The sequence below is a fragment of the Hyla sarda genome, chromosome 6 (assembly GCF_029499605.1).
Source record: "Hyla sarda isolate aHylSar1 chromosome 6, aHylSar1.hap1, whole genome shotgun sequence".
NCBI classification, from domain to species: domain Eukaryota; kingdom Metazoa; phylum Chordata; class Amphibia; order Anura; family Hylidae; genus Hyla; species Hyla sarda.
In genome coordinates this window covers 159896115-160040293 of record NC_079194.1, presented here as the reverse complement: position 1 = coordinate 160040293, position 144179 = coordinate 159896115, and the positions used below count along the sequence as shown (strand labels likewise).

Here is a 144179-nt window from a genome sequence, read left to right as displayed (position 1 = left end):
GGGTTACTGATGCCGCTGTGGGGCCTGGGACTGGTAATTTCAAATTTTCTCATGGGTAGCACCCGCTATCCAAAATCTTTTTCAAAAATTTCTAAAATTGTGGTGTTTTTTTGTGGAGGATAGTGAAGCCCTGGTGTGTACTTGTGCATCAGCCAACTCCAGGCTGTGTCATTCAGGTAATATATGGGTTACTGATGCCGCTGTGGGGCCTGGGTCTGGTAATTTAAAATTTTCTCATAGATAACACCCGCAATCCAAAATCTTTTTCAAAAATTTCAAAAATTGTTTTTTTTTTTTTTTTTTTGGGGGGGGGGATTGTGAAGCCCTGGTGTGTACTCGTACATCAGCCAACTCCAGGCTGTGTCATTCAGGCAATATATGGGTTACTGATGCCGCTGTGAGGCCTGGGTCTGGGAATCTCAAATTTTCTCATAGGTAGCACCCGCTATCCAAAATCTTTTTCAAAAATTTCTAAAATTGTGGTGTTTTTGGGGGGGAATTGTGAAGCCCTGGTGTGTACTTGTGCATGAGCCAACTCCAGGCTGTGTCATTAAGGCAATATATGGGTTACTGATGCCGTTGTGGTGCCTGGGTCTGGGAATTTCAAATTTTCTCATAGGTAGCACCCGCTATCCAAAATCTTCGGTTTAAATTTCTTAATTCATCTTTTAATCTTTTGGATTGTGAAGGCCTAGTGCCTACTCATGCTGCTGGCAACTCCGGGCTGTGCCATTCATCCACTATATGGTCTCCTCATGCTGCCAACACCTCCATGCTGTGTGATTCAGCCACTATATGGTCTCCTCATGCTGACAACATGTCCATGCTGTGTCATTCAGCCTCTATATGGTGTCCTCATGCTGCCAACACCTCCACGCAGTGCCATTCAGCCGCTATATGGTCTCCTCATGCTGCCAACACCTCCACGCTGTGTCATTCAGCCACTATATGGTGTCCTCATGCTGCCAACACCTCCACGCTTTGTCATTCAGTCACTATATGGTCTCCTGACACTGATGCCACCACCAGGCTCTGTAATTGTGCTGCTGTGCGGCAGTGATTCTAAAAGTGATGCCGGTAATCTGCATGTTGTTCTGAATAACAGCATTATTTCACTAACCCAGCACATTCCATATGCGTTTTAGAACACAGCAAAGTGTTCTATACCCCTGTGGAGGCTGTATGTAGGCTAGAAATAGCCTTTTTTAATATAGATTCGCTGAGAAAAAATTTGGAACAAAACAAACTTTATCGGAAAATTTGGCGAATCGGCCAAATCAAATTTTTGAAAAGTTTGCTCATCTCTAGCTGGAACCATCTGGCAAATCACAGCTCTCTGCAGGAAATATGAATAGGTGTTTATATACAGCAGTGCAGGGGACCATAGAAGAGCGGCCGACCGCAACTATAAATTATATAGAAGGATTGCCACAGACCAGAGGCGATCTGTAAATTAGTACAGGTACTACTACTCCCACCATGGTGTGTGTTCCATGCTGAGAGTAGTAGTACCACCTAAAAAATAAAGAAAATAAGTGAGAAACACACACACACTACATTTTTATTATTGTCGGCTATATTTTTAGTGCCCTGCCCACCCACATAAGTTGATCCCTGTTTAAAAATGTAAAAACATTTTGTTATAAAAAAGATAAATTTCATTAAATACAACTTTTCCCATCAGTACTGTATCTTTTTTATTCTTTTTTTTAATGGCACCCTATGAAATTTTATTAAAAATAGGTATCCCCCTCACTTTTTTGGATCGCTAAAGTCCAAAAGAGAATAAAAAACGCCTGAAAAAACGCCAAAGTTAATACCCACATGGCGTTTTTCTTGGTGTTTTTTTACTCACATATACTTCTATGGAAGAAAAACGCCACGATTTCAGGGAGAAAAATGCCATAGGCTCAACATGCTGTGATTTTGCAAAACTGCTAAGGAGCTGAAAAATGCCAAAAAAGAGTGAAAAAACGCCAAAAGAATAAAAAAAAAAAACCTTCGAACTGAAAAATGGCAAGTAGAAAAATAATTTTGCGATTTCTCAATGATTTACAGCTAACATCTGGCCTCAGCGTTTTTTGGCCTAAAAAACGCCATGCAGCAGAATTGGCAGTTTTCTTGGCATTTTTCCCCCAAAAAAACTAGTGGAATTCCAGCCTCATGGTACTATAGGCAGGGCAACACAGAAACTAGCTGGAGTAGGTGGACATGCATCCCTTCTTACATTGTAGATTCTGCTACTTGGTGTTTTTGGTAGCAAAAAAAGCCTTTTATGGGAGAGAAATGCTGAGGTTTCTTGTAAATAAAAACTCCATAGTCTTAGCAAGCTGCAATTTTGGGATACTGCCAATAATCCCAACAATTCCCAAGAGCAGGAAAAAAAGGTCAAACCCAAAAATGGTTTTTGACTTTCATAATTCCCTATATACTCCCAGCTAACAAATGGCCACAGCTTTTTTGCCATGGAAGAACGCAGTGTGGTAGTTGTGGGCTAACAAACAAAACAGATGTCAATTTTATTTAAACATTCATATTTTGGATCCATACTACAAATGTTTACCAATATGCTCATATGATACTGCACTTTATATACCAGTACATATGAAACACATCTAGATTTGGCCAAGGATTTCCATACATGTAATATCTATAGGGTAAGTTTGTGATATACCACAAACATATGCATCAAAACAAGACCAGTTTGCCATTTTTGCATATGTTTTTATCCTATACTTTTCTGGGGCTACACATGTGCATCTGATTGCATTCTGTTTTAAACATACATTTTTTATATAACTGTTTATGTGTAAGTATGCAATTTTTTTGTGGATCTGAAAAGTGGTGTGTGCAGAACTTTTTTATACCGCCAAAAATTGTAGACTATCATACAAAATGTAGTTAAAGGTAAAATACTTATGACTATGTTAACATAAGGGATGTTTATATTATGTTTATGGCCACAGCATTTCTCCTGGCATACAGCTGTGGTATGGATTTAGAACCAGCCCTTATTGCAGCATGATAGGCACGTGCGGGTTTAAAAACATGCAACATGCTCTCGAATCTGTGACTGAATATTCTATGACTTGTGGATGGCACTACTGCTATACCAAAAAGTACTTTTTGTTTCTCCCTTCCTTGGCAGGGACATTGGCCACTTGGTGGCGCTGTTTTGTCTATTTTTGTAATGTTCACTTTAAGAAGTGGATACTAAACATGGCAGCTCTAGATAATAAAGTGCTAAGTAATTAATAGAGGTTTAGCAAGCAGCTGCTATATCTATTATATCTTTTACACTATTCCTTAAATTACCTGTCTTTGTCTAGTCCCTGAAGACATGGCTAAAATGTTCCCTGCTTCTGACCCAACAATGTGTGGAACTTTGTTTTCCTTCAAAGCCTCCACACTTAATTAGACGCCGGTTGAGAATCTTAAGATTTTAGACCATTTCTTTCTGATCCTTCATTGAGTTAACTTTTCTGATCAAAGGCTTTTTTTCTTCTTTAGCACAAGTGTTAAGTATTAATATATTGGGTGTATTTGTGACACATACCACATAATGCACACCACCTCATAACTTACAAAAATTATTAAATTTTTTTTCACCCGCCACTTAACCGAACAAGACATCAATATAAATTCTTGTTATGACAAATGTAAGAGATAATCATTTAAATTGCATTTAATTTACAGTAGAGAAATCGCAAGAACCACTTTTGTGGTTCCTAAGAGTACAAAGTAATGAATACAAGATAATTTAAAGTAGGGAAGGAGTTAGATTGAAATTACACTGGCTCTTTCAGAAGCACACTCCAGGCTTTTATCAAGTAAGTAAGAAGAGAGGCTGAAACAGAAGATAGAAATACAATTTAGGATGTTTTTGGAAGAAAATGACTCATGGCTGATTAAGGGATAAGCAGTAGAATTTCGAAAAGTTTTAAAAGAAAATTCAACTCTGAAAATGAAATTAGAAAATGTAGCTGTGAGTGTAAAAACTTTCTTAAACTCATTAATGAAGTTGAGGATTTTCATTAGAGATGAGGGAACTTTTGAAAAATTTGATTTTGCCAATTCACCAAACTTTCCGAAAAAATTAGGTTCGGTACGATTTTATTAGTGGTAAATCTGTATTAAAAATTGATATTTCTGGCCTACAGAGAGCCTCTATAGGGGTGTAGAACACTTTGACTTGCTGTAACACACATAGGGTGTGTGCTGTGTTAGTGAAATAATACTGTTATTTAGTTTGACATGCAGATTAGAGGCATCACTACTAGAATCACTGTCGCAGAGCAGCACAATGACAGAGTCTGGAGGTGGCATCAGTATGAGGAGACCATATAATGGCTGAATGACACAGCGGGGAGGTGGTGGCAGCATGAGGAGACCATATAGTGCCTGAATGATACAGCGTGGAGGTGGCAGCAGCAAGATCAAACTATATGGTGGCTGAATGACACAACAAAAGGAGAGGTGTGCAAAAAACACCATGTGTCACCTACACCACCAAGTATTGATGTGATTCAAAGACCTCTAAAAGGTGGAAGGGAACAATGTATGGTTCATTGTAACCGGTGGGGGTATAAACTTCCCCTGTAAGGCCCTACTTTCACAATATTAATTCCCTTCTTGGCAAGTGTTACTCGCTCTTAAAAGGTGGCCCCACACAGGAACCTCTTCCTATTTCCACCTGCAAACACTGCCATTTCTCAGGGTTTTTAGGTGGAAATATAGAGAGGTTCCTGTGTGGAGCCGCCCTTTTTATGACGAGTAACACTTTCCTCGAAAAGGTGGAAGGGAGCAATGTATTTTCCATTGTAGCCGGTAGGGGTAAAAAATTCCCCTGTAAGGCCCTACTCTCGCCCTATTAATTCCCGTCTTGGCAAGTGTTAATCGCCCTAAGAAAATTTACCTTTTAGCTAATGCATATCCTCAATACTTACTTGTGGTCTGATGCCAAGGAATGTCTGTGACTGGGGAGCAGCACCTTAAATATGTTGTGCACTATCCATATTTGGGAAGTGTTGGTATGGCACCATGATCAATCTACTCTGATGCATCAGGCATTGGTGGGTGGAAATCTTGGTTGATCCATGCCTGTTTCATCTTCATAAAGGTCAGTCTCTCCACATTTTTCATGGACAGATGAGTTCTCCTTTGGGATACTATGGCCCCCGCCGCACTGAACACCCGCTCTATTGGCACACTACTGGCCAGGCAGGACAGCTTTTACAGGGCAAACTCTGCTAGTTGCGGCCACAAATCAAATTTGGCTGCCCAAAAGTCCAGCGGATCTTCAAGGTGTGTTGGCATGGTCCTGTCAAGGTATGCCACCACCTGCTGGTTCAGGTCCTGCTCCAGGTCTACCTGCTGATGAGTTGCTTCACCATGCGGGTTAAGAAAGCTACTCATCAGCGACTGTACACTCAGGCTGGTGATGGAGCTGGGACTGCTGGGACTGCTCCTGCCACCCCACCCCTCTCCAGCAGCCATGGCAGTGTAAGGTGAGCGCATAAGGCCCCCGAGTCAGACCTGCAAGAGGTTAGACGATGGTGCAGATAGGCATCAGCCTACTGACTACGTAGGGTGTCTCTGTAGTAGGTCCGTTTGTCCTCCCTCTCAGTGGGTGTAAAAAAGGCCCCCGGTAGCGGGCGTCCAATAAAGTGGAGAGCCAGAAGACATCCTGCTGCCGAATGGTGACAATTCGGTGGTCACAACGCAAGCAAGTGAGCATGCATCGTGCCATTTGTGCAAGTGACTCGGAGGGACTCCCTGTCTCCATGTCCACTGCATACTGCCACAATGTGTCTGGGTCTGGGTCTGTACTACACTCAAAATTGCACTTTCTCTCTCAATCTCACTCCCTTCCCTATCAGTGCTTCTAGGCTGGATTTGGGCTTGAGATGAATCATTGCTTTAAAAAAGCTTTTCTGTGCAACACATTGCTCTCTGTCCCTCTCTGCAATAGAACGCTGATGTGACTGGGAGGTGAATCGCTGTTGTAAAAAAGCTTTTCTGTACAACACACACTGCTCTCTGTCCCTCTCTCTCTGCAATAGAACGCTGATGTGACTGGCCGCAAGATGGCTGCCAATTATATAGGGCTGTGACATCACAGGGGTGGCTGGCTTCTGATAGACTGCATGCTGCATGTGATTCAGGGTCATCCCGCTGACACTTGTTCCCGCCTTCCCAGGATTCCTTGCCCCATGTCCTCACATGTGGATCCCCCATTTTTGATGCCCTGGAGCCTGGACCACACTAAATGGAGTTTAATGAAGTGATTTGCACAATCAAATTGTGGAGATATTTGCATTTGTTACAAAATAAAAATTTTCCTGAAATTCGTAACAAATTTGGATTCGTCGGATTTGATTAGCTCATCCCTAATTTTCATGTATCAACATGTTTTTTATGGTTATGTAAAAGCACCAGCTGCCCACTAGACGGCAGGAATGGGCTTCACCTAAAGCAATCTGGGTCTTTACTCTAGCTCAGAGTACTCAGATACCCACAGGACTTACAAGACGGGTGAACTGTTTAACAAGCAGACGGTCAGAAGAAAAACAAATAAAGTATATACTAGCAGGTAAAAAAAACAGCAATAGCAACTCCCCAGGAACTGGAATGATGGAATGGATGATGTAACAAACAAATGATAATGATGACAGTCAGGAATTTACAAGTACAAGAACTGACATTAGCTAGCTATCCCTAATCTTTGCCTAAATCTTTCCCTGAACACTAAACCTAAAACCAGTTACCCCTTAACCCCTTAAGGATCGGGGGTTTTTCCGTTTTTGCATTTTCGTTTGTTGCTCTTTGCCTTAAAAAAATCATAACTCTTTCAATTTTGCACCTAAAATCCATATGATGGTTTATTTTTTGCGCCAGCAATTCTTCTTTGTAATGACGTCAGTCATTTTGCCCAAAAATCTACGGTGAAACGGAAAAAAAAATCATTGTGTGACAAAATTGAAAAAAAACGCTGTTTTGTAAATTTTGGGGGCTTCCGTTTCTACGTAGTACATTTTTCGGTAAAAATGACACCTTATCTTTATTCTGTAGGTCCACACAATTAAAATGATACCCTACTTATATAGGTTTGATTTTGTCGGACTTTTGGAAAAAATCATAACTACATGCAGGAAAATTAATACATTTAAAATTGTCATTTTCTGACCCCTATAACTTTTTTATTTTTTCGTGTATGGGGCGGTATGAGAGCTCATTTTTTGCACCGTGATCTGAAGTTTTTAACGGTACCATTTTTGCATTGATAGGAAAAATGCACTATTTTGGACTTTGGAATTTTTTTGTGCGCACACCATTGACCGAGCGGTTTAATTAATAATATATTTTTATAAGTCGGACATTTCCGCACGCGGTGATACCATATATGTTTATTTTTATTTACACTGTGTTTTTTTTTTTTTTTGGAAAAGGGGGGTGATTCAAACTTTTAATAGGGGAGGAGTTAATTGATCTTTATTCACTTTTTTTTTTTCACTTTTTTTTTGCAGTCTTATAGGTCCCATAGGGACCTATAACACTGCACACACTGATCTTCATCATTGATCACTGGTTTCTCATAAGAAACCAGTGATCAACGATTCTGCCGCATGACTGCTCATGCCTGGATCTCAGGCACTGAGCAGTCATTCGGCGATCAGACAGCGAGGAGGCAGGGCCCTCCCGCTGTCCTGTAAGCTGTTCGGTATGCCGCGATTAGCCGCGGCTATCCCGAACAGCCCGACTGAGCTAGCCGGCAACTTTCACTTTCACTTTTAGCCGCGCGGCTCAGCTCTGAGCGCGCTGCTAAAGGGTTAATAGCGCGCGGCGCTGCGCTCTATTAGAGGCGGGTCCCGGCTTCACTATGACGCCGGGCCCGCCGTGATATGACGCGGGGTTACTGTGTAACCCCGCGTTATATCAGGAGAGCAGGACCAAGGACGTACCGGTACGTCCTTGGTCCTTAACCCCTTAAGGACGCAGGACGTAAATGTACGTCCTGGTGAGGTGGTACTTAACGCACCAGGACGTACATTTACGTCCTAAGCATAACCGCGGGCATCAGAGCGATGCCTGTGTCATGCGCGGCTGATCCCGGCTGCTGATCGCAGCCAGGGACCCGCCGGCAATGGCCGACGCCCGCGATCTCGCGGGCGTCCGCCATTAACCCCTCAGGTGCCGGGATCAATACAGATCCCGGCATCTGCGGTATTTCGCCATTTAAATGAACGATCGGATCGCCCGCAGCGCTGCTGCGGGGATCCGATCATTCATAACGCCGCACAGAGGTCCCCTCTCCTTCCTCCGTGCGGCTCCCGGAGTCTCCTGCTCTGGTCTGTGATCAAGCAGACCAGAGCAGGAGATGACCGATAATACTGATCTGTTCTATGTCCTATACATAGAACAGATCAGTATTAGCAATCATGGTATTGCTATGAATAGTCCCCTATGGGGACTATTCAAGTGTAAAAAAAAATGTAAAAAAATGTAAAAGTTAAAGTAAAAAAAAAGTGAAAAATCCCCTCCCCCAATAAAAAAGTAAAACGTCCGTTTTTTCCTATTTTACCCCCAAAAAGCGTAAAAAACATTTTTTTATAGACATATTTGGTATCGCCGCGTGCGTAAATGTCCGAACTATTAAAATAAAATGTTAATGATCCCGTACGGTGAACGGCGTGAACGAAAAAAAATAAAAAAAAGTCCAAAATTCCTACTTTTTTAATACATTTTATTAAAAAAAAATTATAAAAAATGTATTAAAAGTTTTTTATATGCAAATGTGGTATCAAAAAAAAGTACAGATCATGGCGCAAAAAATGAGCCCCCATATCGCCACTTATACGGAAAAATAAAAAAGTTAGAGGTCATCAAAATAAAGGAATTATAAACGTACTAATTTGGTTAAAAAGTTTGTGATTTTTTTTAAGCGCAACAATAATATAAAAGTATATAATAATGGGTATCATTTTAATCGTATTGACCCTCAGAATAAAGAACACATGTCATTTTTACCATAAATTGTACGGCGTGAAAACAAAACCTTCCAAAATTAGCAAAATTGCGTTTTTCGTTTTAATTTCCCCACAAAAATAGTGTTTTTTGATTGCGCCATACATTTTATGATATAATGAGTGATGTCATTACAAAGGACAACTGGTCGCGCAAAAAACAAGCCCTCATACTAGTCTGTGGATGAAAATATAAAAGAGTTATGATTTTTAGAAGGCGAGGAGGAAAAAATGAAAACGTAAAAATTAAATTGTCTGAGTCCTTAAGGCCAAAATGGGCTGAGTCCTTAAGGGGTTAAGGGGTTAAAGGGGTACTCCGGTGAAAAACTTTTTTTTTTTAAATCAACTGGTGGCAGAAAGTTAAACAGATTTGTAAATTACTTCTATTAAAAAATCGTAATCCTTCCTTTACTTATTCGCTGCTGAATACTACAGTGGGAATTCTTTTCCGTTTGAAACACAGAGCTGTCTGCTGAATCACGAGCACAGTGCTCTCTGCTGACATCTCTGTCCATTTTTAGGAACTGTCCTGGGTAAAAAGAAATCCCCATAGCAAACATATGCTGTTCTGGACAGTACATAAAATGGACAGAGATGTCAGCAGAGAGCACTGTGCTCGTGATGTCAGCAGACAGTTCTGTGTTTCAAAAATAAAAGAACAACCGCTGTAGTATTCAGCAGCTAATAAGTACAGGAAGGATTAAGATTTTTTAATAGAAGTAATTTATAAATCTGTTTAACTTTCTGGCACCAGTTGATTTAAAAAAAAAAGTTTTTCACCGGAGTACCCCTTTAAGCCTTGTCACCCCCTCAGCTATCTCAACCCTGGTCTACAACTACCCTAGCAGAATAACAAACAGGCACCAGAAACTAGAAACTAAGCCACCCTTAGCACAAAGCTGAAATACAAGAACTAACAATTAGGTAAACTGAGATTCTTAGCAGTAACTTCGAAATTCAGATGCAAAGAAAAACCAATGAAGTTTCCCAATTGGATTGCTGTAGAGCCTGTTTGTGAGGTGTCAGTCACTGGATGCATTGTTTACACATGTTTTATATTATTGTTTACGTAAACACACACACTAATTAGATAGATCTAGATCTATATCTAGAAGGGAGGAGCTTGTACAGCCCAGCCTCTCTACAGAATTTAGCCTCTCTATGTGAGAGGATGTGTTGAGTGCAGTGCAGCAGAATTAGTCTTAGGCTCCTTTCACATTATGAGTATTCATCCGTTATTAAACATCCATTTTCTTTTATTACATTTTCTTTTATTAAACCCCAGGACACGTGAGCTCCTTCCCTTACACAGACAAGCATTGCAGGTATGGCGCAAGGCGCAGACGTTACTTCCTTTACTGATATTAGGGATGACCTCCCCCTTTGGCATAATCCCCACTTTCCTCATTTGACGGACACCCTAGACCCCCCCCCCCCTTCTAAGTAACACATGGGGTGACGCAGCTGGGTGACTTGTTTCAGCAGGATGTCTTGAAATCATTTACACAGATCCAGACCGACTTTGGGGTTCCCCGAGAGACATTGTACAGGTATTTACAACTCCGACACGCCCTGACAGCCCAGTTCCCCTCCCGAGACCACCCATTTCTACATACCCCCTTATTGGGATCCTCCAGTCCCAAGGACCACAGGGCGTAATTTCAATGCTCTATACATACCTTACCAGGGCTAAAATTGCAGTTGCTGATGACTCAGCAGAGGTTTATTGGAAGGCATGCATTCCTTCTCTCACGACGGAGGATTGGTCGGAGATGCTGTCCTCTCATCTGTCTGTGTCTCCGGCAGCCAATAATAAACTAATCCAACTTTACATAATCCATAATTGTTATCTTACTCCGATACAACTTCACAGAATGGGGATTGTGCCTTCCGATGCCTGTCCTAGATGTCATTCCCCTAGAGCTGATTTTTGGTACATGTTGTGGCAGTGTCCCTTCCTACAGACATACTGGCACAGTATTATAGATTTCCTGTCATCCCTCATCTCTATCCCGGTCATGTTAGATCCCCTGATCTGACTATTTGGTTTGCTCCCTGAAGAATCTTGGCAACATCGCATGCGGATATTTCTGCGTGAGGTGTTGTTTCTAGCCAGGAAAGCAGTGGCTCTACGCTGGATTGACCCTCGTCCTCCCTCTCTGCCGCAGTGGAGGAAACTGCTTAATACTATACTCCCCTATGAACAATTAGTCTTTAAACATAGAAAATGCCCTGATAAATTCCAGAAGGTATGAGGAACTTGGTCTGGCTCACCCCTCACTAGATACTCGCCCTCTGCATTTGCTTCACTTATGTCCTCTGGGGCTTTTGGCTCTCCCTTTTAACTCTCCCCTCTGGGGAGATGGCTGATGATAGATTTTACCCACGTATTATTTTTTTCATGTGTCCAGTCTATGATGCTCGGCCCCGATTTTATACCATTACGTCAAGAGGCAGTGCTTTAAGTTGTGTTTTATGTTATCAGGTTGGGTTTTCTCTGATTGTGTTACTCTACATCGATGGTAATGTATGACTTTTTGATATTCTGTCTAATTGTATTGCCTACGCTATTATTCTGTCGTACAAATGTCCATTCTGTGGAGCTGCTGTAACTGCTTTTATTCAAACTTCAATTAAAGGAGTTTAAAAAAAAATGAATGAAATAACTGGTGCTAACAGCTGAATAATGTCTATCAAAATAACGGGCATATTTATCCGTTAAGACCCGTTATAACATCCTTCATGTACAGCCATTTTCTCTGCCTACAGACTCCCACAGCTGGGACTACTACTACTCCCATCATGGAACAGACTTGTTTCCATGATGGGAGTAGTAATTCCCCAGCTGTGGGAGTCTGACGGTGGCTGGGGAGGCTACATTAGTGTATGCACTACTACCCCCATCATGGAACAGACTCTGTTCCATGATGTGGTTTTAGTACAGGGGCTGAGGCAGTCTTCTGAGACCCCATGCGATCAGAAGTTATTAAGCAGTGGAGCTGGTGGCATGCTACGCTCCCATGCGATTTAGCGTGTGTTTTTACTATCATTCTTAAATCCCCTGTGGGGAGCCCTGAATGACCGGTACTAAGGAGCCTTTCAGGGCTCTCTGTGTGGGGTTTTCAAAATGAACATTGTGAGTGGTAGTTCAGAGGACACAGATCAGTGAGCAGCACAGGAGACACTATGGATCAACGGTCATAAACAGAGGACAGTATATGTTACGCCGAGCGTCCCCGGAGCGCTCGCGGCGTTCACCTCCATGCAGCGCCTCAGTCAGACCCGCTGACCGGGAGCGCTGCATTAGTGTAACCAACGGGGATGCGACCCGCGTAGCGGGACGCGCCCGCCCGAGGCTCGTATCCCAATCCCCTCACCTGTCCCGTCCTCCGTCGGCTCAGTCCCGGCGCGCGCGGCCCCACTCCCTAGGGGGAGATTTAAAGGGCCAGTGCGCCATTGATTGGCGCCTGGTCCAATCAGTACATCCACCTGTGTCCTCTTTATAAAAACCCACTTCCCCTTCCTGGTATTGCCGTATCTTGTTGCCTCAGTGCCAGTGAAAGCGTTCTTGTGTATGTTCCAAGCCAGTGTTCCAGACCCTCTGCTGTTGCCCCTGACTACGATCCTTGCTGCCTGCCCTGACCTTCTGCTACGTCCGACCTTGCTCTTGCCTTATCCCTTGTACCGTGCCTGTCTCAGCCGTCAGCTGGGGTTGAGTCGCTATCGGGTGGAACGACCTGGGGGTTACCTGCCGCTGCAAGTCCATCCCGCTTTGCGGCGGGCTCTGGTGAAAACCAGTAACCCCTTAGACTCCGTTCCCCTGGTACGGCCCACGTCATCACCCCACTGACACAGAGGATCCACCACCAGTATCCTCACTGCATACCCATCCGGACCCTGACAGTATAGATCAGCGAACATGAACAGAGGCCTCAGTGGTTGTGAACAGAGGACACTATAGATCCGTGGCCATGAACAGAGGACACTATAGATCAATAGTCATGTACAGAACTCCAAAGATCTGAAATCAAGAACTAATAAACATAAAGTTCAAAACACCAGACAGGAAAACAGATAAGTCTGAACAGACTCCAGAACAAAACAGGCATAAGCTTAATCCCCTAGAAAAACCTCCGGTAGAAACAGGAATGTTACGCCGAGCGCTCCGGGTCCCCGCTCCTCCCCGGAGCGCTCACAGCGTTCTCCTGTTCGCAGCGCCCCGGTCAGACCCGCTGACCGGGTGCGCTGCGATAATGTTCCCAGCCGGGATGCGATTCGCGATGCGGGATGCGCTCGCTCGCGGTGCGCATCCCAACCCTCTTACCAGACTCGCTCCCCGTCTGTGCTGCCCCGGCGTGCGCGGCCCCGCTCCCGTGCGCGACGGAAGTTTGCGATTTAAAGGGCCGATGCGCCACTGATTGGCGCATGGGTTTTAATTAGTGTCTTCACCTGTGCACTTCCCTATATTACCTCACTTCCCCTGCACTTCCTTGCCGGATCTTGTTGCCTTTGTGCCAGTGAAAGCGTTCCTTGTGTGTTCCTAACCTCCTTGCCATTGCCCCTGACTACGATCCTTGCTGCCTGCCCTGACCTTCTGCTACGTCCGACCCTGCTCTTGTCTAATCCATTGTACCGCGCATATCTCAGCAGTCAGAGAGGTTGAGCCGTTGCCGGTGGATACGAACTGATTGCTACCGCCGCTGCAAGGCTCTGGTGAAAACCAGTAGCAACTTAGAACCGGTGCACCAACACTGGCCACGCCAATCCCTCTCTGACACAGAGGATCCACCTCCAGCCTGCCGAATCCTGACAAGGAATAACAATACCATCTGAATCCCCACGGACAGGTAAACAGGATCTATAGCTAAACAGGAATATTCGCATTCCCTATGCTAACCTCCAGTAGACACGAAGTCCCCATGGACAGGTAATAGGGATGCCTAGGTACACAGGATATATTTATAGAACACTGTTCACACTGAACACAAGACAGGAATAATCGCAATCCCTTCAGAACACCTCCAGTAGACCAGGAGTCCCATGGAGTGGTAACAGGGATGCCTAGATACACAGGATATATTTATAGAACACTGCTCACACTGAACACACAAACTGGACAATCCACTCCACTATAGGAGTAGCCATTAAAGGGGTACTCTGCCCCTAGACATCTTATCCCCTATCCAAAGGATAGGGGATAAGATGTCAGATCGCTGGGGTCCCGCTGCTTGGGACCCCCGGGATCTCCGCTGTGGCACCGCGCTATCATTGCTGCACAGAGCGAGTTCGCGATACAGGGGACAGAGCAGCGTGATGTCATGGCTCCACCCCTCGTGACATCACGGCCCGCACCCTTAATTCATGTCTATGGAAGGGGGCGTGATGACCACCACGCCCCCTCCCATAGACTTGTATTGAGGGGGCGGGCCGTGATGTCACGAGGGGCAGAGTTGTCACGTCACGATGCTCCGGCCCCTGTATTGCCCGTCATTACGTGCAGAGCGAACTCGCTCTGTGCAGTAATGATAGCGGGGTGCCGCAGCGGAGATCCCAGATCCCTTTGGATAGGGGAGAAGATGTCTAGGGGCGGAGTACCCCTTTAATAATAAATCCAAATAGACTACTGGCCAGTGGCACACTCACCAGTGTTGACAGGATGCAGGCCCAGTAGGAAAACAGAAATATAAAACACAGAACTTCACATAAACGGATACAAGAGAAAACACAGTGTGAACAGACACATAGCAGAAAGGATATAGAAATCCTAAAATCGACTAAACAAGCTTAAAATCCACTAAGAGCATGCCACCTAACATGGCTAAAACCAGAAAATACAAATTGCATGCTAAAACAGAGATAGTAGATTAAAAGCTCAAACAAAGAGTGTTTCACCAAGCCTCCATTAGCAGCATAGCCAGCATGTTAGCAGCTAGACATCAGGAAGTCCATCAGTAAATGAAGTCAATCACCAGCACTGAGGCTAGGCTGGGCTGACTATAAATAGACACACCCTAAAGGCTATTGGCTAACAGAGGCTGAGGCTGAAAAAGCCAGAGACATTAACTATTCCCTGACCAGAGAATATAAAATTGTTCACACACAGCAAATACAATAGCTGTGTGTGAACACAGACCAGGACAGACATGACACATAGACTTCAATGTTAAAAATAAGGGCTGTTAATTAACCCGTTTTTTGTGACGGAAGAAAAATTTGTGTATGTGCTGTTTTTTATTCTGTCACAAATAATGTCCGTTATTCATGATGGGCTATAACGGGTCATAACGGATAATCAAAAAATCTCATAGACTTGAATGGAATTTTGTAACAAACACTTAACATCCGTTTTTAAGGCTTTTCTAACGGATGTTTACAACGGATCTTTTAACGAAATAACTTTATAGTGTGTAAGGGGCCTTATACTCAAAAATGATTGGCTTTATCAAGGCAAAGTGAGATAAATAAAAGAGAGGAAGGAAAAAGTTACACAGCCTGTGTGAAAAAGTATGCAAGAGCCTTTAAAATAACAGAACTTGTCTTTGGGTTGGTGCTAGAACTAAGTGGCTGCCAAGCTACAGAACTTCATAGATCTACACTCTGCAGTTAGGAATTGCAGCTACAGTCTGAGTAGAGGCTTTTTTTTTTTTGACAAACTGGAAGCCTAACATTTAGCATTCACCTCAGAAGAGACAAGTGACACAACTTGAGCTAGAGTGCACCTTATAAATTGTAGGCACACAATTACATTTTATTTTGTGGATTACTCTACCACCAGCCGAAACTGTCTATTTTTCTGTTTAAAGGGGTACTCCGGTGCTTAGACATCTTATCCCCTATCCAAAGCATAGGGGATAAGATGCCTGATCGCGGGAGTCCCGCCGCTGGGGACCCCCGGGATCTTGCATGCGGCACCCCGTTTATAATCAGTCCCCGGAGTGTGATAGCTGTCAAGCCCCCTCCCGTAGGCTTGCATTGAGGGGCGGAGCGTGACATCACACGGGGGCAGATGCGTGACGTCACACGCCGCCGGCCTTGTGGTCATCGGTAATCAGACCTGGAGCGAACACGCTCCGGGGACTGATTACAAACGGGGTACTGCGTGCAAGATTCCGGGGGTCCCCAGCGGCGGGACTCCCGCGATCAGGAATCTTATCCCCTATCCTTTGGATAGGGGATAAAATGTCTAAGCACTGGAGAACCCCTTTAACCCCTTAACGGCTCCCGCGATCAAAGCTGTCAAAGCTGACCGCCGCTTCTAAAGTGAAGCTGAAAGTATCCCGGCTGCTCAGTCGGGCTGTTCGGGACCGCCGCGGTGAAATCGCGGCGTCCCGAACAGCTGATCGGACACTGGGAGGGCCCTTACCTGCCTCCTCGGTGTCCGATCGACAAATGACTGCTTTGTGCCTGAGATCCAGGCAGGAGCAGTCAAGCGCCGATAATACTGATCACAGGCGTGTTAATACACGCCAGTAATCAGCATAGGAGATCAGTGTGTGCAGTGTTATAGGTCCCTATGGGACCTATAACACTGCAAAAAAAATGTTAAAAAAAAGTGTTAATAAAGGTCATTTAACCCCTTCCCTAAAAAAGTTTGAATCACCCCTCTTTTCCCATAAAAAAAAATAAAACAGTGTAAAAAAATAAATAAATAAACATATGTGGTATCGCCTCGTGCGTAAATGTCCGAACTATAAAAATATATCATTAATTAAACCGCATGGTCAATGGCGTACGCGCAAAAAAATTCCAAAGTCCAAAAAAGCGTATTTTGGTCACTTTTTATACCATTAAAAAAATGAATAAAAAGTGATCAAAAAGTCCGATCAAAACAAAAATCATACCGATAAGAACTTCAGATCACAACGCAAAAAATGAGTCCTCATCCTGCCTTGTACGTGGAAAAATAAAAAAGTTATAGGGGTCAGAAAATGACATTTTTAAACGTATAAATTTTCCTGCATGTAGTTATGATTTTTTCCAGAATTGCGACAAAATGAAACCTATATAAGTAGAGTATCATTTTAACCGTATGGACCTACAGAATAATGGTAAGGTGTGATTTGTACCGAAATATGCACTGTGTAGAAACGGAAGCCCCCAAAAGTTACAAAATGGCGTTTTTTTTTCGATTTTGTCGCACAATGATTTTTTTTTCCGTTTCCCCGTGCATTTTTGGGTAAAATGACTAATGTCACTGCAAAGCAGAATTGGCAATGCAAAAAATAAGCCATAATATGGATTTTTAGGTGGAAAATTGAAAGGGTTATGATTTTTAAAAGGTAAGGAGGAAAAAACGAAAGTGCAAAAACGGAAAAACCCTGAGTCCTTAAGGGGTTAAGTGACAGTTCCTTCCTTTGTGGAAAAGCTTGGGTGCCTACAGTAAAAGCTGTGCCTTTTGTTACATTTATCTAGTTATCTGTCCTCCTTTCTGCATCAAACCTTCATAAGCAAGTCCAAGCACCATCAGGCTGGACATTGTACAGGGTGTGCCCAGGGTAACCTTAATCATCAGCATTTATAGTGCAGCCCTTTCTTCTGTACCAGTCCACAGAGCATGGGACATCCAGATGCAAGTCCTCATGTTAGTGTAACCAGAATGATATAAACTGTAACAGACAAAGAATGACAGGTCACAGCCATAACACTTGTGTTCTCTCCTGCTTTTACATCTGCACTCTAGGATATAACTAGACAAGTTCAAGGCATAGAAAACACAAAGTTCGCTAGAAACAGACACACATACACACAATCTATAAGCCACACAAAGTTGGAAAATCCAGGATTGTTTAAATATTCAATGTAATCAGGAACTCCACTCACAAGCAGGCCAAAGCAGAGCAGTCAAGATCAGCAGATCCAGAGCAAGGATCAGCTATGAGATTGTTAAATAGTAACTGCCCAGACAAGCTAATAGACAAGAGAAGACAGAATAGCAAGATGGTTCCTGCTATTTGTGACAGGTTGCAAATATAAATACAAAAGCACATCTCAGATATGTGAAATTCAAATCCACTCCCATTTGTACGGGCCTAGAGGGACACTGAAAAAAACGTATTTTTATAAGGATGGCGAAAGTGAACATCATATTGTAAATATGTGGACAACTTCGTCATTGTGATTTTGCATGGATTCTGGACCATCCAGTCTATTTGAGTACATCACAAGCTGACAGCGTTAAACAGGCCAAATCAAGTTGGTTTCCAGTCTTTTCAACTTACAGGCCCTTACAACACCAGCCAAGCTATGTCTTTGTGGTGAGGGGGGGGGGGGGATAAGGCTATATAAAAATGTTTAATGTTAATGCAGAGTTTGAGCAACTAACCATTGTTCCTATTATCCCTTGCACTCCACTTCAACACAGTTGTGCATTGTAATGATTTTTATTTTGTCTGCAACAAGACATATTAACAACAACAACACACAATATAATGTAATAAGAAATAACTCCATGCTTTGTATACTTACTATGAACACTCAAGTTTCTGGTAACGAAGAGCACACTGGGAATGTATCTAAAGATGTCTCTGTTCAGTACAGATGCTAGTAGGAGCACTGTAACACACAGTAAACACTAACCCTTTGTTTCTCCTATATTTTAGCTACAAAATTGTGTCTATGCTGCATAAGAGCAAGTTTCCTGTACTCGCTTCTCCAAAACCTGTAGAAAAGAAAAAAAAATGAAATGTGTACTGTCCCCGCATCTGGTCTCCCTCCTTCCACTGTAAAGACTACATCTTGTGCCATCTCTTTAGAGTAGTAATGATGCTATTGTGGAGATGTAGCTGTAGGACCTTGGGTATCACTAGACCGTGTACTGAACATGGATGCTAATTGTCCAGATTATTGCTTTATTTGATTAGTAACAGGATAGATGGAAAAAAGAAGATAAAGGGGGAATCTTGTATCCCAGTCCCCATCGTTTCGAACAGCTTTATGTATAGAACCGTCCACATAATACAACTCTAACATAAAAGAATTGCCAGATTTTAAAAGCTAGTAACAAACATAAAATATGATCTATCCCCGGCATATGTTTAACAGTTCCTGAAGTTAAGAAAGCAAAATATCATTTCAGCTCGGAGAGTATAATACTTTTCAGGAATAAATCACATAGTATTTTCATGGCAGACGTATAATTTTATGATTTTTATGACGATCATGGAGAACCCTCTCATGTTTTATAGGTTCACTTACTTTTATAGGATTTTATAGAATCATTTGCTTGAAAAAAAGGCCGCGGAACATTACAATCGTTGTAGGCTCGCTAAAACCTAAATCAAGCACCATATATAGAAGGGTGGCATCAAAGTGCCTGCTTTAAATTTTATTTAAAAATATATTAACGCAAGAGAAAGGTTTGTGATCGCTGTTGTTAAATCTCTCTTTATTCAATCAATTGTTTCTTGGTTTTTGGCAGGGGACGTTTCACAAATGCAGAGGATTCTGAGACGGAGCCATAATAGGAGGAATGCTTACTGTACAGTTCTCTGTCAAGTTGTCAGCCTATTATGAGACTGTGTTTCATAGATGGTATAAAATACAATCCCATGTCATGCTATGGGCCTTATTTAATATTGTAGATAATATAGCAGCTGATGCCATCAACAACCAATCAAATCATTCAATCACAAATCTGTCATCTGAAATCTGATTGGCTGCTATATGAAACTTTGTCACTTCTTGATGTACTGACTCTATGTTTATTGGTATGTATAAAAATAAAGGTGTAGCAGGTTTTTGGAATCCCTTAGTGTCTCTGGGGTCCCTTACCCTAGCTACCTCACTATGCCCGACAGGCGGATCCTGAGCCTCCACTATCTGGGAGCTGGGGTACATATCTGTGGCAGTGCCTCCACCCAATGGAGCATCCAGGTTAGGGATGTGGGGTCCCACTGGGAACATACTTGGTACAATGAGACTGACACAGCCTAATGTGAACTAACTTTATGTAGTAAGTAGCAAATGAACAACATACATAGGATAATACAATAGTGTAACACAGATAGGAATGCAATGTGGATTTTCCTCACCTACCCACTAGCACACCTGCGACCCACCCCCTTATCTTCACCCTAGTGGCCGTTGGGGCACATAGGAGTGTTGGGGCCCTTATAAGTCCGGCTCCGCAGCATCACTGAAGCAGCCTGTGCTGTGTTACATCCACACTGGACCTCAGAGTCTTTACTTTGAGTAAGGAGACAGATGCCCTGTAGTGAGACAGGGATGAGGCTTTAGTCTTACCCTCACACCCCTAACTAGGTCAGTCCAGCAGCAGTCTCCTCTCACTGTATTCACCAGACGTCTGGACTCAGTGCTTGTCTCTGCCAGCGTGTCTCTCTGAGCTGTTGTGGTCCAGAAGCAAGTTCTCTCAGCTAGGTGCTGTCTCTGTGGTGCAGTCTCTCACAGCTTTTTCTCTGGCTAAGCTTGTGGTCATCTCAGCAAATCCTCAGGGCACAGGACCTGTGTGATGTCACAATCATGTGACAGAAGTCTCCACCAATCAGCATTATCTCTCATGAAATGGCTGCTAATCATGTGATCACAGCTCCAGTCTTTATTAATAGCATACTAGTTAATTTGTAGTTTCCATCTGCCATCTACTGGGCATTTCATATAATGCAGCCGACTCCACAGGGGTTACAAACGCATAATAATGCTGTGTTCTGGGCAGTAGACGCTAGTAAAAACAGAAGTGTTGATTAGGTAAAAAAAAGTTTAGGGGTACGTACCCAAAGGGATATGTTTTCTGCCCCACCTTCCCCGCTAGAAAATTTATGGAAGGCAGCTTAGCCATTAAAAACAACCTTTACAACAGGACAGGCTTAGATCCATCAGCCCTACCCCCAATATTTACCCTAAACCTAAACATGAGAGTATATAACAGTCATGCACTTACTAAATAATAGCACTGTACAAGAGCCAAATAATTCCTCTATACCATGATCTCATACATCTACCACACATACCAATGTAACCAATAACACCACTGTACAGTGCCCAAATAATGGTCGTATATCAGAACTACACTCTGGAGAATAATCACGGTACTGTAAAATTTGTGACTTAGGTGATGTCATCTCAAAGTTATTTACTCTCCATTTCTGTTCTGTCAAGCTCAGACAGCCAAATGGCTTCCTGCGGCCACAATCTGTCTCTGCAGAGTTTGGTACCTGTCCTTGTCAGTGTCCACACAAAGATAATGATGTCTTACTATCTCCAATAGTAGTAGTGTCTCCCTTTGCATCCTACAGAACACTGGTGCCCCTTGTTATCACACTCACCCATAGTAATGATGCTCCGGTATCCCCCCCCCCCCCACCCCACAGTAATAGTGACAAGTAATGGTGCCAATTTAGTGCAATCAGTATCAGTGCTTTTCAAGGCCCCAACTTAGTATTGGTTCCTCCCACTAGTTATAATGTCTGTTAATACCCAACCCCAATAATACTGCTTGGTAAAGGGGAACTTCTTGTGCTTATTCCCTAATCATGAGGTTTTACTGCTAAAACCCCACACTATCTCCTTCCCGGCATCTCAGCTGTCCTTGTGTATAGCGTGACCTCCACTCTCTGCACGGATTACTGACAACCATGCCATGAAGTGGTGGCATCCACACCCCTCCATGTATCTCTTTGGGAGAGCAGAAGATACAGTGCTCAGCTTTCCCATAGGGACACATGGAGGGGCATGTTGAGCACGCTTCGTAGAAAGCTGAGCACTGGATCTCTAACTCTTCCAAAGAGATACATGGAGGGGCATGTTGGCCACTGCTTTGTGCCATGATCGACAGTAATCTGTGCACTGAGCAGAAGTTGCTCTGTGCATGGGTAGAGCTAGGGTGCAGGGCAGAAGATCATGGAGGGTCCCAGCGGTCAGACCTCCCATGATCAGACACTTATCACCTATCCATTGGATCCCATGGCAAGGGGATATGTTCTTATGTCATAGAGTTCCCCTTTAAAGGGCTTGTCCAGCAAAAAAACAACCTGTTTATAGTGTCAAAAAGAATAATAAAGCAACAGAAATGTGAATTATCAGTCCTCCTTTTACAGTGAACAATGACTGTACTATGAACAGTTCTCACCTGTCATCTTGTGATCAATAACATGTTATTACGTGGTTTCTCTCAGCTGGTATCTGCTAATGTGATAACCTCTCCTCCCCACAGCAGAAGAGAAAATTGGCCAGCCATGAGTAAAAACCAGTGTCTGTGGTACAGTATATGCCCCACAGTAGGCCAGATGCTGTATAAACTCTTTTCCAGCAAAATGAAATCAAAATAAATATAACATAGGAAGTGTTCTAAAACATAACTTTTACTACAATAATGATTAAAATACACCAATTCTGTGAGCCTAAATGAAATTTCACACAATCAAAGTACCAATTGTACCAAGTATAGTAACAGCCCAGCACATGTGGTTGATCTTAGAGGCCAGCATCAGCAACAAAGTATCATAGTGGACCAACTGACCAAGCAGTGGGCACATAAGACTATTTTACAAAATTACCATGCGGTGTACCCTGCATTCAATAGTCTGAGACTGACATAGGTGCTTCTGACCCAGCATCATAACAAAGGATGCCATGTATGGGCCAATTCAAGACATTATTGGACTTTGGACATGTGGCAGTGGATTGCATGGAGTGATTAGTCCCATTTCTTACAGATGTCCGGGTCTTAATGTCATATAAACAGCATGAGCATTCTTTGTTTATCCAATTCTTTATCTGGTTTGAAAAAGTGCTTAAAAAGTGGAGAGGCTTGTTTAGAAGTAAAATTGTGTGTGTTACATTAACTGGGTTCCCTATGTGTTTTTAATCTTGTGGTTATGTATAAAACTTGAAATTTTATAAAAAGTACATTTGAAAAACTGTGTATGTTTTACTGCATATTACCAGGGGTTTGTGACACAGTACTAGAAGTGGTAGACATTTAACTGTCTTACCTATAAAAAATAAATAAATAAAAACATGCTGGAAATAACAACATTTCAAAACTTCGGCAAAATAAAATGGTATATGGTAATGATTTTCTAATGTATTTTTCCTGCAGTTCAAGACAGAAAAAAAACATTTAAAAATACCTAAGTGGGTGGGGTAGTTTAAACATTTAAGTAGCTATTAATGAATTATTTGTCTATTCTATTGATTAACCTCTTCATTACCACACTTCCATACTCTCCAAGTGATAACCGGAGTAATTATTGCAACGTCTTTCATATTTGTTACTTCTATATCTCTAAGGCGACAGCAGCCATTGCATCATCCTAATAATTTGTACTTATTGATTTTCTTCTTTTTATTTTTTTTTTCTCTCCTCCTCACAAAGTTCTTAAAACATTTAAACAGGGCTCTTTAAAGGTCAATGATTTCTGTGAAACATGACCCAGTTAGAGCGCAGTTCAATGAGAGGCTGTTGGAGATTGCTCCCAATAAAGAATTATTGCTAGTCATCCAGCCTATTTGCTCTTGGCATTTTTATAGTATTTATTTTTATTTTTCATTTTTTTTTCTGAGTATTCAGCAAATTTGTATCCATGAGCTTTATTCCTAGCTCGTTTCTCTAATTTATGGCATTCCTGTGACAATAATGTAGCCAAAAAGAGAAGGTTACAGAGCACTGAATTTATCTAGAGGGATTGGTAAAGAGCAGGTCTGTTTCCTCTTTGTAACCTGACCCTGACCCTGAAAGGTCTCTCTATTTAGTTAGTGAACCCCATGCAAGATTGTTCTGACTTAAAAAAAAAAATCTAAAAACAGATATGTTCCTATCATTTGTATAGCAACACATAGATCTAAACATTATTAAATCTGCATGGCAATATAGATTTGTGATAGTGTCAAGGGACAACACAGCACCACTTTCTGTATCACAAAATGTTACTTTATTTCTTGAAATCTCTATGTATCTAGATTTCCCTGTGTGTAAACTTCAATCTGTAGTAGTTTATTTGATATAGAATTCATTGGAAAGGCTGGAGAGCTCCCTTAGCTGGGAAAAACATGTGTATAATATTGAGTCAAAGTCTGTACTCTTGTTTTGTGGGGTTATTAAACCCCTTAAAGGTACAAAGAATTCAATCCAAAGAAAGTAAAAGCATCCATAGGTGATGATAATAGAAAAAAAACTCTTTATTCCTCCACAGTGTAACGCAGTATGTAACATTTCAACCCTATTGGGGGTCCTTGTCAAGCAATGATAAAATGGTAAAAGACCTCCATTTTTCATACCAATATGCAAATCAAATTCAGCATACATGTCATGTGATGGAAGACGTGATAATAGTAAAGTACTATAGTGCACCAATACCAAACATTCATATCATGGTAATGTTCCCTGGTATCAGCTTAGCTCCTGTTAAGGAATATAAAAAGCCGATCGGGATTTTATGCCAAGCCAGACTACTCCCCAAAAGGGAAGTTTCTACCCATCTGCAGACAGCTGTTTTTTTTATTTTTATTTTTTATTGAAAGAGCTTTATTGTCCATTCAATCATTACAAGTCATACAATAAATTACAATCACACAAAGCATGACAGTACAATACACAGCAAAGGTTCCCTAAGCTATACATCGCACATCATGCTACTATAACACTCCGCTCAATCCTGTAATAGAAAAGCACAAGAGATCGAATAACAAAACAATACAATCTGTGATCGGGGTAGGGGCGTGGGCTGTGGGGCATGGGCGACTATGTGGGGGTGGGGAGGGGGCGGATCACAGGGCCAAACTGCTGGGCTGTATCTTCAAGGAGACATGGGAGAAGGAGAGGTGTCTTCACTCCTCTTCTTTCTCATCGACGGCTGGGCTGTCCAAGATGAAATAGTCTCTAAGCAGGCTCTTAATGAACCTGCGGCAGTCCCGGACGGCCATGTTCTCCCTGTTGATCATGAGGCGGTTCCTGGCAAGCCACACTGCGTCCTTAACACAGTTCATAAGGCACCAGGCCTCCTGGATGGCCTCCACGTCGTGGGTCCCAGGGAACAGACCGTAAAGCACCGAATGGTACGATAGGCAGTTCCTGGGTACAAAGTCTCTAAGTTCATGTTCCAGGGCGTCCAACAGACCCTCTGCAAAGGGGCACTGCCAAAACACGTGCAAAGATGTTTCCTCCACATAGGGGCACCGGGGGCAGTACCGGGTTGTGCACAGGTTGCGTGCATGCATGAACGACCTGAGAGAGAGTCCTCCCTTGGCGGCCATCCACGACAAGTCCTTGTATCCATTGGTAAGCCGCTTTGAGGCCACATTAGTCCAAACTGTCTCTGCAGTGGCTGCGGGGAGTCCCAGAAGCAGCTCAGTCAAGTCCTTAGCTCGGATGAGCTTGTAGATTGTCTTCGGCTTCCATAGGTCAGGTTTCAGTCCTTCCAGCTGGTGTTCCCTCACAAACCGGACAACATCCCCATAGAACCAGGCAGCATTCGAGTTGTAAGGGATGGAGATGTCCCACCTGTCTCAGCCCAGCTGTCTCCAGAGGGGCATGAGAAACAAGTGAGACATGGACCTGCCCGCTGAGCCAGTCTTTTCAACAATAGTCCGCTGCACGCTGACACATGCAAAGGAGGCCCTCAGCAGAGTGGGGATATTGGGTATTCCCTTCCCACCCTTGCGGGGATCCTTGTACATCACAGTCCTCTTGACTCTGTTCATTTTGCCCCAGATGAAGCGAAACACTGTCCGGGTGATGGCCTTGCAAACGGTGGTATGGGGAGGCCAGGCCTGTGCGGTATACTGGAGCACAGGCAAAACTTCACTCCGCAGGACAAGTGCTTTGCCTTCAATAGAGAGCTTTCTGGAGCTCCACAGTCCGATCTTAGAGTTCATCCTTCCTAGTCGGTCTTGCCAAGACTTAAGGGCTGCTCCTTCCTTCCCGAACCAGACTCCAAGAATTTGAATGAAGTCCGGCTTAACAGTAAAGGGGAAGGGGGCGGAAGAGGCCAGGTGCCATTCCCCCAAGAGCATGGCTTCCGACTTCCAGCAGTTGACTTTTGCCCCCGAAGCTCTGCTGAAGTCCTCGCAGGTCTGGACGAGTGCAGTCACCGAACGCTGGTCAGCGCAGAAGACAGTGACGTCGTCCATGTAGAACGAGCACTTGACCTCATAGCGATCTGGTCCTGGTGCAGTGATCCCTCTGATCTCTCCATTCTGCAGCATAGTCTCAGTGAAGAGCTCTATAACACAAACAAAAAGAAGAGGTGAAAGAGGGCAGCCTTGTCTAACCATGAAAGGATGGAAAAGGGGTTAGTATTCCAGCCATTCACCAGCACTGTGCTGTAAATATCAAAATACATGACGTTAACAAAAGAGCAAAACATCTTGCGTGGGAGACACGGTCAAACACCTTCTCCTGATCCAAACTGACCAGGGCGGCGCGGTCACAACGGTCCTGGATGTAATGGAACGTGTCTCTCACAAGGGCAAGGCTGTCAGCAATCCTGCAACCAGGAATGTCGCAGGTCTGGTCCGGATGGACGATCTGCCCGATGACAGATTTCATCCTGTTGGCCAGCACCTTGGCGAGGATCTTATAGTCCACGTTCAGGAGAGAGATGGGACGCCAGCTTTTCAGGTCACATCTCTCCCGCTTCTGTTTATACAAGATCGTGATCATCCCTTCCCTCAATGACGGAGGCATTCTGCCCCCCACCACCATCTCCTCGTACACCTGCAACAGGTCTGGACAGATCAGGTCACCCAGCGCTACATAGAGCTCGGCCGGGAGAACGTCACTGCCTGGGGTCCTGCCGGGCTTAAAGGATTTAGCGGCAGAGAGCAGCTCCCCCACCGTCAAGGGATCATCCAAAGCCGCCGCACCTGCAGGATCAACAACGTTAGTGATACCTGACAGGAACCTCTCCGCGGCTTCGGGGTCGGATGACTTGGGGGCGTAGAGGTTGCTGTAGAAGTCGGAGACGACCCCCACCACCTCCTCCTTGCCCCTCCTCATGTGTCCGGTCTCATCTTGTAGCTCAGTCAGGGGCGAGTGGCCAGCATGGAGCTTCCTGAAAAAGAAAGAGTTACACTTCTCACCCTTCTCCAGGTTCTCCACCTTGGAACGAAAGACGATTTGCTTGGATTCCTCCTCAAAGTGCCTTTTCAGGCTCTTTTTGGTCTCCTCCAGCTCCTCCCTGATGTCCCAGCAACACTGGAGCAGGTCCTGCAGGGACCGCAGCTCGTGCTGCAGTTTCCTGAAGTCCCACTTCTTCGCACATGCCTGCTGTCTGCTGTTACGCCTAGCGCTCCGGGTCCCCGCTCCTCCCCGGAGCGCGTACGGCGTCTCTCTCTCCGCAGCGCCCCGGTCGGTCCCGCTGACCGGGAGCGCTGCCCTGTCATGGCCGTTGGGGATGCGATTCGCACAGCGGGACGCGCCCGCTCGCGAATCGCATCCCAGGTCACTTACCCGTTCCCGTCTCCTGCTGTCATGTGCTGGCGCGCGCGGCTCCGCTCTCTAGGGCGCGCGCGCGCCAGCTCCCTGAGATTTAAAGGGCCAGTGCACCAATGATTGGTGCCTGGCCCAATTAGCTTAATTGGTTCCCACCTGTTCCCTGCTTATATCTAGTCTCCTCCCTTGCACTCCCTTGCCGGATCTTGTTGCCTTAGTGCCTAGTGAAAGCGTTCCCTAGTCTGTTCCTAGTCCGTGTTCCTGACCTCCTGCCGTTGCCCCTGACTACGATCCTTGCCGCCTGCCCCCGACCTTCTGCTACGTCCGACCTTGCTTCTGCCTACTCCCTTGTACCGCGCCTATCTTCAGCATCTTCAGCAGCCAGAGAGGTGAGCCGTTGCTAGTGGATACGACCTGGTCACTACCGCCGCAGCAAGACCATCCCGCTTTGCGGCGGGCTCTGGTGAAGACCTGTAGTGGCTTAGAACCGGTCCACTAGCGCGGTCCTCGCCATCCCTCTCTGGCACAGAGGATCCACCACCTGCCAGCCGGCATCATGACAGTAGATCCGGCCATGGATCCCGCTGAAGTTCCTCTGTCAGTGGTCGCTGACCTCACCACGGTGGCCGCCCAGCAAGCCCGACTGATCGCCCTTCTAACCCGTCAGCTGTCGGAAATGTCCACCATTTCGCACCAACTTCAGTCGCAACTTCTCCAGCAATCTTCTCCTCCGCCAGCTCCTGCACCTCCTCCGCAGCGAGTGGCCACTCCTAGCCTCTGCCTGTCCTTGCCGGACAAATTTGATGGGGACTCTAAGTATTGCCGTGGCTTTCTTTCGCAATGTTCCCAGCACTTGGAGATGATGTCGGACCAGTTTCCTACTGAGAGGTCTATGGTGGCTTTCGTAGTCAGCCTTCTGTCTGGAAAAGCCCTGTCATGGGCCGCACCGCTCTGGGACCGCAATGACCCCGTCACTGCCTCTGTACACTCCTTCTTCTCGGAAATTCGAAGTGTCTTTGAGGAACCTGCCCGAGCTTCTTCAGCCGAGATTGCCCTGCTGAACCTGGCCCAGGGTGTTTCTTCCGTTGGCGAGTACGCCATTCAGTTCCGTGCTCTTGCTTACGAGTTGTCCTGGAATAGTGAGGTTCTCTGCGCGACCTTTAAAAAAGGCCTATCCAGCAACATTAAAGATGTTCTGGCCGCACGAGAGACTCCTGCTGACCTACATGAACTCATTCATCTTGCCACTCGCATTGACATGCGTTCTTCCGGATGGCGTCTGGAGCTTCGCCTGGATATGGACTTTGTTCGCACGAAGCGTTTTTTCTCCCCGGCTCCTCTCTCCTCTGGTCCTCTGCAATCTGTTCCTGTGCTTCCCGCCGCGGAGGCTATGCAAGTTGACCGGTCTCGCTTGACACCTCAAGAGAGGACACGATGCCGTATGGAGAACCTCTGCCTGTACTGTGCTAGTACCGAACACTTCCTAAGAGATTGTCCTATCCGTCCTCCCCGCCAGGAAAGACGTACGCTGACTCCGCACAAAGGTGAGACAGTCCTTGATGTCTACTCTGCTTCTCCACGTCTTACTGTGCCTGTGCGGATGTCTGCCTCTGCCTTCTCCTTCTCTACAGTGGCCTTCTTGGATTCCGGATCTGCAGGAAAATTTTTTTTGGCCTCTCTCATCAACAGGTTCTACGTTCCTGTGACCAGTCTCGCCAGACCCCTCTACATCTATTGTTTTTACAATAAAAGATTGGACTGTCTCGTTCGTTTCCACACAGAACCCCTCCTAATTTGCATCGGACCTCATCACGGAAAAATTGAATTTTTTTTCCTCAGGTTCTTTGGCCCCAAGAAGAGGGGGAGACCTAAGGGGGGGGGTACTGTTACGCCTAGCGCTCCGGGTCCCCGCTCCTCCCCGGAGCGCGTACGGCGTCTCTCTCTCCGCAGCGCCCCGGTCGGTCCCGCTGACCGGGAGCGCTGCCCTGTCATGGCCGTTGGGGATGCGATTCGCACAGCGGGACGCGCCCGCTCGCGAATCGCATCCCAGGTCACTTACCCGTTCCCGTCTCCTGCTGTCATGTGCTGGCGCGCGCGGCTCCGCTCTCTAGGGCGCGCGCGCGCCAGCTCCCTGAGATTTAAAGGGCCAGTGCACCAATGATTGGTGCCTGGCCCAATTAGCTTAATTGGTTCCCACCTGTTCCCTGCTTATATCTAGTCTCCTCCCTTGCACTCCCTTGCCGGATCTTGTTGCCTTAGTGCCTAGTGAAAGCGTTCCCTAGTCTGTTCCTAGTCCGTGTTCCTGACCTCCTGCCGTTGCCCCTGACTACGATCCTTGCCGCCTGCCCCCGACCTTCTGCTACGTCCGACCTTGCTTCTGCCTACTCCCTTGTACCGCGCCTATCTTCAGCATCTTCAGCAGCCAGAGAGGTGAGCCGTTGCTAGTGGATACGACCTGGTCACTACCGCCGCAGCAAGACCATCCCGCTTTGCGGCGGGCTCTGGTGAAGACCTGTAGTGGCTTAGAACCGGTCCACTAGCGCGGTCCTCGCCATCCCTCTCTGGCACAGAGGATCCACCACCTGCCAGCCGGCATCATGACATCTGCCTTTTGCCTGAAAGAAACAATGGAACTCGACTTTAACATATTCCCACCAATCGCTGATGCAGTTAAACAGACATTTGTCATTACGCCATACAAGGTACGCATCCCTAAGATCCTCCATGACCTCTGCTCCAACAGGGCACAATTCAACTTCCAGGAGCCTGGGCCAGGTGGGAATCCATGGCCCAGAGTCCCCCAAAATCGAATGGCCCTGTGGTCGGAGAAGAAGCAGGGGACCATAGAGTACGACACCTTTCTGACTGCTCTCGAAGTGAAGATGGAGTCTATTTGAGAACGGAGCGAGCCATCGGGGCGGCTCCACGTATAGTTTACGGAGCCGTTCCCGATGGACCCAACACCGTCCTGCAAGGATGCCTCTGTCACCATCTCAATCAGCAGCTTAGATGTCACGTCCAGGTAGGTGGATGTGCCAGAACTGCGCCCGTCCACCTCAATGGGGCAGTTGAAGTCACCACCCAACACTACTGCCCTAGTGGTGGCGAGCTGAGCCCGCAGGGCCTGGAGAACCTCCAGTCAGACATTCTTCTCAGGCAAGGCATACACGTTGATGAGCCGCACAGGCTCACCCGCCCAGGAACCGTCTGCGACGAGAAGTCTGCCACTGACGAGCTCCCGGACGTAAAGTGCAAAGTTACCTCCCCTGATCAGGATGGCCACCCCCACAGACCTACTGTCACCCCCACCAGACCAGTAGGAAGGCCCGCGAGACCACTGCCTGGCCAGATAGTTGTAAGACCTAGAAGCAGACAAAGCACATTCCTGCAGCATGTAAACATCACACCTCTGAGAATCTAAGAACGTAAGGACAGTCTGAAATCTAAACCTAGCTCTAATACTCCCCACATTAATGCAGAAGATGTTGAGATCAGCCATGGGAATAAAAAAAAGAGAGGTTAGTTCGGATACTAGTTACCACTCGGGTCGGGCGGGTCCTCTTCTCTGGCGCCTGTCAGCTCCTGTGGCTTCTCATAGCGTACTTCCAAGAACTCGTCGTAGACCGGGTTGGCCGGAGTGTCTAGGATTTTTTTGAGCTCTGGGTCCTGCAGCAGCTCCTCCATAGACTGAGCTTGGACTTGCTCCACTTGGACTTGCTCAATCTCCTCCTCTCCATCTGAAGCTTGAAGGCTGTCGCAGGCCTGCTCCATCTCCTCCTCTTCATCTAAAGCTTGAGGGGTCTCGCAAGATTTTTCTCTTGTAGGACTCAGCTGATGCATTGTCCCTTCCTTTCCTCTTTCTCTGTATGGTACCTGGGGGAGGAAGCACAGGAAAATCCTCCGAAGAGCGGGCACCAGCAGCTGGAGGGGGGTTAGGTGCTGCTGGGCCAGGAGAGAAAGGGGGCTGGGTGGGGCGGGGGGCAGGAGAGAGTGCCCGGGGAGGGTGGGACAGGGGAGGACGGGGCAGGGGTGGGCCGGGGTGGGGTACGGAGGGCAGGGGTGGGGCGGGAGGGGCAGGGGAAGGGGCAGGAGGGGCAGGGGAGGGACGAGTCAGGGGTGGTAGCTTTCGCCTTCTTACCCTCCTTGGTTGGCTTGGTCATCCGTGCTGCCGGCTCCGGAGCTGGGTCCCAATGGTGGCAAAGGTGATATAGAAGATTCCGGACATGAACGTTGCTATTCCAAGGGTATCAGCCATGGAGAAGCCTTGATCCGCCAGCATCTTCTTGCAAAACACGTCGTGGGACATGTCCGGCATCCTTCCGTCCACAGGCTTCAGCTTCAAGGCAACAGTCTGCCTCATCCAGGGCTCCAGGGTTGGAGCTACAAGGTTGGGGATTCTGCCGCCCTTCTGCCTTGCCATGGTGGAGGTTGAAGCTTGCTGTGGTTGGGGCTGAACCTCCAGGCTTGCCCTGTAGCCTCCTGGGTGGACTTGCTGGTTGAGGCCATGGCTTCTTCCAGCAGGCTCTTTTCCGCTTCCTTGCTTGTGGAGAGGCTTCGCAAAGTCTTCTTTCCCGGGTCGGAGGAGCTATGCAGATCCGGTCCCAGTGGGAGGAGCTATGCAAATCCTTCTCCGGAGGCAGCGAGTTTCTTCAAAAAGATTCTGCGCCACCTTCCTCTTCGCCGAAGATCAGGAATTCACCGCCGATTCCCTTCTTCCAAGTTCTTCGTCGGCTTCTTCCAGAGCTGCAGTCTTCAAGATCTTCAGATGTTCCGAGGCAGGGAGGAGATGATCTTCAAGGTGCTATGCTCTCGAGAATTGCGGTTCTAATAAGAACGAAAAGTACTGCAATCGTACTACGCAAAATCTCTACCACAATGCTGGCAGACAGCTTGCTAGGATTCGGCAGGCTGGATGTGGATCCTCAGCGAGGGATTGACGTGGACCGTACCGGTGGACCGGGTCTAAGCTGCTACTGGTATTCACCAGAGCCCGCCGCAAAGCGGGATGGTCTTGCTGCGGCGGTAGCAACCAGGTCGTATCCACCGGTAACGGCTCAACCTCGCTGACTGCTGAGAAGGCGTGGGACAGAAGGATTAGACAGAGGCGTGGTCAGACGTAGCAGAAGGTCAGGGCAGGCGGCAAGGTTCGTAGTCAATGGTAACGGCAGAAGGTCTGGAAACACTGGTATGGCAATCACAAGAAACGCTTTCACTAGGCACAAGGGCAACAAGATCCGGCAATGCTGGGAAGGGGAAGTGAGGTTATAAAGGCGTGGAGCAGGTGGGAGCTTATTACACTGATTGGGCCAGGCACCAATCAGTGGTGCACTGGCCCTTTAAATCTTAGAGAGCTGGCGTGCGCGCACCCTAGAGAGTGGAGCCGCGCGTGCCAGGACGTGACAGTCGGGGAACGGGACAGGTGAGTGGATTGGGATGGGATTCGCGAGCGGGCGCGTCCCGCTATGCGAATCGCATCCCCGTCGGCAGTGTCAGTGCAGCGCTCCCGGTCAGTGAGTCTGACCGGGGCGCTGCAGAGAGGAAAACGCCGCGAGTGCTCCGGGGAGGAGCAGGGACCCGGAGCGCTCGGCGTAATACAGCTGTTTTGTGGTTTTTGCCACTCATCAGTACAGAGCAGGTTGATCTGGCTTGGCTGGGGTAAGAGGCCTGAGAGTAGCTAAAGGGAGTATTTACCTCAGGGCGAGGCCACCACTAGAGATGAGCGAATCGAAGTTGACGAACCCAAATTCATTACGAATTTCATGAAAAATTTGATTCGCAGCGTATATGAATATCGCCGCGATTCTATCGCGCAAATCGCTTCATTAAACTCCATTTTACAGCGTTCCAGGCTATTGGGGACCCAACATGGTGGATCCACATGTGAGTACATGGGGCAGGGGATTATGGGAGGGCGGGAAACAGCGGCGGGAATGAAGGTAGGCGGGCTGACCCTGAATCACATGTGAGATGCAGCCTATTAGTGTTCACTGACCCCTGTGATGTCACAGCCCCTATATAATCGGCGGTCATCTTGCCTCTCTTCATTTAATTTATGCACTCAGATGGAGAGGAAGGGACTGAGTGTGTGTGAATAGCTCATACCACAGCGTTACACTGCAACTGCTACTCACATCAGCATTAGGGAAAGACAGGAGTGCAGAGTGCTGTGCTGTTACACTGAGAAGGATCATTGATTGTTAAACCTCCTATTCACGTTATTGAGCATTGCAGCAGAGAGGGGCAGATAGCTGTCAGCTGCCTCATACAGATCTCCAAGCTGCCTGAACTTTCTGAAGCATCTTATCTCCTCATTGTTCAACCCAATTGAGTTTATTTTTATTTACTCCACAAAACTTTTGCTGCTCAGAATTGTGTGACAGAGTGCAATTTAGGGTTTAATCCCTGGATTTTTTTTTGTGGTGCTGCACTGTTGGGTCCTGCTGCTGTTCAGAAATACGTGATTGCTCAGTGCACTGTAGTGGCTGGCTACATACTGTGCAAGTCCAAACAATACTATTCACCGGCTGTCTTTTTTCTTTTTCTGTTTTTTCTGTGTATAGTTACGCATATATAACTGCCCTCATCAGTGCATACCGCATAGGTACATCCAAGTATTGTACCATTTAGTACCTGTTAAGCTGTCAAGGTGCTCCATACCGTCAAAGTCCAAACAATAGTATCAACCGGCTGGTGTTTTACAAAAATACAGAGTTTTTTCTGCTAATAGGCATATTACTGCCCTCATCAGTGTATACCGCATACGTACATCCAAGTATTGTACCATTTAGTACCTGTTAAGCTGTCAAGGTGCTCCATACCGTCAAAGTCCAAACAATAGTATCCACCGGCTGGTGTATTACAAAAATACAGAGTTTTTTCTGCTAATAGGCCCTCATCAGTGCTTACCGCATAGGTACATTTAAGTATTGTACCATTTAGTACCTGTTAAGCTGTCAAGGTATCCATACCGTCAAAGTCCAAACAATAGTATCCATCGGCTGGTGTTTTACAAAAATACAGAGTTTTTTCTGCTAATAGGCATATTATTGCCCTCATCAGTTCATACCGCCTTTCTTCATTTAATCTATGCACTCAGATGGAGAGGACGGGACTGCGTGTGTGGTAATAGCTCATACCACAGCGTTACACTGCAACTGCTACTCACGTCAGCATTAGGGAAAGGCAGGAGTGCAGAGTGCTGTGCTGTTACACTGATAAGGATCATTGATTGCTAAACCTCCTGTTCACGTCATTGAGCATTGCAGCAGAGAGGGGCAGATAGCTGTATGCTGCCTCATACAGATCTCCAAGCTGCCTGAACTTTCTGAAGCATCTTATCTCCTCATTGTTCAGCCCAATTGAGTTTATTTTTATTTGCTCCACAAAACTTCTGCTGCTCAGAATTGTGTGACAGAGTGCAATTTAGGGTTTAATCCCTGGATTTTTTTTTTTTGTGGTACTGCACTCTTGGGTCTTGCTGCTGTTCAGAAATACGTGATTGTTCAATGGACTGTAGTGCATTTGCACCATTTTGTACCTGTTATTCTGTCAAGGGGCTGGCTACATACTGTGCAAGTCCAAACAATACTATTCACCGGCTGTTGTTTTTTTTTTTTTGTAAACAGTTTTTTCTGCAAATATAACTGCCCTCATCAGTGCATACTGCATACGTACATCCAAGTATTGTACCATTTAGTACCTGTTAAGTTGTCAAGGTGCTCCATACTGTCAAAGTCCAAACAATAGTATCCACCGGCTGGTGTATTACAAAAATACAGAGTTTTTTCTGCTAATAGTTAGGCATATTACTGCCCTCATCAGTGCATACCGCATAAGTACATCCAAGTATTGTACCATCTAGTACCTGTTAATCTGTCAAGGGCCTACATACTGTTCAAGGACAGGCGTAAGTAATCACCTGCTGCTGTTCTAGACAAATACTGTTTAAAGAGTAGTGTAGCGTATTGTAATACCCTCATAAACGCACTAAGTATGTCAGGCAGAGAAGTGCCAGGACGTGCACAAAGGAGTGGCAGAGGCCTAAATATTTCAGGCAGAGTTGGCAGCAGACTTGGGGCGAGTGGCAGCAGGAGTCACAGCGAGAGGCCTGAGCTCCCGTTATCAGCCAGCGGTCGTGTCTCCACCAGCAACCCATCTGCCTTCGTCGATTGGTTAACATGCTCATCCACATCATCACAAGGGACATCTGACACCCCCAGTCAACAGTCGGTGGGTTCCTCAAACACAACTCTCAGTTAGCATGGCCCGGGAGCAATCCCTGTCCTCCCATTGCCTTTGTCCTATGCTGTTCCCTCTCCTAAAGAAGTTTCTTATGCTGTGGGTTCAGCTCCACTATTTACTGAGGACGATCCAATAGAGCACAGTCAGCAGCTACTGGACAGCCAAGAAGGGGAGGAGACATGCGCCGCTTGCTCCGCTAGGCGGCCAAGTAGTGATGCGGAGAGTGACGTGGGAGGCAGTGTTGCAAGTGTTCAGGGTCCTGAAGCAGACACTGTTGAGGAACCTGAGGAGGACATCAGTGACATGTACACAACTGTTGATGATGATGAAGCCGATCGCAATTGGGAGCCGGGTGCAGAAGGGGCTTCATCATCATCAGGAGAAGAGAGTTGCAGGTTGCCCTTGAGGCAGCAAGGCGGTAGCACGGTTGGCAGTCAGCGTGGTGGCAGTAGTGGAAATTCAGGAGCCAAACATGCCAGGGGGAGACCACCTGCTTCGCAGCAGCCTACCTTTCCGGGAGGTAGTGGAACAGGGGTTCCTGGAGACGACGCCAGTAGCAGTCAATTAGTGCGGATTGCGGGTGGGAAAATCAGCTACTCGGCGGTGTGGAAGTTTTTCATAAGGCATCCAGAGGAGGTTCACGTAGCCACATGCAAGATCTGTCGGCAGAAGTTGAAGCGTGACCAGGGTTCCAATGTCGGCACCACGGCCCTTCGTCAACACATGCTTTGCCACCATAAAGCTGCCTGGGAGAACCGTGGCTCCGATGTAGTGGTCCAGCCTGCTGCATCACCCAGTGGCCATCCACTCCCTCCTTCATCCAGCCAAGGCTCCACCACCTCAGCCGAAGGGAGCTGTGTGTCAAACCCTCCATCTGTCGCTCCTACTTCTCCCGCCTTTAGTCAGCCATTCCGCCAACAATCCTTCGGCGAAGCCATGTCCAAGAGACAACAGTATGTGCCCACTCATCCAACGGCGCAGAAGTTGAATGTGCTCCTGTCCAAGTTGCTGGTGTTGCAGTCCCTCCCTTTTCAAGTGGTGGACTCTGAACCTTTCAGAGAATTGATGGCTTGTGTCGAACCAAGGTGGAGAGTCCCAAGCCGTCATTTCTTTGCGAAGAAGGCAGTACCAGCCCTGCATAAGTTTGTACAAGAGAAGGTGGGCCAGTCCTTGAGCCTGTGGGTGCACGGCAGCGCCGACGTGTGGAGCTGTAACTACGGCATGGACAATACTTGTCTTTTACGGCTCACTGGGTAAATGTGGTTCCTGCACAGCCACAACAGCAACTTGGACCGGTGTCACACCGCTTCCTCCTCCACGCTCTCGCTCCCAGGCAGTTGGTCCTGTTAAAGTGTGCGACGCCGCCTCGTCATGCTCCACCATGTCCTCGGCCTCCACTACACTTCCAAATCTCGGTGGCCATTCATCGTACCATGTGTGTAGGGCACGGCGGTGTCAAGCTGTTCTTCACATGGTTTGCCTTGGCGAACAGAGTCACACAGAGAAGGAACTGCTCAAGTTCGTTCGTAAAGAAATCCGAGTATGGCTTACTCCACGAAATCTGGAAATGGGAACCATGGTGACAGACAACGGGAATAACATTGTGTCCACGCTGCGACAAGGAAGTGTGAAACATGCGCCCTGCATGGCACACGTGGTGAATCTGGTTGTCAAGCACTTCCTCAAGTCTTCACCCCATTTGCAAAACATCCTGAAAATGGCAAGGAAACTGTGCATGCACTTCAGCCACTCGTACACCGCCAAGCACACCTTCCTTGAGCTGCAGCGTCAGAACGGTATCCCACAACATAGTCTTATTTGTGACATTGCCACACGTTGGAATTCCACCCTCCATATGTTGGACAGACTACACGAACAAAGAAAAGCCATTGCCGATTTCTTGATGATCCAAGCAGATAGGAGTACTCCCCTGAGTAACTTCAATGTGAACCAGTGGCAGCTCATACGTGACACCTGCCGTTTGCTGAGGCCCTTTGAGGAAGCCACATTATTTGTGAGTCGCCTGGATTACGCCATGAACAACGTAATTCCACTCCTACATTTCCTACAACAAATGATTGAAACCATGGCTGGTCACGGTAATGGAGACATTGCGCCTACATCTCAAGGCTACATGAGCCCTGTGGGGGCTGAACTGGAGGAGGAGGATGATGAGGGGCAGAGCACAGTTTAGGTTGGATGAGTTGGCCGGTGTTTCTAGTCTTCGGACAGGAGAGGAGGAGCAGGAGCAGCCAGAGGAGCTGGAGGGTTGTGAGGAAGTTGAGACAGAGGACCCAGACACACCGTGGCAGTATGCAGTGGAGATGGAGGCAGGTAGTCCATCCGAGTCACTGGCACAAATGGCACAATGCATGCTCAGTTGCTTGCGTAGTGACCCCCGAATTGTCAAAATTCGTCAGCGGGATGACTTCTGGATCTCCACCTTATTAGACCCTCGCTACCGTCCCATAATGGGGGCCTTTTTTACACCCACTGAGAGGGAGGACAAACTGACCTACTACAGAGACATTCTACGTCGTCAGTTTGCTGATGCCTATCGGCCACATGGTCCATCCACTCACAGGTCTGACTCGGGGGGCCCTCTGCGCTCACCTTCCACTGCCATGGCTGCTGGGGAGGGGAGGGGTGGGAGGAGCAGTACCAGCTCAATCAGCAGCAGCCTGAGTCTACAGTCGCTGATGAGTAGCTTTCTTCACCCCCATAGTGAAGCAACTCATCAGCAGCAGGTAGACATGGAGCAGGACCTGAACCAGCAGGTGGTGGCATACCTTGACATTGTCATGCCAACAACCATTGAAGATCCGCTGGACTTCTGGGCAGCCAAACTTGATTTATGGCCACAACTAGCAGAGTTTGCCCTGGAAAAGCTGTCCTGCCCGGCCAGTAGTGTGCCATCAGAGCGGGTGTTTAGTGCGGCTGGGGCCATAGTCACCCCAAGGCAAACTCATCTGTCCACCAAAAATGTGGAGAGACTGACGTTTGTCAAGATGAATCAGGGATGGATCAGCCAGGATTTCCAGCCACCAAAGCCAAATGCCTCAGAGTAGATTGACAAAGCTTCTACACCAACATTTCCCAATTATGGTTGGTTATGAAACCCTCTTGGGTTATCAGTTAGGGTTATGGAACCCTCTTTGGTACTGTGATTGCCTGCTCCTGGCTCATCCTGTGTCTTTCAGGAACTACTTGCCTCACTGATGCTTCTGGCCTTGGGCCTTTAATTTTTGGATGTTTAGCAGTAGCTAAATATATGCTTAATGCAAATGTCAACATTGATCTTTAAATGTAAGGGGTTATGAAACCCTTTTGGGTACTGCGAATGCCTGCTCCATACTCATTCTGTGTCTTTCAGGAACTACTTGCCTCCCTGCCCTTAGGCCTTGGGCCTTCAATTTTTGGATGTTTAGTAGTAGCTAAATACATGCTTAATGCAAATTTCAACATTAACTTTTAAATTTAAGGGGTTGGTTATGAAACCCTCTTGGGTACTGCGAATGACTGCTCCTGACTCATTCTGTGTCTTTCAGGAAATAATTGCCTTTCTGATGCCTCAGACCTTGGGCCTTAAATTTTTGGAAGTTTAGCAGTAGCTAATACATGCTTAATGCTAATTTCAACAATGATCTTTAAATTCTCGGCGCTCTGCTAGGGCCTTCTCCTACCCCGCCGGGGCCAATCTGAGGACCTCACTAAACCATCCAATCGTAGTAGAGACATGCGGTGTGTACAAAGGGCAGGGACTTAATGAACCAGAGCTTATGACCGGCGCTTAGTTGTGATTCTTCCTTCCTGGCAAATAATTGCAATCCCTGATCCCTATCGCGAAGGGGGTTCAGCGGGTTACCCGCACCTGTCGGTGAAAGATAGACAAACGCTGGTCCGTTCAGTGTAGTGCGCGTGCCGCCCCGGACATCTGAGGGCATAATACACCTGTTATTGCTCGATCTTGCGAGTGATGGTGCAATGTAAGGGGTTATTAAAGACTCTTGGGTACTGCTGATGCCTACTCCTGACTGCTCCTGTGTCTTTCAGGAAGTACTTGACTTCCTGATGCTTCTAGGCTTGGGCCTTTAATTTTAAGATTTTTGAAATACATACATACATGCTTAATTAAAATTTCAACATTTATGGTGCAATGTATGGGGTTATTAAACACTCTTGGGTAGTGTTTTTTTTTTATTTTCTGATAATTATCACAGTAATAAACTTGAATTATCCACAATAATAACCATTACATCATTGAACGATTGTTGCGTGTGATTTTTTAAGTAAAATTTTCAAAAAAACATACGCAGAGGGATGAACTCTGCTTCTTTATTTCCTAAAAAAATATTTTATAGAAGAATGTCTTTTGGTGGTCCACCGTCCTGCATTATAGAGTCTTCTGGACTCTTGGATATGCGCTTGTTCTTAAACAAAGGTACAGAAACCAAAAATGACCGGTCAGGGCTATGGAAACGTTGCGCCTACATCTTACGGCCACATGAGCCCTGTGGGTGCTTGTGAGATTAGGTCCTTTGTACCCACACGGCTGGGTCCGGGACACAAATTTTGATTTAAATTTCAAATAAAAAAAATCACACATTTCAATGGTCTCCTCATGCTGCAGCCAACTCCAGGCTGCGTCATTCTGGTAATATATAGAGAGCACTCGCTGTCCTAAATTTTTGTTAAAATTTTTCATCAAAAATGTTTGTCTTTTTTTATTAGGAATTGTGAAGCTTTGGTGCATACTCATGCATCAGCCAACTCCAGCCTGTGTCATTCAGGCAATATATGGTTTACTGATGGCGCTGCTGGGCCTGGGTCTGGGAATCTCAAATTTTCTCATAGGTAGCACCCGCTATCCAAAAGTCTTCTTCATAAATTTCTACAATTGTTGTGTTTTTTTTGAGGGATTGTGAAGCCCTAGTGTGTACTCATGCATCAGCCAACTCCAGGGTGTGTCATTCATGCAACATATAGGTAGCACCCGCTGTCCTAAATATTCTTAAAATTATTTTAAAAATGGTTGTTTTTTCTTTGGGATTCTGAAGCCCTGGTGTGTACTCAATGTTGCTTCCTGCTACACTCTGTCAGCCCGTTGGTCCTGCGACAGTGTGCTACTCCGCCTCCACATCCTCCTCTGTGTCTTAAGCCTCCACTGGCCGGACAAATCTCAGTGGCCCTTCCTTGTGTGCAGGTCACGGCGGTATCACGCTGTTCTTCACATGGTTTGCCTTGGCAAGAAGTCTTGGAAACAATGGCCAGTCAGGGCAATGGAGATGTTTCGCCTAAATCTCATGGCCACATGAGCCCTGTGGGGGCTTGCTGGATTTGGTCCTTCGTACCCACATGCTGGGGTCCGGGACACGCAAAGGTTGTTTTAAATTTCAAAAAAAAAATGATGGCGCTGCTGGGCCTGGATCTGTTAATTTCACATTTTCTCAAGGGTAGCACCCTCTATCCAAAATCTTTTTAAAAAATTTCTAGAATTGTGGTGTTTTTTGGGGGGGATTCTGAAGCCCTGGTGTGAACTCGTGCATCAGCCAACTCCAGGCTGTGTCATTCAGGCAACATATGGTTTACTGATGCCGCTGTGGGGCCTGGTAATTTCAAATTTTCTCATAGGTAGCACCCGCTATCCAAAATCTTTTTCGAAAATTTCTAAAATTGTGGTGTTTTTTTTGAGGGATTGTGAAGCCCTGGTGTGTACTCGTGCATCAGCCAACTCCAGGCTGTGTCATTCAGGCAATATATATGTTACTGATGCCGCTTTGGGGCCTGGGTCTGGTAATTTCAAATTTTCTCATAGGTAGCACCCGCTATCCAAAATCTTCGGTTTAAATTTCTTAATTCATCTTTTAATCTTAGGGATTGTAAAGGCCTAGTACCTACTCATGCTGCTAGCAACTCCGGGCTGTGCCATTCATCCACTATATGGTCTCCTCATGCTGCCAACACCTCCATGCTGTGTCATTCAGCCACTATATGGTCTCCTCATGCTTCAGCCTCATCCAAGCTGAGTCATTCAGCCACTATATGGTGTCCTCATGCTGCCAGCATGTCCCTGCTGTGTCATTAAGCCACTATATGGTCTCCTCCTGCTGCCAACACCTCCATGATGTGTCATTCAGCCACTATATGGTGTCCTCATGCTTCAGCTTCATCCAAGCTGTGTCATTCAGCCACTATATGGTGTCCTCATGCTGCCAACACCTCCACACTGTGCCATTCAGCCACTATATGGTGTCCTCAGGCTGCCAACACCTCCATGCTGTGTCATTCAGCCACTATATGGTGTCCTCATGCTTCAGCCTCATCCAAACTGTGTCATTCAGCCACTATATGGTGTTCTCATGCTGACAACATGTCCATGCTGTGTCATTCACCCACTATATGGTATCCTCATGCTGCCAACATGTCCATGCTGTGTCATTAAGCCACTATATGATGTCCTCAGGCTTCAGCTTCATCCAAGCTATGTCATTCTGCCACTATATGGTGTTCTCATGCTGCCAACACCTCCACACTGTGTCATTCAGCCACTATATGGTATCCTCATGCTGCCAACATGTCCATGCTGTGTCATTAAGCCACTATATGGTCTCCTCATGTTGACAACACCTCCATGCTGTGTCATTCTGCCACTATATGGTGTCCTCATGCTTCAGCTTCATCCAAGCTGTGTCATTCAGCCACTATATGGTGTCCTCATGCTTCAGCTTCATCCAAGCTGTGTCATTCAGCCACTATATGGTGTCCTCATGCTGCCAACACCTCCATGCTGTGTCATTCAGCCACTATATGGTGTCCTCATGCTTCAGCCTCATCCAAGCTGTGTCATTAAGCCACTATATGGTGTTCTCATGCTGACAACATGTCCATGCTGTGTCATTCACCCACTATATGGTATCCTCATGCTGACAACATGTCCATGCTGTGTCATTAAGCCACTATATGGTCTCCTCATGCTGACAACACCTCCATGCTGTGTCATTCTGCCACTATATGGTGTCCTCATGCTTCAGCTTCATCCAAGCTGTGTCATTCAGCCACTATATGGTGTCCTCATGCTTCAGCTTCATCCAAGCTGTGTCATTCAGCCACTATATGGTGTCCTCATGCTGCCAACACCTCCATGCTGTGTCATTCAGCCACTATATGGTGTCCTCATGCTTCAGCCTCATCCAAGCTGTGTCATTAAGCCACTATATGGTGTTCTCATGCTGACAACATGTCCATGCTGTGTCATTCACCCACTATATGGTATCCTCATGCTGCCAACATGTCCATGCTGTGTCATTAAGCCACTATATGGTCTCCTCATGTTGACAACACCTCCATGCTGTGTCATTCTGCCACTATATGGTGTCCTCATGCTTCAGCTTCATCCAAGCTGTGTCATTCAGCCACTATATGGTGTCCTCATGCTGCCAACACCTCCATGCTGTGTCATTCAGCCACTATATGGTGTCCTCATGCTTCAGCCTCATCCAAGCTGTGTCATTCAGCCACTATATGGTGTCCTCATGCTGACAACATGTCCCTGCTGTGTCATTCAGACACTATATGGTGTCCTCATGCTGACAACATGTCCATGCTGTGTCATTAAGCCACTATATGGTCTCCTCATGCTGACAACACCTCCATGCTGTGTCATTCTGCCACTATATGGTGTCCTCATGCTTCAGCTTCATCCAAGCTGTGTCATTCAGCCACTATATGGTGTCCTCATGCTACCAACACCTCCACACTGTGCCATTCAGCCACTATATGGTGTCCTCATGCTGCCAACACCTCCATTCTGTTTCATTGAGCCACTGTATGGTGTCCTCATGCTTCAGCCTCATCCAAGCTGTGCCATTCAGCCACTATATGGTGTCCTCATGCTGCCAACACCTCCATTCTGTGTCATTGAGCCACTATATGGTATCCTCATGCTTCAGCCTCATCCAAGCTGTGCCATTCATCCACTATATGGTGTCCTCATGCTGCTAACACCTCAACGCTGTGCCATTCAGCCGCTAAATGGTCTCCTCATGCTGCCAACACCTCCACGCTGTCATTCAGTCACTATATGGTCTCCTGACACTGATGCCACCACCAGGCTCTGTCATTGTGCTGCTGTACGGCAGTGATTCTAAAAGTGATGCCGGTAATCTGCATGTTATTCTGAATAACAGTATTATTTCACTAACCCACCATATGCGTTTTAGAACACAGCAAAGTGTTCTATACCCCTATAGAGGCTGTACGTAGGCTAGAAATAGCCTTTTTTAATATAGATTCGCCGCAAAAAGATCAAAACGAACTTTCCCGGAAAATTCGGCGAATCGGCCAAATCAAATTTTTTAAAAGTTCGCTCATCTCTAGCCACCACTCCTGGTGTAACGGAGCTTCAGAAGGCCATTAAGCACTCCGCGGGCATTCTGGGTAGGGGAATATGCAAAGCAGCTCATTACATCACCTTTTCAGGTAATGTTCCCTGGCATCAGCTTAGCTCCTGTTAAGGAATATAAAAAGCTGATAAGGATTTTATGCCAAGCCAGACTACTCCCCAAAAGGAAAGTTTCAACCCATCTGCAGACAGCTGTTTCGTGGTTTTTGCCACTCGTCAGTACAGAGCAGGGTGATCTGGCTCTGGTAATGAGCAGGGTAATGAGCTCTGGTAAAATAAAAGCTGAACTGTGATTGGTTTTTATGGTTAAAGCTGACAAATTTGGTTTCAGGCAGACTAATACATCTAGGCCATAATCCATAAATACAGGGCTCCCACTTACAAACTTACTTATGTCCGTGGTTGAGACCAGGGATGAGAACCACATTGTACAGGTTTCAGCATTACCAGGCAGTCACTGCGCATGCATGAGTAATGTAAACAGAATGGTACTAGTTCCGCTGAGCTGTGTCACATGACCCACACTAAGGCAACCAAGAAACCTGAACACTGATTAAACATGAGGCCAAGAATGGCTTCAATAATGTAACAACATAATCCCTTGTGTCGTTTTCTTACTACCGGTTTTGTAGGATAATCATATGAGAAACACAAACTATATGAAAACTGTAAAAATAAAAGAGAGAGGCTATTAATATTAAATCAAGATGAATTAAAGGGGTACTCCGCCCCTAGACATCGATAGGATGTCTGATCACAGGGAGTCCCACCACTGGGACCCCCGCAATCTCCCTGTAGCACCCAGAGTTCATTTAGAATGCTGGCTGGGGCACTGGAGGCTTGTGACTTCACGACAATGCCCCCTCATGACATCACACCACACCCCCTCAATACAAGTCTATGGGAGGGGGCGTGGTGGTGTGATGTCACGAGCCTCTGGTGCCGCATCGCTAGTCATCTGGTGCAGAGTGAAGTTCACTCCGTTGAGGAGGAAGTCACATATATAATATGCTATACATTGGTGGCAAATGTTCCTCTATCTGCATGATTTACCATAAATAGGCAAGGAATCACATGTATATGTGGGAATATATTCTATTAACCATGCTGCACAACTACCCAGGGTCTCACATAAAGCTAAAACCAAGTGTTATTTGATTGATGGTCTTTACAAACCTTATGAAATATAAACAGTAACCCTTTAGTGATCAGAAAACCAGCTATATTACTGCTAGGTTACCAAATATGAACAAACACCCACCAACACATTTTTTCTATAATCACTACCTAAGGATGCTTTTGTAACGCTGACGGTTGGCAACCACCAGCGTACCATGTGTCCTGTTCTTATCAACATTGGGTGACATTCTCAGTGCCATGAGTCTCCTGTATTTCCTGGTCTTCCTGCTTTGATGTGTCTCATGCTGCAGTTTCCACTCTGTCCACTTGGGGCCGTGCACGAGCACAGGTGTTATAGATCCAGTGTGTGCTCTGTAACGGATCCTCCTCCTATCACAGCCTGGAATTTCCTCTATAATTCTGCCACACCAACTGTTCTTGGACTCAGCAAGGTTGTGTATTCCTAAACTACTATGGTCTCTGTCTGCCTGATTATCCTATGTTGTTGATCCTGACTGTATTCTGAACTTTGGCTTTGCTTTATCCCTTGGTCTTTGACCCTTTATTTCCTGTGAATGATCTTGGACTGTCTCCATCATTCCTTTCTATTTGTTCCAGTCAGCCTGCACCTGTTGCCATCCTGGCTAGCTGTTGTCACAGTACATGTTCTATTAATGAACAGCTTAATCAGCTTTGCTGTGTCTGAGGCTATCTTTAGTGTCAGTTTGCCCCATTCTGCCTGCCTGGCCAACAGTGGGTCCACACCGGTGCGTTCCAGCTGTTAATTTCTTTGGATGAAACCCTTTTTAAGTAGTCGTGAAGCTTGAGTTGTAAGAGGGGCACTTAAATGGGCACTGTCAGAAACAAAAACTTTTGATATGTTGTAGAGCATGCAAAACCAATATGTTTTGCAATTGCTTTCATTAGGAAAATGTTCAGTATTTCATACTGAAAAAGCCAGTCAAACAACTGCCCCCCCTGCCTGCTTGGTCACATACTAGTCCTGCTGTGTCCATGCATCATCATCTATGTCATGGACACACTTCCTTGATTGACAACTGTGAGTGCAGGGCTCATAGCTGGAGGAAAAATCCTCCCACTGCCAGCTTGTGTCCCGCTACTGTCAGTGAGGACAAGCTGGGAGTTGTAGTTTTGCTAATGCTAGGGGTGATGTGTCAGTCAGCATGCATAGGGAGAAGGTGGAGACCTGCACAGTGAGGCCACGCCCCCTCCCTTTGAGATGAATTCAGACTAGTGAGCTAAATTATAAGTGCAATAAAAAGAATTGAAGGTGCTAGACACATAAAAATGTGATATTCATGGTCAGGATTACGTACTGAGTGATATGTAAAAAAAATGTTGTTGGATCTGACAGGTACACTTTAAGGTTCGTTGCGTGACAGGAATAACCCTGTTTGTGAAACACTTCTAAGTTTGTTTGAGAGTCGGAAGCAGCCAATGTACTGTACCCTTGTACAGTCATTGAAAAAGTTCAGTATACTCAAATGTTTGCATTACCATGGTCTGTACTTGTCTTCCTTTAAATGGTATCAAGTGTGTGGCAAAAGACTGAACACCATGCAACCAGGAAAAAGACCCATGTTTGCTTTAGCTAATTGGGTGGGCTGTTTACCTCTCCTTATATAACTTCATATGTTCTATTAATTTATGTGGAATTATACTTAAAAAGAAGACTCCCAGCATGTGTACATGTAATATTTTGATCCAATAAAACACTTTCTCAAGCAGCAACATCCTCCTCTCCCTAAACTTCACAAACTTCCTTTTGTGTTAGCGGAGTTACGCTTAAACTATCTTGCAACACAAATCACCATTCCCTTATGTGAAATGATCACGAACGCTCCAATATATTATGGCTACTAATTCCGATGGCAATCCTGAGCCAGGCAATGTGGGGTGACAGTTATGTCAAATGAATACATCACAATATATGAAACCACACTTACAATTTGACTGAGGTACTTCCAGCCTGAGAGGAGGAGAGATTTATCAATGCAAACTTAATAACATCTATCTGAATGTAACTAAAAATCAATATTTCATTACCAAATTGTTAGTGAGAATGAAGAAAAATTGCACAAGTCAGGCAGTTTGGTGGGAGAGATGCATCAGGAGTTCAATTCAAAGACTGGATGATTCATGAGATCCTCCACAAGTGGAAGGGTGAAGGAAGATCGAGGTTAAAATCTTGAAGAGTCCCTGTCTGCTGACCTTGAGAGGGAAAAAAGACACATCTGTAATATAAGCTATTGCCAATTTACAACAGAGATAAAAGAAAATAATTCCATTAATCGTTGAAATGCAGACACTAAAAAGAGATGGATGGAAATCAAAAATGAAGGGGAATCCAATAGAGACATTGGACATATGGATGTTCTTCCATTCTTCGGTCATACTGTTTATTTCCGTCTAGTTGTTAGCTTCTACTTGGTTTACCAATGAGGCATTTAAAGAGGACTTTTTACTCATTTCTTCCTTATGAAATAAGCATGGGGGAGGTGCAGTTTTTTTTTTAAATAAAATATTACATTTACCTTCTTTCTATTTTTGTCGCTGTAAATAGTCACATCAAAGTTGGTGTCTATGGCCAGTTATATGGATATCACTTGAAATTAGGTTTCAATCCCATTTCTGCCCTACTTGCCAAGGTTACACATAAAAAATGTTTTGTTTTATTGTGGGCATTGTTTTATTAAAATTCAGAGAATCATTCTTTATTAGGCCTATAAAATGTAGTGATGAGCAGCATTGCCCATATTCAAATCTGCGATATTTCGCGAATATATAGACACATTTTTGTCCTATATTCGCAAATTTTGCATATTCGACATATTCGCATATGTGAATATTAGCATATTTGTGTATTCGAGGAAGAAAGCAGTGAGGGGTGGACAACTTTACTATTGGTTGCTAGAGATGTTGTTGATAACCTCTGACAAGTGTATTTGCATCATTCTAACTGGCCCACAAGTGAAAAGAAGGAATATGCAAATATTAACATATGCAAATATGCGCATATGCGGGAAAAAGCGAATATTCACAATTTCGAATATATAGCGAATATATTCACAATATTTGCGAATTTGCGATATTCGCAATAAAAATTCAAAATGAGAATATTCGCGCCCAACACTAATAAAATGGTGCACTGGATAATAAAATAATGACAGGGGTTTAACTGGTGTAGTTTTCTGGGACTTTCATATTGCTGGCCTGTCCCATTAAAAGGGTTATTATCCTTTTTAAAATGAATAGCCATCATTATCAGAGCCCCGGGAGTCTGATACCTGGAACCCCTTTCGATCAGCTTTTTAAAGAGCCTGTGACGCTAGTGCACGCTCTGCAGCCTCTTCAATGTCTACAAGCGGTTATGCAAGGAACTTCAGCATCGTCCCTTTTACATTCCAGTTATTACCACTATTAAAAGACTGAGACTTCAGAAGAGGCTGCAGTGTCCACACTAGTGGCGTGTCTCCTTTAAGCAGCCGATTGATGAAGGTGACAGGAGCCTCACCACCACCAATCTTATTTGTATTGCCTATCCACAGGGTGGCAAAAGTTGGACCTCTACTAATCTGATATTAATGAACTCTTCTGGGGCCAGCAATATAAAATTCATAGGAAATCCTTTCAATTATCTTTCTATCAATCTATCTATCTATCTATCTATCTATCTATCAATCATCTAGCTATCTGTAATGTCGCACAACGTGTACAGCCTTTCATTTCAGCATTTTTCCCCAAGTTCAGCAGCTGCTGCATAGTATCAAAAAGGGTTACTGCACTACACACATATGCTGCAGAGGGTACACAAAAGAGTTAGATCCTTATATAAGACCCTGTTTACCTGTCCTGAGTTAAGTATAAGTTGAGAGTGAATAGAGAACCAGAGAGAAAGAACAAGTTTATTTGTTCACCTAGCCAATTTCATGTTTATAGGTTGTCCACTACAGTCAGAAGGAAGCTTTCAGGACAAGTTAACCAAGGGCCTGATAGCAGACAAAAAAAAAAAAAAAAGGACTGCTTTCCTCTAGATTCTGGTCTGGATAAGCAGACCAATTGTCGCCATTCTGGATGTGCCAGCTGAGTTGTGTTTAAGCAGGACCAACCTTGTTGGTATGGGATCCTATGCTACAGCCTTCAAATTACCTCAGCTTCACCTCTGAGAAGACCTTGCTTTAGTGTGCCCAATTTTGGAATTGTGCTAGAGAGCCCCATAAGTTATAGTCAAATTATACATGACAAGCTATACTCTATATAGGAATTAAGTCATGTCCTGAGATAGACCTAACCACTTAGTCCAGAACTCCAAAAGCAAGAAAGTCAATATTCAAGTCAAGTTTACTCAGCTATTAATACATTGTAACAAGTATCTCTCCTCTGCATGCGCTAGCAGCCCTTGCAAGCTGTTTCTGCTGTTTAACATGTGAAGTTTCTCCTCTAATCCCTGTGTCTGGTTATCTGCCCTACAAACAACATTAAAGGGGTACTCTGTCCCTGAGACATCTTATCCCATATCGCCGCTGGGGACCCCCGCAATCTTGTATTCGCCACCCACCTGTTTGAGCTGCACGCCGCTGTGCCAGCTCACAAACAGACCCCCGCGTTGAGACATCTTATTCCCTATCCTTTGGATAGGGGATAAGATGTCTCAGGGCCGGAGTACCCCTTTAAGGGCATCCTGTTCACCATCACCAGCAAACAGTATACTGGCATGTGCACCCAAGGGTACCTCCTATTATACCAACACATGCAACCTTCCACTGACAAAAGATTGTGCGCATGTGGAAGAGATACAAGGGGCAGCAGCACCACTCGCACCACCAGTGACATATGCACCAGTGATACCGCTGTGTAATACTAAAGTCCCATGGTACACAACCCCTGGTCTCCAAATATCTGTCTATCTATCATATATTTTATCTATCTATCTATCTATTATCTATCTATCTATCTCCTATCTATCTATCTATCTATCTATCTATCTATCTATCTATCTCTCTATCTATCTATCTATCTATCTATCTATCTATCTCTCTATCTACTATCTGTCTATCTATCTATCTATCTATCTCCTATCTATCTATATATCTATCTATCTCCTATCTATCTATCTATCTATCTATCTATCATCTCTCTAAATACATTTCCACAGTTTCCTACAAATAGAAGGCAGTAGAATTACATGAAATACTGCCCAGCCTTTCTCCCAATAAACCAGCTTCCCAGCTACAGGGCTGAGGTGAGACAGGGTCTTGTGTGATACATCAGTAAATCACTTTGTACGCCAGTCTAATCTATATAAATTTTTGGCTGAAATGCTGGGGAAATATAGATGTAAAGACACTAGTATTTCTATTACAGGGATATTGATTTGAGCTCAAGACTTACAGCTTCAATCTAGAGCTCCGGAGGCTGTGAGAGCTTTATCAGATCTTTATTTTTGCATAGTTTTCCCAAAGAGTCTTTGATCTGAATTATTTTTATATCACAGGCCTAGAAATAGTAAAAATGCTCTTAACCTGGAGTAGCTCCTAGAACAGATGATATTGCTTTCTTATATCTACTGATAAATTGAATGGTGAGTTCATAATAACCCTCTTACCATAAAGGGCCAAAGACTTGTAGCATCTCAGTGGTATTTAACCTTCTGGCACATCTGCCAAGGTAGCGCCATTTGTGTTTTTAGTTTTTTCCATGATTCATAGATATATATATATATGTATATATATATATTTTTTTTTTTTTTCCCATCAGCACACATGGGTAAAGTTGTTCTTTTTAAACAAACCATTTTATGTACTATATAATATAAAGTTACATAGAGTTAGAATGATTGAAAAAAGACACATCTATCATGTTTAACCAAGGGAGGGAAGAGGGTGTTGATGAAGGGAAAGGGTATGAGTGATTTTAGTGCAAGAATTCTAAATTTCTACATCAAAAGGGTACTCCGGTGCGAAAAAAAAGTGTTAAAATCAACTGGTGCTAAAAAGTTATACATATTTGCAAATTACTTCTATTTAAAAATCTTAATCCTTCCAGTACTGATCAGTTTCTGTATACTACAGAGGAAGTTGTGTAGTTCTTTCCAGTCTAATTACAGTGCTCTTTGCTTCCACCTCTGTCTGTGTCAGGAATTGTCAAGAGTAGGAGCAACTGCCAATAGAAAACCTCTCCTGCATTTGACAGTTCCTGACATGGACAGAGGTGTCAGCAGAGAGCACTGTGGTCAGAATGGAAAGAACTATACAGCTTCCTCTAGAGCAAACAGCATCTGATTAGTACTGGAAGGATTAAGACTCTTAAATGAAGTAATTTACAAATCTGTTTAACTGGCAACAGTTGATTTGAAAATAAAAATGTTCCACCACAGTACCCCTTTAACCCGTTCAGGACACAGAGCGTATAGCTACACCCGGCATTAACGTCTTACATGCCGCCATTAAAGTTGATTGTGACATCTGAAATGGTGGCAGTTCAGGATCAGGACCATCGTGATGTCTCGATTAAATGAGAGGACGTCGGGAGGGCCCTTACTTGCCTCTTTGCCGTCCAATCGATGATCTGATGCTCTCAGCCTGACTCTGCAGGCAGGAGCAGCAGAGCACCGATTACGCTGATCAATGCTGTTCTATGGAGCAACACTGATAGGTGTATGCTTAATATTGCATGGTATAGCCCCCTAAAGGGACAAAAAAAAGTGTAAAAAAAAAAAAAAAAGTGAATAAATGTTAATAAGCCTCTCCCATAATACAATTTTGAATCACCCCTTTCCTTTTTTTTTAAATAAAATGTCATCAAAAATAAATGTAATCATATGTGATATTGCTGCATGTGTAAATGTCCAAACTATTAAAATATATGATTAGTTAAACCGCACGGTCAATGGCATACACTTTAACAGAGGTGGCTGTCTAATAAGGCGATTTAGGCGGGCCGCCTAAGGCCTCGCGCTAAAAGGGGCCTCGCGACCGCCTAAATCGTGTAATTAGAGAGCTGCAGCCTTTCCCATAGGGATGTCCCGATGCCGATACTAGTATTGGGGCCGATACTATCCATTTGCATGGTATCAGGGACTCGTTTAATGACCCCTATACCATGTCCAATACCTGTGCCGATCCACTGCCCCGTTCTCCCATCCTCCCGTCCACATCATAGTGTTCCATGGAGGAGCGTGTCACATACACGTCACTCCACTTCCTCCCCTGCGCCCAGCGTAATTCTACGGAGGAAGCAGAGTGACGTATATGACACATGCTCCTCAGTAGGACGCCATGATGCGGACATGAGAACGGGGCAGTGGAGCAGCAGCAACCGACAGAGGACTGCCACAGGTGAGCTGTCTGCAAGGAGGGGGGCTGCTGCTAATGTCTACAGGGGGGCCTGCTGGTGTCTAAAGAGGGGGACCTGCTATCTACAGGGGGGGGTGCTGCTGCTGTCTAAACAGGGGGCCCTGCTGCTGTCTAAACATGGGGCCCTGCTGCTGTCTAAACAGGAGGCCTGCTGCTGTTAAAATGGGGGCCCACTGTATAAAGTGGGCTGCGGTCTACAGGCAGGCTGCTACTAATGTCTACAAGGGGGAGGGCTGCAGTCTAAAGAGGGGCTGTGGATTACAGGGGGGATGCTACTAATGTCTACAAGGGGGGCCTGCAGTCTATAGGAGGGCTGCTGTCTACAGGGGTCTGCTGTCTACAAGGGGGGATTCTGTCTACAGGGGGGCTGCTACTAATGACTGCCGGGGGGCTGCTGCTAATGTCTGCAAGGGGATACTACCTACTGTACTATTAAAGGGAATCTTACAGCAGAGTCACCTGCACTAACTTGAATTTATAGGTAGATAGGTGACTCGGTTTCTACTGCTACTCACCATGTGTAGATCAGTCTCACCGCCAATGCAAATTCCCTTGGCTCATACTACAGCAGCGGCCTCCATTGTACACAACAAGGAACCCACATATCAGCACGGTAAGCAGCGCCAGAAACCGGGACACCATGGTGTCAGACTCCCTTTAAAATATAAGTACTCTTACTTGGTATCGGCAAGTACTAGAATTAAAGTATTGGTACTCTTACTCGGTCTTAAAAAAATGGTATCGGGACATCCCTACTTTCCCAGTCAAAATTTTAAATTGTTCAGCCCCTTTCTCACCGCCCAATCGCATCTGCGATATATTACTGTTCGTTTCATCATGATGCTGGAGTGAGTCCCCTCCCATCCGCCTTCTGACCTGGCAATCCAACAATCCGCATTACAATGCCGATTACGTTATGACCAGACGTAACCCTTCCCTGCATTCCCCCGCCCGCGGTACCAAGAAGAAGAAGAGAAGAGGAAGAAAGAAGACTATCTGCTGCTGCAGAAAGCGAGCACCAGCAGAGCACAAGAGAGAAAAGGGTAAGCAGAACAGAGAAAAAGGGGAGAAGAGCAAAGGAAAGGGGAAGGTTGAGCAAAGAAAGGGAATATTAGAGCAATAGATAAGAGGAAGGAGAGCAAATAAAAAGAGAAGAAGAGACAACAAAATGGGACAGAGCTGAAAAAAGGGGAAGAGGAGCAGAAAAGGAGAGCAAAGGGTAAGGGAGCAGAAGGAGAGCAAAGAAAGGGATATTAGTTCAGCAGATAAGAAGAAGGACAGCAGCAGAAGAGCAAATACAATGGGAAGAACAAAATGGGATGGAAAGCAGGAAAAATTGGAAGAGGAGCAGAGAAAGGATAGCAAAGGGAAGGGGAGCAGAGGGAGAGCAAAGAAAAGGGGAATGAGAGCAGAGAAAATGGAAGGAGAGCAAAAAAGGGGAAGAGGAGCAGAGAAAAGGGGAAGGAGAGCAAAGAAAAGAGGAATAAGAGCAGAGAAAAGGGAATGGTGAGCAATAAAAAGTTGACTCCTTGTCTGACATCAGAATTTAAGTTTTAAGCCAATCCAATGCTTTCCTATGGGAAAGCACTGTGATTAACTGAGATCATCAATTTAGATTATGTCAACCAATTTGACGCATCCAGCGCTGGAGGACTTGTGCAACTCTAGAATTAAGGTACCTTTTTTCAAAATTTAAAGGGGATGTAGGGTGCTAAATAGTTTACCACTATAGGGTCAGGAACACACATTTGTGTTCCTGATTCTATAGTGTTCTTTGAATACCCTGTTGACAACTTTATTGACACCAACAAGAATAACTGAGTAGTCAGACACATTTTTTTTTATCTATGCCCAATGTTTGTGTATAGATATTTTGTAGAATAATTTAATTAGAAAAATAAGATTTCAAGAGCTTTGACTTAAAATATGCAATTTATACAGTTAATTTTAATATTGCCTGCTTCCTTTTTTCCCCCTTCTTTTTATCGCGCTTGGGGGGCCTCAGATTTATTAAGGCCTCAAAAAGTCTAGAGCGCCTCTGCACGTAAAATAATTCCAAAATCTTAATTATGAATTTTTGGTCACTTCATATATCATTAAAAAAAAATTATTAAAAGCGATCAAAAAGTCCCATCAAAAAGTCCCATCAATGGTTCCGATGAAAAACTGCAGATCACGGCACAAAAAATGAGCACTCATATATCCTCGTATGTGAACAAATAAAAGTTCTAGGGGTCAGAAGACGACTATTTTACACATACTAAGTTTGGTGCATGTAGTTATAATTTTTCTAAAGCAGTAAAATAAAATAAAACCTACATAAATCAGGTATCCTTGCAACAGTATGGACCTACAGAATAAAGATAAGCTGCCATTTTTATAGAAAAGTCCACTGCGAAGAAACAGAAGCCCCCAAAATTATCAAAATGTTTTAGTTTTTTTTTATTTCACCACACAAATATGTATTTTTTTTGTTTCTCTGCAGATTAGGTTATAAAATAAGGGATGTCATTACAAAGTACAATTGGTGACGCAAAAAACAAGCACTTATATGGGTCTGTAGGAGCAAAATTAAAAGCATTATGATTTTCCTTAAGAACACTGGGCCAGATAAAAAACTGTCTATATGTAAAATGTACCTCTAATGCTATGGTCAATGTCCTAAAACATGCAAAAGTGCATTGAACACCGATGTTAAAATTAAAGTGATTGAGACAAATGACTATTGTGCACAATGCTGCAAGTTAGTCATTTGTCTAAAAACCATTAGAGGTAGGTACTCTTTAACCCCTTAATGACCACGGACGTAAATGTATGTCCGGGTTTGGCGGGACTTCCCGCACCAGGACGTACATTTACGTCCTGTGTATGACCACGAGCATCGGATCGGTGCTCGCATCATACACGGCAGGTTCCGGCGGCTAGCTAGTAGCAGCCGGGGACGCGCCCGTAATGGCCGACATCCGCGATCACGCAGATGTCTGCCATTAACCCCTCAGATGCCGTGATCAATACAGATCACGGTACCTGCAGCAGTGCGGTACTTTCAATGGATGATCGGATCGCCCGCAGCGCTGCCGCGGCGATCCGATCATCCAGCATGGCGGCCGGAGGTCCCCTCACCTGGCTCCAGACATCTCCCGGGGTCTTCTGCTCTGGTCTGCGATCGAGCAGACCAGAGCAGAAGATCACCGATAATACTGATCAGTGCTGTGTCCTATACACAGCACTGAACAGTATTAGCAATCAAAGGATTGCTATAGATAGTCCCCTATGGGGACATAAAAAGTGTAAAATAAAAGTAGAAAAATGTAAAAATAAAAAATAAAAAAGTGAAAAATCCCCTCCCCCAATAAAAATGAAAATTGTCAGTTTTTTCCATTTTACCCCCAAAAAGCATTTTTTTTTTTTATAAACATATTTGGTATCGCCGCATGCGTAAATGTCCATACTATCAAAATATAATGTTAATCATCCCGTACGGTGAATGATGTAAACGTAAAACATGTAAGAAGTTCAAAAATGCAGCTTTTTTGTCCCATTTTATTAAAAAAAATTATAAAAAATGATCTAAAAGTTTTATATATGCAAATATGGTATTCATAAAAAGTAAAGATGGCGGCGCAAAAAATTAGCCCTCATACCGCCCTACATATGGAGATTTTTTTTAAGCGGTACAGAAATATAAAAGTACCTAGCCACACATATCATTTTAATCGTATTGACCCACAGAATAAAGAACACATGCCATTTTTACCGTAAAATGTATAGTGTGAAAACAAAACCCTCCAAAATGTGCAAAATTTTGGTTTTCATTTAAATTTCCTCCCTAAAAAAATTATTTTGGTGTTCGCCGTACATTTTATGGTAAAATGAGAGGTTTCATTACAGAGTACAATTGGTCACGCAAACAACACGCCCTTATATGGGTCTGTAGATGGAAATATAAAGGAGTTATGGATTTTAGAAGGCGAGGAGGAAAAAACAAAAACGCAAAAATAAAATTGGCCTGGTCCTTAAGGTGAAAATGGGCTTGGTCCTTAAGGGGTTAAACATTGAAAACTTACACTAGACCAGTCTAAGAGTACCCTAAATTTATAACAGGGGCTCAGACTGTTTGGAAATCTGGCACACATTTGGAGCATGGCAGCACATTTAAGTCACCTCCCTTTTCTAAGACTCCACCTTCTAATAAGCCATATCCTCTTATCGTACAAGACACAAACATGTCTAAAACATACACTGCTCAAAAAAATAAAGGGAACACAACACAATGTAACTCCAAGTCAATCGCACTTCTGTGAATCAAACTGTCCACTCAGGAAGCAACACTGATTGACAATAAATTTCACATGCTGTTGTGCAAATGGAACAGACAACAGGTGGAAATTATAGGGAATTAGCAAGACACCCCCCAATAAAGGATTAGTTCTGCAGGTGGTGACCACAGACCACTTCTCAGTTCCTATGCTTCCTGGCTGATGTTTTGGTCACTTTTGAATGCTGGCGGTGCTTTCAATCTAGTGGTAGCATGAGACGGAGTCTACAACCCACACAAATGGCCCAGGTAGTGCAGCTCATCCAGGATTGAACATCAATGCGAGCTGTGGCAAGAAGGTTTGCTGTGTCTGTCAGCGTAGTGTCCAGAGCATGGAGGTGCCACCAGGAGACAGGCCAGTACATGAGGAGATCTGGAGGAGGCCGTAGGAGGGCAACAACCCAGCAGCAGGACTGCTACCTCCACCTTTGTGCAAGGAGGAGCAGGAGTAACACTGCCAGAGCCCTGAAAAATGACCTCCAGTAGGCCACAAATGTGCATGTGTCCACTCAAACAGTCAGAAACAGACTCCATGAGGGTGGTATGAGGGCCCGACCTTCACAGTTGGGGCTTGTGCTTACAGCCCAACACTGTGCAGGACGTTTGGCATTTGCCAGAGAACACCAAGATTGGCAAATTCGTTATCTTAGTGTTCCCTTTATTTATTTTTTTGAGCTGTGTGCATAATAGAAAGAAAATCATTGAAACCAGTATTGTTTGTGCAAATGGCACCAGATTTTAGGCATTTTTTTTTAAACTGACTTGCTTTTTTGAGCCAAAGTCAAAAGTGGATCCAGCAGGAAGGAGAAGTATAAATTATTCCCTCTTATTTCTCTTTGCTTTTGAATCTAATCCTGGCTGTAGCTTGAAATTTAATAAAAAAAAAAAAAAAATGCTAAGTCCCCCCCCCCTCCCCCCATAAAAATGCTTTTTGTGTGTGAAACCACCCTAATTATTAATATTTTTTTTTATCCCTCTATTCATTTAAGTCAGTTTTGGCAGGGGTATTAAAGGGGTACTCCACTGCCCCAGCGTTCTGAACATTTTGTTCCGAATGCTGGGTGCGGGCTGTGGGGGTTGTGACGTCACAGCCACACCCCCGTGATGTCATGCCACGCCTCCTCAATGCAAGTCTATAGGATGCAAGTCAGCAGTCACCACGCTCCCTCCAATAGACTTGCATTGAGGGAGTGTGGCATGACGTAACGGGGGTCGTAGCCGTGACGCCAGAACCCCTTCAGCCCACAGTGGAATACCCCTTTAATCAGGCCGCAACCTTAGAAAATTCATTTAGCTTCTTAGGAAATTGACAAACATTGTCTTGTTGGTGCTGGAGTCGTAAACTTCCTCTGTGGTTTGTCAGTGATTTGTTGCAAACAAAACAAGAAAACTTCCCATCAGCTGCGCTCCTTGCCATTGTATTTTATTCTGATGCAATTAGGACTCGTAGAAGGAGACGAGATACGCAATCTTCATGACCACATTCCCGTGAATAGAAGATTCTAACAATGCACCCAGGGCTCTTTTCTTGCAGGTTGCCATAATTATTTGTAAATGACTACTTTGTCTTTATTGGAAACGAGGAGAACTTTATTGCTTATCAGACTGAAATATCTCTGCACAACTCCCGATCTCTTTTACAACTCTGCGTTTGATGTAATCCAAAATGTGACACCTGGGTCTTTAATAATTCACTGCTTGTTAACATTAAACAACTGTTAACATGCTCAAATAATTAGTTATGCTTGCTTGACATGTTTGCATGTTTAATAATTGATGCATTTATCTTAATTACTGATGGGGAGGCTGGTGGAATGTGCACATTTTTTGCATCTTAACATTCGAACAAAGCTGACTTTCTGCCAGTGATTGTTAGGCTCAGACTTTTCATTATTTATTATAATTAATTCACAAGAGGTAGTGTATTATTGACAAAAAAAGACTTTTGCAAAACACATTTATGGAGGTAGTTTACATTTTAAAGGAGGGAGCTGTGTTTTAAGCCTTCACCAGTCTGTGCTTCGGATACTGCGTCAGGATTCATTTTCACGTGTATTTTAAAGGCTCATGTAGTCTGTACACAGACAGTATGTGGGTGTGCGTGTAAGTATATATTGCTTAATTTGCTGGTACATACAAAGCTTTTATCAAAAGAACTAGTTTACATATAGGCAGAACAATGAGTGTAAATCAATGTCTTCTGTGGAAATGCGTGCATGGATTTAAATTCAGATTCTTGTCCTTTGAGGGCAGTATTATAGCAGTTATATCTTGTACATAGGAAGCAGTATTATAGCAGTCATATTCTTGTATATAAGAGGGAGTAGTAGAGTTTTTTTTTATTTTTGCACATAGGGAGCAGTATTCTAGTACTTTGTTGCACACAGGGGGGCAGTATTATAGTAGTTATAGTCTTGTATATAGGGAGCAGTATTATAGTAGTTATAGTCTTGTATATAGGGAGCAACATTATAGTAGTTATATTGTTGTACATAGGGAGCAGTATTATAGTAGTTATATTATTGTATATAGGGAGCAGTATTATAGTAGTTATATTATTGTATATAGGGAGCAGCATTATAGTAGTTATATTGTTGTACATAGGGAGCAGTATTATAGTAGTTACATTCTTGTACATAAGGAGCATTATTAAAGTAGTTATAATCTTGTACATACTGGGAGAGATGTAGTTTGTAGCTTCTGGGCCCCAATGCAAAATCTGCAACAGGACCCCATATCCCAAATTTACTACTGGTCTCTTATGGGGCAGATGTGTTTTGGGGCCTCCTTAGGCACCAGAACCCCAATGCGACTGATTCCTCTGCTACCTCTATAGCAATGCCCCTGCATACAGGGCAACATTACAGTAGCTATATTTCTTCACATAGAGGGAATTAGTATGGAAATTATAATATTGTACGCATGATAAGAATAGACAGTAGCGCGGCAGTATAGTAGTAGCTACAATTTATATTTACGGATTTGTATAAGGCTAGGAATACGTTGCAAAAAGGTTTGCAGATTTCTGCAGCAGCAAAAGAGCCAAAGCTTGGATTAAAAAGGAAAAGGAAGTTGATACATTACCCCTTCCTGCTTGATAAGGTTGGCTTTAGCCATTTTCTGCTGCAGAACAACTGTGTGGTCCTTATAGAAGTTATGTTCTCATACATAGGGACTGTAGTATATTAGTTGTATTATTATATATAAGGTGTTGTATCACAGTGATATTCTTGTACATAGGGTGAGTATTATGGAAGTTATAGTCGTGTACATAGGGAAAAGTTTTATAGTAGTTATATTCTTGTACATAGGGAGAAGTTTTATAGTAGTGATATTTTATATAGGGAGAAGTTTTATAGTAGTTATATATAGTGGTCCCTCAACATACGATGGTAATTCGTTCCAAATGAACCATCGTTTGTTGAAACCATTGTATGTTGAGGGATCCGTGCAATGATAAATATAGGAAGGTATACTCACCTGTCCCTGCCGGTCCGGACCGTCACCGCTGCCCTGGATGTCGCCGTCCATTGCTGTCGCCGCGTCCCCATGGTGTCCCCGCCGCTCCAGACCGTCTCCGCTGTCCGGGATTGTCGTTCCTTATCGCCGACATCACGTCGCTACGCACGCCGCTCCTATTGGATGACGGGACAGCGTGCACGGTGATGTGATGACGACGATGGAGAGCAACGGCGATGCAGGGGATCCCGAAGAGGGCGGTCCAGAGCGCTGGGGACTTGTAAGTCACCGTCACCGGACCACACTAGGCACCTTAAATGGCTATCCAGCGGCAGCTGAAGCAGTCTGCGCTGCCGGATAGCCGTTTATGCGATGGCCCCACCATACAAAAGCATCGTATGTTGATGCTGCTTTCAACATGTGATGGCCTCTGAGAGGCCATCGTATGTTGAAATTATCATATGTCGGGGCCATCGTAGGTCGGGGGGGTCACTGTACTTGTACATAGGAGCCAGCATTATATAGTGTAATTGTTGCACAAAGGGGACAAAATTATAATAGTTATATTTCTGTACATAAATAATTATAGTAGTTATAACTTTGTCCATAGGGAGAATAATTTACAAACTTTGAGATATGGTCTCAGTCTAAATTCTCAGACCCGACCAATCACAGTGCCCATTTTAATGTATAAGTAAAAGAAAAAGATAATTGTCATCCAGAAACTGGTCTACACTGACAAGTAATAAGACATATCAGATGCATGAGAGGAGGATAGCCCCTTTTCTCATGAGAATCATTGCATATAGTCACGAGTTGTTCATTTAACATACTCTAGGGATGACTTCTGAAACATGAAGGGTGATTTTCCCTTGGCTTCTATATGTATATGTGCTGCATGTAAAATATATTATGATAGTTTAAAGAGTGCATTTGATAATCCAGATGGCCTACCCTTAGTAAACAGACTGAAGAGCATTTTGAGTAAAGCTGATCCATGATAGTGCCAATAAGGAAACAACATTAAACACTAAATATAGTGGGGGGACATTTAGATGGTATGAAGACATGAAGACAAAAGAGGACCAAGTGTTCTCTATAGAGTATCTTTAAAGCTGTTTCTATGAGAGACGCCTGCCAGCTGCCTTTACTAAGTAGGGAACAACATGTATAGAATCTATTTCAAGATAGTGTACAGATCCTCCGTAACAAAAATAGGTAGGTTTTGAGAAGGATGGTTGTTCTATTTAGAATAAAAATGGGGAAAAGTACATTTCTGAAGAGGTGTATGCAAACCCTTACTTACTGCACAAATGGCTAGGGGAAGCTTTACAAACAATGATAGGTAGCAACATTTTAGTAGCTATGACTGATCATGTTTTTGAATTGTTTTTGAATGTAGAATGTTTTAGCAGGATGAAAAGCCAAACGAAAAGCAGCAGAAATTGAGTTACATATAAAGTTAAGGACCAGGGCAGATGGTAACTGTTCTCTACACCATCAGTGCACAAGTGTAGATAGAAATTTTGGATACTGTTTTATGACATTAATAGAAAAAAGGTTTGGTGATGATAAAGTAATTTTTTTCAGGATGACAATGCATCTTGCCACAAAGCAAAGAGTGTTAAAGATTTCCTTCAGGAAAAATACATAAACTTAATGGGGTACTCCAGAGTAAAACATCTTATCCCTATCCAAAGGATAGAGATAAGATCTCTGATCACGGGGGTCTGGCCACTGGGGACCCCCGAAATCTCCGCTTGAAACTTCTGTGTTCGTGATGTCACACCACGTCCCCTCCATATATGTCTACAGGAGGGAGCGTGACGGCTAGTACATAGCTGTCACGCCTCCTCCCATAGACATGAATGGAGGGAGCGTGGCGGCTGTAGTCGCCAGTCATCCGGCATGGAGCAAAGTTCGCTTCATGCACCGGATGACTGGGATGCTGCAGCGGAGATTGCGGGGGGTATTTTGATAGGGGATAAGATGTTTTCTGCCAGAGTACCCCTTTAATGACATGGGCAGCAAAAAGTCTGGACCTCAAACTGATGAAAATTTTATGGAGAAATAAAAAAAAATGTTCCATGACAAGGAACCATCCCGTAGTTGATCCGTCTGCATGATGCAGATTATAGTTTATTATTAGTAGAGCCTATTCCTCAAAGAATTAAAGGGGTACTCCACTGGCCAGCGTTCGGAAGTAAATGTTTCGAATGCTGTTTTCATGCTGCTGGGGTCGGCCTTGCCCCTCCTGACATCACGGCCACGCCCCCTCAATGCAAGTCTATGGGAGGGGGCGTGATGGCCGTCACACCCCCTCCCATAGACTTATATTGAGGGGGCGTGGCCGTGATGTCAGGAGGGGTGGCCGACCCCAACAGCATGAAAACAGTATTTAAAACATTTACTTCCGAATGCTGGCCAGTGGAGTACCCCTTTTAGGCATCTTAAAAGTCTAATTAAGGCCAACAAGAACTAACTGGGATTTATTTGATCAATCCCATACTTTTTTCTTCTTCATTGATTCTATAATTCTTTCCTATACTTGATCTGGAAAAAAACTGTCAGTAATTCAAACAATTCACTCTCATTGTTTTATGTAGGTGTGTATGTTGATATTTTTGATAATTTTTTTGTATGTGTGGTATAATGATACTTTTGATAATTCTCCTTATTTGAATTTTTCAAACAGACACCAGGCACATACATACATTAACCGACTAATAAAATTCACAAAGTTACATTTCTTTATAACTATGGTTCTTTGTGTTGAAATAAACCCACGATTCTCTGAATTTCCTTATTGAGTGAAATAGTGTTTAAACTGTCTTCCTTGTCTTCAAAATTTAATAAAAATTCAGTTCCTGTCCTCTAATGTGGTCTCGGAAATTAAACAGATTTCAGCCGTGCCTGCAAAATAAATCACAACAATAAGTAATTGTCTCCATTACACTAGAACACTAATATATAATTACATTGAAACATGATATATTCTTTATCCTGTATTGAATAGAAGCTGCCGTGTGATGTATGCTGTCAATAGGTAAAAGTTGTTGGGAAATGGACAAGTATGAGGAGGTTCTTTAATAGCTTACTGGTTATTGACGGACCTGTAAATCTATATTTTAGCCAGGGCAGAACATCAGGCTTCTGTCCAGTACCGAGCATTTTAAAAATTATGTTTTGCACAGCAAAGCGTTGGAACCCCTCAGGCTGGTCACGGATTAAACCAAAATTGTAAATGTAATATAGTTACGAATGATTTTTCCAGTATTTAATCTGTGAAATGTAATCTACAAGGAAACATTTATATATATATATATATATATATATATATATATATATATATATATATATATCCCTGTAGAGCCAGCATCATGATGATAAGACCATTGACTTCTTTTTGACCTGCATCTCTCTCTTATTCGCCCACTGCCTTGGGCGGCCATTTGGGACATTTTCTGCTTTGTCCTCCCTGAGACCAACAAATTGTTCTCTATTCATTTAGACTGCAACAAACCATGTTATTGTATTGAAATGTACAGTAAATCAGTATCACCATTGAGATATATGGGGAAATGAAAGAATCCCTTAATATGCGATCACAACCTAGATTTACAGTGGTCTTTATCTGTCGGCAATCTTCAAAGTTTGGCATATAACGTATAGAGATTTTTATATATTTTATATAGAGATTACCGTATATACACGAGTATAAGCCGAGTTTTTCAGCACAATTTTTCGTGCTGAAAACACCCCCCTCGGCTTATACTCGAGTGAACTCCCCCACCCGCAGTGGTCTTCAACCTGCGGACTTCCAGAGGTTTCAAAACTACAACTCCCAGCAAGCCCGGGCAGCCATCGGCTGTCCGGGCTTGCTGGGAGTTGTAGTTTTGAAACCTCCGGAGGTCCGCAGGTTGAAGACCACTGCGGCCTTCAACATCATCCAGCCCCCTCTCACCCCCTTTAGTTCTGAGTACTCACCTCCACTCTGCGCTGGTCCGGTCCTGCAGGGCTGTCCGGTGAGGAGGTGGTCTGGTGGGATAGTGGTTCCGGGCTGCTATCTTCACCGGGGGCGCCTCTTCTAAGCGCTTCGGGCCCGGCCTCAGAATAGTCACGTTGCCTTGACAACGACGCAGAGGTGCGTTCATTGCCAACGTACTTCTGCGTCGTTGTCAAGGCAACGCCTCTATTCCGGGCCGGAAGCGCGGAGAAGAGGCGCCCCCGGTGAAGATAGCAACCCGGAACCACTATCCCACCGGACCACCTCCTCACCGGACAGCCCTGCAGGACCGGACCAGCGCCGAGCGGAGGTGAGTACTCAGAACTAAAGGGGGTGAGAGGGGGCTGGATGATGTTGAAGGCCGCAGTGGTCTTCAACCTGCGGACCTCCGGAGGTTTCAAAACTACAACTCCCAGCAAGCCCGGACAGCCGATGGCTGCCCGGGCTTGCTGGGAGTTGTAGTTTTGAAACCTCTGGAGGTCCGCAGGTTGAAGACCACTGAGGGCGAATGATGAGAAGAGGATGATGAAGGGGGGGGGTGTGGGATGATGAAGGGGGGTGGGGATGATGACAAGGGGATGATGAAGGGGGGTGTGGGATGATTACAAGGGGATGATGAAGGGGGGAAGTGTGGGATGATAAGGGGATGATGAAGGGGGGATGTGCGGGATGATAAGGGGATGATGAAGGGGGGATGTGTGGGATGATGACAAGGGGATGATGAAGGGGGGATGTGTGGGATGATAAGGGGATGATGAAGGGGGGATGTGTGGGATGATGACAAGGGGATGATGATGAGGATGTTAATGACGGGTCTGGATGATGACAGGGGGGGATGAGGTATTTCCCACCCTAGGCTTATACTCGAGTCAATAACTTTTCCTGGGATTTTGGGTTGAAATTAGGGGTCTCGGCTTATACTCTGGTCGGCTTATACTCGAGTATATACGGTATTTGTAGAGATATGGCCCTCTAACTCATGCTCTTAGATTTTCATACAACAGAAAAATTCATTTAAAGCCTTGTTCTTATTCATCTGGCATATCTGCCATCTGGCCTGCAGGCACCAGATGAAAAAACACTGCATGAAGGGTATTTCACTTCTGGTGGTCAAGGGTGTGGTTTTGGGAAGTGCATATCCCATCCAGGCAAAGATTTTTGATAAATCCTATTTATGGGTCTGGATTTTTATGGAATGACTTGCAGGTTAGTAGTAGGACCGGTCATTCCCTTCTTGACCAGTCCAGGTTTTTACTTTAGGCCAAATCAGCTCAGGTGCTGTGGGATTCTTATTATATTGGGTTTATACATAAAATCATGTAAAATCATCTTATTCTGCAGGAGAAGCTGAGAGAAACCTGACCCTCTCTAATGGAAATAGTAATCTGGAACGCTACTGCCTCAAAAAGAGGACTTTGTGACTGTTGCCAGTGTGTGAGGTAACACATAACATTTGCTTTGCTGAGTGGCTAAGTATGCCACTTGTATAGTGAGGGCAACCTGAAGGGTTCAATCAGTACTGGACAAGTTTTTGTTCACAGTTTTGTTCTGTGCCAATGTAAATACGGCTGTATTTTTATGTTAGAAAATAAAGAGCATCTGGTTCGTGGATTGTGTCACTGCTTCAGAATGCTATTTACTGCAGTGTGATCAAAAATATGATACTGTTAGACACCTTTCTTAAGAAAACCAGGATCCAATATGTTGAAATTCAGCTTTATGTTCCTTCTTTTCCCCTTATTTAGATATTTAAGAATTGGGATACCCCCATGCACATTATGTGATAGCCTGGGGGAGTAGGGTGTAGGGATTGTAGCTGTGCGGTAATTAAAGGGTGCTTGTTAACCCTTGCTATTCGTGATGCCAGGGTGAGGGCTCCTCAGTAATGCTTGTCCTACCACCACCCTTCCCAAGAGCGATAGGGAGGTAGATAATAATAGAATGTCCACAACCGGAGAGTTTTCTGAAACAGTTATAACCTTTACTGAAGATTTTCTGCAAACTTCATAAACGGAACAGTCTCTATGCATACAACTGCTTTCTTTGGAGATTGACAAAGGTTGGGACTTTAGCAATTTAGAGTCTTTAAGGTATCATGCGCTGTTCCACTGGATTTAGGGGATTTAGTTGCGGTCCAGTAGTCACGCTAGCTTTAGCGGGGGTAGTTTAGAACTCACGGTTTTAGTTCAGCTAAGGCCGGCAGGCCTAGCGTGTCTTTGCAAGTTGCACAGATCCATCCTGCTAGTCCGGCATCCATGAGAGCAGCAACCCAAGAGAGCGATAATTGGCTACAGCTCCCTTATATGGGCAGGGACTGGACTAGTGCTAATTGGTCCATACTTGTGTCAATCACCATTACAAAGGATTGTGGGCAACATGTGACCCAAGGACCTCCAAAGGTCCTCCAACATACCATAGAGGATATTCACATGGTCACATGACTGAAGGTCCTGCGACGCTAAACAAGGTAAGTACTATACATTATATTAAATATACATTATTTATCAAATATATACAGGTATTAACACTAGAGAGTTAGAGTAGAGGAGAAGTGACTAGGGGCTGTCCCACCTGAGGGATCCTACCTGAGAGTAGTTACTCTGACTTTGGGGACCTCTACACTAGGTACGTTATGCAATATGGTACCGGGACACCACAATTAGATAGTGGTCGGACACTCATTTTGGAATCAGTTGGTTTAGCCTACATTTATGTAATGTGTATGGCCTCCTTTGATCTTCCATGCATTCCCTGCTTGTTCAGTTTCTGTGCAGAACTTTCTATGTACTGCAAATAGTATATTGACTGTTAGGGATTGATCTGTCAACAAGCTGTTGACTGGCTTAGTAAGTGTAGCACTGGAATATTACAGTAGTAGTAATAATAATACTAATACTACTACTACTAATAATAATAAATAATACTAATGATAATACAGATTTTAACACAGAATCAGTAAGGGTAGTGTAAGTGTTATATAGGTTGATAATATATGTAAACTGATGTAAAAAATTGGATATAGACTTCAATACTTTGACCAAAGTTGCTGTAAAAGGTGTAATTTATACATATTGTAACACTATATATTTTTATTTTTTTTTTATTTTTTTTATTGTCATATTCACAGATTTTACCATACAGAAAATCCCCAAATCCCCAGCTTCCACATCATGTGGATGGGATTTATGAAATCTCATTTTCTTGCCCCGAACCTTGATCTGCTGCAGATTTTACCTGTAGACACTGCAGGTGAAATCCTCAGTAATTCTGTTTGGTGTGGATTCGCCCTTGTGAGAACTATACTCATTACAAGTTGAAGATAATGCTTAAATTGGGTCATTTGAGTTCTAATGTTCTTTTCAAATATTTATAAATTGTACTCTTAATAAACCTTGTGTGTTTTGTGTAAGCAAAAAACACTGGGGGTCGCCTTTGCGGCTAAAGCAGCGCTATGAAAAAAATCTATATAGTTTATGTTTCTGTTCTTTAATCTGCAGGAGAGGAAGGCAGGAGGGAGCATAAAGTTTTCTTTAAATCTGTAGCTGAGTTCTATTGTACTACTTGATGATCAATGAATTTAATATCAAATTATGAGCCCATTGAGCGTGACACTGACTGGTCTGTTATGGCCAGGCACAGACAAAGGCTGTTTGTTATAAGGGTCATGTTGAAAGAAACTCAGATTTGTAAGAAGAAAATAATTGGAATGTGTTTGATGTACAATATTGTCACCGGTTTATATGAATTTTTTGGCAGAATACATGACCACAGGCGAGTATATTCTTGCTGAAAAATCTCATGCTATGTTATACTGAAGCCTTACACTGGGGAGAAGAGCTGCAATGTTAATATTTGCACAATGAGACATTTTCTTATTTGTATCAAAACCTGGAGAAAACGTAGAGTTTTCCTGGAAGGCCCGCGGTCATTTATAAATGTAGCCTCTGTTATAATGTCAATCGCTTCTTTGCTGTAGGATTTAAACAATCATATTTAACATCTAGTGGTTGTTCTCTTGTGGACCTACACTTGCATTATGAGCAGTTCCTGAATGTTATCATGGGAATCATTTTAGCTGCAAGTGTCCTAGTAAATAACATTAAGTTTCTCTATTATATATTAGGCCACATTCACATAGGGCAGATTTGGTGCAGATTGGATGCATTACAGGAACAGAAAGAAGTGTTCATGAGCTGGGACTGGGAGCTTCAGAACAGGGGTATCAGGGTATCATTCTTTTTTTTTTTTTTTTACACCAGCCTCAACCTTTTATAAAAATATCCCCAGACGGCCCCTTTTAGCCCTGATTTGCTGGGTTAGGCTCCTTTCACGCCATATCAGTGATATCTGTTTGCATCAGTAAATCTCCAGGCGCATATAGCATACAATATGTACCTATAGACCCCAATCACCTGACAGAGAACAGAAAGGTGTAATTTTGACCTCTGGTTTGGTGGCTTTTGGCGGGCTATGTGTTCTTCTGTCAGGTAAATGGAATGGTGCAGATCAGGGCTGGGACAACACTGCCTACCCACATAGTGTCACCTGTTTCCACATAATTGACCACCTGTTTACCTACAGGGAAAGACACTTATTTACTTTTAGGGGCAAATATGTACCTATAGAGTGCACTACTCCACATAAAGGGGGCACATGTCTACAAGGGTACTATATACCTACAACAGGCACCTATCTACTAGAGGACCCAAATACTTGTAACGGCGCTAGATGGGGATCCTCTAACCTCTGTGGCTGATGACACGGACCTTATCAGGGAGCGGAGTCTAAGGTGCCGATGGTCTTCACCAGAGCCCACCGCAAGGCAGGATGGGCTTGCTGCGGCAGGTGACACCCAGGTCACCACCCCCAACACCGCTCGACCACACAGGTAGCTGGGCAAAGTGAGGTACCAGAGGATAAGGCAGTAGCGTAGTCAAACATAGCAGAAGGTCAAAGTAGGCGGCAAAGGTGTGAAGTCAAATAACATAGCGGGAAGGTCTGGAAACACGTGTAAGGCAACAGGCCAAATGGAATGCTTAATCTCAGGATAGGGGCCTGAAGATCTGGCAGGGAGGTGTGGGAGGTTCAGGAACTTATAATGTGGTGTCAGGTGCATACACTAATTATGGGTGCACTGGCGCCGGAGCTGAGATACAGAGGCAGCGGAGGGAGGTGAGTGACAGGCTGGGATTTGCATGCTGGCGCATCCCGCGATGCGAATCCCAGCTCCACCGGCAGACGGGGACCCAAGGACACTGCGCTCAAGGCCGGAGCTTGCGGCCGGAGGGCAGACTGTAACACTACTTACTGGGGCCCCTGTCCGCCTACTGAGGAACCTATCTACCTACATTCAGTACCCCATTTACTTACTAGGACACTTATCTACCTACTGGGGGCACCTAGCTACATATTGGGTACATCCATTTGCCTACAGTGGGACCTCTCTACCTTCTGGATGACCCTATTACCCACCTACCTAATGGGGACCTACCAAGGGGAAGAAAAAGTGAAGATGATGCTGAAAAAATATGGTCTGGTCGCTAATGCAGGAATGAGAGGTGGCTGGAAGAAATAACTGTAGCGGTCATGGCCAGATGGAGAACAAAAGTAATGTAAATGATTCAAGGAAGACGTCACCTGTGAGTCACTGAATGTAACTGCATTGTAATCACTTATTCTGTCTGCAAATCCTGCACAGAGCTACAGCTATATGGGCAATGTATAGAAGTATTGTTAGTCTTTGTATAGTGTGTTCTCTTTAGTAATAGCATGGAGATATTCTGTTACTGTGTGGTCATGGTGTGGCAGTATTTCATGTCCTTTGCACTGGTATTGTTACTATTGTTAGTTTTGGTAATATTGGGTTTTATTTAGTATCAGTATATAGTGACATTATTCTGTAACTGTGTGATGGTAATGTATTGCCAATATGTGGTATTCCTCACAGCTATACAGCTGTTCTAAATTATACCCCTGCCGAACACAACAAAATGTGTCATGAAAAGAACCTAACTATAGTTTTAGATTTTTTTTTTTTTATAGATGTGTTTTTTATGTGGATAATACATTTAAATTTGACATATCATGTCCTTCCAAAATAAAAAACACATTCATTATGGGAAAATAAATCTTGAGCAGAAATGAATTTCCCTTCATTTAGGTTACGTAGCCTACGATGACATATTGTACGTTTAGCACCTTGCTGACTGTCTCTGTATCCCTCGTCTGCATTAATGTCTCCCTCCTACAACTGGGAGACATTTTATTATCACTGTGTTTCTAAGCAGCAGACAGTGGGTTAATATATAATAACCTATTTACATCATTTCTTTCCTGTACTATTGGCTGGCAGGGCCAATGAGCATCCTGCTCTGCTTCAAAATGTCACAAATAACAGATTTATAGATTTTTCTAAATACGTTATTTTAGTTTGACAGCATAAATCATTCATGCTCCCTTCCTGCATTCACATTTTTTTTCTCCATTCCGTTTTCCTACCTCTAACAGATTATTGAAACAGAAAATAAGCACAGGAAAGGCTACAAGGGGTATCGGGATTTCAAATGTCAAGTTTGTACTTACAGTTGTATGTACGTCGACAGGGTCAAGAGCCCACATTATTTGTATATGTACACAGCGGGCCTACATAAAAGGTTATGTCACCTGCAGCTATTTTCTTACAGATTAAAATAGGCCTGAAATCTACCTCACAGCCAGGCTCTGACATGGAGCGCGGCATTAGAAGTTTTTATGTCAGGACCCACAATATGAACTGGGTGATTGGTAGGTGTTGCTGTGGGCAATGGCGTCTATTGCAGAGTAAGTCTTTTAAATTACATCATGCTGCTCCTGATCTGCTCGCTTTAATATAATCCAAGTAAAGGGTCGGAGCACTTAGCTGAGAACAGACAGACAGGCGGTTTGCTACATGTTATTCATTTGTTCAAAGGCGCAATTTATTTCTATCAATCGCAACCAGGGGTATTTGTTATATGGAGTCTGTGTTGCAGTTTGAGAGTTAAAAACTTCCCTGAAATGAGTTCCTAATATTTATTTCCCCACTTCTTAGTTTATTAATATTATGATGTTATTATTATCATTATTTTTATTATATTATTGATAACATTAATATATATTTAAATTTTTTACATTGGGGACACCATGACTGTGAATTAGCAGTGTTGCATTACTACAGCAGAATCCTTTGCTCAAACTGACACGTAAACTGTAGGTGACTATAAAACATGAAGATTTTTTTTCATATTTTTTGAACACTGATCCGAGTGTTCTAGGACCCATCTGCTCTTCTTACTGTTCCCCACATCCCCATTCATCACATGGGGAGAAGTATGATGTAAAAGTGTGCCCCTTGAGCCTAGGCTATTAGGAATTGACTGGTGACAGAGATGGGAACTTGTTCATCTTTTTATTAATGACCCTGTGGATTTGGGACCAGTATATGGTGCTGGAATGTGTAGGACATCACAGCTGCTACCAAGAGCCTTGAACTGTAGACTTGCAGAACATCTATAGGGCCAACAGCCATTTTAAATTTTCACTGTGCATCTATAAAATGTATTTAAGATAAACATGGGTAAGCAAAGAAACACTGGGAGCGGCGGCACCACTTCGATATCTTATGATCACAGACTGCTAGGACAACTTGCAACTGACCGGTGTAGGGTGCGGAATAGAAGTCACAGTGAGAAATTTTCACATGAAGAAGGAAAAAGATATCCTCCGAGGCCGGATAAAGCGTCACTTATGATGTGAAACAATTTGTTGCCCTACTGCACACGCCCCACACCTGTGATCCACTCGCCCACTCACCTGACCCCAAGCTGCATTGGAACGCTGTTCATATATTGCTTGCTGATTTTATAGTTCCTGAATAAAGCTGTTACTTGGTTTCCTGGACCGGTGAGTGTGATATCTTTTTACTTCTTCATGTGAACATTTATTTAAGATAACTTGTCCTCGGATTAAGCCCTTTCACTGCTAATAATCTCATCAGTAACAACATATATGAAGTGTTAATGTGAAAGACAAAATAGCATACTGTGGTAGCCCTGGGGGGTGTAGGGTAGTTGGGATGTTGTGGTAGGTAAGGGGTTAATGTTAACCCTAGAGTTCGTGACGCCAGGCTGAGGGCTGGTATGCTGAGGTAATTCTCCGGCCTATCGCCGCCCTACCCAGAAACGATAGGTGCATGTAATAAAATGACTGAAGGTCCACAAGGTACTTGAACTTGAACAAACTTCACTTAAGTGCTTGCAGTACATCCAATGAACAATAACAGTCTCAGGCAAACAGTCTCTATAGATCGCAATGACTGACAATTGTTGCGGACCTTGAGTGATATTAGAAGTCTCTGAATTTAGGGTAGTTATTGCAGATTTAGGGGATAGATAAGGTCCAGTGATCCTGCAGAGTGCGTGGGGATTGATACACTCAGTAATTAGAAGTTATCGGCCGTCGCCACAAGGATCAGGCCTAGACTCACAGATCTCAGCAGCGCAGATGCTTCTTGCTTGCTCGCACAGGAACAAGAGAGATCCTTACTGCTTGCCTGTGCAGGAACAAGAGAGAGAGAAGATGGCCGCCGCTCCCTTATATGGGCAGGGGGCGGGGCTAATCTCATTGGTCCGAACACCTGTCACTCACTGTTTCACAGTGTGATAGGTTTGACTACGTCACAGAGACCTCCAAAGGTCCTCAAGCAGAAATACCATAGAGTTCTCCTGATTACATGACCCGCAGGTCCTGCTACGCTATGGTAAGGTAATTAACTATTTATTTACATTTATATAATCCTATAGACATAAATCCCAACTGGTTACTGGATAGTTACTATCTGGATAAGAGGTGACTAAGGCTGAACCAGACAATTGGGACCCCGACGTCCTAGGGACTCTGGCTATGGGGACCACAATAGAAGGTACTGGATAGGATACGGTACCGGGACACCCAAATACCTTATGCAGTATGTTATGAACATTTGTAGTCGTCAACCTTTATAGAAGGTCTCTCTCCTGAGAGAGTGTTTAACTGAGCACTTCTGTCTGATCCTTTGAGTGATCAGTGGGGATCTCAGCACCCAGACCCCAACTTAAAAAAATCTTCACACTATGACGTATCAGTAGTTGGTAAAAAATGATAAGTATGCTTTCAAATGTCATGCAGAAGTGTAGCAGCAAATAACAATGAAGCCTAAAACATTGAATGGAGTCTCATTTAGCCAATTCTAGTATCAGCAGTTAGTGATTTTAGGAAATGGAACTATTGGGGGACATTTATCAAGGGGTTTAGTCAGGTTTTCTTTACTATAATTGTAGCAAAATTGTCACAACTGCGACTACGTGTGTTTTTGTGCGACAATTTGCGTGAAGAACAAGAAAAGCAAGAAAATTCAAACTTGCTTACGTAGTAAATTTTTCAAATTGGATTTGCTTTAGTCAGGTATTTATTAACTGCGCAATAAAGTCGCAGCTGCGCAATAAAAAGTCACAACTGCCTTAAAAATTTACTAAATTTACTCCAGCTCAAACATGGAGCAGGAAAAGCTACTGCCGCCCGGGCTCCGACATACTTTCTCCCTGCTACCATCACTTCGCTACAGGGACACTGCAGTGATTTACATCCCACCCCTCTCACCTGCCAGCGCCACACAACTCCCAGCTGTCTGCTAACTGTTGCAAGACTACAAGTCCCAGCATGCCTTTACAGTGAGGACACGCTGGGAGTTGTAGCCTTGTAGCAGCGGGAGCTGAGCGGCGCAGGTGGGAGACAAGGGGGGATATATATCAGTGTCCCCATCATTATTAAGTGAGGGTAGCAGGGAGGCTGTATGAGGAGCCCGGGCGGCTGCTCTGTAATGTCAGCCCGGGCTAAATATAACATATACCGGCGCCGCAGACTCCTAAATCCACTGCTGTCATTTCACATTTCCCGCTGGGTCCTGTGATTGGCCAGGACCAGCAGCCAATCACAGGACCAGACCGGAACAGTGACATGATTAGGGGATATAGGAGTCTGTCAGAGAGGTGGGGGTCCGTCAGCATACACCCCCCACCGGCCTTCACCTGCGCTGTGCCCGTCCGTAAGCCCCCCCCCCGGCCTTCGCCTGCACTGTGCCCGGCCTCCGCCCCCACCAGTACCCCTCTACTCCCCCCAGCCCCCCGGCCTTCACCTGCACTGTGCCTGGCCTCCGCTCCCACGTCTTCAGTTGCGCCGGTCTGACGTCCCTCACAGGGCGCCCAGAGAGAAGGAGCGCTGCGCTAGATGGGTGAGTGTGTGCGTCTGTCTCTCTGTCTGTCTCTATCTCTGTCTGTGTGTCTCTGTTTGTGTGTGACTGTCTGTGTGTGACTCTGTGTGTTTGTGTGTGTGACTGTGTGTTTGTGTGTGTGCCTGGGCTCCCTTTGCAGGATTACAACTCCCAGCATGCCTTTACTGCAAGGGCATGCTGTGAGTTGTAGTCCTACAGCTGGGGGCAGGGGACAAGCTTGTCCCTTGCCCACACATCTCCTGCACCACACAACTACAATTCCCAGCATGTCCTTACTGTAAGGGCATGCTGGGAGTTGTTGTCGTGCAGCTGGGGGCAGGGAACACGCTTGTCACTTGCCCACACATCTCCTGCACCACACAACTACAACTCCCAGCATGTCCTTACTGTAAGGGCCTGCTGGGAGTTGTAGCTGTGCGGGGCGGGAGATGTGCGAGCAGGTGATAATAAATGTACTAACCCATTTTTTGTTTTTTGTTTTTTCTTCTCATTTCAGATCCGTGTATCCTGTGGACTCCTTCGGATTCGGTGGACTACTTCGATGACCAGCGTTTTTCTTTAAACAAAGATATGTGTAGTCCAGCTCACTCCCTCAGCCCGTCGCGCCAGGACCGATGTGGGCAGCACCGACTGGAAACAACGAACAAAGGCAGAATGTCCAGCGCGAGTATCAGAGAACAGGATGTTTTATTCCAATAAAAGCTACGAAGACCAGGAGAACATGACAAGGTGACGCGTTTCGGTCCTAAAACTGGACCTTAGTCATACCCCTTAGGTGTATGACTAAGGTCCAGTTTTAGGACCGAAACACGTCACCTTGTCATGTTCTCCTGGTCTTTGTGGCTTTTATTGGAATAAAACATCCTGTTCTCTGATACTCGCGCTGGACATTCTGCCTTTGTTCAGCGTTTTTCTTTGTTTGATTTTAATAAAATGGTTAACTTGGTATTTGGCTGAGAATAAAAATACCAACCAAACAGTAACAGCCTGACGTTACCAGGATGGGCAAGGACCATTGTTACTGGCTCTCCCCAGCCTAAATAACGGCAGCCTGTTATCGCCTAGGCCCAGGAGCGCCATTTTTGACCCTCCGGGCCTGTTGGTAGCGGCTCTTCCCGGCACCCCTGTGGTGTTGGGTACCGGGGTAATAATTTGAGGTTAGCGCAAGCTGTTTTTGTGGCTAACGCTAAGCCCGGCTTAGTAATGGACTCCGTCTGTAAGACAGCTTCCACTACTAAGCCTGTCCAGTAAGTAAAAAAAAAAAAACACAACTGATTTTAAAAAAAATTATTACAAAAAAACACTCCCCCACAAGCCCTCGTTAAGAAAAACGCTGGTCGTCGAAGTAGTCCACCGAATCCGAAGGATTCCACAGGATACACGGATCTGTAGAAGAAGTAACAAAAAAAAAAAAAGTAAGTACATTTAGGGGAAAAAAAAACAGTGTTAAAAAAATATAATAAACACACACACATTATATATATATATATATATATATATATATATATATATACACACACACATTTTTTTCAAAGCTGCAAAGGGGTGTTCTGTAGTCATTATTTGGTTTTTGCTTATGTGTGCTAAAAAAATTGTATTTAAAAGTGATTTCTTGGTTTTTGCTCATGTAAGCCAAATTCATCAACCCCCTGTGATAGTATGATAAATATGTCATACATAAGCAAAAAAATAGCAAGAAAAAAATGACTACAGAACTTGCTTACCAAAACAACGATGATAAATGTCCCCGATTATGATTATTATGTTCTTTCCTTTCTTTCATAGTTCTTTTTATTATCCACTCCCTTTCTCATTTTCTTCTTTTTCATCCACAGTGATCATTAACATATCCTCTTCTGAATCCTCTTAAGGGAATGGTCCCACGTATCGTATATGCAACGCATTTTGCTTCATATCTGCTGCTGCGTATTTTCCTACCCATTGAGATCAATGGGTAGCAAAAAATCAGCTCCAGAAAATGCGCATCAAATAACGATGCATATACACTACGTACCCTAACAGGGAAGTTTGGCCACATAGGAGATGTTATGACTTCTACCCTGGCAGTGACACCCATGATTTAATGGTACTATGGCTGCACAATCTGCATCTTCAATAACTGTTAAGGCCAAGAACTACAAGATATGATGTGATCTGCCACAACCTTCAACTGGCTCCACACCGAGTACATCTCTTCTGCCTAATCCCTATGTCCTCACTTTTAATTAAAAAAAAGCTTTATAATTTTTGTGTGTATCTCAAGAGTTAAACTTCCAGGAAACATATGTTTTCTTGTGATTTACATAAATATTAAAATCCCCCAGTGTCATTATCTGCCATCTGATAGCCCTAAAGTAACCATTTGACCGAGTTCTAACTTCATTGTGTATCATGCAGACACAAGCCAGACTATTGAGTGCAGAAATGATATTCATGTAACCAAAACCGGCTGGGTTTCCAATAGCATCATAAACAAGAGCCCCGGCATCAATACATTAATCATCTTTCTATAAAACATATTGAATGAAAAACAGCACCTGGAAAATAAAATCAATGTTCACTGATGACTGATTTATCTCTCCTGATGTTTTGATCAAACGCTACATTGAAACATTTCAGCTTCTGCTAGAAAATGAGCCGAGTTCACTACTCTCTGATAAACATGATACATTTCCTTGTTTTATTGCTATACTTAGAGATAGCACAGACAGTATGGTGCAGGATATTACAATATATATTTCTGCTAAAAAACAAACTCGTGAATCTGTCCCCAGCAGATCGCTTTACAAATGTGTTTTTAGGCATGAAGAAGCAGGATGGAAATGGTGATTTGTGACTTTGATCTGTGGATTTGGCCATCGGTTGACAGGAGGAGCAGTATGGATCGACAGGGCGCAGTTTGGGGGTGTATAAAATTATACTTGAAGAAGGGATACTTAAAGGGGAACTCCGGTGGAAAAAAATGTTTTCAAATCAACTGGTGCCAGAAAGTTAATCAGATTTGTAAATGAAACAAAAGTGAGGCAGGAAAGGGGAGAGCACACAAGAGGCAACTTCACCTTAAACGATCTGCAGCGCCGTCTCGGCGACCTAATTCAATATCATAAGTAAAGGAGCATGTATGCGACCTCACCGCTCAGCGGAGATAGCTGCGTCTCAGAGTCCGGTTCACGGGGTGCTGGGTCTCAACATCAGCGCAGGTATGTGGCGCTCGGAGGCAATCCGAGCGCCACATACCTGCGCATTCTTAGCGCCACATACCTGCGCTGAGACCCAGAAACCCGTGAAACGGACTCCGAGACGGAGCTATCTCCGCTGAGCAGTGAGTGCACCTACGTGCTCCTTTACTTATGAGATTTGTAAATGACTTCTATTTAAAAACCTAATCATTCCAGGACTTATCAGCTGCTGTATACTACAGAGAAAGTTGTATAGTTCTTTCCTGTCTGACCACAGTGCTCTTTGCTGACACCTCTATCCAGAGCAGGATAGGTTTGCTATGGGGATTTGCTCCTGCTCCGGACAGTTCCTGACACGGACAGCAGTGTCAGCAGAGAGCACTGTGGTCAGACAGAAAAGAACAATTCAGCTTCCTCTGTAGTATACAGCAGCTAATAAGAACTGGAAGGATTAATATTTTTTAATAGAATAATTTAACTTTCTGGAACCAGTTGATATGAATATTGTTTTCCACCGGAGTGCCCCTTTAAGCTACTACTGGTTTTGCACTTGCTAGATTTGGTTACAGAACCTTATGGATCCCCTGGATTTAAGCCTCACAAGAATGTGAATAACTTCACTGTAGGGTAATCCTCAGGTCACCAATAGTCTCCAGTAAGCAGCCAGATCCAACATGGATGAAAAGGCATGGGTGTGAAGACAGGTCAGGGATGTGGTCACAGCATTGGAGCCTGGAAAGGAGTATTGAGTCTGGACTAAAGTACAATCACAGCAATACAGTGGACTGGAATTAGGCAAGAGCTGAAACCAGAAACACACAGACCAGGAACAGATCCGGAACCAGGAGATACAAGGCAGAGAAAGGCCAGAATAGTAACCAGGTGATATCAAGAAGCTCATCCAGATGGTGACTACCAGAGGATATTTTGGGAACGCTTTTGTGTAGGATGGTGTAGGTGAACGATGGTTGTATTGTATATAATTTGTGCATCTAATACATATTATCCCTGATTTAAAGGATAGGGAATAAAATGTCTGATCGCAGGGGTCCCATCATCTCACAAAGGTGGGTGCGCAATTACAGATTGCGATGGTCCCCAGCAGCGGGACCCCCACAATCAGACATCTTATCTCCTATCCTTTGGATAGGGGATAAGATGTATTAGTGCCAGAGTACCCCTTTAATTAAATGATGACTAGTGATGAGCAGCATAGGCCATATTCAAATTTGGGATATTTCATGAATACATGGATGAATATTCGTCCTATGTTAGCAAATTTCACATATTTGTTCACTTTGTTTCCATGCGAAATTCGTGATGAAATTCGCAAAGTGCGCATGCGCGATTATATCTTTCAACTAACTGCTTTCCTCTTGGTTGCTAGGGATGTTGCAAACCTCTGACAACTGTATTTGCATCCTTCTCATTGGCCCACAATCTAAAAGAAGAGAGGAATCAGTGCCCTCTGGTAGTGTCGATATTCACAAATTTTCGCATATTTGCATATATGAAATATTCGGGCTCCTCACCGACTCACACAGTAAATAATATTGGAGCCTTCTTTTGGACTACAAGCTGGAAGCAGAGAGGGATGATCACTTTTTATTTACACAGTACACATCATTGTGATGTGTACTGTGAAAAAAAACAACAACTAATATTTGTCATAATGAATATATATTGCTATATTCTAAATATTCGCGAAATCGGGAAGTGCCGATATTCGCGGTAAAAATTGGCAATTTGAATATTGGCACTAACTAGTGATTTTTTTAGAATTACACTTTAGTAGATGACATTTTGTGCAACATGCAAAAATGTGCAATTCTTTTTACAAATGCCAATTTTGTAATCCAGGTTGAGGCTGCAATTACACAACAGAATTTTTGCACAACCACACCAATTTTGCTTCCACGTTCATTTGGGTGGTTTCTGGCTTGTGCGAAGTTTGGGCGGAATTGGTGCGGAATCCGCATGCGGAAATTCAGAAGTGTTAATGGGAGTGTGAAATCCCATAGAAGTCTATTGGGCTTTAATTTGAGGTGGAATCTGTGCGGAATTCCACCTGCGGAAATTCTGCTGTGTGAATAGACCCTTAGGCTGGTGTAGATTTGTGACAAATTGAGAGCTTTGGGACAAATTGTGTTACATGTTGCACATGATGAATTCACGACCACTGGGGAAAAAAAATTAACCACAGTAAGGCATAGCTAGACAATTTTAGGAAAAGCATCTAAGGCAAAAATCATAATTAAAAAATAAAAGTCTCTCAACAGCAACTGCGACAAAAACAGCACCACAAAAACAGAATAAAACCAACAATAAATATCCTCACTGTCACAAAGAAGACCATGATCAGAACTAGAAGATGCAAGGAAAGGCAACTATGGCCTTGGACAGAACCAGGTGTAGAAGGTTGTGCAGTATACAAGAGGGAGATCTAATCCTGCTAACTCCTGCTCACTTGGTGCCCAGTCAGGAAAGAGCCAAGTTAGAAGCAGGAGTAGCACTACAGCTACCAGGTATCGTATCTTAGGGTCTAGGCATGAACATAGCCTGCAGTAGCCAGGAGTCTTGACTAGGAGTAGTGCAACATGTACCAGGTGTATTATCCAAGGGATATGTTGGCAATGGCATGGAGGACCTTACCTCCTAAAACAAGCTGGCAGGATTAAATGGTGTCTGGCTGGCAACTGGAAGTCATTGATGGTGGTGTCTTTTTTACATGCTGGCTGCTTAAAGAAATGGTGTGACTACTAAGAGTAAGAAGGAGGGTGGTGTTGGAGTGGACAGCAGTGAGTACAATGCGGTTTGTCAGAGGTGGGGTCTTTACCAAGTTACACTAATAAGGAGAGAAATAAAATACCAATAACAAGGATAAGTTGGAGTAGTTGTCTATAGCTACTGATCATGTTGCTGCTTTTATAGTAAAGATGTATCAATGTTTGCTACTGGCAATTCTACAATGCTAATTTACACTAGGTTTAAGTAACCCCTACTCCCCTTACTTACCCTCCATCCATACAGTGCTGTACCATGCATGCATACTATAGTCATACGCCATCACCTTTTACCAAAAGCATGCAAATCATAGTGACAACCTCTGCTTCTACTATGGGATTGGGCATATTCTTCTCGACCATGGTGTGTGAACCCATAAAAGGGTTCCATGCCCATAAGTTTCCCCAAGTTTAGGGAAATCAACCCAAAATCCCTTTCTCTCCTACACAGAACTGAGGGTGTGAACTGGTACAATGGATTCCCTTTCTTATGGTGATATGATTATTGGGGAGAAGCTGGTAACAGGACCAAAGGGAAAAAAAATGGGATACGGGGCAATACGTTTAAAGCCCGCAGGGCTACATTTTTGAGAGAGGCGGAAGTAATTATCGCTCTCTGCACTTCCAGGTGGGGCTTATTGGTAACAGGTGGGGACGTGTGTATATAACTCTCCCCTCTCCTACAGGGGCGGAGCACGTGTCATTTATGGAATCTCTGCTTCCTGTGTTTGAATCTCCGACAAAAATCTTCAGAGCTGCTGCTCACGGTGCGGAGGCCTCGCTGTTCATGAGTCTGGCTTGGGGGGGTGCAGGCGCGGCATCCCTGGCAGATCCGCTGGCTGTCTTATCTGGGGATGCTGCATCTCACTCTGATTATAAGGTAATATAGGGCAGGTATGGTTCTGGCTGGCTCTGCTCGCAGCGGTAGTGGGGGCCAGGAGCGGCAAGCAGGTGAGTTAAATCGGTGCTGGGGGTGGCGCGGCCTCAGCATTTCGCGCAGCCCACTAGCTGCTTCATGGCGGCATGTGGACCGCCCGCCACCCGCACAGCTACAATTGTCTATGCCCTTGGGACAGGTTGCGGCAGCAGCCCAGTTCTATGCATGGCCGCTCGTCAGGCGGTCCTGTCAGCTTGTCTGCTATTGTTAATCTAATGTATAGTGCAATGCTCTGCGGAGGGTTGTTTCCATATAACGTTTGCTGTATACAGTGTGGTGCAATGCTCTGCAAAGAGTCGTTTCAATATAACTTTTGCTGTGTGCTGCTGTGCTCTGCGGGGTATACGGTGCTCTTGCAGTATAAGGTACAGTGTAATGCTCTGCAAAGGGTCTCGTTACAATATAACATGTACTGTATGGTGCATTGCTCTGCAGATGGTCTCGTTACAATATAGTATTCATGATATACAGTTATGGTGCAATGCTCTGCAGATGGTATCGTTACAATATAGTATACATGATATATAGTTATGGTGCAATGCTCTGCAGATGGTCTTGTTACAATATAGTATACATGATATACAGTTGTGGTGCAATGCTCTGCAGATGGTCTCGGTACAATACAGTATACATGAATTATAGTTATGGTGCAATGCTCTGCAGATGGTCTTGTTACAATATTATACATACAGTATAGTGCAATACTCTGCAGATGGTCTCATAAACAAACTTCATACAGTTAGTGTAATGCTCTGCAGATGGGATGGTTTCAATATAACATACTATATAGGGTATAGTGCAATGCTCTGCAGAGGGTCATTGCAGTTAGCATGTGCAGTGTGGTGCAATGCTCTGCGAAGGGTCTCGTTACAACACAGGGTGGCATGTACTGTGTTTGGTGTGGTGCAATACTCTGCAGAGGATCTCGTTGCAGGGTAGCATATGCTGTGTGGTGATTCAGTGCTCTGCAGAGTGTCTTATTTCAATATAGTATACAGTAGGGTGCAATGCTCTGTAGAGATATAACATAGGCTACATCTAATTAAATCATAGTATACACAGTGTAATACTCGTTATTTGCATGATTATGGTATCCATACCAGGGGCATACCTAGAGCATGTGGCACCTGGGGCGGACCCTTTGTTTGGCACCCCCCCCCTTAATTACACCCCCCTCCCCCCAGGGGCGGACTGACAACACTCGGGGCCCCCGGACCAAAAAAAAAAGGCAAGGGCCCCTGCTAGGCTCTGCAGCTCGTCAATCTTCTGCCACGCTCCTATTCCACCCAAATCCCACACACAATAAATGTAAAATTTTTATATGTAAGAAACACTTTAACGTAGGTAAATTTTCATGACCAATAATACTGGTATACAAGGAGTAAATATATACCACCACACAATAACTGGATAATACCGCCATATTGTACTGAATAAAACCACTATACACAGACCAGTATACTATAAAGGATCTGTATACAATATAAGTGATTATATACAGGAAAATATGGCGGTAGATATCAGCTGTACACAGGATGTATATACCATATAAGGGATTACAGTTACATTTTGGGACTCACAATAACGTCTTTTCTGATCAGCGGCGTCCTCTTTCCTTTTCTTCTCCGTCCGGATAAGACTGCCATGTGGATCGCTTAACATCTGCAGGAAAAACATGTCAGACTCTGCATATATTCAGTGCCCTCCTCTACACAATCTTCCCATCTATAGGCCCACAAACTGTAATAATGCCCTCCTTGGTTTCATGCACAGTAAAAGGGCAGGTAGGTAGGTAGCCAGGTAACCCCTTCTTTCCCATAGGTATATGCAGAGTTACATCCCCCCCTCTTCCCTATAGGTATATTCAGAGCTACGCTACACCCCCCCCCTCTTTCCCATAGATATATGCAGAGTTACACCCCCCTCTTTCCCATAGGTATATGCAGTTACACTCCCCCCTCTTTCCCATAGGTATATGCAGAGTTACACCCCCCCTCTTCCCCATAGGTATGTGCAGTGCTACACACACCCCTCTTCCCCATAGGTATATGCAGAGCTACACCCCCACCCTTCCCCATAGGTATATGCAGAGCACCCCCCTCTCCCTCCCTTCCCTATAGGTATATGCAGAGCACCCCCCCTCTCCCTTACTTCCCCATAGGTATATGCAGAGCACCCCCCTCTCCCTCCTTCCCTATAGGTATATGCAGAGCACCCCCCCTGTCCCCCGCTTCCCTTTAGGTACAGTTTATACAGAGCACCCCCTCTCCCCCTTCCCTATAGGTACAGTATATGCAGAGCCCCCCCTCTCCCCCCCTTCCCTATAGGTACAGTATATGCAGAGCTCCCCCCTTCCCTATAGGTACAATATATGCAGAGCCCCCCCTTCCCTATAGGTACAATATATGCAGAGCCCCCCCTTCCCTATAGGTACAGTATATGCAGAGCCCCCCCTCTCCCCCTTCCTTATAGGTACAGTATATGCAGAGCCCCCCCTCTCCCCCCTTCCCTATAGGTACAGTATATGCGGAGCCCCCCCTCCTCCCCCTTCCCTATAAGTATATGCAGAGCACCCCCCTTCCCTATAGGTACAGTATATGCAGAGCCCCCCCCTCTCCCCCCTTCCCTATAAGTATATGCAGAGCACCCCCCCCTTCCCTATAGGTATAGGCAGGGTTAAAATAAAAAAAGGATGCTCACCTGATATCCCACACAGCCATCTCCTCAGCTGCAGGGCCCGCGTCTTCTCCCCTCCACAGAACAGGTGCCGGATGAGTGACGTCATCGGCGCCTGTGCTGCGTAGGGGCGGAGGTCACGTCTCCTCTGTGTAAGCTGCAGATGCGATTCACACAGAGCGGACGCCTTCTCCTGTATGTGCGTGTATCGCGCATACAGGAGAATGTAGCGCTGTCTGCTGGGGATCTGGGACACCCCCCCCCCCTTGGTACGCCACTGGTGGTACAAGGTGCACACGAGTAGAGCATCTTCACGGTTTGATAACTCCATGAGTTTCTTATCATCTGTACTCTCATGGTTAATTCATAAGCTTATGGCACACTGCTCGTACGCGCATAGTATGTATACAGTTTCATGTTGCTAATATCATTATACGGTACACCGCATTCATACGGTTCTCACACGTAGTGTGATGCTGTTTCATGCGGTTGCGGCCACACGCTCATAGCATGTTTACAGCATTATACTGCTCATAGTACTCATACCTCCATAGAGTCATACCACATATTAATTCATAGCACTCATGACTCACATGCGCTCGACGGTTATACTGCACATGTACTTGTAGCGTTTATACTGCACATACTCGTGGCCTACATCAGGCACATACGCTTTTAGCATTGATACCGCAAGTATACTCATAGCATTATACTGCTCATAGTATCATACCACTATACGCTCATAGCATTTATACCACATATATGCTCGCTGTATTCATACCACAGACATGCTCACGTCATATATATTGCACATATAATTGTAGCAATACACTACACGGACATTCGTAGCATTCAGTCTGTACATATGATGGTAGTATTTATTATGCTGACACGTTGTACTACTTATTCTGCGTACATGTAGCATTCATTCTGTTATGTTCTCTGCACTAACATCCATAGCGTTTACTGCACATGGGTAATGGTATTTATTCTGCATGGTTATCCGTAGCGTCTACGGGTCAATGTCGGTCAGAGCAATTGCATTGTTGTTTATTGTCATGATCTGACACGTTCTGAGCTCAGATACAACCTCCTCGGTTGTATTTCACGACTACATTATCAGTTAGTTATAGTACACATATTCAACTATCCGGCACAGGTACTCGTTCAAAGGGTGGTCATTCATTTTAGTGGCACTAATCGGCTGTTCAATACCCGGTCACCTGACTCGTTCCTTCAGGATTAGGGGTTGAATAGCGGTTGTTACTGACTCACATTCAGAGCAACCAATTTCAGGAATATTCACAATGTTACCCTGTTGCCTGACTTGCCTGTTGCCCATAGCAACCCCAGCGGTGCCCCCCCCCCCTCTTTGTTTCCTCTTACCCTTCAGGCGGCCCATGGTCTCAGTAGAGGGTCGGTGTAGCCACTGTCATTCAGTGGCCAGGTGCAATCATTATGTTTTGTTTATGCAGTTTTCTTCGTGTCAACTTCAAAGTTCCTAAGTGCTGCTAAGGTGTGTGTAGTTACTGTCAGGGAATTGGTAAAAAAAAAAAAAAAAAAGTTTAGTTTATTATTTATGCATGTGTATTTGATTGGCCAGGTGCAAAAAAAAAAAAAAAAATAAAAAAAAAAAATGGTTTCCGGCAAATGTAAACTGACCATTCCTGACATGTCCACAGTACACTCATAGGGTCGTTTTTTGTTTTTGATTTGGTGGCTTGGTACTGACACGTCCTCAGAGCAGGCTGCCTTAAGTCACACGTTCCCTCACGTTTTACTCAAGTATTTCAAAGCCAGCACGCTACCCACTTTTCTGACTCTTCTTCAGATCAGTCACAGTCCCCATAAACACAGCAGTACACATTTGTTATTGACCCATCTCCAGAGCAATGCCACACAGTCGACTGGTTCTGACTCTTCTTCAGAGCAGTCTTGGGGTCTGGGTGGTGCACAGTACCACGGGTCACGCCCATGTCCACAGAGCAGACCACGCAAACAACTAAATTGATTCCTTTCTCAAATAGTCTGGGTAGGGGTATCAGTGCACATGCTTGTTGTTGACACATATTCAGAGCACGCCACATAGTCTACTGTTCCTGACTTGCCTTCAGAACTGTCTCAGTTCTTTTAGACTGTATCACATGCTTGTTGCTGACACGTCTTGAGAGCAGGTCACGTAGTCTACTGTTCCTGACTCCTTTTCAGAACAGTCTCAGTTCATTTAGTATTGCATGACACGTTTGTTACTGACACGTCTTCAGAGCAGGCCACTCAATTCCACTGTTCCTGACTAATCTTCAGAACAGTCTCGGTTGTTAAGTACGTCAGCCACATACTTGTTACTGACACGTAGTCAGAGCATGCCACGTAGTCTACTGTTCCTGACTTGTCTTCAAAACAGCCTCAGTTCTTTATTACTGTATCACATGCTTGTTACTGACACGTCTTCAGAGCAGGCCACGTAATTCAGCTGTTCCTGATTCTTCTTCAGAACAGTCTCAGTACTTATACTACAGCGTCACATACTTGTTATTTCATACGTTCCCGGAGCAGCCCACGCAAACCACTGTTCCTGACCCATTTCTCAGAATAGTCTTTAGGTAGGGGTAGCAACATTACACGCCTGTTGCTGACGCGTCCTCAGAACAGACCATATGGTTGATTGTCCCTCACTTGTCCACAGCAGTCTCAGGGGTCGGAGGGAAAAAAAGAAAAAAAAATCAGGTTAAAGGGGTAATGTCAGTTATTACTGACTCATTTTCAGAGCAGTTTTGTCGTTTGTTATATTTGTTATGACCTGACACGTTTTCAGGTCAGATACCACTTCGTCTGTTGAATTTATCGATTACGTTATCATTTCGTTGTAGTACACAGATTCAACTATCCGGCATAGTTGCGCGTTCTTTTTTAAGGAGGGTCGGCATTTAGTTGCAGATATATTGTGTATTTATTACAGTTACATGACTCATTTCTTTAGGATCGGGGATTGAATCGTGGTTACTGCTGTCTCATTTCAGAGCAATTGATTTTGACATGGTTGTGCAGGTAATCTGACACGTTTCAGATCGCATACAGTCTCACTATGTCATTTCGCACTTCCGTATTATGAAAAAAAAAAAAAAAGAAGGGTTTTACAAAGACCTGTTACGTTTACAGGCACGATGATTTCACACAGACCTGTCATGTCTACAGGCTCGATGGTTTCGCGGGGACCTGTGACGAGTTCAGGCACGACTGTGTAACAAAGACCTGTCATGTCTACAGGCATGATGGTTCACCTAAACACTGGTCACGTCTACAGGTACGTTGCTCACGCAGGGAGCTGTCATCGGCAACGGGTCATCACTCCCAAGTCCAGTTGGGTCAGTACATTGGCTAGTTAGGTATGTCTGTTGTTACAGTCTCAATCAGGTAAGGCGCCTTCGTGAACCTTCTCAGGCGACATGATCCACACGGTCTATCAGGTAGATAGGTATTTCTTGTCATTTACCTGTCAGTTTATTTTTTCCTCATAAATAGCAGGGGATTGGTCCTTGTCAGACCTGCCATGAAGTTAGCCTTTCCGTGTCCATTTGAAGTAATGTCACAAGTAGGGATGGTAATAGGTATAATTCAGTTACTATTTGGCAGGGAATGTTATCATTCTCAGGTTGTTTCTTTACAGATGGACGTTACTGCCACAGTTTCCAAGGTATGGTTACCACCTCTAGCAGTCACTAGTTGGTCGGGGCTACTCTCTCAGCACACTAGGTATAGTCTACTTTGTGTATGTGAAGATTGATGCTGGGTGTAGGATGTGTTATTTCAGGAATAGTATTTATCCTAGCATGGTGGCTTTTTGCCCTCTATAGGCGTGCCCTCATTGCGCGGTTATGGCACAGCTCAGACCGCTATGCTAGGGTAAGATCTTGTATAGGTATGTAGGCAATCCTTCCTGTCACTAGGACATGTATGGAGCCCAAACACAAGTTTAAAGCCCGCAGGGCTGCATTTGTGAGAGGGGCGGAAGTAATTATTGCTCCCTGCACTTCCAGGTGGGGCTTATTGGGAACAGGTGGGGGCGTGTGTATATAACTCTCCCCTCTCCTACAGGGGCGGAGCATGTGTCTTTTGTGGAACCCTCCCTTATTTTATTCCTTCACCATAGGGCATGCCCTCTATAGGCATTCCCTCATTGTGCGGTTATGGCACAGCTCAGACCGATATGCTGGGGTAAGATCTTGTATAGGTATGTAGGCAATCTTTCCTGTCACTAGTACATGTATGGAGCCCGAACACAAATGCAGTAATGACCACGATCCAAGATTAATAGGATCTCATTCTTTATTCTGCCAATCAGATGTGTTTCAAGACAGTCTCATTTTCAATGAACAATTGTTCATTGAAGAAGAGACGGTGTCTCGAAACATGTCTGAATTGGCAGAATAAAGAGTGAGATCCTATTAATCTTAGATCGTCGTCATTACTGCATGGATTGCGCCATATTATTATTTATTTTTTTTTGCTTATTTTTGATTTTCCAACACTCATTTCTGAAATCTGCTCACTTAGGAAATATTTTTTTTTTTTTTACTTTGCAGTGGTCATGTATTTATCAGATGCGATAGTCGCTATTTATGAAGAAAAAAAGTTGCATCTCCGTTTAAAGTCGCATATGTATTCCAGGTCCAACCTGGTTTACAGAAAGTGCATATGTCTGCAGAAAAGGACATTAACACCCACTTTAACAACTGTTCTTGTTCTGCATCATGAAGCAAAGCTACTACATTAATTATGTATATGTTAAATATATATGTATAATGTTAATTATAGCAAAAATTTATTATATAACTATTTAGCTATTAATTTTAAGGTTGAAAATACACACGGCACACCTTGTTAATTTTAGGACACGCACATGCTGGCGTACATGGGGCATGATATTGAGGGGCACCTAACAGAGGGGCAATATAAGTGATGGACAGAGTACATGGGGCATTATATTAGAGAGGCACATGACAAGGGGGCCCCCCTGTCATGTGCCCCTCACATATAATGCCCTCATCATGTGCCCCTCACATATAATGCCCCCGTCATGTGCCCCTCACATATAATGCCCCTGTCATGTGCCCCTCACATATAATCCCCTCCCTGTTGTGTGCCCCCCACTTATAATGCCCCCTGTCATGTTTCCCTCAAATAAATGTCCCCTTTTATGTGTCACTAAGTTTTCATAAGGTACTGTGTACATTACAGTGCCCCTGTGGTGTTTTCTACAGCTTTCTTACTCGCACTGTGCATGGATGTTTAATGCAATTCTTTTTCTGCTAATGTACACAGACACTCACACACACAGACAGACACACATTTGCACAAACACTTGTTCACACACACACACACACTCACACTTTACAGGATCTTACAAAAGCAAAAATTATCTAGCTCAGCAAACAACTTACTGTTCGGGCACTGTGCAAGCCGCAGCGACGTGATCTCCTTGCGCTGGCGCGATGATGTGATGTCCCCGCAGCTCAAATTCTGCAAACAAAGAGCAAGCGGCGTGAGAAAGGTGTGTAATGGTGGTGCGGAAGATGACAGCTGGGGGCAGCAATCTTGAGGGGGTGGGGGTGGCAATTGCCCCTTCCTTCCCCTTGATCTGCCACTGTCCCTTCCATTACTGTGCATTATGCCAGCACCCCACCCTCCGCTCTACATTACTATTCCTCATAAAAGCAGAACCTACCCATAAACCGGATCCAAAAACCACAAAACAGTCAGCTAACATAAGTCACATTGACCCCCCTTACACGCTGATAAGACCTTGGGGTGGGTAACGTACCGAGAAGTTTTTTTGGGGGGCTTCACTATTGTTTATGAGCCTGATGGTACTGCCCTGTCTTCCCGTCTTCCTTCCTGACGTAAACTCTGGCCTCAGCGCAGCGACGCAAGACTCCACCCACAAACGTCACAAAATGCGACCTCAAAATTAAACAAAAAAGCCTATGGATATTCATGGTGCGGCATAGTTTGTTTTTAAATATTTTTTTTAAATTCTGAGGAGGGTGGATGGGTTGTTGTGGGATAGTTGGAGCTATAGAGTGCAGCTATTTAGTGCCAGGCAGGCCAGTCAGGGTGCCACCCGATGCAGTACACACCCCCCCCCCCTCCCCGTCACTCTCTAGCAACACTACTGGTAATAAAGGGTAGATAAAGAACTTTGGTCATTAACATAAAGGAAAACTTTTCTGCTTTAAAAAAATGCATTTGTAAGCGGATTTCCCGATTTTTGCTTACGTTTGATTTATTTATCATGGTCGTGCAACCATTTGTTAAATAGGTCGCATGTAAGCAAAGGTAAGTAAAAAAAAATTGCCATATAAAAGCCATACGTTTGAAAAGAATGATAAATCTCTTTCCTTATGTATAGTGTTCATCATTTCAACCTGTTATGACTTACTGTCCCATGGGAAGCTTTGTTTTGTATTTTTCCCTGCATTAGATGTAATATAATTATTGTCATGAACCTTCACTTTTTAATACACAATACACACTACAACTCTTTCCAGTTCCATGTATCCTAGTCATACACAGCTTTTTATCAAAACTAGATTCCACTCTCCAGTGATCAGAAAATTGCCTATATGTGATTCCTTTGTGAAAGATTATTAGTGATCCTAAACGCCACATTAAAAATCACTTTCCTTTGGAAAATCTTTTGCTAATAACATTTTTCTTATAGAAAACAGCAGAGAAATTCTGTATGTCTGTGACCCACTTAAGAGGTTGATGTTGGGTTTATTAGAAGTTTCTTACATGCTGGTTCTATGTTACTTCTTATAGCCCAAAAGATGAGGGGGCACTGATAAAATTAATATTACAACTTCTAACAAAGTATTATTTTTCTTCTCTGGCTAAATTCTCAACGAATTTTCATTGAAATCCACAGAACTGATTTTTATTTTATTAAATCATTTCATTAAACCCTCTATATGTCAGGGCAGTGTTTAGGTGGTTAACTTTGACTGAATATTTTGCTATATAACCACTTGGCATTTAACTTGAAAAATGACTTTCTGCTTCACCTGTCAGCGGCCCGACTCCCCTCAAATAAGAGAGCAAGAGAAAATTTTAAATTTCAATTTCCTGATGCAGAGAGGCGACTTGTTCAATACTTAAACACCGTAAAAAAAAAAAAAAATAGAATAGAATAAAAATAAGTCATGTACACGGTTTTGTATTCATATGCTGGAACAAAGCTACATACTAGTACAGCTGTTTCTATGTGTAAAGGGCAAGAGATGCATAAATCTTTATATGGGGGTTATGAAAATTTGTTTTACAACAGGCTTCTCCTTAACCTTCCTACAGAGACACTGACCTCACTTACAGTACATGTAATGTAACCAATCAGTGTTTTTCTCAATTAGATGAATAAAGGGGACTTTTATATATCAATAGAGTTGAGCGAACCAAATTCAGCGATCCCGAGTTCTGTTAATGTTATGTAAATCTGCGTCGGCATCATGTGAGAATAGAAGGAAGGAGTATCATATGACCTTAGGTTAGTCAATTGCATTGCATGAAGAAGGCAGGACCACCTGACCTTAAGGAGGCCGATAATGCCTTGCATACAGCTCTCAGCCAATCAAGAGGCAGTATAGGGGTTGGTCAGTGGCTCCAGAAAAAGCCTATGCACTAATTTTAGGGAGAGCAGCTGTAATGAGCAGATTTCTGTAAGGGACAATGTTTGCAGTGTGTACTTAACAGCCCAGATAAAATAGGATACCTCCACTCTTTACCCTTCTCCCTCCTTTCGTAATTGCAAAGTAAAGCACTACCACGTGGTATTACTTCTGAAAAGCCAGAATCTGAAAAGCACATTCTAAGTATATGGCACATGGTAAGCATGCCTCCCTACACTTTCCTGCAACAATCCAACATGCTGGAACTCAATGTTAGACTGACTGTACCAGCAGTGGAACGGGATTTCCTCATGCAGCAGATGGACAGCTTTTGGAGCCAGTGGTATTTTTAGCTCAGGCATTGGTACCTGATCAAATACACCTGTCATGTGCTGAGGTCTCTTGCTTAGCACATGACAAGATGTGTCAGTAGGGACAACAGTGCAATAAATGATATTATGCCGCTAATATTCCTTCAGGAGCAAATGTTCCCAATGATAATTGAGCAAGGGATGGAAGAAGGTTCACATCTTGATGAGGATGAGTAAGTGGGATCTGACAAGGATATGGCGACAAAATTGGTTGAAGGGATAAAGGACAAGGCATCCACACAACATGATGATGATTATGTGCCCAAACCCTATGGAATTCTGGGTCACTAGATTAGACCACTAGCTAGAACAGTTTGCAATGGATGTTCTGTCTTGTCTACCCTCCAGTGTGGCATCAGAGAGAGTTTTAAGCATGTCAGCTGGAGTAATCACCCCTAAACTAACAAGATTGTCCACCAAAAATGTGGGAAAACTCACATTTGTTAAAATGAATCAGGCATAGAGAAGTGAGGAATTTGAAACTCCTGTGTCTCATGCCACAGATTAGATATCCATCCATTGTTGCTGTTGACTATTACTATTACTATGATACCACCACCACCACCACCACTGCACTGGTCTCACTACTACTACCCCTGCTGTCTACTAGCTAATACTACTACCAGTCAACCAGCCCTGCTGTTGACTTGCTACTACCATATCTGCATTAGCACAAATCTCCTCTCCTGTCCATTGTTTTACCCTGTGCTTCTGCCGATGCAGTTACTTTTACCACCACTCTTGCTGCTTCTACCTGGCCAACTCAAGATGATCTTAAAACAAGAGAAAATTATTAGTTTTTTGTTTTATTTGTAAAATGAAAGTCATTTCTTAATTTTCTTTACTCCTCTTGCTACTCCCCAAAATAGGAGATTTTTTGTTTACACTTTGTAAAAAAAACAAGATCTTCTTCACTTGCCAGGCACCAAACCTATTGCTGAGGTCTGGTTCGCTTTAAACTTATCCGGACCTGAAGAACTGAATATACGAAAAGTTCATCTAGCTCATCTCTATGAACAAACTTTCTTGTTTTTGTAGGATATTACCCTAGCTATATTTATAGAGAAATCAAATAAAATGTATGCATTAATATATTATTAGTGAACACTGACTTCTCTTTTGGGATATCAATTTATATGTTAAAGTCACGTTCCAGGTTGAGCATCTTTTACATAACATATAGATTGCTTTTATAATAGAGCTTCAGACACCTTCAGGTGACAGGACAGCATTAGCAAACATACCTTTGTTAGTATTGATGGCATTGTAACAAAACGCCTGTTCTTACCTTCATTGGTCCCCACTACAGCTTTTGGTATTGGCGCCTAATCTACGACACACTATTTAGTTCCCGAAGCTACAGATGGCACCTCACCGCACAGCCAATCACTGGCTGAGGTGAGACACTGCTGAGGCCAGTGATTGGCTGAGCAGGGATGCAACATGTCATCTGTAGCTCCAGAAAATATGTGCGGCAGAGCCTTGGTGTCGATAGCAGAGGTTGCAGAAGGAATCAAGGGAAGTTAGTAGAGGCTTTTTTATTTTAGAACACAGCCTGGGCACTAAAGTTTGTTGATACACATTAGATAAAAGTCAAGCTGATTTTGCCAACATCAGTCACCATTTAAAAAGTATGTTCAGTTTTTCTTGATGGCGAAAGAAATTTGTGAAAAAGTTGATCAGCTCACCAATAAGTCCATGTGATATAGGCATCTGCTAAGAGTCCAAGAGCACTGATGCAGGGAACCGCTACTCCCCGTAGCAATAGAGACAATAGAAGGAAAAAATCCAGTAAAAGTTAACTTTTAATAGTGCACATTAAAATATACAAATATTGCCACAACGGTGGCAAGTGACATGTCACACTGAAATGGGAGTGAAACTCCGACGCGTTTCGAGCGGTCGCTTTTAGTCATGGCACTGACACCGTGCCACACGGGGGTTTATATACATACTGACACAATGTCAGGTCCCACCGTGGAACAAACTCCCTGCCTCCGTCAAACAGGATGTGACGTGGTGGACCAAAGGCAGCCAGGTAAGAGTCAAACAGTCAAACAGGTGAAACCAGGAAAAAGTTTAACCCGTTGAAAGACCCTGTGAAACCACATAAACGTGCTGTATACAAAACACATTTACTCTGATTACAGTATGCCGTAGTATAAAAGTGCAAACATTATGCATATTGTGTATAACAGAGAATTACATTTTGACTCCTGGATAAAGCCCCGTTGGGTGAAACGCGTTGGAGGTCTGGTGGGTAACTGGGGAGCGGAGGGAGTGTTACTGTTCTATGCCACTACTACATGTGTCTTTCTCTGTGATCCGTTTTGTGTGCGTTTTTAAACATATTGGTCCTATCTATTTATTTGGGACGCTGTTGGCACTTTAAATTGTTTAGCACACCTGGACACTATATATATATATATATAATTTTTACCTTCTTTTTATCTCCCCCTGCTCCCTGGTTCCCACTTCTGTTTGTCCACGCTGTGTGTGTAATTATTATATGTCTTTATATTATTCTAAATAAAATTTATTTTAGTTTATACATGGTCCGTTTTCAAGTAGTTTCTTTTCTTTTTGGTTCCATATTTAGAGTGTTTACCACAGGACCCTATACATTTATGAGCATATCTCCTTTCCTCTTTTGGTGCTTAGAGAATTACATTTAGTTGGACTCAAACGTATATGTGGAGAAAACAGACATAAAGTTTTTGTAATGTAGAAAAGCTGGTTACGCCTACATTACAAAAACGTTATGTCTGTTTTCTCCACATATATGTTTGAGTCCAACTTAATGTAATACTCTGTTATACACAATTTGAATGCATAATGTTTGCACTTTATACTATTGCATACTGTAATCAGAGTGAATGTGTTTTGTATACAGCACAATTATGTGGTTTCACAGGGTGTTTCAACGGGTTAAACTTTTTCCTGATCGTTCTAATCAGGTTTCCTGTTTGACTCTTACCTGGCTGCCTTTGGTCCACCACGTCACATCCTGTTTGACGGAGGTGGAGAGTTTATTCCACGGTGGGACCTGACATTGTGTCAGTATGTATTTAAACCCCCGTGTGGCACGGTGTCAGTGCCATGACTAAGAGCAACAGCTCGAAATGCGTCGGCGTTTCACTCCCATTTTAGAGTGACATGTCACTTGCCACCGTTGTGGCAATATTTTTATATTTTAATGTGCACTATTAAAAGTGAACTTTTACTGGATTACACCACACCGGCAGCTGGATTTGTTTCCTTCTATTGTCTCTCTTCTTTATGGCACGATATTGTCTGTCAAAAATGTGATCAACCAAGTTGGATTTGTTTAGCTGCATTTGGCTGAAAATAGAAGAGTATGGGATGATCTGACAAATTCAGATTAATATGTGTCACTTTACCTAAGCCCAGCGTATAACTGCCTGATCTACCAGTTTAGTTGATCATATTGCTATAGGATGGTTGGCATGAATGATGCCATGGAAGACTTATCATCCTTATTCTAGCCAAACAAAGCTTTTTGTGTTATATTCTAGTTGCATTCACAATAATGGCCAGTGCAAATTAAAATCCACCAGAACATTGGAAATTGTGTAACTACAAACTATTGTACAGATCATCACCCTCAGAGCACTACAACAGATTTTTTTTTTCCTGCCCGGTAAACCCCTTTTAACAGAAGACATGAGAGAAATGTGAACTATTCCCCCTCTTAAAGGGAATCTGACAGCTGTATTTACTACTAAGAGCTGCTGACACAGTTGGATAGTTGTGAGGATATAAAAGCAAACTGTACCTTTTCTGGAGCAAATGGAGGTTTTAAAACTAATTTTTTTGTCAGCAGAGTGTTAAGGAGATGGAGTCAAGTTGCTTAAAGGGGTACTCTGGTAGAAAACACTTTTTTTTTTTTTTTTTTTTTTTTTAACCCCTTCATGACCCAGCCCATTTTCACCTTCATGACCTGGGCATTTTTTGAAAATCTGACCACTGTCACTTTAAACATTAATAACTTTGGAATGCTTTTACTTATCATTCTGATTCCGAGATTGTTTTTTCGTGACATATTCTACTTTATTTTATTGGTAAAATTTCACTGATATTTGTATCCTTTCTTGGTAAAAAATCTAAAAATTTCATGAAAATTTTGAAAATTTAGCATTTTTCTAACTTTGAAAGTCTCTGTTTGAAAGGAAAATGGATATTCCAAATAAATTACATATTGATTCACATATACAATATGTCTACTTTGTGTTTGCATCATAAAGTTGACAAGTTTTCACTTTTGAAAGACATCAGAGGGCTTCAAAGTTCCGCAGCAATTTTCCAATTTTTCTCAAGATTTTCAAAATCTAAATTTTTCAGGGCCCAGTTCAGGTTGGAAGTGGATTTTAAGGATCTTCATATTAGAAATACCCCATAAATGACCCCATTATAAAAACTGCACCCCCCAAAGTATTCAAAATGACATTCAGTAAGTGTTTTAACCCTTTAGGTGTTTCACAGGAATAGCAGCAAAGTGAAGGAGAAAATTCTAAATCTTCATTTTTTACACTCGCATTTTCTTGTAGACCCAATTTTTTGATTTTTACAAGGGGTAAAAGGAGAGAAATCACCCTAAAATTTGTAACCCAATTTCTCTCGAGTAAGGAAATACCTCATATGCGTATGTAAAATGTTCGGTGGGCGCAGTAGAGGGCTCAGAAGGGAAGGAGCGACAATGGGATTTTGGAGAGTGAGTTTTTCTGAAAGGGTTTTTGGGGGGCATGTCCCATTTAGGAAGCCCCTATGGTGCCAGAACAGTGGACCCCCCCACATGTGACCCCATTTTGGAAACTATACCCCTCATGGAATGTAATAAGGGGTGCAGTGAGCATTTACACCCCACTGGCGTTTGACAGATATTTGAAACGGTGGACTGTGCAAATCAAAAATTTTATTTTTCATTTTCACAGACCACTGTTCCAAAAATCTGTCATACACCAGTGGGGTGTAAATGCTCACTGCACCCCTTATTACATTCCGTGAGGGGTGTAGTTTCCAAAATGGGGTCACATATGGATATTTATTGTTTTGCGTTTGTCAGAACTGCTGTAACAATCAGCCACCCCTGTGCAAATCGCCTCAAATGTACATGGTGCACTCTCCCTTCTGGGCCTTGTTGTGCGCCCTCAGAGCACTTTGCACCCACATATGGGGTATCTCCGTACTCAGGAGAAATTGCGTTACAAATTTAGAGGGTCTTTTTTCCCTTTTACCTCTTGTGAAAATGAAAAGTATAGGGCAACACCAGCATGTCAGTGTAAAAAATTTATTTTTTTACACTAACATGCTGGTGTAGACCCCAACTTCACCTTTTCATAAGGGGTTAAAGAAGAAAAAGCCCCCCAAAATTTGTAAGGCAATTTCTCCCGAGTACGGCGATACCCCATATGTGTCCCAAAACTGTTGCCCTGAAATACGACAGGGCTCCAAAGTGAGAGAGCGCCATGCGCATTTGAGGCCTGAATTAGGGATTTGCATAGGGGTGGACATAGGGGTATTCTATGCCAATGATTCCCAAACAGGGTGCCTCCAGCTGTTGCAAAACTCCCAGCATGCCTGGACAGTCAATGGCTGTCCGGCAATACTGGGAGTTATTATTTTGCAACAGCTGGAGGCTCCGTTTTGGAAACAGTAGCGTACCAGACGTTTTTCATTTTTTGGGGGGAGGGGGGCTGTGTAGGGGTATGTGTATATGTAGTGTTTTTTACTTTTTATTTTAGGTTAGTGTCAGTGTAGTGTAGTGTTTTTAGGGTACAGTCACATGGGCAGAGGTTCACAGCAAGTTTGCCGCTGGAAGTTTGAGCTGCAGCGCAAAATTTGCGCCATCTCAAACTTGCAGCACTCACTATAAACCTCCGCCCATGTGAGTGTACCCTGTACATTCACATTGGGGGGAGGGGGCAAACATCCAGCTGTTGCAAACTCCGAGCATGCCCTTTGGCTGTCCGTGCATGCTGGGAGTTGTAGTTTTGCAACAGCTGGAGGAACACTGGTTTGGAAACACTAAGTTAAGTAATAAACTTTCAAGTGTTTTGCAACCAAACTTAGTGTTTCCAAACCAGTGTGCCTCCAGCTGTTGCAAAACTACAACTCCCAGCATGCATGGTCTGTCAGTGCATGCTGGGAGTTATAGTTTTGCAACAATTGCAACAGCTGGAGGCACTGAGGTAGGAAACGGACAATGTTTCCCAACTAGTGTGCCTCCAGATGTTGCAAAACTACAACTCCCAGCATGACCAGACTGCCAAGGCATGCTGGAAGTTGTAGTTCGGCAATATCTGAAGGATCAGATGTTGCTGAACTACAACTTCCAGCATGCCTGGGCAGTCTGGGCATGCTGGGAGTTGTAGTTTTGCAACATCTGGAGGTCCACAGTTTGGAGACCACTGTATAATGGTCTCCAATCTGTGCTCTTCCAGATGTTAGAGAACTACAACTCCCAGCATGCCTGGACAGACTGAGCATGCTGAGATTTGTAGTTTTGCAACATCTGGAAGAGCACAGATTGGAGACCATTATACAGTGGTCTCCAAACTGTGGACCTCCAGATGTTGCAAAACTACAACTCCCAGCATGCCCAGAAAGCCAAAGGCTGTCTGGGCATGCTGGGAGTTGCAGTTTTGAAACTCTCAGAGGCAGCAGTGAGATCGCTTTACGGCGATCTCACTGCTGCCAATGAAGATGCTGCACTGCTGCCGGAAACTCACCTCCGGGACGCAGCGCAGCCAGGACCGCATGGAGGACGCCGGGACCGCTCGGGACACCGCTCCGACGGGTAAGTGACGCCGGGGGACGGGACAGGGACACTTAGCAGAGCGGTGTGTGTCCCGATCCCCGTGATCGGGACTCACACACCGCGCTGCTAAGTATTTTCATAGCGAAACGCTGCTATTAGCTAGTCAGATTTGACCAGCTGATAGCAGCGATCGCTGGGGGGGGGGGGGTGGGGGACGAAACCCCCCGTGGTCGCACGGTAAGATGGCTGGCTATCAGTGATAGCCACCATCTTTCCGGGCGCTGCGGGGTGCCGCGAGTAGCGGCAGTAATGTCCATGACGTACATGTATGTCATGGGTCGGGAACACCTTGCCACCCATGACGTACAGGTATGTCATAGGTCGGGAAGGGGTTAAATCAACTGGTGCCAGAAAGTTAAGCAGATTTGTAAATTACATCTATTAAAAAAAAATATTTGTCCTTCCAGGACTTATTAGCAGCTGGATGTTACAGAGGAAATTCTTTTCTTTTTGAATTTTTTTTGTCTTGTCCACAGTGCTCTCTGCTGACACCGGATGCCCGTATCAGGAACTGTCCAGAGCAGGAGAAAATCCCCATAGCAAGCCTATTCTGCTATTGACAGTTCCTGACACGGACAGAGGTGTCAGCAGAGAGCACTGTGGACATGACAATAAGAAATTCAAAAAGAAAAGAATTTCCTCTGTAGCATACAGCTGCTTAGAAGTACTGGAAGGATTAAGAATTTTAGAAGTAACTTACAAATCTGTTTAACTTTCTGGCACCAGTTCATTTAAAAAAAAAAAAAAAAAAAAATTATAAGTTTTCCACCAGAGTACCCCTATAAGCACGCCTCTTGCTCACCCTTACCTCCCAACATGTCCTTGACTAATGTAAAGGGCTCTGTACATCAATAATAGAGGGTCTGGGAGGGTAAGCTAGGAGGGGATCTAGGCTGTGGCACTCGGGCAGCTTTGCACCCCCTCATTGACACTTGGCTGAGAAATAAATAGGAAAGTTTAGTTTGACAACATAATCAGCTTTAGAAAAGGTACAGTTTACTTTTATGTCTTAACAGCTATCCAATGGTACCTGCAGCTTTTACATTTGACAGATTCCCTTTAACTAGTATACTACTTGCATAATTCTGAATGGACCTTTGGATGTGACTTGAGTAATTTGTGATCAACACAAGTTCCATAAACTAGTAGGATACAATCAGGGCTCAAGTCCTCCAGGAATGCATGGGAACAGAGTTCCTGCACTTTTTCCACAGCAGGAACACTGTTCCCATTAGCAGGAGTCCAGCAGGAAAGTGGAAATCTTAAGTGAGTTCCCACACTTTTTTCCCACAGGACTTGACCCCTGGATACAATTAACAGCAAGGGGATCTGTCCAAGGTGTTATCATTTAGAATGGAGTTGCTGGCCTTTCTGGTAGGCACTATAATATTGCAGTGTGCATCATGTTATCATTAATTTGTGGCATAAACTAGTCTGGCTAATAAGCATTATTCTCTGACTATCTGCTCCAAATTTCCTTTGTGCAGAAACAGGCTTGCATTCTTGTAGGTCTGGTATTCATCTGAAGTGCACTTAGCTTTATTTTCCGAAGGCCAGGTTGTGTATTAATGTTTTTCATTCTGATACGTTGGTACTCAATTAACCCTTAGACAGTAACTTTTTTTTTTTTTTAACTTATTATATTTTTAATGTTTCCTAAGTGCTGCCAGTGGCCTTGTCTGTGCGTTGATGCCCAAGCTATTGAGCACATTCGGAACTAATGAAAAGGTGATCTGAAGAAAGAAAAGTTTCCATTCACTTTTCTTTATTCCTGTTGTTGACTACCAAAAGCTTGTGCAGAATAGAATTCACAGATGCCATAATGTAAGTGTCGCTTGCTCTCAGCAGCAGGACACATAACAGCATTATTTAAAGGTGTTTTCAATTATCAGATTTTCTTTTGCACAATAGACTTCTCCCGACTTTAACACCTCTCCAGAAAGCATTTTAAATTAGCAGATTTTATTTATCACACCAATAGACATTTTGGCTGCTACACTTCTTGTGCTCTGCCTATGTAAATCTGCTTATATGAAACACAATTGCATTATGCAAATCACAGGCCAGTTTGCACTAGATGAGTGTCAAAACGTTGTCGACTGAATTATTCAGTCCCATTTCTACCCTTGTTGTTCTGTGGGTGCAAGGAGTGTTGGAAAAGTTTCATGGAGACAAAACATACGTATAGTTATTGTACATTTATCTAGACAGTTCTATAGACTGAACGACACATTGGGTAACATTTATAAAATTTAGTGTCATAGCAACCATTCTAATTGTAGTTATCATTTTCCTAGTGCTAGTTGGAAACTGGGTGCAAACATATGTCTAGAGCATTGACTAAGTCCAGACTGGCAGTCTACAAATCCTGGTATCTGTCTAATGCTTAAATATAACTGCTATAGAGGGAAAACAGAAGGTACAGCCTGTGCCACAGTATTCAACTGAACATTTATTGAATTCATGGTTTGCACTGAACCCTACAGGTGCAACAATTGTAGTTATTTAACTTGGATCCTCTTATTGTCTTCACAGGAATGATCCCAGCAATAGCGATGCCTGGTTATATAACACAGTTCGTAGATAGCCAGCACGGCACTGCTTCCCTTTCTGAATATAGAACAATGATGAAATGGCAGACTTGGACTAGGAATGCTGGAGGTGGTGCTCTGATTGACAATAGTGCATGAAGACGTTTCAAGAGAGCAGAAAAATAATCGGCAACTCACCGCAACCAGCTGAATGAAATCTTCTTTTATTTCATACTCACAAATATGTTACATGGGAAGAGGGTAGTGGGGGGACACAGGATGGTGACCAAGCTCTGTTTTGCACTGTGATCGTGCTTCCTCCGGCGAAAGAAAGGGCTGGAGAAACCATGATCACCGTGCGAAACGGAGCTTGGTCGCCATCCTGTGTCCCCCCCACTACCCTCTTCCCATGTAACATATTTGTGAGTATGAAATAAAAGAAAATTTCATTCAGCTGGTTGCGGTGAGTTGCCGATTATTTTTCTGCTCTCTTGAAACACCTGGTTATATAACACTTACAGAAATCCCACCGCACCGATATCAGCCAATCAGCGACCTGCACCAATCTGCCGAGCAACAGCCGGCCTGTAAGAGATCTCAGCACCACCGTGAGAAATCATAACAAAAATTAAAGGGGTATTCCAGGACAAAACTTTTTTTTATATATATATCAGCTGGCTCCGGAAAGTTAAACAGATTTGTAAATTACTTCTATTAAAAAATCTTAATCCTTCCAATAGTTAATAGCTTCTGAAGTTTTCTGTCTAACTGCTCAATGATGATGTCATGTCCCGGGAGCTGTGCATGATGGGAGAATATCCCCATAGGAACTGCACAGCTCCCGGGACGTGAGTCATCAGAGAGCAGTTAGACAGAAAACAACAACTCAACTTCAGAAGCTAATAACTATAACTATAAGATTTTTTAATAGAAGTAATTTACAAATCTGTTTAACTTTCCGGAGCCAGTTGATAGAGATTATATATATATATATATATATATATATATATATATATATATATATATATATATAAATTGTCCTGGAATACCCCTTTAACCCTTACTATGCTAATAGACCTGTGTAAATATACATGAAATTAAATTGAAAAATCGGACCAGAACTACCAGAATATAAATAAATAAAGACAGACAACCTTTTTTTTTGTAAAAGGCAACAACAGTTTACTGAGGGGCTATGAATAAATAACTAAATAATTTATTAAAATAATTAAATAAATAATTTATTAATTAATTTACCATATAAAACCATAAACATATATCAACTAAAAACTTCATTAACTGAATATAAACTCCCCATTTTATAAAAGAACCACCAGCTGTCCAACCAGAACATTCTGGGTGACCCCCAAAGGCACGCCTTCCTACAGGCGGGCAGCCCCAAAGCCGTGGCCAAGTCAATAGAGTTCTGCAACTCCACATTGAAAATGTCAACCCCTATTTCTGAAAAGTGAACACTATCAAATCGAAAGAGACCTGCCTCAAAACCCTCTAACTCCTTGTGTCTATATGAAAAAACCCCTAAGGAAATCATACATTTTTCCATCCCCCTATTTAGATGCTTGCGTATGTGGTCCATAAAACGTACTCTCCTGGATGACTAAGACTGCCTTGGAATTAACTCTGAGAAGACTATAACTAAAGCTGGAAACATGTCATGAATGGCAAAACATACTTGCTTAAACTTCTGGAATAGTAATGATGCGTTAACCTTGCCAACATCATTTCCCCCCCCCCCCCCCCCCATGTATGATAAGTACATTGAGGGAGGGCCAGATGCCAGCTTTACTAATGAAAAAGTCAAACACATCATCCCATCTCAAACTCCTCTCTCTCGCCCAAAGCACACAGACCTTGTTACACAGAAACCCCAAGTTCAGGCTTTACAGCCTAATAGCTGCCCGCTTCTCAGCCCAGTAAATGTAGGAATGTCCAATAATCAAAATTATTCTGACTGGCTCACCTGCAATAGAAAGAGTTAATTGATTAAGAGATCAGGGCGGATACAAATTTTGTACCTGTCTGATTTCCACCTGCCAATAGATAATGGTGTCAGAAGGGAAACCAGCCAATGAAGCCTCAGTTGCCGCGCCAATCCTAAAGGAGTAATCACTGATTTTTTTACTTGCCCAGTCCTAAGCATACCAAGCATTTCTTCAATATATATCTGAACTGAAAACTAGTAGTGATGTCCAGCGGTGAAGCCGACCATTTATTTTTTGCTGAGAGCTCACCTATCCTCAGGGCACCAAAGAATGGTAACACAAAAGCCATCTGAAAAAGCAAGGATTCATATTCATCCGAACATACTGAAACGCTGACACTTTCTGTAGCAAAGAATAATCAATGGGTCTCCTCTGATCCTTACTAGCAAAAGATAAACAGTTTTCTTTTATAACTTGCTTAACCTGATAGAAGGAATTAATAGGGAACACCCCCATCCATGTTTGTAAGAAGGCTACCCCTGCCAAAATGCTAGATAAGTGACTATAAGAAAACTTTTTTGCTCACAAACCGGATAAGAATAAAAATAAACAGTTAACCTCAGATTGAGACACAGAAAAACCTTTAGAAACACAAAAGGAGCACCAGTTAGCCCAGGACTTACTATAATCAGCATAAGTTTTTGCAGAAATTGACCTCAACGCAAAATGATGAATCAGTCCCATACTAGGCTCCATAGATGGGGTGGACAGGGGAGGCCCTCCATATCTGCCTCTGGGCAAAGCTGGTGAAATCTGCAAAACTGACCCCGTGAGAGTGAATCAGCTACAAGGTTAGTCTCCCCTTTTTATATAACTAGCCTTAACCCATATATTTAATCTAAGACAGAGTAACACCAAATGCTGGAAGAGCTTAATGACCGGGTCAGATTTTGATGAAAGACAGTTGATGGCAAATGCTACCCCTTTATTATCAGTATTTAATATGATGTGTCTATCCTTGAAGATTGTACCCCAAATCCCTAAAGCAACAACCACTGGGTATAATTCCAGTAAGACAATATTAGATGTAAGCCCTGCCGATATTCAACTAGATGGCCAGGGTTTTGCACACCAGTGTCCTTAGAAGTATGCTCCAAAGCCAAATGAGCCAGCAGCATCTGTGTACACCCCAATCTGGGCTAAGTCCATGAAATCTGCCTGCCACATTGATGACCCATTAAATTTTGAAAGAAACCCCGCCCACAGGGACAGATCATCTTTCAGAGCCCTATGTAAACGGATATGAGGCTTGGGAGACTTGATACCTCTAGTTGCTGAATACAGTCTTTTAGAGAATACTCTACCCATTGGGATTACCTTTGATGCAAACACAAACATACCAAGTACTTATTGGAGCACCCTGAGCGTCACTTTCTTTCTAGACATTAGTTTGATGATACCAAGCAACATAGATTGGACCTTATCCTGGGGCAGACTGAAACTCATTTGCAAACTATTTATATTAATACCCAAAGTACCAACTCTTTAACCCCTTAAGGATGCAGGGTTTTTCCGCTTTGGCATTTTCATTTTTTCCTCATCACCTTCTAAAAATCATAACACTTTCAATTTTGCACCTAAAACTCCATATTATGGCTTCTTGTTTGCGACAGCAATTCTACTTTGCAGTGACATTAGTTATTTTACCAAATTATCCATGGCGAAGCAGAAAAAATGTCATTGTGCGACAAAAAATGCCATTTTGTAACTTTTGGGGGCTTCTGTTTTTTTTGTCAAAAATGACAGGTTATCTTTATTCTGTAGATTTATATTGTTAAAATGATACCCTACTTATATAGGTTTGATTTTGTCGTACTTCTAAAAAAAAATCATAACTACATGCAGGAAAATGTATACATTTAAAATTGCCATCTTCTAACTCCTATAAAACTTTTTTTTTCCACGTATGGGGATGTATGAGGGCTCATTTTTTGCACCCTGATCTGAAGTTTTTATCGGTACCATTTTTATATTGATCTGTCTTTATGACCAAAAATACACAATTTTTTTGCGCGTACGCCATTGACCTTGCGGATTGATTAATGATATTTTTTAATAATTCGGACATTTCTGTACATACCACATATGTTTATTTTTGTTTACAAAGTTTAGTTTTTTTTTAAATGGGAAAAGGGGGAGATTCTTACTTTTATTAGGGAAGGGGTTAAATGATCTTTATAAACTCTTTTTCACACTTTTTTTTGCAGTGTTATAGCCCCCCCTCCCCCCCCTCCCCCTAGTGGCTATTAAACTGCACATACTGATCTCATACACAGATCATTGCCGTGTCAACACGGCAGAGATCAGTGTTATTGGCGGATGGCTCTAGATTTCAGGCTTGGAGCAATCAATCGCCGATCGAACGCAACAGATGCAGATAAAGGGACCTCCGTTCGTGTTATAGCTGATCAGGACATTGCAATTTCACCGCGATGGTCCCTATCAGCCAGACTGAGCTGCCGGGAAGCTTTCACTTTCAATTTAGATCAACTTTACACGCCTAAGTGTTAAAGGGGTATTCCAGGCAAAAACTTTATATATATATATATATATATATATATATATATATATAATCAACTGGCTCAGGAAAGTTAAACAGATTTGTAAATTACTTCTATTAAAAAACCTTAATCCTTCCAATAGTTATTAGCTTCTGAAGTTTTCTGTCTAACTGCTCAATGAAGATGTCACGTCCCAGGAGCTGTGCATGATGGGAGAATATCCCCAGAGGAACTGCACAGCTCCCGGGACGTGAGTCATCAGAAAGCAGACAGAAAAAAACAACTCAACTTCAGAAGCTAATAACTATTGTAAGTATGAAGATTTTTTAATCAAAGTAATTTACAAATCTGTTTAACTTTCCGGAGCCAGTTGATATATATAAAAAAAAGTTTTGGCCTGGAATACCCCTTTAATAGCGTGCAGCACAACGATTGGTGCTGCACGCTATTAGCCCAAGGTCCCGGCATTCATTAGCCACCTGAGCCGACCCAGTATGACGCGGGGTCACGGCGTGACCCTGCATTATATACCGGCACCGGGCACAGGGCTTACAAGTATGCCCTGCATCCTAAAAGGGGTACTCTGGTGGAAAACTTTTTTTTTTTTTTTTTATCAACTGGTGCCAGAAAATTTAACAGATTTGTAAATGACTTCTATTAAAAAATCTTAATCCTTCCAGTATTTATTAGCTGCTGAATACTACAGAGGAAATTATTTTCTTGGAACACAGAGCTCTCTGCTGACATCACAAGCACAGTGCTCTCTGCTGACATCTCTGTCCATTTTAAGAACTGTCCAGAGTAGGAGAAAGTCCCCATAGCAAACATATGCTGCTCTGGAAAGTTGATAAAATGGACAGAGATGTCAGCAGAGAGCACTGTGCTCGTGATGTCAGCAGAGAGCTCTGTGTTCCAAAAAGAAAATAATTTCCTCTGTAGAATTCAGCAGCTAATAAGAACTGGAAGGATTAAGAGTTTTTAATTGAAGTAATTTACAAACCTTAAGGACCAAGCACATTTTCCCCTTAAGGACCTGGTCATTTTTTTGCACATCTGACCACTGTCACTTTAAGCATTAATAACTAGGGGATGCCTTTACTTTTCATTCTGATTCCGAGCTAGTTTTTTTGTGACATATTCTACTTCATGTTAGTGGTAAATTTTTGTCGATACTAGCATAATTTCTTGGTGAAAAATTGCAAAATTTGATGACATTTTTTTTCATTTTTCTAACTTTGAAGCTCTCTGCTTGTAAGGAAAACAGACATTCCAAATAAATGATATATTGATTCACATATACAATATGTCTAATTTATGTTGGCATCATAAAGTTGACATGTTTTTACTTTTGGTAGTCATCAGAGGGCTTCAAAATTCAGCAGCAATTTTCAAATTTTTCACAAAATTTTCAAAATCTGAATTTTTCAGGGACCAGTTAAGTTTTGAAGAGGACTTGAAGGGACTTCATATTAGAAATACCCCCAAAAAATTACCCCATTATAAAAACTGCATCCCTCAAAGTATACAAAATGACATTCAGTAAGTGTGTAAACCCTTTTGGTGTTTCACAGGAATAGCAGAAAAGTGAAGGAGAAAATTCTAAATCTTCATTTTTTACACTCGCATGTTCTTGTAGACCCAGTTTTTTTTTATTTTTACAAGAGGTAATAGGAGAAAAAGCACCACAAAATTTGTAACCCAATTTCTCTCGAGTAAGGAAATACCTCATATGTGTATGTCAATTGTTCAGCGGGCGCATTAGAGGGCTCAGAAAGGAAGGAGCAACAATGGGATTTTGGAGAGTGAATTTTGCTGAAATGGTTTTTGGGGGGCATGTCGCATTTAGGACAGCAGAAAACCCCCCACATGGCATACTATTTTGGAAACAACACCCCTCAACAAGGGGTCCGGCGAGCCTTAAAACCCCACAGGCGTTTGAGGACTTTTCGTTAAAGTCAGATGTGTAAATGAGAATTTTTTTTTTTTTACTAAAGTGCAGTTTTTTCCCCAAATTTACCATTTTTAAAAGGGTAAAAATGCCCACAAAATTTGTAACCCCATATCTTTTGAGTATGGAAATACCCCGTGTTAGGACGTGACATGCTCTGCGGGCGAACTACAATGCTCAGAAGAGAAGGAGTCACATTTGGCTTTTGGAAAGCAAGTTTTGCAGAAATGGTTTTTGGGGGGCATGTCACATTTAGAAAGTCCCTGTGGTGCCAGAACAGCAAAAAAAACAAACAAAAAAAAACATGGCAAACTATTTTGGAAACTACACCCCTTAAGGAACGTAACAAGGGGTACAATGAGCTTTAATACCCCACAGGTGTTTGACGACTTTTTGTTAAAGTTGGATGTGTAAATGAAAAAATATTTTTTTCACTAAAATGCAGTTTTTTCCCCAAATTTTACATTTTTACAAGGGGTAATAAAAGAAAATGACCCCCCAAAATTTGTAATCCCATTTCTTCTGGGTATGAAAATACCCCATGTGTGGACATCAAGTGTTCTGCTGGAGCACTACAATGCTCAGAAGAGGAGGAGCGCCATTGAGCATTTGAAAAGATAATTTGTTTGGAATGGAAGTCGGGAGTCGTTTACAAAGCCCCCCCATTGTGCCAGAACAATGGACCCCCACACATGTGACCCGATTTTGGAAACTACACCCCTCACAGAATTTAATAAGGGGTGCAGTGAGTATTTATACCCCACTGGCATTTGACAGATCTTTGGTACAGTGGGCTGTGCAAATGAAAAATTACATTTTTCATTTTCACGGACCACTGTTCCAAAAATCTGTCAGACACCTGTGGGGCGTAAATGCTCATTGTACCCCTTATTACATTACATGAGGGGTGTAGTTTCCAAAAAAGGGTCAAATGTGGGGGTGGTCCATTGTTCTGGCACTATTGTGGGCTTTGTAAACACACGTGGCCTTCAATTCCGGACAAATTTTCTCTTCAAAATCCCAATGGCACTCCTTCTCTTCTGAGCATTGTAGTTCGCAAGCAGAGCACTTGATGTCCAAACATGAGGTATGTTCTTACTCAGAAGAAATGGGGATACAAATTTTAGGGGGCCTTTTTCCTATTTTCCTTGTGAAAATGAAAAATGTTGGGTAACGCCAGCATTTTAGTGAAAATTTTTTTTTTTTTCATTTTCCCATCCAACTTTAATGAAAATTCTTCAAACACCTGTGGGGTGTTAAGGCTCACTATACTCCTTGTTACATTCCGTAAGGGGTGTAGTTTTTTTTGCGTTTATATCAGAACCGCGGTTAAATCAGCCACCCCTGTGAAAATCACAAATTTTGGCCTCAAATGTACATAGTGAGCTCTCACTCCTGAGCCTTGTTGTGTGACCGCAGAGTATTTTACGCCCACATATGGGGTATTTCCGTACTCAGGAGAAATTGCGTTACAAATGTTGAGGGGCCTTTTTTTGCTTTTACCGCTTGTGAAAATAAAAAGTATGGGCAACACCAGTATGTTAGTGTAAAAATGTAATTTGTTTTACACTAGCAGGCTGGTGTAGCCCCCAACTTTTCCTTTTCATAAGGGGTAGAAGGAGAAAAAGCCCCCCAAAATTTGTAGTGCAATTTCTCCCGAGTACGGAAATACCCCATATGTGGCCCTAAACTGTTTCCTTGAAATACGACAGGGCTCCGAAGTGAGAGAGCGCCATGCACATTTGAGGACTACATTAGGGATTGCATAGGGGTGGACATAGGGGTATTCTACGCAAGTAATTCCCAAACAGGGTGCCTCCAGCTGTTACTAAACTCCTTGCATGCCTGGACAGTCAGTGGCTGTCCGGAAATGCTGGGAGTTGTTGTTTTGCAACAGCTGGAGGCTCTGTTTTGGAAACACTGGCGTACGATACCTTTTTCATTTTTATTGGGGTGGTGGGGGGGACAGTGTATGGGGTGTACTTGTAGTGTTTTACCCTTTATTATATGTTAGTGTAGTGTAGTGTTTTTAGGGTACATTCACACTGGCAGACGTTTGCGGTGAGTTTCTCGCTAGGAGTTTGCGCTGCGGCAAAAAATGTGCCGCAGCCCAAACTTTAAGCATAAAACGTACTGTGAATGTGCCCATGTGAATGTACCCTGTACATACACATGGGGGGGGCAAACCTCCAGCTGTTTCAAAACGACAACTCCCAGCATGTACTGACAGACCGTGCATGCTGGGAGTTGTACTTTTGCAACAGCTGGAGGCACACTGGTTGGAAAACCTTCAGTTAGGTTCTGTTACCTAACTCAGTATTTTCCAACCAGTGTGCCTCCAGCTGTTGCAAAACTTCAACTCCTAGCATGTACTGATCGCCAAAGGGCATGCTGGGAGATGTGGTTATGCAACAGCTGGAGGTACGCAACTACAACTCCCAGCATGCCAAGACAGCTGTTTGGGAATGCTGGGATTTGCAGTTTTGCAACATCTGGAGAGCTACAGTTTATAGACCACTGCACAGTGATCTCCAAACTGTGGCCCTCCAGATGTTGCAAAACTACAAATCCCAGCATGCCCAGACAGCGAACTGCTGTGTGGGCATGCTAGGAGTTATAGTTTTGCAAGATCTAGAGGGCCACAGTTTAGAGATCACTGCAAAGTGATCTCCAAACTGCAGCCCTCCAGCTGTTGCAAAACTACAAATCCCAGCATGCCCTAACATCTGTCTGGGCATGCTGGGAGTTGTAGTTTAGCAACATCTGTAGGGCTACAGTTTAGAGACCACTGTATAGTGGTCTCAGACTGTAGCCCTCCAGATGTTGCTAGTCAACTCATCGGCTTCCATAAGATCCAGGGTGCCAGCCGCACAACATCGCCGCCCGCCGATTATGGTCCCCGATTGCTGCCTGCTGCCATCGGATGGGTAAGAGCATCTTCGGCGCCTGTCCTCTGTCGGTTTCCCCGCTCTGCCCTGCCTATTGTGGGTGGGCAGAACGGGGAAACCGAAAGTTAACCCCCTTGCCCCCGATCTGCTATTGGTCGTGGCTTCTTGATGACCAATAGCAGGGATAAGAGGGGTGGTACCCCTGCCACCTCACTCCTATCCCTTCAGGGGGATCGTGGGTATCTTGGACAACTGCGATCCTCCTTACATTCAGGGTCATCATAGACCCGTATGACCTGGAATCGGCGCAAATCGTCGGTGTGAATTCAATGGCGATTTGCGGTGATCGCCGACAAGAGGGGGGTCTGGGCATTTGCGTGGGGTGTCTGCTGATAGATATAGGATATGCCCTGGGTTCTTAACGATCTAAAACCCAGGGCGTATCCATGGGTCTTTAAGGGGTTAACATTCTGGCACCAGTTGATTTTAAAAAAAAAAAAAGTTTTCCACCGGAGTACCCCTTTAAGATGTTAACCGGCAAAACTGTCTTTTTATGCGCTAACGGGATGCCAAAACTACTGCAAACATTAACAAAGGTCTCAAACAATCTAAACACATCCTTACTGAAATCAGAACCCAAGAATAAAAAATCATCTAAATAGTGTAATATGTAACCGACTGGGCACTCCTGCTTCACTACCCACTCTAAAAAATAGGCAAAAACTTCAAAATAGAAGCATGACAGGGAGAATCCCATAGGAAGTGCTTTATCAAAATAAAACTTAATATCAAACTGAAAACCCAGAGAGTTGTAACCAGATTCCCTAAACGGTAACAGTCTAAAAGTGGATTTGATATCTGCCTTGGCTAACCATGCTCCATTCCCAGCTTCCCTTAACAGGGCCAAGGCAGAGTCAAATGACGCATATTCCACCGCAAATTCCTATTGATTAGTGTTAACCTCATCATTCAGTGCATTATTGGCAGGGAATGATAAACGGTGGATGAGCTGGAAAGAACCCGACTTTTTTGGCATAATGCCAAGGTGGGACAACCTGAAATTGCTAAAGGGAGGGGAATCAAAAGGCCCTTCAACCCGGCCTTCAGCAACTTCTTTATTATTTTTTTTTCCCTGACAACATCTCTATGTTGAGTGACTGATTTCAAATTGTCCACCCAGACACAGCCGGAACCAGAGAACTCAGGGACAAAAAATCCCTTGGAAAAATCTTCAATCAATAAATTAGCTATCCGTGTGTTTGGGAACTTGTTTAGATAGGGTAACATGTTTTTGAGCTTCACTGGCGTTGATGCTGCGTCAAAGCATCTCCCTACTGAATGGAATGTGCTGGGTGGACAAGTTGATTTTTTTAAAGCATTTGTTGACTTGGTGATTTCCGGCACAGTGAGTCCACTAATACCTATATTTACAGTTTTCCTGCCACTGGCACTGTCCATCATTGAATGCAAAGCATACTACTTTGCAATAATTTCTCTGACCGATGACAGGCAAGCTGCGAGACCTCTGGGGGAGCATGAGCTTAAGCCATTTGCCCACGTCCTTTTGTCCCCATTTTACCTGTGTGTGCACTCATAGCTGCTGTCTAAACATTTCATCATATGATATCTAAGCAGACCCGCCAAAATTTCTGTATGCCTCTAGCAGAATATGAAGGTGCTGGAATAGGGCGGTACACAGGTGGGAATTCTTTTCCCTCCTTACTGCGGCAAATATGCGGAATGCTTGGACCCAATTATGAAATGTTTTGACCATTACTGGATGCTTCTTATCATCATCATTTTTCCTATTATCAGAAGTAGTAAGTGACTGCTCTTTGGAAGATGGTAAAAGGAAAAATATGTCTATATATTCCCCTTTTCCTATTTTTTTCTTTAACAGCTGGCAAGAGATGAAATCAAAGAGGTGATACTTCACAGGTCAAAGCCTCCTTCATACATATCCCAGGAACAACACTGGATGGAATCACACCACTAACATTACTAGGTGTATGTTCTTTAATAGCAATACTGTCCAGAGTAGGAGCCCTGACACCCTCAGAAAGACTGTCCTGGCCCCTAGCTGAAACCACTACATCTTTAACTGCTCAGTTAAGATTATCATTGTTAGGTGCTGGTAGTCTGACCAAAGCTGCACTAGCAGCAGGGGGCAGAGAAGCATTAACTTCTCTATTAGGCATGGCAGCAAACATATTAAAAATTACTGCCAAGCCAGAGAAAATGTTCTGCCCAGGTGTGGTGGGACCCATCCCCCCCCCCCCCTCGGCAACCCTGTTGTGGTCCAGTGACTGTAATGCAGGCACATATTCACCACCCAAAGCCCTCTGAGCTGTGGCTGAGCCCAGCCTGTCCTTCCTCCTTGGCGATGCTGCTCCTGGTGACTGGGTGGGTGGGGCGGAAATCCTCTTGGCAGCTACCTGGCTGGTGCTGGCTTCCACTGGCGATGCTCCTCTTCTTTTGGACCGGGTGGTATTCTGGGAGTAACGCAGAGGGAGATGGTCGGCCACAACTTCTGACGTCACCTCCAGCACGTCGATATGACGTAGCTCTGCCTCTTCTTCCGGTCGGCTTCCCGGTGGGGTCCTGCATGGCAGCAGCAGATGGCTCCTGGATCGGTGGGTGAGCTTCTTCCACAGTGGGTCCCGGGTGATCCTCCAAGCATTGGGTAAGCCATTCCTCACAGTCAGCCCCTGCCGCACGCTCCAACAACTGCAAATATCCTTGGCCGGAGGAAGCACACTTAGTGTGCGAAACAGGAGCTCGGTCGCACATCACTATCCCCCCACTACCCTCTCCCTCTGTTATATTGTAATGTGAGTATGCTTCAATAAAGAAGAACATACCAGCTGAGATGGAGAGTTGCCGATTTCTTCTCTTCTCTATGAATACCATATGAAAATCTCATTGTGTCAGAGCACCACCAGCAGCACCCAGCTACACCGACGTATATCCAACACATTAGTTTCCTCTATAAGCACAGTGCCGTGCTACTTCTTGTATGAACGGAGAATGTAGGGGGTTGGGGGATTTCCATGACCTGGAGATTACAGTCCTGGCCGCTATCATCATAAAGTGTAATAGTCTCGCTGAATTTATCGACAATGAGGGCGGAATAATGGAAAGGAGGGTCAGCTCAGGAGATTTGACAAGTGGATGTGAAACTAAGCAAGACATTGTGTCTAATATCCTAGACCAGAATGAATCTAGGGCCGGACATGTGAGTCAAATGTGTGTCATCGTACCCCTCCCTTCCCCACACCTCCAACAGTCACTTGGAACCCCCGGGTAAATTCGGGATAGTAATGAGGGGACCCTATACCATCTGGTAAGCACCTTATAGTTTGTCTCTTGAGCTTTACAGGAAATTGTCGATCTATGACATAAAGAAAGTGCTCTCCGCCACTCCTCATCCGCCAAAGGATGTCCCAATTCTTCCTCCCAGGAGGCCCGGAAATAAAAAGGATGGGTAGCAAAATTGTCTAAAAATATAGCGTAAAGAGAGGTAATCAGTTTACTAGGGGGTGACGACGAGGTGCAGAGGCGCTCAAATCCGGTCAGGGATCGATGTAGAGACAAAGTGCATTTTTGGGTATGATAAAAATGTGATAATTGCGTGTATTGGAATCGTAGTGCAGGGGTCAGAGGGGAGTCGCCAGCTAGTTCTTTTAGGGGTCTTAGACCCGTTTCCGACAGCAAGGAGGGAAATACTGTTCCCTCAGACTTATTAAAAAATAGAAACGTGTTAGCATACTGGGCCAGGGGGAATGCCTTGTTGCCAAACAAGGGGGTGAGGGGGCCATGTAGAGGAATTAAGTGTGATCCTCTCAAGTACGTGGAACGAATTCGGGATATAGAGTCTATTATCGGAGGGTAGTCAATTGGATTACAAATCGTCCGCACACGTGGGGCCAGCCATAGTGTGGCTCGTGGGTCCATGCCCGAAATCTCATATTCCAAGGATACCCATTGTTTACCATTGCCATTGTAAAAAGAGTCTAGCACTCTTGATAGAACTGCGGCTAAATAGTAAGAAAGTATATCAGGGAGGGCCAGACCCCCCCTCCACCTTCCGTCTAATCAGAATGGATCTGGCCAACCTAGCGTGTTTGTGTGCCCATATGTAACACGTCTGTAAGTATAACAATTCTCTAAAGAAGGTACGTGGAATGTGTATCGGCACTCCGGCAAAAAGATATAGAAGCCGTGGGAGTATATTCATCTTGAATATGTTAACTCTGCCCAACCAGGATATATCAGCCCTTTCCCATTTTGTCAGATCCTACTTCAAGGTGGCTAGAAGAGGGGGGAAGTTCAACCTGAAGGTATCTGAGAGATTTGCGTGGACATGAATTCCTAGGTATTCTAGGGACCTTACCTTCCACTGAAAGGGATACGATGCCTGGAGAGTCCTGACTAGTGTTGAGCGGCATAGGCCATATTCGAATTTGCGAATATTCGCGAATATATGGATGAATATTCGTCATATATTCGCGAATATTCGCATATTCGTAATATTCTCGATTTATATGCGAAAATTGGCATATACCTTAATTAACATAAGCGAAAATTCGCATATGCGAAAATGCGCACACCGGTCTCACACAGTAGTATTAGAGCCTTCTTTACACCACACAAGCTGGAAGCAGAAAGGGATGATCACTGTGATGTGTACTGTGAAAAAAAAAATTTAAGTTAAAAACCAAAAAAAAAGAATATTCGTAATTACGAATATATAGTGCTATATTCGCGAATATTCGCGAATTCACGAATATGCGATATTCGCGAATAAAATTCGCATTGCGAATATTCGCGAGCAACACTAGTCCTGACCACATGTGAGGGAAGGGAGACATTAAGTGCCTCACTCTTAGAAGGATTCAGTTTATAATTACTGTGTATGGCAAACCTACGGATAGCAGACATAAGAGAGGGCAGAGAAGTGATTGGGGAAGAGAGAAATAGGAGAAGATCATCAGCATATGCCGAGCATTTTCAATGGTACGAGAGGAGCTGTAGACCCATAATGTCCGGATTTTGACGAATGTCCACAAGGAGATGCTCCATACATAGGACGTATAGAAGGGGGGGAAAGGGGACAACCCTGTCTCGTGCCATTGCAAATATCGAAGGGGGTAGACAACCGTCCGTTAATTCTAATCTGCGCCTGTGGATGGGAGTATAATGACATAATACGTGATTTCATAATAGTACCTAGACCGATCTGAGAGAGTGATGCTTCCAGAATCCACCCGATCAAACGCCTTTTTGGCGTCCAGCGAGAGTAGGAACATGGGAATCTTATGCGTGCGGGCACCATGGAGCACAGAGAACACTCTAAGGGTGTTATCCCTGGCCTTCCTGCCTCGAATAAAACCTACCTTATCAGGGTGGATGAGGGACTTCATGTGTTCAGCTAGTCTATTTGCTATAAGTTTGTCGAATATCTTAGCATCACTATTAATTAGGGATATTGGGCGGTAACTGGGACAGAGGAGGGGGTCCTTCCCTCCCTTTGGAATTACTGTTATGAAAGCCCTCAAAAAGGTTGGAGGCAGGGGAGTGTTACTGGAAATGGAATTTAGTGCACTCAATATGGGGGTTGAGAGTTTAGGGCCAAGAGTTTTATAAAATTTAGTGGAGTAGCCATCAGGTCCCGGGCTCTTGCCCGACGGGAGCGATGAAATTGTCGTTTTTAGTTCTTCCGTAGAGAACGGGGATTCTAGGAGTTGGATCGTCTCTTGCGAGAGCGTCGGAAGAGCCGTCTCAGCCAAGTAACGCTCCAGTGACGGATAACTCGTCGTTGAAGAGGTCGGGACCTGAGACTTCGGGAGGTTGTATAGATCGGAATAATAGTTGCGAAAGGCAGATATCAGTAGTGAGGTGGGCGGTCGTACCCGAGGGTGTGCGTATAGCTGGGACAAAAAGTGTGGATTTCTTTGCTCTAAGCGCATTAGCTAGCAGGCGTTCGGACCTGTTTCCCCACTCGTAGAACATTTTACCAGTGATTTGTTTGTAATATCTATGACTTTTATTCAACTGTTCTAATAATTCATGGCAAACCCTAATCAATTCACAAAATATTGAATCCTGCTGGGATTTTTTATGTTGAGTCTCTAGGGTCTGTAGCGATTGAAAAAGACTAGTCATTTTGGCTGCTGCTTCCGTCTTCCACCGACCTCCACGTTTCATCAGAGTGCCTCTCAATACACATTTGAGTGCTTCCCATTTCATCATGGGGGAAGAGGGGTCAGAGTGATGATCATGTACAAATTTGTTGATATTTCCCTTCAACTCCTGGAGACAAAGAGTGTCAAGAAGAAGAGATTCATTCAATCTCCACATGGAGTGGGGTTTAGCAAAAGAGGGAAGAATACAGGGGCATGATCTGATAATGTGATAAGTCCTATTTTAGCTGACGTGACTGAGGTAAGCAGGTGGTGAGGACAAAAAATATAATCTATTCTACTATATGACTTTTGAGGGCAGGAGTAGAAGGTATAGTCGCGTTCTTGGGGGTTAAGGGCTCTCCAGGCATCACAGAGCTGGAGAGAATGTAGTTTTCGCTTTATGGCCCGAAGTTTGTTGGGGGATATGTAAGAGCGTCCCGATGAGGTGTCAGCTGAAGGGAAAAGGGGGAGATTAAAGTCCCCGTCCAAGAGAATAGGACCCGTGGCAAAAGACACCAGGCTATCCAAGGTTTTCAATAGAAAGGGAATCTGGCCCTGATTGGGAGTGTAAATTGAAGCTATTGTAATATTTTGATCCTCTATTTCACAGTTTGCAATCACAAATAGTGCATTGGGGTCTGTAAATGACGATTTAACAGTGATGGGTAATGAACGGTGGAATGCTACTGATACTCCCTTGGTCCGAGTCTCAGGGTTGGTGCTATGTATCCATTGAATGTAGTATCTATCAGTGGTGGGTGTCCGCTCTTAAAATGGGTTTCTTGAATTGTCAGGATATGTACCCTTTGTTTGTGCAGCGAATATAGGATTTGCGCTCTTTTTTTCTGGGGTATTAAAGCCTTTCACATTTAGGGAGGCCAATTTAATGTCAGCCATCATGTGTGTAGAGATATAAGAGGTCGCACTCACCCTCAAACTAGAGGCAGCCGGTTCGTCCATCCCACGAAGTCCCACCCAGATAATCGAATCAAAAGGAATCTGCAATGAGCAAAAACAAGACAGTGAGAGAAGGTAAGAAAGAAACTAGGAAGAGATGAGAAAAGCAACCATACAGTCATGGAAGCAAGGGGACTAGAAGATATGGCCATAAGGGCCTGAGAAGGTGTCGGATCCTGTCTGACCTGTGACCTATCGGGGGGTGAGTGGGAGAAGCGCCAGGAGGGAAGCATCAGCGTGGCAAGCACAATAGTGCAAAACACATAAAAAAATAGCATGTAAAAAGTAGGGGTAGCGGTCATGGCCTTAGTATTGCTAAAGGGGCCTCTACTCCACTGGGGAGGATGAGGCACGGAACAAAATGGGTTATTATTTATTCAAAGAGCAAATATGCTCATTTGTCAACGCAAACTGGGTAACAATCGGTGGGGGGCAGAGCAGTAAGGGAAAAGAGACATGTTGGGGTTAAGCGGTGCATAAAAGGGTACTCAGTGAACAATAGAAACATAGAAGCAGTCAACACATTATAATCTTGCAACCTTAAACCGTTTTATATATTCAAGTATGAGGGCTCTGAGGAGCAGTGCACAAGTAAACTAATTGAAAGTTCAGTGACTGTACTGGAGGCAGTCCATTAACAAACCACTTTACAGTAGAGATTCCTCACAGTAGCTACCTATAAAAAGGAAAGATACAATATACTTATGTTCTAATTGGGAGTCAGGTCTTCCTCATTTGCCTCTGTGGCTGTGGAGGCAGGTATTGGTCAGTCGCCTGTCGTCTTTGTGAGTGATGTTGACGAGGAGGTGCCGAAGATAGCAGTTGTTGTGGGTTGAAAAGATGATCCCAGTCTGGGAGTGCGACAGGAGGGAGTCTGAACGTTTTCAAAAATCCTTGAAGATAATCTGGGCGGCGGAGGGTAGCTGTCGTGGTTCCGTGTTTCGCCGTAAGGGAGAACGGATATCCCCACCTGTAGTTGATTTGGGCATTCTGTAGGGTTAGCAGTAGCGGGCGGAGAGCCGCACGAAGCTTTAGGGTGCGGAGTGACAAATCTGAATAAATTAGAATTGCAGTTCCGTTGTAGGTCAGGGTTTTAAGGGTGCGCGCCTTGCGCATGATTTCCTCTTTTTGTTGAAAGTGATGCACCCTACAGATAATGTCTCTGGGCTTTTTGAGGTCCGGATTTTTAGCCTTTAGGGCGCTTTGAGCCCAATCCAGTTCTAGAGGGCTATCAGGGGGTTTCTGAAGGATCTCGGTAAAAAGTTTTTGTACAGCACCTTCAATGTCTTGAGGAGAGACAGTTTCCATCAGCCCCTTAATTCTAACATTGTTTCTATGGTTTCTGTTATCGATATCATCCAAGTGTTCCACTGTTGCCATCTGTTGCTGTGAGAGGGTTTTTGTGGTTTCTTGTAGTGACTGAATTTGTGAGGTTACCGAGGTACGGAATTCCTCCACATCCTTTACACGAGTCTTTAACTTGGTGACCTCAGCTTTAACAGGTTTGAGGTCCTGCTGCCAGGCTGATTTCAAGTCAGAGGCCATGGAGAGCAGGTCCGTTTTGGAGGGTAGGAACGCTAGAAGCGCCTGTAGTTCCGGAAAATTCTTAAGAGTATTTGCTGCTATTTCAGGAGACGGTAAAGGGGGATCAACAGGCACCTGTCTGGGTGACTTACTCCCTTCCTGTGTGTCATATTACTTACGGGTGGAGGAGCAGCGGGGAGTCATCAGAAGAAGATCTGTTTCTGTTATAACTTTTATGTGCTGAGTGTTTCATAGGTGTCTTGAACAGCTTTTTTTTGACTGGAGGGCTCTCCCCACAGTAAGCAGGGGTATCGCCGTCATCTGTGGAGCCCTGTGAGCTTCTTTCAGGTTTAGAGTCGTCAGAGTCCATAACAGAAGCCCAATCAGTGACCACTTGAGCAGGTGGACCAGGGACTGGGGCCACAGGCTGAGGGGATGTGATGAGAGGAGAGGCAATCAATGTATGGGCGTTTTGCAGAGGTGAGCCTCTCTCAGGAGCTGTCCTGGAGGCATTGGTGACTGTCCCCTTATGTGAGTCCCTTAGAGGTTGAGTACCTGGCAAAGCTGCCTGAGCAGGTGAAGGAGTCTCTGCAGCGACTTGTGAGGAGATCACTGCTTTGCTGGAAGGGGAGGCCACCATTTTAGAAGACAAGGGCCCTTTCTCCAGAGGGAGGTATGTCTGCTGTGCGTTCACTTACTGTAATGCCAGGAAGTCCTCTGTATGCGCGCACAGTTCCGAACACGTGAGCTGCTGTGGTATCTCCTGAGGACTTTCAATGCGCTCCTGTGAGGGATCACAGAGACCCAAAGCCGGCGGGCGCGCTGGTAGCATCGCGGGAACGTTCGGGTACAGTGCAGAGGGAGACGTAGCAGCAGCCTCGTCCTGAGACTGGTAAGATGGCTGCGCTTGCTTAGCTAAGGGCCTCGGCGCTGCCTGTTCTGAGCCCGCGGTCCTTTTGAGGGGCTCAAAATAGCTGTAATCAGTCCTGCCGGTTCTCTGCGGTGTGCGGAAGCTTTGGGTACCTTTTTCTCGCGGAGCCTGCCTCCCATAGTCCATTAATAGCCCATTATATAACGGCCTAATCAGGAGCTTCCAGGTCCTGCTTCCTCTCTCCAGCGCGCCAGGCCATGACCCCCCCCCCCCCCGTTCTTTTCTTTTTACATTTCTTTTCTGTCTGACCACCGTGCATTCTGCTGACACCTCTGTCTGTCTCAGGGACTGTAAAGAGCAGGATAGGTTTGCTATGGGGATTTGCTCCTGCTCTTGATAGATCCAGAGACAGATAGAGGTGTCAACAGAGAGCACTGTGGTCAGACAGAAAATAAATGTAAAAAGAAAAGCACTTCCTGTGGAACATACAGCAGCTAATAAGTACTGGAAGGATTAAGATTTTTTAAATAGAAGTAATTTACAAATCTGTTTAACATTCTGGCATCAGTTGATTTAAAAAAAAAATATTTTCACTGGACCACCCCTTTAAAAGATTCTTCAGGCCAGTCACAATTAGTGTTGCTCGCGAATATTCGCAATTCGAATATTATTTGCGAATATCGCATATTCGCGAATTCGCGAATTTCGCGAATATAGCGCTATATATTCGTAATTACGAATATTCGTTTTTTTTATTTTTATTTTTTCACAGTACACATCACAGTGATCATCCCTCTCTGCTTCCAGCTCGTGTGGTGTAAAGAAGACTCTAATACTACTGTGTGAGACTGGCGTGCGAATTTTCGCATATGCGAACATTTGCATATGCTAATTTTCGCATATCCGAATTTTCACTTACAATATTTTTTGCATATGCTAATTTTCGCATATGTAAATTTTCGCATACGCGTATTTTTCGCATTGCGAAAATAAAGCGAGAATACTGCGAATATGCGAATATTCGCGAATATATGACGAATATTCGTCCATATATTCGCGAATATTCGCGAATTCGAATATGGCCTATGCCGCTCAACACTAGTCACAATGCACCCAACCCTAGGGATCTTTCCTTTACACTACATGGCAAGCCAACACTTCTGTTCTCAGTGTTGTATTGCTGACAACTGCTAACTTCCACCATTCCCAGGCAGATACAGAAAGTTTTGGGCTGTGTGCCAGAAACTTGCTTCTTCTAGGAAACCCCATGGCAGTAAGCACAGATGACACTGTAGAGGTAAGTAAGGTTTTTATTTAATTTTTCATTTTATGTTTTGCAGAAGACCAGGAATACTTTGGATCCATATTTTCGGCTGCTGTTTTGTTTGTAACAAACCAAAAAAATTAACAAATGCACCATCTCACCATAGTTACATAGTTACATAGTTACATAGTTAGTACGGTCGAAAAAAGACATATGTCCATCAAGTTCAACCAGGGAATTAAGGGGTAGGGGTGTGGCGCGATATTGGGGAAGGGATGGGATTTTATATTTCTTCATAAGCATTAATGTTATTTTGTTCCAGGAATGTATCTAATCCTGTTTTAAAGCTGTTAATTGTTCCTTCTGTGACCAGTTCCTGAGGTAGACCGTTCCATAAATTCACAGTTCTCATGGTAAAGAAGGCGTGTCGCCCCTTGAGACTAAACTTTCTTCTCCAGACGGAGGGAGTGCCCCCTCGTCCTTTGGGGGGGTTTAACCTGGAACAGTTTTTATCCATATTTTTTGTATGGGCCATTAATATACTTATATACGTTTATCATATCCCCCCTCAAACGTCTCTTCTCAAGACTAAACAATTGTAACTCCTTTAATCGCTCCTCATAGCTAAGATGTTCCATGCCCCATATTAGTTTAGTCGCACGTCTCTGCACCCTTTCCAGCTCTGCAGTGTCCCTTTTATGGACAGGTGCCCAAAACTGAACAGCATATTCCAGGTGAGGCCGTACCAATGCTTTATAAAGGGGGAGTATTATGTCCCTGTCCCTTGAGTCCATGCCTCTTTTGATACATGACAATATCCTGCCGGCTTTGGAAGCAGCAGCCTGACATTGCATGCTATTCTGTAGTCTGTGATCTACAAGTACACCCAGATCCCTCTCTACCAGTGACTCTGCCAGTTTAATCCCCCCTAAGACATACGATGCATGCAGGTTATTAGTACCCAGATGCATAACTTTACATTTATCCACATTGAACCTCATTTGTGTCAAGTGGATGCCTAGACACTTAGTCTATCCAAGTCATCCTGTAACTTATGCACATCCTCTATAGACCGTGCTACAAAGCTTGGTGTCATCTGCAAAGATAGAAACAGAGCTGTTAATACCATCCTCTATATCATTGATAAATAAATTAAACAACAGCGGGCCCAGTACTGAACCTTGGGGTACACCACTAATTACCGGGGACCAATCAGAGTACGAATCATTGACCACCACTCTCTGGGTACGATCCATGAGCCGGTGTTCAATCCAGTTACAAACTAAAATTTCGAAACCCAAAGACCTTAACTTACCTGTCAGACGTCTATGAGGGACAGTATCAAATGCTTTAGCAAAATCCAGAAACACTATATCCACAGCCATTCCTCTGTCAAGGCTTCTACTCACCTCTTCATAAAAGCAAATTAGATTGGTTTGACAACTTCTATCCTTAGTAAACCCATGCTGGTTATCACTTATAATACAATTATCCCCTATGTATTCATGTATGTAATCCCTTATAAGTCCTTCAAACAATTTACCCACAATGCACGTTAAACTTACCGGTCTATAGTTTCCTGGGGAAGACCTAGAGCCCTTTTTGAAGATTGGCACCACATTCGCCTTGCGCCAGTCCCTTGGCACAATACCAGACACCAGAGAATCTCTAAATATCATGAACAGGGGTACAGATATTACTGAACTTACCTCTCTAAGAACTCTTGGGTGCAATCCATCTGGCCCTGGAGATTTGCTTACATTTATATCACTTAACTTACCTTGTACCATCTCTACATTAAGCCAGTTCAGTACATTACATGATGTGTTACCAGCACTGACCTGGCCAATGTCAGCTCCTTTTTCCATAGTGTATACAGAACTAAAGAACCCATTCAGTAGCTCCGCTTTCTCTTGATCGCCTGTGACAACCTCCCCATTATCATCATCAAGGGGTCCTACATGCTCTGTCCTTGTTTTTTTTGCATTTATATATCTAAAAAAATATTTAGGATTAGTTTTGCTTTCTTTGGCCACCTGTCTCTCGTTTTGAATTTTTGCTGTTTTTATTACATTTTTACAGATTTTATTAAGCTCTTTGTACTGTTTAAATGTTATCGCTGACCCATCAGATTTGTATTTTTTGAAGGCAATTTTTTTGTTGTTTATTGCTCTTTTAACATCATTTGTCAGCCATGTAGGATTTAGTTTTAATCGTTTATATTTGTTCCCCTTTGGTATATATTTAGCTGTATAGTTATTTAGAGTTGATTTAAAAATGTCCCATTTACCTTCTGTATCAGTATTTGACAACACCTCCCCCCAGTCTATGTCCTGTAGTGCAGCTCTTAGCCCAGGGAAATTTGCCTTTTTAAAGTTATATGTTTTTGCCTTCCCCGCCTGTCTTTGTTTTCTACATTTTAAGTCAAAAGTAACTATATTGTGGTCGCTATTACCAAGGTTTTCCCGCACAGTTACATTACCAACCAGCTCTGCGTTGTTGGAAATGATCAGATCCAACAAGGCATCACTTCTTGTTGGGTCCTCCACAAACTGGCCCATAAAATTATCCTGCAATAAATTTAGGAATTGACGCCCCTTTGTAGTTTTAGCCAACCCCGGACCCCAATCTATATCTGGATAGTTAAATCTCCCATTATTACCACTGTACCTGCTCGGGCGGCCCTCTCTATTTGTTTATGAAGCCGAACTTCTATCTTTTCAGTGATATTAGGGGGTCTGTAGATTACCCCAAATATAATTTTTTCAGCATTTCCCTCCTTTTGTAATTCTACCCACAGTGATTCCACCTCCTCAGAATCATCACACACTATGGCATCGTTCACACTGACTTTCATACCACTTCTTACATACAGACAGACTCCACCACCTTTTCTGTTCATTCTATCCTTGCGAAACAATGTAAACCCCTGCAGATTGACAGCCCAGTCATGCGAGGAGTCCAGTCATGTCTCAGTGACCCCAACTATATCAATATGTTCCTTCAGTATCAAGGCCTCAAGCTCCCCCATTTTATTTGCTAGGCTTCTGGCATTTGTGAACATACACTTTACATTTCCATCCTTTATGTTATTGGGGTTAATGGGATTCAAGGGTGTAAGTTTTATTTTCCTATGAAGCCTATTCCTATTAACTATTCTAACCCCTCCCTCCGCTCCACCCCCAGGTACATTTATAATTCCCACCTCTCTATCTACACTATCTTCCCCCTCTTTGCTGTAGGTTCCCTCCCCCCAAGTCCCTAGTTTAAACACTCCTCCACCCTTCTAGCCATCTTCTCCCCAAGCACAGCTGCACCCTCCCCATTGAGGTGTAGCCCGTCCCTATGGTAGAGCCGGTAACCGACAGCGAAGTCAGCCCAGTTCACCATGAACCCAAACCATTCCTTCCTACACCAGCTTCTGAGCCACTTGTTTACCTCCCTGATCTCCCGCTGCCTCTCTGGTGTGGCTCGTGGTACTGGTAGTATTTCAGAAAATACTACCTTGGAGGTCCTTGCCTTAAGCTTGCGGCCTAAGTCCCTGAAATCATTTTTAAGGACACTCCACCTACCTCTTACTTTGTCATTGGTGCCAATATGTACCATGACTGCTGGGTCCTCTCCAGCCCCGCCCAGCAACCTGTCAACCCGATCCGCGATGTGCCGAACTCGTGCGCCAGGCAGACAACACACTGTTCGGCGATCCCGGTCTTTGTGACAGATTGCCCTGTCTGTCCCCCTAATAATTGAGTCCCCCACCACTAGTACCTGTCTGCCCTGCCCTGTATTCCTCCCTCCCTCCTTACTGGAGCAGACACCCCCCTGGCGGTCAGCGGCGGTATCCTGCTGCAGTTCTGCTAGCTCTGTAATGGCATCCCCCTCATCTGCCAAGCGGGCAAACTTGTTGGGGTGTGCCAGTTAAGGACTAGCCTCCCTGACACTTTTTCCCCTACCCCTCTTTCTAACTGTAACCCAGCTAACTGCCTGACTGTCCTGCAACTCCGCCCCACTGTCCTCCCCCACCTCTATTCCCGAGAGTGCCTGCTCAGTGAGCACGAGACTCCTCTCCATGTTGTTAATGCTTCTCATTGTTGCCAGTCGCCCCTCTAGATGCAGGATCTGGGCTTCCAAACGGACAACTAGCACACATCTCGCACAACAATATGCACCCTCAAACTGTTGTTCAAGGATTGCATACATTGAACAGGATGTACATTGGACTGCATTTTCCAACATGGAGGCCATCTAGTTATGGGGATTTCACAAATGTATAGGAAAAAACAGACAGTCAAAATTACACTTAAAATTTTTTGTAGACCTTGTGGGTTCAGAAATTAACACTCACAGCGATCTCAACCTCCTGCTTTCAAACTCCTGTTTTTGAAACTCCTCTTTCACAGCAACACTCAGAAGAGCAAGCTCTCAATAAGAGTCCCAAGCTAGGATTTATACACCTGTGCCCAATCTACTCCTCCTCCCCTAGAGGTGGAACAGAGAATGTAGATCTATAGAAGACCTCTCCTTTGCAGGGAGCACAGGGCAGAAACACTGAGCTACATCCTCAGTCCAGGCAATGGAAACAATAAAAGGTAGTTGTCCAGCTCAACAAAAGGTAATTAAAAGTTCAAAACTTTAATGAAACTCCATATTAAAAACGCATGGTAAAAAACACACACACAAGGTGCTCAAGTGAGTTAAAAACCCTCACACGCCAATGCGTTTCAATCACTATGGATCTTAATCATGGCTCATCTATTCACATGAAAACACATACTATATATACCTTCATAAACTGCATTCAACAGGAACGCCACCAGAAACCCCATGCTGAGCGTGGGGGAGGGTAGGCAACCTAAACAGGATCATACAATTAACCCTGTGTATTCTCAACCTTTCCTGAATGAAAACAAAAAGCATAAAAAAACTAAATATAAAGAATGATAAATGACATGAAGAGCAATTCAGAAAGAAGTGTAACCTTTCATTAAATAAATGCTAAATCATTTTTGTAGTTCATTCCTTTTGAAAATCTTGTATCAAGACATAATAACCAATAATAAATGTGACCAATCTCCACCCCATTTAGGGGGGGTGTACACGTTCTATTCCTGTTACCTGCAAGCTTGACACATTCCTATCATGGACTTCCCTGATGTGTCTTGTCAAGCCTGAGGTAGAACGGGAAAGAAAAGGTTCACTGTCTGAATTGTACATGTGTTCGTATACGCGTCTCTTAAACTTACGGGCCGTGCAGCCAACATATTGGTGTTGCAAACCCTACACGTTACGAGATATACAACATGCGTAGAATCACAATTAATGAAAGACTTGATCGAAAATGTTTTGCCATTGGTTACTGATTTGAATGTATCTGTTTTCATGATGAATTGCAAAGATTACACCTATTCTTTGAACACCTGTAACATCCCATTGTGCACAACCATGATGTACCATTATTACTCCTAAAAAAATCCCTATGTAACAATAAGTTAGGTAAAGACTGTCCTCTTTTGGCTACAACATTAACTCCATTGCAGCACATCTCTCAGCCCCTCATTTTCAAAAAGAACAGGTGGTTGTTTCAAGATTATAGACTTAATCTGATATAATTCAGTATTATAAGAGGTTGAAAATGTAACTTTGTTACCTGGATCAAAGACAGTTTTGCATTCACAATCAGAACTCAGTAATGACGTATGCAATCTAGAATCAGCTATTTTCCATGCCATAGTTAACATAGATTTAGAATGCCCCGTTGCTGACATTCTGGTGTTAATGTCGGCACATGTATTCTTAAATTGTTGGTCATACACAGGGTTTATTGCATGATCCTGTTTAGGTTGCCTACCCCTCCCCACGTTCAGCTTGGTGTTTCCGGTGTGGTGGGGACATTCCTGTTGAATGCAGTTTATGAAGGTATATATAATCTGTATTTTCATGTGAATAAATGAGCCATGATTAAGATCCATAGTGATTGAAACGTGTTGGTGTGTGAGGGTTTTTAACTCACTTGAACACTTTGTGTGTGTGTGTGTGTTTTTTTTCATCATGAGTTTTAAATATGGAGTTTCATTAAAGTTTTGGACTGTTAATTACCTTTTTGTGGAGCTGGACAACTACCTTCTATTGTTTTGTTTTGTACTTGGATGGTTATGTACAATAAGAAGGGGCCCCACACATTTTTTCTAAAATAAATACATAATAAAAGAGTAGAGTCACACCTATTTTCATAAAAAAAAAAACTAGGAACCAAACAAAACAGCAGCAGCCTGGCATTACCAGGGGGGTGAAGTGCCATTTATTTTGGCTTCTGCCAGATTAATATTTCTAGCCTGCTATTGCCCAGTCTCGGAACATGATTTTTGATGTCCAAGCCAGTCTCTGGCTTTTCCTAGTGCCAGTAATGGTAACTAGGGTTATAATGGGAGGATGGCCAGGCAGTGTTAGCTGCTTTATGGGCTGATGCTGAGCCCTGGCTTAGTAATGGATGGCGTCTTTCAGATGGCTTCCATTACTTATCCAAAAAGTAAGAAAAAAAAAAAAAAACACATACTCTAGGGTAAAAAATAAGACTTCACTCCTCAGTCCTGAAAAAAAATAAAATAAAATAAAAACCATAAAATTGTGCGCTTTAATGTATTTACTGTCATGACGGCGGGGGGGGGGGGGGGGGGGGAGGTGGGGATGGGGAGTTGACAGGGAGAGTGAGTCCTAAGCTGTCCCCAGAAACGCTCTCCCTGCCTACTTGCCCATCTGCCAAAAATGGCAGATCGAAAACTTGGAGCCGGTCCCTCCCTGCTCTAAAGTGCAACGGGCGTAAGGTACATAAATAATACTGTACATAGTCGGGGACAGGTCAGAAACATAGCAAGAAAACAAAACAACCATACAACCAGATAAACCAGACAGGATATAAATATACAAACAGGGGATACTAACATACAGTTCAGAAACCGTAATCAAGATAAACAGCAGATATGAATAATTTAACAAGACTAGATAGGGAATAAGTATACAGCAGAAACCAGGAGGTGCAGGGGATGAATAGATGGACTGAATGTAAAACATTAAACAGGTCAGGAAACATAGAGCACTGTTCACACTGGACACAGAACGAAGAAACAAACAAGACTCCCCACTCCAAATATGGAGGTACATCAATAACAAAGCCAAATAGACTAATAGACAGCAGGCACACTCCCCCGTGTGATCAAGATACTGGTCGAGAAGGAAACAGAAATACAGGGTGGGCCATTTATATGGATTCACCTTAATAAAATGGGAATGGTTGGTGATATTAACCTCCTGGTTGTGGCACATTAGTATATTTGAGGGGGGAATCTTTTCAAGATGGGTGGTGACCATGACGGCCATTTTTAAGTAGGCCATTTTGAATCCAAACCTTGTTTTTTCAATAGGAAGAGGGTGATGTTACACATCAAACTTATGGGGAATTTCGCAAGAAAAACAATGATGTGCTTGGTTTTAATGTAACTTTATTCTTTCATGAGTTATTTACAAATTTCTGACCACTTATATAATGTGTTCAATGTGTTGCCCATTGTGTTGGATTGTATGAGGGTTGAATGCAACCCTCTTCTCCCACTCTTCACACACTGATAGCAACACCGCAGGAAAAATGCTAGCACAGGCTTCCAGTATCCGTAGCTTCAGGTGCTGCACATCTCGTATCTTCACAGCATAGACAATTGCCTTCAGATGACCCCAAAGATAAAAGTCTAAGGGCGTCAGATCGGGAGACCTTGGGGGCCATTCAACTGGTCCACGACGACCAATCCACTTTCCAGGAAACTGTTCATCTAGGAATGCTTGGACCTGACACCCATAATGTGGTGGTGCACCATCTTGCTGGAAAAACTCAGGGAACGTGCCAGCTTCAGTGCATAAAGAGGGAAACACATCATCATGTAGCAATTTTGCATATCCTGTGGCCTTGAGGGTTCCATTGATGAAGAATGGCCCCACTATTTTTGTACTCATATACCACACCACACCTTCAATCTTTGTGTTCCAACAGTCTTGGAGGGATCTATCCAATGTGGGTTAGTGTCAGACCAATAGCGGTAGTTTTGTTTGTTAACTTCACCATTCACATAAAAGTTTGCCTCATCACTGAACAAAATCTGCGTAAACTGAGGGACCTGTTCCAATTTTTGTTTTGCCCATTCTGCAGCACCTGAAACTACGGATGCTGAAAGCCTTTGCTAGCATTTCTTCTGCGGTGTTGCTATCAGTGTGTGAAGAATGGGAGAAGAGGGTTGCATTGATAATCCAACACAATGAGCAGCACATGGAACACATTTTATAAGTGGTCAGAAACTTGTAAATAACTCATGAAAGAATAAAGTTATGTTAAAACCAAGCACATCATTGTTTTTCTTGTGAAATTCCCAACAAGTTTGATGTGTCAGATGACCCTCTTCCTATTTAAAAAAAAGCAAAAGTTGGATTCAAAATGGCCGCCATGGTCACCACCCATCTTGAAAAGTTTCCCCCCTCACATATACTAATGTGGCACAAACAGGAAGTTAATATCACCAACCATTCATATATTATTAAGGTGTATCCATATAAGTGGCCCACCCTGTATAATACACAGAACACTAGACTGAGAACGGATAATGATAACAAGCAGGAATATTACATAACTAAACTCAGCTCTATAACATGAGGAATACAGGTCAGGACTCTAAACAGGAATACTAAATACAGAGCACAGGTACAAGCAAGACTCACAGTGTGAACACAGACTAAGATATAACAAGGTTAAAGCAGAAAGGACATAGATAATCCTAAAAACTGATAAACTGACTAAAAACCAAACAGACTAAAATCTATATCATAAACAGGATATCATACATAACTATAGTTAAAACTCGGATATTAACAGACACACTAAAACAGTCAGAGGAAGAACTAATCACCAGTACAGAGTTCAGCAGCTCGGGTTTTAAAACCACACCGAGTTCCCATTGGTTAATAGCATTAACTTTTCCTTAGCCAGGGAGAACAGCACAGAAAACAAATCAAGCACCAACCTAGTGTCAGTAATAAAGCACCTCAGCAGAAGCAGAAAGTTTTTGTCACACAGCCAAAAAAACCTTCTGCCCAGGAAACCCCATGTAAGTTGACAGGAAACCGCATTGGCTTGTCGTGTGGTGCGGAGGAAAGATTTCCAAGCTCAGACACAAGTGGCTGCCCCAGGGGAATCCAATAACATCAATGAGAAGTAAAATCCAATTTTGACAGAACTATTTCTGACCAAACTGACCTTTTTATTTAGGTTCAGCCAAAGCTGACAAACCAAACTTTTGAATAGTTTGCTCATCGCTACAAGTGATTATAAAAAGAAAATCGAAAAATAGTATTTTGAAAGAATTATTCAGCTTTTTTAGATTTCTAAGACATATTCAATTGTGTTTTGAATTTTGATCTGCTTTCCAGTCTGGAAGGAGCAACATCAGGACCCTCTGCTGGAGAAGCCATTACATCAGTAACATCAATACACAGTTATTAATATGTTGTGTTTTCAAGTCATTATTTAAAATGATAGGTCATATTTCCCTATCCTTTCTATTATATCTTGCAGCAGTGAGCTCAGGTGTCTTGTTTAGCAAATCCGGAGACAGTCCGGCTGTCTCTGTCTTGTTATGTAGCGTCATTGTGCATTACAGTAGGTTTATTTGTGTCTGTAATAAATTTTGGCTATTTGGAACAAAAATATTTTGCTTTAAATTAGAAATATCTATAAAATCTGTCAATAGAATTATTTTTTAGTCAAATTCATGTTTTCCCATAAAAAAATTTTTTTGCACTTGGCACTTTGTCCCTTTCAACTAAAGTATTGTTCCAAATTCTCTGTGCTCCCTTTTCAGAAGCAAAGTGGCTCATTGGTTAGCACTGTTTCCTTGCAGGGTTTTGATGTTGTTTTTGCTTGAGTTTCCTCCAGGTACTCAAAAAATTAATTGAAAGGTTAACCCCTTAAAGCATGCAAGCATTTATTCTTTAGATTTTCCTCCTCACCTTCTAAGAACAATATATTGTTTTATTTTCTATTGACATGAGCCATATGAGGGTTTTATTTTTGCATTTCAATGGCATACTGTCACGATGCCGGCTGGCAGGAGGTGGATCCTCTGTGCCAGAGAGGGATTGGCGTGGACCGTGCTAGTGGACCGGTTCTAAGTTACTACTGGTGTTCACCAGAGCCCGCCGCAAAGCGGGATGGTCTTGCTGCGGCGGTAGTAACCAGGTCGTATCCACTAGCAACGGCTCAACCACTCTGACTGCTGAAGATAGGCGCGGTACAAGGGAGTAGACAAAAGCAAGGTCGGACGTAGCAGAAGGTCGGGGCAGGCAGCAAGGATCGTAGTCAGGGGCAACGGCAGGAGGTCTGGAACACAGGCTAGGAACACACAAGGGAACGCTTTCACTAGGCACAAGGGCAACAAGATCCGGCGAGGGAGTGCAGGGGAAGTGAGGTATACATAGGGAGTGCACAGGTGAAGACACTAATTGGAACCACTGCGCCAATCAGTGGCGCAGTGGCCCTTTAAATCGCAGAGACCCGGCGCGCGCGCGCCCTAGGGAGCGGGGCCGCGCGCGCCGGGACAGGACCGACGGAGAGCGAGTCAGGTACGGAAGCCGGGGTGCGCATCGCGAGCGGGCGCCACCCGCATCGCGAATCGCATCCCGGCTGGAGGCGGTATCGCAGCGCACCCGGTCAGTGGATCTGACCGGGGCGCTGCCGTAGCGAGGATGTTGCGAGCGCTCCGGGGAGGAGCGGGGACCCGGAGCGCTCGGCGTAACAGTACCCCCCCCCCCCTTGGGTCTCCCCCTCTTCTTGGAGCCTGAGAACCTGAGGACCAGACTTTTATCTAGGATATTGTCCTCAGGTTCCCAGGATCTCTCTTCAGGACCACAGCCCTCCCAGTCAACTAAAAAAAAAGTTTTTCCTCTGACCTTTTTGGAGGCCAGTATCTCCTTTACGGAGAAGATGTCCGAAGAACCGGAGACAGGAGTGGGAGAAATAAGTTTGGGAGAGAAATGGTTGATGATGAGTGGTTTAAGAAGAGAGACATGAAAGGCATTAGGAATACGAAGAGAAGGAGGAAGAAGAAGTTTGTAAGAGACAGGATTAATTTGGCACAAGATTTTGAAAGGACCAAGATAGCGTGGTCCCAATTTGTAGCTGGGAACACGGAAGCGGACATATTTAGCGGAGAGCCATACCTTGTCTCCGGGAGAAAAAATGGGGGGAGCTCTTCTTTTCTTATCGGCAACCTTTTTCATGCGCGATGAAGCCTGTAAGAGAGAATTTTGGGTCTCTTTCCATATGGTGGAAAGATTACGAGTTATTTCATCCACAGCGGGCAAACCAGAGGGCAAAGGAGTAGGGAGGGGGGGAAGAGGGTGACGGCCGTACACCACGAAAAATGGGGATTTGGAAGAAGATTCAGAGACTCTGAAGTTGTACGAGAATTCGGCCCATGGTAGAAGATCTGCCCAGTCATCCTGGCGGGAGGAAACAAAATGCCGTAAATAATCACCCAGGACCTGGTTAATTCTTTCTACTTGCCCATTGGATTGAGGATGATAAGCAGAAGAAAAGTTTAATTTAATCTTGAGTTGTTTACAGAGAGCCCTCCAGAATTTTGACACGAATTGGACGCCTCTATCCGAGACGATCTGCGTGGGCAACCCGTGAAGACGAAAAATGTGTACAAAAAATTGTTTTGCCAACTGAGGCGCTGAAGGAAGACCAGGAAGAGGAATAAAATGTGCCATCTTGGAAAATCGATCAACGACCACCCAAACAACAGTGTTGCCACGGGATGGGGGTAAGTCTGTAATAAAGTCCATACCAATCAGAGACCAAGGCTGTTCGGGGACAGGCAGAGGATGAAGGAGACCAGCAGGCTTCTGGCGAGGAGTCTTATCCCGGGCACAGACAGTGCAGGCCCGCACAAAATCAACAACATCCGTCTCCAGAGTCGGTCACCAATAGAAACGAGAGATGAGTTGCAAGGATTTCTTGATGCCCGCATGGCCTGCGAGATGGGAGGAGTGACCCCATTTGAGGATTCCGAGGCGTTGGCGTGGAGAGACGAAGGTCTTCCCTGGAGGAGTTTGCCTGATGGAGGCTGGAGAAGTGGAGATCAGGCAGTCAGGAGGAATGATGTGTTGCGGAGAGAGCTCTACTTCCGAGGCATCCGAGGAACGAGAGAGAGCATCGGCCCTAATGTTCTTGTCGGCAGGGCGAAAGTGAATTTCAAAATTAAACCGGGCAAAGAACAGAGACCACCTGGCCTGGCGAGGAATCAGCCGTTGGGCAGACTGGAGATAGGAGAGATTCTTGTGATCGGTGTAAATAATAACTGGAAATTTTGATCCCTCCAGCAGATGCCTCCATTCCTCAAGTGCTAATTTAATGGCCAGTAGCTCTCGATCCCCGATGGAGTAGTTCCTCTCCGCCGGAGAGAAGGTCCTAGAAAAAAAACCCACAAGTAACAGCATGCCCGGAAGAATTTTTTTGTAGAAGAACCGCTCCAGCTCCTACTGAGGAGGCATCAACCTCCAATAGGAAGGGTTTAGATGGGTCAGGTCTGGAGAGCACGGGAGCAGAAGAAAAGGCAGACTTGAGCCGTTTAAAGGCGTCTTCCGCTTGAGGAGGCCATGACTTAGGATTGGCATTCTTCTTGGTTAAAGCCACGATAGGAGCCACAATAGTGGAAAATTGTGGAATAAATTGTCTGTAATAATTGGCGAACCCCAAAAACGTTGGATAGCACGGAGTCCGGAGGGGCGTGGCCAATCTAAGACGGCAGAGAGTTTGTCTGGGTCCATTTGTAGTCCCTGGCCAGAGACCAAGTATCCTAGGAAAGGAAGAGATTGACATTCAAACAGACATTTCTCCATTTTGGCATAAAGTTGATTGTCTCGAAGTCTCTGAAGAACCATGCGGACATGCTGGCGGTGTTCTTCTAGGTTGGCAGAAAAAATCAGAATGTCGTCCAGATACACAACAACACAGGAATATAAGAGATCATGAAAAATGTCATTAACAAAGTCTTGGAAGACGGCAGGGGCGTTGCACAGGCCAAAGGGCATGACCAGATACTCAAAGTGTCCATCTCTAGTGTTAAATGCCGTTTTCCATTCGTCCCCCTCCCTGATGCGGATGAGATTATAAGCACCTCTTAAGTCCAGTTTGGTAAAGATGTGGGCACCTTGGAGGCGATCAAAGAGTTCAGAGATAAGAGGTAGGGGGTAGCGGTTCTTTACCGTGATTTTATTAAGTCCGCGGTAGTCAATGCAAGGACGTAGGGAGCCATCTTTTTTGGACACAAAGAAAAATCCAGCTCCGGCAGGAGAGGAGGATTTGCGGATAAAGCCCTTTTTTAAATTTTCCTGGATGTACTCAGACATAGCAAGAGTCTCTGGGGCGGACAGAGGATAAATTCTGCCCCGGGGTGGAGTAGTGCCCGGGAGGAGGTCAATAGGACAGTCATAAGGCCTGTGAGGAGGTAGTCTCAGCTTGTTTTTTGCAAAATACGTCAGCATAGTCCATATAGGCCTTAGGGAGACCGGTTACAGGGGGAATCACAGGGTCACGGCAGGGAGTACTGGGAACCGGTTTAAGGCAGTCCTTGAAACAAGAGGTACCCCAGCTCTTGATCTCCTCTGTGGACCAATCCAGGGTTGGGGAATGGTGTTGAAGCCATGGTAGTCCAAGGAGAATTTCGGAAGTGCAATTGGGGAGGACCAAAAACTCAATTTTTTCATGATGAGGTCCGATGCACATTAGGAGGGGTTCCGTGCGGTAACGCACGGCACAGTCCAATCTTTCATTGTTAACAGAATTGATGTAGAGGGGTCTGGCGAGACTGGTCACTGGGATGTTGAACCTGTTGATGAGAGAGGCCAAAATAAAGTTTCCTGCAGATCCGGAATCCAAGAAGGCCTTAGTGGAGAAGAAGAAGGTAGAGGCAGATATCCGCACAGGCACAGTAAGACGTGGAGAAGCAGAGTTGACATCAAGGACTGTTTCACCTTTGTGCGGAGTCAGCGTACGTCTTTCCAGGCGGGGAGGACCGATAGGACAATCCTTCAGGAAGTGTTCGGTACCGGCACAGTACAGGCAGAGATTCTCCATGCGGCGTCGTGTCCTCTCTTGAGGTGTCAGGCGAGACCGGTCAACTTGCATAGCCTCCACGGCGGGAGGCACAGGAACGGATTGCAGAGGACCAGAGGAGAGAGGAGCCGGGGAGAAAAAACGCCTCGTGCGAACAAAGTCCATATCCTGGCGGAGCTCCTGACGCCTTTCGGAAAAACGCATGTCAATTCGAGTGGCTAGATGAATGAGTTCATGTAGGTTAGCAGGAATTTCTCGTGCGGCCAGAACATCTTTAATGTTGCTGGATAGGCCTTTTTTAAAGGTCGCGCAGAGGGCCTCATTATTCCAGGATAGTTCGGAAGCAAGAGTACGGAATTGTACGGCGTACTCGCCAACGGAAGAATTACCCTGGACCAGGTTCAGCAGGGCAGTCTCAGCAGAAGAGGCTCGGGCAGGTTCCTCAAAGACACTTCGAATTTCCGTGAAGAAGGAGTGTACAGAGGCAGTGACGGGGTCATTGCGGTCCCAGAGCGGTGTGGCCCATGACAGAGCTTTCCCAGACAGAAGGCTGACTACGAAAGCCACCTTAGACCTTTCAGTAGGAAACTGGTCCGACATCATCTCCAAGTGCAGGGAACATTGTGAAAGAAAGCCACGGCAAAACTTAGAGTCCCCATCAAATTTATCCGGCAAGGATAGTCGCAGGCCGGAAGCGGCCACTCGCTGCGGAGGAGGTGCAGGAGCTGGCGGAGGAGATGATTGCTGAAGCTGTGGTAGTAGCTGCTGTAGCATCACGGTCAGTTGAGACAGCTGATGGCCTTGTTGCGCTATCTGTTGTGACTGCTGGGCGACCACCGTGGTGAGGTCGGCGACAACTGGCAAAGGAACTTCAGCGGGATCCATGGCCGGATCTACTGTCACGATGCCGGCTGGCAGGAGGTGGATCCTCTGTGCCAGAGAGGGATTGGCGTGGACCGTGCTAGTGGACCGGTTCTAAGTTACTACTGGTGTTCACCAGAGCCCGCCGCAAAGCGGGATGGTCTTGCTGCGGCGGTAGTAACCAGGTCGTATCCACTAGCAACGGCTCAACCACTCTGACTGCTGAAGATAGGCGCGGTACAAGGGAGTAGACAAAAGCAAGGTCGGACGTAGCAGAAGGTCGGGGCAGGCAGCAAGGATCGTAGTCAGGGGCAACGGCAGGAGGTCTGGAACACAGGCTAGGAACACACAAGGGAACGCTTTCACTAGGCACAAGGGCAACAAGATCCGGCGAGGGAGTGCAGGGGAAGTGAGGTATACATAGGGAGTGCACAGATGAAGACACTAATTGGAACCACTGCGCCAATCAGTGGCGCAGTGGCCCTTTAAATCGCAGAGACCCGGCGCGCGCGCCCTAGGGAGCAGGGCCGCGCGCGCCGGGACAGGACCAACGGAGAGCGAGTCAGGTACGGAAGCCGGGGTGCGTATCGCGAGCGGGCGCCACCCGCATCGCGAATCGCATCCCGGCTGGAGGCGGTATCGCAGCGCACCCGGTCAGTGGATCTGACCGGGGCGCTGCCGTAGCGAGGATGTTGCGAGCGCTCCGGGGAGGAGCAGGGACCCGGAGCGTTCGGCGTAACACATACATTATTTATTGTAGTTAAAAAAAATTGATAATAAAAAAGGAGAAAAAAAAAGGATTTGCTGAAATATTACATCTTTTTTTTATTTATTTTTTTATTAACATAGACCTGATACCTTTTTATTCTTCTACTTCATTTTCTAATGTGACAGAAATTGTGAATCACTTTTACATTTTATAATCACTTGAACTCTTCAATTTTGTTTATTATGTCTATGGGGACTTTATGTTTGCATTTATGTCACTAAAATCATGTTTTTGCTGTAATTTGCTTGATATTTCTGTGTTTTATTTGAAGAGTTTTCATAGGTATATAGCAATATATATATATATATATATATATATATATATATATATACACACAATGGCACATAGCTTCTCACCATTTAGATACCATGGTTGATATTGACTGTGGCATCTAGGAGATTACATTGTTGAGATTGGAGGTAACTCTCTACCAATGAGTGTCAGCTGCTGTTTGAAGCTGACACCTCCTTTGTATGAAACATGCTTTGATTCTGAATCCACTTCATACATCACATCCACCTTATTTGTGTTTCTAGACAAAGGATTACTGCAGCACACCAGCAAATCTTTTCAAAAAATGTTGGTTTTATTCAGACATGTGTAGAGTTACAGGCACCATTTCTGCTGTCTCACCTAGACACACATGCCTGAGACATAATCAAGCAGAATACAGAATAATTTTGGTGACTCACAGATGACGTCTTCTCTATAGTCTTCTTTTTTTTTTCTGCTCCACATCGCCAGGACTTCTTACAGTTACATCTTCCCTTTGTCCTCCCCTCTGAATATCATTGGCAGATCCTTATGAGGGCCGGACTGGGTGTGAAAACAAGCCCTGGAAACATTTAAATACCAGCCCCATAGTGTTGCGTCATTATACCAGCACATCATCATTTTCTTGTTCATAAAATGTTAAATATAGTTCCCCCACATTAGGTGCAGTATAGTTCCCCCACATTAGGTTGGCAGTATAGTTCCCCGCATTAGGTTGGCAGTATAGTCCTTTACATTTGGTACAGTATAGTTCCCCACATTAGGTTGGCAGTATAGTTCTCCGTATTAGGCTGGCAGTATAGTCCGCAAACATTACGTTGGTAGTATAGTTCCCCACATTAGGTTGGTAGTATAGTTCCCCACATTAGGTGCAGTATAGTCCCCCACATTAGGTGCAGTATAGTTCCCCACATTAGGGGCAGTATAGTTCCCCCACATTAGGTTGTCAGTAGTTCCCTGCATTAGGTTGGCAGTATAGTTCCCCCCCACATTAGGTGCAGTATAGTTCCCCCACATTAGGTTCAGTATAGTTCCCCACATTAGGTGCAGTATAGTTCCCCCACATTAGGTGAAGTATAGCTCCCCACATTAGGTGCAGTATAGTTTCCCCACATTAGGTGCAGTATAATTTCCCCACATTAGGTGCAGTATAGTTCCCCACATTAGGTGAAGTATAGTTCCTCACATTAGATGCAGTATAGTCTCTCACATTAGGTGCAGTATAGTCCCCCACATCACGTTGGCGGTACAGTTCCCCCACATTAGGTGCAGTATAGTCCCCCACATTAGGTGCAGTATAGTCCCCCACATTAGGTGCAGTATAGTCCCCCACATTAGGTGCAGTATAGTCCCCCACATTAGGTGCAGTATAGTTCCCCCACATTAGGTGCAGTATAGTTCCCCCACATTAGGTGCAGTATAGTTCCCCCACATTAGATGTAGTATAGTTCCGCACATTAGGTGCAGTAGTGTTCCCCCACATTAGGTGCAGTATAGTTCCCCCCACATTAGGTGCAGTTTAGTTCCCCCACATTAAGTGCAGTATGGCTCCCCACATTAGGTGCAGTACAGTACCCTCACATTAGGTACAGTATAGTTCCCTCACATTAGGTGCAGTATAGTTCCCCACATTAGGTGCAGTAGTGTTCCCCCACATTAGGTGCAGTAGTGTTCCCCCACATTAGGTGCAGTATAGTCCCCCCACATTAGGTGCAGTATAGTTCCCCCCACATTAGGTGCAGTATAGTCCCCCACATTAGGTGCAGTATAGTCCCCCACATTAGGTGCAGTACAGTTCCCCCACATTAGGTGCAGTATAGTTCCCCCCACATTAGGTTGGCAGTATAGTTCCCCCACATTAGGTGCAGTATAGTCCCCCACATTTGGTGCAGTATAGTTCCCCACATTAGGTGCAGTATAGCTCCCCACATTAGGTGCAGTATAGCTCCCCACATTAGGTGCAGTATAGCTGCCAACATTAGGTGCAGTACAGTTCCCCCACATTAGGTGCAGTACAGTTCCCCCACTGGCATACAGCCTTCAGCCATATACAGTGTATGGCTGGAAGCTGTATGCCTGTATAGGCCATAGCAGTAGATCGTGACCCCGGAGCGGTGGTTGGAATGCTGAACATGATGTGCCGCTGGTCACTTACCATGCCCGCGCTCCGCTCTGCTCTGTTACTATGGGCACATGCACGGGACGTCAGTGACGTCCCAGCGTGTGCTTCCTCCCGGTGGCCCCAGCGTTTTTAAAGTTAACGCGGGGCTGGTGGCCGCAAAGAGTTAACCGGGGCAACCTTGTGTCCCAAATCGATTTTTCGGGACACAGGGATGTCCCCAATGTGACGGGCCCCCCCCCCCCTGCGGGCATGGGGCCCAGATCAGGCGCTCCATGAGCGCCAATGATGATCTGGCCCTGGCCGCCGCTGGAGGGGAAAAAACGCAGCCACATCTCAAAGCAGCCCCAGGGCCGACGGCCCACCGGGAAACTTCCCGGTATCCTGGTAAGCCAGTCAAGGCCTGATCCTTATGGTATATATGAAGACAATAATTAATATAACACTGTCAGACACAGCCCCCTCTGAATATAAGGTCTACCAGACAGTGTGCCTTCTGAATATAACCATGCCAAACACTGTATTCCCTGTATATAAACCTGCCACACACTGTGACAATGAAAATAATTCTGTCACTGTTTCACTGTTTGTTTACAGTTCAGCTGAATCTCCCCCCGTACTGTCCTCCTCCAGACCCCTCCGTATCCCCAAGACTCCTCTGTCCTGTCAAGATTCTTCTGCCATCCTCCTTCTCTTCCAGACCCTTCTGCATACTCATACCTTTCTATCCTCCTCCAAACCCCTCTGTCTTCTTCTTCCCCCAGACCAGTCTGTCCTCTTTATCCTCTAGGCCCCTCTGTCCTCCAGACCCCTTTGTCTTCCTCCAGACCTCTCTGTTTTCCTCTAGTCCCCACAGTACTCCCAATCCGTTTGTACCCCCAGGCGCCTCTGTCCTTAAACAGATCCCTAGGTTCCTGGGAGCCTCTCATTGCCCAGCTATGGCATCTTGTATAGGAGGCATGGTGTGGATCGACGTTGTGTCTAATGATCTCTTAGTCCTAGGCACAATATGTGAGGGTACCTGTAGCTCAGAGCAGACAAGGCAGGGCCAGGGACATGTTCGTGACATTGCAATGCCTCTTTTAGCAGATTTCCTGTGTGTGGTAGGTCTGCTACTAGCATCCGCTGCTGCTCCTAAAGAGGCAGATCTGGCCAGGTACCTGATTGTACTGGGGGTGGGGGGTGAGAACCAAAAAGAGGACCAGCCACACAGGCTGAGCAGCTGGCAGAAGTTTAAAAAACAAAAATTAGTCAGTACATAGTAGTTGTCTGAATCAGATCAAATTTGACATTGCTCATCTCCATTCTCCACCTTCTTAATTCCAAGTTTAAAATATCGTAACACCTTTAATGTCTCCAGGGATGTTTACCTTGAGGAGCCTATAACAAAATGAGACCGCATTTTGTGCAGAATGTCATTATACCATTCAAAGGCATTTTTTATTTTTGCTCCCCCTTTCCCCTTATCTGTAGAAGAGAATAGAGTACCATAATCTTCCCATGTTTCCCCTCACCTTTTTTGTTTACTTGCAGGAATTTTGTAGATTATAGAGAACACAGCTCATAAGTAAAGTAACAGCCTTATTTTGGCACAGGATTTTCTATGCTAAAATGAGTAATGGCCTGTGCTCAGGATAGGTTGCAGATTGGCAGGGTATTGACACTTCGCAACCGTGCTGACCGATAGGCTATCAATGAGGATCATCAAAGTGGAACACATGCTATTATTAGAGAATAATAAAAAGGTTCTTGTGTATGCCTTGTGCTTACCTGTTTAACTGATATGGCAGGCATGGATCAGGGCAGAAATTAAAGAGGTACTCCACTGGAAAATATATATTTTTTAATCAACTGGTAACAGAAAGCTATACAGATTTGTAAATTACTTCTATTTAACAATCTTAACCGTTGCAGTACTTATCAGCTGCTGTATGTTCAAGGGGACATTCTTTTCTTTTTGAATTTACTTTCTGTCTGACCACAGTGCTCTTGCTGACACATCTATCCCTTTTAGGAACTATCCAGAGTAGGAGCAAATCCCCATAGCAAACCTATTGTGCGCTGGACAGTTCCTAAAATGGACAGAGGTGTCAGTAGAGAGCACTGTTGTCAGACATAAGGAAATTCAAAAAGAAAATAACTTCTTGTGGAGCATATACATACTTCTTGTAGCAGCTGATACATACTGGAAGGATTACAATTTTTTAAATAGAAGTAATTTACAAATCTGTTTAACTTTCTGACACCAGTTGATTTAAAAACAAATGGTTCCCAGGGGAGTACCCCTTTAACTTGTCACTCTGCATACATTTTCCATGAATCCTCTGGCATTGAAAAGAGAGGTGGGGGGGGGGGGATGATTTAATTCACTTAAATGGGCACTCTCAATAAAAAAAAAATTGTTATTGCACTCCTTATGGTAAATAAACAATCTTTCTAATGTACTTACGCCCTGCATCCTGAGTCCATAAGAATGCAGGGCGTATAGGTACGCCCATGGGGATTTCCGGTGACCAGGTAACCCGGAAAATAAGGGGGATCGGTGGTCTTCAAGACACCCCAGATCCCCCGGAAGGAATAGGAGTGAGGTGGCAGGGGTGCCACCCCTCATATCCCTGCTATTGGTGGTCAGAAGCGACCAACCAATATCAGATCGGGGGCGGGGAAGTTTAAGTTTCGATTCCCCCGCTTTGCCCACCCATGGTAGTCCAGGCAGAGCAGGGGAATCATGATGCGAGCAGCGGCAGTGGAGGTCCCTTACCAGTTGGTGATCGGCAGGCAGCGATCCTCCAGCTTGCACGGCGATCATGCTGACTGAGTTGTTGCCAGTGAGTTGTTGCCTAGCAGTGGTCTCTTAACTGTAGCCCTCCAGATGTTGCAAAACTATAACTCCCAGCATGCCCAGACAGCTTTTTGGGCATGCTGGGGTTTTTACTTTTGCAAGCTTTAGAGGAGTACAGTTTGGAGATCATTTAGCAGTGGTCTCTAAACTGTTGCCGCCTAGATCTTGCAAAAACTGCAACTCCCAGCATGCCCACACAGCAGTTTGCTGTATGGGCATGCTGGGATTTGTAGTTTTGCAACATCTGAAGGGCCACAGTTTGGAGATCACTGTGCGGTGGTCTCTAAACCATGGCCCTCTAAATCTTGCATAACTACAACTCCCAACATACATGAACAGCAAACGGCTGTCTCGGTATGCTGGGAGTTGTAATTCCGTGTTTCCAGCTGTTGCATAACTACAACTCCCAACATGCCCTTCGGCAATCAGTACATGCTGGAAGTTGTGTTTTGCAACAGCTGGAGTTGCACTATTTCAGTATTTGGGGGGATTTTTCTCTTTTTACCCCATATGTAAAGGAAAAGTTGGGGTCTAAACCAGCCTGTTAGTGTACAAAATAGAAAAAAATGACACTAACATGCTGGTGTTCTGGTTTTGCCCCATACTTTTCATTTTCACAAGAGGTAAAACGAAAAAAAGACCCCCAAAATTTGTAATGCTATTGATCCTGAGTACGGAAATACCCCATATGTGGGCGTAAAATGCCCTACGGTCTCACAACATGACTCAGGAGTGAGAACGCACTATGTACATTCGAGGCGTAAATTGGTGATTTGCACAGGGGTGGCTGATTTTATAGCGGTTGTGACATAAACTCTAAAAAAAAAAAAATAGTGTGACCCCAATTTGAAAACGTAACCCCTCAGGGAATGTAACAATGGGTATAGTGAGCCTTAACACCTCACAGGTCTTTTAAGAACTTTCATTAAAGTTGGATGGGAAAATGGAAAAAAAAAATTCACTAAAATGCTGGAGTTACCCAAGATTTTTCATTTTCACAAGGGAAAATAGGAAAAAAAGCCCCCCAAAATTTGTAGCCCCATTTCTTCTGAGTAAGAACATACCCCATATGTGGATGTAAAGTGCTCTACTGGCGCACTACAATGTTAAGAAGAGAAAGAGTGCCATTGGGCTTTTGGAGAAAGAATTTGGCCGATATTGAAGGCCACATGTGTTTACAAAGCCCCCATGGTGCCAGAACAATGGAACCTCCCACATGTGACCCGATTTTGCAAACTATACCCCTCATATAATGTAATAAGGGGTACAGTAATCATTTACACCCCACAGATGTCTGACAGATTTTTGGAACAGTGGTCTGTGAAAATGAAAAATGTAATTTTTCATTTGCACATCTCACTGTTCCAAAGATCTGTCAAACGCCAGTGGGGTGTAAATGCTCATTGCACCCTTATTAAATTATG

The 144179-nt window shown here is 44.1% G+C and overlaps 1 long non-coding RNA gene across 1 annotated transcript; it reads right to left on the bottom strand.

Annotated features, from left to right (window-relative positions):
* Nucleotides 1–63092: 63092 nt before the first annotated feature.
* LOC130275941 (uncharacterized) lies at nt 63093–118120 on the bottom strand. Its single transcript, XR_008844964.1, has 3 exons — nt 118051–118120; nt 89633–89711; nt 63093–63238 (listed from the first exon to the last, which is right to left on the bottom strand). It is a non-coding gene; the product is annotated as an uncharacterized LOC130275941 (long non-coding RNA).
* Nucleotides 118121–144179: the final 26059 nt, after the last annotated feature.